Raw genomic sequence first — 121,896 nt, 5'->3', positions numbered from 1 at the left:
AAATACATTTAGCAGGTAGTAGAAAGAATTTGGATTGAGTCAGAATTATAAATCAGGCCTTTGTCTTTAAATGCATACATCAATCCAAGTGATAGCCTGTAGGCCTTCTAGTCTTTAAGTACCACACTACCAGAAAATGGAGTTCATCACTGCTGGTTGTACCATAGATTCCATGCCAAATGATTTTCAAACTTGTTTACATCAAAGGTTGTATATTTTGGGTTAACTGTTGTTTATGTCTCGTTAACAGAAAAGGTCGACAAAAATACACTCCATTAGTTCATGTGTAAAATGTAAATGAAAGCAGAGGAAATGACACACCTGTGACACTGTATTTTGCTCATCTTTTTATTTCATGATTAATATTCACATCACTGGTTAACAATTAATCACAATGAACATCTCTTTCATACCAAATATTCAGAGTTGGAGGGGGAGATGAGCTCTATCTAATAGGACTGATGCTTCTAACAACCAGGAGTTTGTTTATTGTCTTCTGCATGCTCTTGCTATGGTGTTGTGCCCTAAAGAATAATACAGCGCACACTACAGTGGATCCACTCCACAGCACTGGAAAGTAGATTATTTTGCTTGTTTCCTTTCAATTTGTAATGACAGAATTGCACATTACAGAAGGTATGACCATAGAATTGAATAATATAAACACAAACTGTCTAATAAATGAAATTAATACAATATTCCATGTGTACAAAACAGCACAGTCATAATTTTGTGCTCTCTTTGAATAATTAACACGGTTAAAGGTTATTGGTTTTACTGGACAAGCATCTGATAGTTGCTGTTCATATGTGGTTAAGTAGAACTTGCTACTTTTAAGTGCTGTGGTGCTGAAGAGCCTCTGTAGGTGGGAGACACAGCTAGGGGCTCCAGGTGCATATCTACCAACACTCACTTTTATTCTGGATTTACCCTTTTTCCCACTTACATTTCAGGCAATTAGCCACCTCTCTTTGAGGGAAAGTTTAAATTCAAACTTAATTTTGAACTTTAGTTTGAACTCAACTTTCATTGATGTATCCTATGCTTTTTTATAGTGCAAATTAGGCCAAATGTTTCCATTATTCTCAGCCTTTGTTATTGACACTGAGAAGATAATTTGGTCCAAGACTTTCCTGAATTCAGCCCAGTGTTGGTAGGTATGTCAAGGTGTCTATATAGGAGCTGTCTAATACAGAACATTACTTTCTACCACATGCCAAAAGACTGAGTCTGGTTAATCGAAGAGGGGGGTGGTGGAAGGCGGGAGAAAGGGCCGACCAGTGTGCGTCAGTCGTCACATGTACTGTAGTGCATTTCAAACCAAGGTGGAAACCAATCAGATTGTTTCTTTCTGTTTAAATGAACTCAAGTTCGCCAAAAAATTCAGAGGGATGTCACTATGTTTTCTCATTTCAGGTTTTCCTTCTGTCATGCCTCTGTTTAGTCATATACTGTATTGGACCATACCAAACCTGACACACACTGCCTCCCTTCCTGCCCGTCAGTTTGAATCCGGTAAATAGTGTTTCCATATGTGACCTATCTTCCCAAATGGAACAGAAACAAACCTCATACATGTATTCATAACTTTGCATCTTTAATACATTTTAAAAACATTCTTGAAACTTCAGCAGCCATTTTCTTGGAGGAAAAAAGGCAGACACTGAGAAGGAAAAGTACACCTTTCCTTTCTTCTGCTTTCAATCTTATAATAATAATACCATTATTAACCTTTACGGTAAGAGGTTTGTGAACGTGAAAGCTCATCTGTCAACATCCACAACACCCTGTTATGAAGTAAGATTTTTTTTGTCTTTTTTTGTTTAAATTCTTATTTATTTGAGTTACTTCTGGAGTGATAAAAACATGGTGGAAACTATATACAAGGGACAGTGTGAGATACTAGTGGAAGGGTGTTATTCAAGCACAATAACTGGGGAATCAAACGGTTGTGAATGGGCATCAGAGGAAATCTGGTTATTACCATTTGTCCGAGCTGCAAAGCTACAAGGTTAACTATGAATACTAAAAGCATGAATATAGTCTGAAACCTAGACATACCCTCTGTGATTAATTGAATCTCAACTTTAAGAGGTCAATGGCCCTTAATGAATATTCTAAGTATACTGGAAACATAATTACCTTTACTAGATAGCTCCCTGTGCTATTGCTTTAGCATACACTGTATGCTAATCCACACTACTTGGCATACTGTATGCTATAAAGTATGCTAAGTAGGCTATAGATGACAGATATTAGATTTTTAAAGCCATGTCAATTTGGCTGATATTAATTTTGGTAGATAAAAACATTGTTTGAACATTTTTCAAAAGGAACCTTTAATTTTGGTTATTCAAGACTTTATAAAAGATATTATATAGTTGAAATTCTTTTTTAAAATGTTGTTTCATTGTGATGCCTTAAATCACACATGTTGTATATAGTTAAAATTAACTGTAACTTTGTTGTCTGTAAATTCATAAATCATAAGCATCATAAGTGTCCCTTTCAAAAACATGTTAGCTGTCTGGCTAACGTCATTCGCGTGCTGTCTAAATAAAAGCCATGCTTCTAATCTTTCACAATTGTTGCCATGCAAAGTGCATCATCTTATGTGTGACCTCATGTCTGTCTTATGTCTATTTTACAGGTTGCATAATAAACTTCACATGTTTGGATAGGAATGAATTAACCATGCAGATCTGCAAGTTCTCACTGTTTTAGAATAATGGAAACCATTTATAATTATTTAAAATACTGTATGTGAAAGGTGTGAAATTCATCATGACAAAACAATCTGCCGGAAGCAGTTTTGATGCTGGTCCTCTTAAAAAATGTCAAATAAGGCTCCTCAAAGCTCAGTATAGTTCTTGTTAAACAGAAACTTTCCCACTTGGAAAATGTGACTTTGTAGCTTGATCAGATAGTAATAACCAGTGAATGTTGACAAGTACAACATGAGGGCAAACTGGAGAGTTGAGTGTTAAACCATCATAGCCAACAGTACAACACTGATGACCACTAAAATCCACTAAAATCTTCTTATCTGACCAAGATTAACGGGCACCGCTGTGTCACCTAAGATACACGATATCAGGTCATCCTGTCATATGGTAACATACTCTTACACTGAGCTTCCAACACAAATTAAGACTACAACTTGTTCTTATTTTATATACACAAACCACTGTCTACACCTATCAAAGTGCTTTCATCCCTTCATTCTTCTATTCTTGAAGAAAGATTCATATTATCGTCTTCACATAAGACCCGCACATATGTCATGTATCATGTTTCACTTTGGGGCAACTCATGGGGATGATTTGGAGGGAACAGTACAATATTAAATATGTTTACATGTTACTTTGAGTTGTCTAGACTTTATTGTTGATCACTTGCTCTTTGATTATCATAACTATCTAACTACCAAGACTGTTTTGCTCCCAAAAGCACACATGTACAGTACACAGTTGACAATGTTTTACCAATATACAGTAAAGCAACTTTAATATCACTTCAGTGCATCAATGACTGAACAAGACTGTGTTCAAAGTGCACAAGACTTTTGATTTTTATGGGGAACTACACATCATTAATATGATTTTGAATGTATTTAGTATTCCAGACACAATAATATAGTGTGGCCAACGAAGCTGGTTTAAATGAGAACAGTATGTAAATCTACTGAAGCTTCTGGCGATGTAAGGTTTCTCAGTCAGCCTTTGTTAAATCTCAGAGCCAGACTCTCAGTGTTCCAGAGGCTAAGCAGCACTCTCTACAGGATGGATGCAGTAGCAACACTTCACACATCTGACAACTACGGCAAAACCCCACAAACACGTCAGTAATCCTTCATAGTTTCAGCAGAGACCAACCAAGCATTCCTAAATGCACAATGCATAGAATTACAGTGAGTAGACAGGGCTTTCTATAATAAGATGGCTGCTTCTACTCATTTTAGTGGTGTGACACATAACAATGCTTTTGTTCTGTAAATCAAAGTCACATCACAGTGTTGTTTTAATAAAATAAGTGCCAAAACTGAATTTAGGTGATTTCCTAAAATAATACAAAGTGGCTTATTACTCATCAACCATTGATTTAGATTTTCTGAGTGAACTACAGTATTTAAAAAAAAAGAGAAAAAGAACATGTTTTTATCGCTTAAAATGTGTATCTATTTTACAAAAACAGATTTGTTCACTAGAAATACAACCTCTAGCCCCAGTAGATGATCCTGGCCCTTCTTGGTTCTGCTTTGCTGAAATACTGCTGCATTCATGGTATTTTGAAACTGGGCAGTTCCTGCTGTCCAGTGTAGTAAAATAAAAGCTACAATTTTTTTACTTTAATTTTTTTTGTTTTTTGATATAGCCAGTGATTACCTTGATAAAACAAAAAAATGCTCAACAAAAAGGTGAAAAAAACATTTAAAAGCAATTTACTTCCATCTATTTACACTACAGATGTTGAGTAAATATATGCCAGAGATATAGATAGCTCGGACGGAACATCTGCTACTGTGCAGTCATCACCTGAAGCAGCTTGCTAGTAGCTCAAAATCACTAATAAGTTACAAAGAATTTGCCAACTTCAGACTTGCCATGAATGTAACATTATTCCCTTTGATTGACAGTTGTCCCAGCAAGCGAACTTGTTCCTCTCTTAACTACCTGTTAACCTCTGGTTGCTCTCTGTCTCTGTCCATCCCTCTCTGTCTGTACGTCATGTGTATGCATGGGTAACAGGAAGTATACCCAGCTAAGATCAAGAAAGAGGCAGGATGAGGTGAGCCTATGATGAAAATGTCCGACAATGACTATGATAGGAACAACACACCAACACAGCTCATCATTGTTTTTAAGAATATCAGCATAGACCACCAAAACACAGTAAATAGTTGATTTCATTCGAGAACAGAGAAATGCTGCTATGGACAGCATTGCATTTTTATTTTAGGGTGCTTCTTTGTTTGTGTGTGTTTGTGTGTGTGTGTGTGTATGTATTCATGGACACCAACAAGCATGTGTGTGCTTTCCTGTAAATATCTGTGCTTCTGTGCAAGTGTGTTTGTGTGTGAAGAAAGTTGACAGGTCTCACAGAGAGGATTCCAAGAGAAGGAAGGTGCTTTCTGTCTATCTGTCTCTAATAGCCACATATGAACTGTAAATGCTAGACACAGCTCAGGATGACTGCTAGGGTCAAGAGTCTATTAGGTGTATGAGTGGCATTGTGGGATTCATGGGAGGTTTGGGATTAAGCCATTAGACAGTGTAGGAACCAAAGAATTATGGTGCAAGAGAACCAGGTTGCATGTTTTGCGACAGAAATAGTCTTATTGAAAAAGACTAAAGGGTCTACTGCCCCCAAACTTCATGCCATACTGACATATGAGTATGTGAGTTTATTCAGAGATAAAGGTCAAGGGTTTGTAAGTCTCACATTGAAATAGCTTGGTTGTTTAGTAGCTTTTTTTGTCATTTTTTTTAAAATACTTTCATCAACCCAACCTGAAGGGGCTGCATCCATAGTGGTTTGTGAACTTGCGCTAAGACCATGTGACTAGGTCTAAACCAATGTGTTACAGGTTCAGCAAGTAACATTAAACAGTGCTGTTACACTCAATATCTCCAGTGGTGAATAATATATTCTACAGACTTGAAAAGACTGAGAAAGATTCAAGCTATCGTGTTGCAGGAAGTACCAACTACTTTGTGGAAGCTAATGGGGATCCAAATAAAGGACGAAGAATATTGTGTCGCAGTGAATTAAGGCCCAGTCACACCAGAAAGGTGCATGATGAATTTCATTTGTGCGTCTTCCAGAACTATGTAAATCTCTATGTAGCTTGGTGACATAAGGACTAATAGCAGAGCTAACTGGTAAACTACTGTAGCTAACCGCTAAGACCCTAAAAAGCTCTGAGGATTTTTCCATATTCTCTTCACCATGCTGTTCACTTCCCCTGGCATTTTGCTCTTAGGATTGTACATTATTTTATTCACTTAATGAAGACGTGACACACCGCTTTAAGCTAGCCTGCTATATGACAGTTAGCAACATTGCTAGTACAGTTGCTAATTGGATGTTCACACGATTCCTGTTACTTAACTATCTGCAAACCATTCCTCTTTTGCTCCAACAAAGGTGGGCAAATAACAATAAATTATGTATTGCAGCTAATTAGCTACCAGAGCTTCCTACATTCTAGATTCTCGTGCCTTCCGATTCCTCAAAGGACAGCACAGTTGAGACGGCGGGCTAATGGTCAAAAGTTCACTGACTAGAACTTGATGAAAAAAAAATTGGCATATTTTGACTTTTGCCTGCATGAATGAAACCGCTGATAATAATATGATTTTACCATCAAGTTCTGCTAATTCAAGTGCAAAGACTGGGTCTTCAGTCACGCAGCAACATGTGACATTGACACTGTCCTGGAAAAGTTCTACACACAGTGTACTGTGCGCTAATGCTTTCATGTTGCTTGACTAAAAGGTGCAGCAGCTAAGGGTTAACAGTTAAGGGTTTAAAAATCCTGTTCAAGATCACTCCTCTCCCAAATTTGTATCACTCCTTCAAGGTCAAATTCTGTGATCTTAACTTAAAAAATACTTGGCTTCAACATGAAACACGTGTTCAGTGCCAAATCCTGTTTGAGCCAAGGCTTCCCAGAGAAGCAGAGCTCCACCATCGGTTTAGACCCACCTCTCTTGAGAATCATCATGCAATTATCATATCATTAAATGTCTCAAAAGTTGTCTGCTTTGTTGCAGCCACTACATTTCCTAGTGAGTAGTTTTAGTACATCTTCCTTAAAATGTAACACCAGAATTGTCTGACATCCTAAAAGCATCTGAACTGACTTTTTCCAATGATTTTGAACTCTACCTTTAGATCTCTTTACTGATCTCTCCAACTGTTTCCTCTTAACTGTACATAAGCCTTCATCCTCTGCACCAATCACTGCTAATTGTGAGCATCATGACATTAATAGTCGACGATAAAGAAGCTTCATTGTAATATTAGGGGGAGACGACTGGAGCATTGAAACCAAGAGATGTAGTCGGAGATATTGTTTAATGAGTGAGCTGTAGAATGACCTATATAATGAGAGAACATGCAGTGTTGTAGATACTGCAGATTTGGAAGGAATTGCTGGCAACTGGGAGGCTGGGCCTCAGCTGGCTAGTGTGGTCTGGGGCTAAGTGGGCACGGACCTGGGATGGATCAGGAGCAAATAGTAGTCTTAGTGAAGGTCTGTTAACAAGGTTGGAAGATCAAAGTGGTTTTGAATTGTAGGTATGTAAGAGGGGATTCTGAGACAGGATCTTTGCACTATAAGGACATGTGTTAAAACAGTAATTAGACTCAACTGTGGAAATATTCTATGAAAAAACTGGCTATGCTCAGTATACTTGTCTTCTCTGTGGTAGGCAGGGCCAAAGGTCAACCCGAGGGCATTGACAGGTCAAAGGTCAGGGTTGGTAGCAGGAAGCTGGCTGGCGGACCCCAGAGAAACACTGAGAGGCAATTGGTCAGTCCGGTGCTGCGGTGGGCAGGATGAAGGGCGGGGCCAGAGGGAGGTGACTGCGCCGTGGTAGGTTGGTTGGTTGGTTGATTGGCGGGTCGGCGAGTGCCACGTGTCTCCCACCACAATCTACAGGTCATTGGGACTCAATCTGTGGAGGGGAATAAACTGGATTAAAGAAAGTAACATTTACCAACAGAAAAAAGAGAAAGGAAGGTGAAAAGGAGATAAAAGTGATGCTGAGACTGGGATGGAAAATTTCACAGTTCAAATTTTGCCAGGTGGTGTCAGCCTGATACTGTCTGGGTTTGGTTCATTTGAATTATGGGACAAATTATAAAACATCCTTGTCTTTTATTGTATTAGCACTACAACCATCCATCAATTAGGCCGAGTTTGGCAGCAGCATCAGGTGGCAGAAGTCTGTTGTCCCTCTGAACTCGGAGTGTGGAGGCCAGCTGCAGCACCAGAGATGAAATTATCTAGTAAGACTGGCTAATCTTTACTTTGTAGATCTCTGTATGATTTCCCTTTGAAGCAAAGTCTTTTTACCACTCAACTCCATCAGACATCCCAGAAATCTCCACTTATTTATTGTCATTTGTCTCAGTAATTGACCTCTCTTCTCAAAAGCCCTGAAAAACATTTGATCAATCATTGCTTAGCAACCATAACAGGCAAGTCAGGCCTGTCAAGCTTTGGATTTCTATACATGTCAAATCAAAAACACAAGACAAAAAGCGTAAGGAGTGGATTAAAGAGTGCGTTTATCTTCTCTAATATAAGCTTCAGCATTCATTCCAAATTGGCCAACTATATCTTGGTGTATTTTGAAAATATTGCCATAATTTAAAGGTAGCTCCAAAAATATAGGAGGCAGCATATCAACAGAGTAACCAACAACTCTTTGCTAGCTATCCTTGGCTGTAGCTAGCTAATTAACTCTGTTACAGGGAGAATCACGGCAGGCAACCGGGCTCAGCTCAACTAGGCTCAGAAGCCTCCCAGTGAACATGGCTGGACACTGGAATAGTCGGCCAGAGAGAGCAGGTGGTTCACATCATAATGACCAGAATAAGTTAGCCTAATGTTAGACAATGAATAAGTATGTACCAGGGTTGGGCCGATGGCTGACAGCCATGGACTACTAATCCCTGACCAACGTAACATTGTGATTTAAAAGGCTCCCCACCAGAGTCCAAGTCACAGACTTGAGTCCCCATCTCTGGTTATTCCTTATCACAAACAATAAAGCATACAACTATGTGTTGTTTGTCCAAGTATGTGTATCACTGTAAGCTTTCATCCAAAGATTATTTAGAGCAAATAACATTTCAAGTACATTTATTATCACTATACGATAAATAAAGAAAAATGCTTCTCTTCAATTTCCATTTATTTTACATTGGACTAGATCAGCAGCTGGTGAGGATGCTGACTCATGTAGACCTTGCTTTAGCATCAGTCTTTGAGCATAATATGATTTGTGTAGCCACTATGCACATCTTTGAGAACCTTTTACAGCCTTGTTGTTTATTGACAAGTTAGCTGGAAACATTAAAAAGTCAGCTGGAGACAGTTTTCAATCAGCTCACGGAGTTTTAGTGTTAGCATTATCTTACACTAGCTAGGTACAGCTGATACTGCTGCCAGAACCAGTTGTCATCTCAGCCAACAAAATCCACCTGTCCGGGCTGACACCATCAGGCTGACACCATCCTGTCAGCCTGCTTGAGTTCTAACTAAATATCATTACTATAAGTGATAATGGTGGTAAATCTGCCACCATTGTCAATCTGAACTGTAAATGTACCAAATGCAAGCTTAGGAAGTATAGTAACAGTGAATAAGGAAATAATGGGAGGGCGGGCTTAGCTAATGGTCAGTTGGCGACAATAACAGACGCGCACTTCAGTGCTTTAAAACTGATAGATCTATTTGTGTTGTGTTTACCCACTTGTCTCAGTGATGCGTTTGTCTATGCTCAGGGGCTCCCTGAGTCCGTCTCCTCCAAAAGGAGTAGCTGTGGGCTCCTTTACCCCATTCTCCTTAGCAACACCTCCTGGTGCTGTTGTGCCGCCTGGGGGTAAAGACACCTTCTCCTCTGTTTTCTCCTCCTGTAGCCAGATATAGACACCAAGGGCAGGCAGACACACACATGCACACGCACATGCACACACACACACACACACACACACACACACACACACACACACACACACACACACACACACGTTTTTTTGGAAGTGTACTTCATGCTACAGCACCATCTAGTGGTGTCAGCCAGTAAAGCACAATGACTAAGCAAAACCAGTTAACTGTCTGTTTACTGATAATATTAATGTCTGTTTTAAATTTTAACCTTGTGTCCATTGGCTTGTCCGTTGCCTGGCCCCACATTGTCCATGGAACCAACCTTAGACTTAGCTTTATTGTTCTTCAAGTCAATCTTCACATCACCCCCACCTGAGGCAAAAAGAAAAAAAGGAAATATGAGACCAACTTGGAATAAAGATGGGAAAATATAGATGGATAGACGTTTTAAAACTGACCTGGCTTATATTTGATATTGTCCTTGGAGCCACATTTGGACGTGACCTTGCTAACATCAACCTTCTTATTCAGGATCTGCACCTGGGGATGAGGAGATATATATAATGTAGCCTCCTAATACTAGCTTAGAAAGATGCCACATCCAGTACAATGCATCTTTTTTTCAGTATCCATTCTATCCTATTCTATTTCCATCAAACCACTGTCATCCATTTTTATGCACCTGCTTCGTTTACATGATATTCCGTAAGTAAAACAGGTACAGCAAATGCTGGGCTCCATACCCATACTTCACTACGTACTTTGACCTGTTTTATTGTAACTGAAAGTGAAAGACTGGTAAATGATGCTCCATTTATGCAGATAAATCAGGACAGGCTATAATTGGAGGACGGTGGAAGGCAGTTATTGGATCGTTGTCGCATCATGAGAGCGTGTGTTCAATGAGTAATCCTGATTAGTCTGACAGCAGCTGGCACTGATGGCTTTTAGGACCTGGAGACCTGCCTGACAGTGTGTGATAAGATCAATCATACTTACATATTTGATGACAGACAGTGAACCTCAGTGGTGTTAAACTTTTATTATTGCCTTATTGATATTAGAGTTCGCCTCATTAGAGGCTGTTCGACAGGGTACCATATTAGTGACCTAATTCTATAATATAAACACAATATTATAAATTCTTAACATGCTAAGTGAAATACTCATTTGCCATTTTAAACCGAGGAAAACACCAATGACTTCAGTTCAATTCTTTTTATATTTAATGTAGCTTTACAAGGTTACAATGAATGCAGCTTTAAAATGTGTTAATACTATAGTACATTCTCATGAGATTTATAAACTTGTACTACAGTCTTCATACCTTATAGGACTGTATTGGTTGCTATTTGCTTACTTTATGTGAACCATGCTTTGAAACACACTTTTACATATGTTGCAGCCTGTTCTCACTCCCAACTCTAGAGTCACTTCTTGAAGCACCCCTCTAGTGCAGTAGTATAAGGAGTGACAAAAGTCCAGGTCTGGGGGGTGGGCATGATTGCAATGGTAAGTAAGTTAAGGTATGTAAATGACATAACTTATATTACATGTATGTGACTTGCGTTATGTGACGTGATATTAAATTGAAAAAGTTTTTGCAATGATTAAGATTTCTGTAAGCTTAACATGTCATGTCATGACTATGGTTTAAATTGATGGGAGTGACCCAGAGAGCATATTTCAGGGTCCACAAAACTGATTGGATATTGTGATCAGTCCAGGTTCGGCTTTATTTGATGCCAATACTTGGACATCAGCCATTTCCACGATACCTTTTGCATTTCGGTTATTTGATCTGACACAGCAGAGTGGTGATTGTGAGAGCAGCCCAGAGATGGAATATGATCGTGCAACTGGTGTTTGGAGCAGATGGCAGCAACATCTGGAAGGGTGGGCAGGAGGACCTGTGCTCATTTCACTTTAAGTGATATCAATCGGAAAAGCAAATAGAGGGAGCCATGAATGTGCTGGTCACTTTCATTCACATTTACTCGATAATCCTTTCATGTAAATGTTTGATATTTAGAAAATATTGCTGTAGTTGAACTACCAATTGCTTCTAGCAAAACAAAAAAGAAGAACACTCTCAAATCTGAATCTAAATTTGTGTGCAGCAGTTTAACTAAGGATAATACAAGATTTATGGACACAGTATACTGATTCAGAAGTCAGACTGACTTAATTTCTTTCCAATTAGTATCAGATCTCACATGATTGCTTAAACAAGAGTTAAGAATAGAGAATGGTGGTTTGATTAAGCCTGTTATAACAGTCCAGTAAGGTCAAGTGATAAAGGCTTAAGAACTGTCTGTTTCTGTGTAGAGCCCAGTCAGATGTAAGATATAATATGCATCCAAATTCCTCTCTAATCCCTTTGTGACAAATCAGATTGTTTTGTGGCCGGGTTAAAAAGGAGATCCCCAATTGATCATGATTTTGAGCAAGACAGCCACAAAGAGGCTAAATTAGCTTAACAATGATATGCATCCACTCTGACCAGAGTCTGCCTCCAGCTCCAGCAGTACTTACATTGCCACCTCCAGGGACATGTTTGATATTGTCCTTGGAGCCACAGCGAGACGTGACATGGCTGAAGTCCAGCTTTTTGTGCACTATCTGAACCTAAAGACAGGCAGGCAGACACACAGACAAGCGAGGGAGTGAGGAGATAGAGAGGGAAAAGAAAGAAAGAAAAAAAGAAAGGCATGACAGACAAGAGCAACAGAGAAGAGCAGATCAGCTGGCGGTTTTAGTTAACAGGAAACAGAGTACCCTCGCTCTGTAAGTATGGAAGACATTCTGTCATTCAAATCAAATGGTTCCTCCTATACATTACATTAGTCAGAGCATGGCACTGTAAAACTAGTTTTGGGAAATTATTCAACAAACTCACTGTGATTTAAACTGAGGATGTCACTAATCGGACAAATTTCTTATAGGAAAAGTTCCAACAAAAATAAATGCCAAAGTACCAAAAGATGAGGATACTGACTGAATAACAACATAGCGCTTCCATAAACAGCATTAACCAAAACTGATCTAGCACAGGACAAACACTGGAATAGGTTACAGAGCACATGCAACACAATATCAAACAAGACAGGGATTTTGTGTTAACATGCTGTTCTAAGCAAAGAAGCAACTGAAAGCGACTAGTAAAGGAGTATGGAAGACAAAAAACGCTCCTTTTAGGTTTTATCAGCTGTTGTTTTACCCTGCAGACAGTCCAACAGTTTCATGTAAATATTGCATGGTTTGGTTGGCCAGGACACCTGAATTTTCTTAAAGCAATACTCAGAGATTTGGAGAGTTTTGCCAAGTGGTCAACCTTAATATTCAATGATGATGACCAAAATCATTTGTGGCATTTCTTGAATTGATCTCTTTGATATTTCAACTTTCAGTTTTGTCTATGAGCAGGGAAAATAATTGTGTAGCAAAGGCTTCCAACACAAAGACACCAAAAGCATTAACACTTTCACAACATAAGAAAAATGACTGGGTTAATAAATGACATCATATCGGGTTTGAAAGGGGCACCATAAATACAATAAATACAAAAAGTAGAAATGAATTGAGGTTGAGTAGGATTTAAATGACTTGCAGTTCAGCAGTGCCATTAGACTGGACATATATGTGATTTGTGTCTTTTTGTTTTAACAGCAGGAGAGCTTAAAGGTCCCGTATTGTATTGTAAAGTGAGATTACCATATTTTTTTTTTGTTTTTTTTACTGTAAAGCAGGTCTGCGTACGACATAAATACTGTGAAAGTATCAAAACACTCAATCCATGGAGAAATGCACAAAGCCTGTATTGACAAAATGTGTCTTCAGTAAGGTTTTGATGTCACAACTACACAGTGACCATCCAGACAGAAGGTGAACAGTCGTGCTGCAGCAATAGATAGTATGCGATTACTAATGTGAACATTTTACATGAAAGCATGTTAACATTCTTTAGTACACACCCAAAATTAAAGTATGAAGCTGAGCACAATATGGGACCATTAAGCTTGAACCTGGAAGTAACCTGTATTCAGTTAAGTCCACATCTCAGACACCTCACAAAGCATGTGTCTCTGAATGTGTCATGATGTTAGTGGGTGAAAACTTGCAGTTCATCAGTTTTATTGCCGAAACTGGACATTAGGCAGACTAACAGAGGACACAGGCCGACACATTCTTTCCCCTATACTTGTCCTTTTTATTTTGCCAATAACAAGATATTCAGCCTATATACACTGACAGCATTACTGTGTCCTATCAGTCTGAAGTTTTACTTCACACACACACACACACACCTCCTCCACCTCATTGTGTTGTGATGTCAGTTTCATGGCCTCTCTGGTTGTATTGTGAAAAGCCATGCAGCAGACATAAGACGCCTTCCCATTCCCTCTGTCTCTGTCTTAGTCTCTTTGTCCAGGATGAAAATGGCATGATGACGCAGGTGGCACCAGCAAAGGATGACTCACTGAGCAGTGAGCACACGCTTAATGTGCGAGCACACACACGCGCGCGCGCGCGCACACACAGACACACACACAAAGAGAGAGCAGTAGCCTAAACCGAGTTTTCCTGTCTAGTTTCCCATTGTGAACCTAATTGATTTCAGTGCACCTGTAGTAGCTGCTAGCTTGTGATTAATAATGTCTCTTTAAATTCTGTGAGGAATGGTCCTCATGCTATCAGACTGAAGGGACACTGCAGGATAATAAAAAAAATGTCCCCATATTACTACAAGGGAAGAAGTAAGTGACACAGAAGTGAACCTAAACCAGGTAGAAAGTGACCATATTTCATTATTCATAGTTCATTTCACTGGTTAGCTCTTCCGAGGATTCTTTTTTCATCTATGTTCCTCGTACATTCCTCTTCTGTGCATGCACCCTGCAGCTGTGTGCACACTGTTACCAACCACTGCTGTGTACATACAGCAGCACAGCACCCTACTGTCCTGGGCGCTGTGGACAAACCTGCAACTAGCAAACAACAAGTGAACAAAACCAAGAAAAGCTGCTCTTTTGTTTCAAACAATGGCATTTATATATTCTTTTTTTGCACTTGCTTCCCACTTCTACAATATGACAGCTTCCTTTTCTTGGGAAGAAGGAGTAGAAAAAAATATGTGTGACACCAGTCACGACAGGATGGTGGGGGTTTACAGTAGTGGTGCAAGAGAACATACTGTAGACGTATAAGGCATGTAGAGGCCATTTATGTGTTATACAATGACATAACTGGGTGTAGTTTTTAGTTGCACTAAAATCAATGTTAATTGATCAAACCAAGGAGAACATAGGTTCAAATAGCTGCCCCTTAAATTACTTGTATTTTGTACAAGGAGAAAACGGTTGTAGTTTGGTTGATGTGCTTGGTCGATGTGTTGACCGGTATATATAGCTCAGTGCATATAAATATTGAGGTGTTATTAAAATGAAAATGTAAATGGGAAGAAAATGTGCAGTTTAGATTGACTATACTGCTGTAAAAACACATCAGAATTTTTTTATTTTTTTAAAATGTATTTCAACTGTATGTACCATTTTTTTCCCCTGGTGTAGCGGACTGAACACAGGAATATACGCGGAAACTAAATTCCTTTTGATGGTTTAATCAAAAGCTCTCTGTACCTGTGTTGCAGTGCACAGAAACACACACAGATCCAATGAACCCTGACTTTAAGGAGGAAGGATGTCAAGAAAGACAAGTAACAGACCGAAGAGGTCCAGCCTCATCCAGCCACCTTTGGAAGAGTAATGACTTTGTTTGCTCTTCAGACAGAGACTACATCCACATGGATGGATCATTAGACTTCTCTAGGGCTATAATTTGCAGGGATGACCAACATTCCTCTTTGGGTGTGTTTCACCCTGCTCCTCTCCTTTCCTCACATTAGAGATGCAGCCCCCTCACATTTCCTGTTCCCATTCCGGTTCCTGCTGTCACCTAGCTGAGTTCTTGGCTGGAATGAGATCTTCCAGGATGAAATAGTGAACGCGGGGCTGACTGGTAGCGCCCCTAAGCGCCATGTGTAGAAACTAGTTGTAATGGTTTATCTATCCAACAGGAGAAGCAGTGTTTTTGGAAGCTGAAGCAGTTGATGTGTCTAAAATCAGCTGTTCTTACTGTATTATAGACCTACGGTATTTGATGCGTATGAGGGTGTGTGCTTCCCACACAGAGCGTATTGATTATTATTGATGATTATAAGGCTACCATAGGCTACGAGTTCATAAATAGTATGCTTCAGCTTTTTGTTTCTCAACATAAAAATAAAAGTAATATGGCTGGAAAAAATTAATGATGATGTCAACTAACTTGAAAAGCGACCGACTTGATTAACCTTGTTTACAGTGTGAGACATCCTGTTGACAGTTTAATAGACATCAAATTTATGATAGATGTCTATGAGTAAATGTCTATTTGTTGCAGTACTGCAGTCGCCCCCTGAGACAGCTACCTTACAGCTTCCTCTAAAGCTGCCTTCCGAGACAACTCGTAACTTCTTCCTACTACAGTTGAACACCACTCAAAGCCGGAATTTTTGCTTGTAAACTCGTGGCAAATTCATCTACCCTGACTTCACGAGGGAGCAGTTGCCTGACGTCCCACAACAATGGCAGCACCCATGGGGAGGGAGCAGGATGTATTTGCAGTCCATAGTATTTGTATTAAGCTAGTGAAAGGAATATTTAGAAATATTTTCAAGTATAAAAGTGCCATAAAATAAATGTATGATGGAGTCTGTTCCCTCCCGTGTCGTCTTCCCTCCTCCATTTCATTTATACATGCAATGAGGATACACTGGTTCACTTTTGTTGTTGTGTCAAAGGAATCAGAATTTCGTTACAGTCACCCAAGTTTTTGTTAACTTTTGGAGTTATGCACCTAAAATTCTTAGTGGTCAGAAGCTGGAAATATCAACGAGGAAAGTTCGACCTTTGATGCTGAGTGGAACGCAAAACAAGTCAACAAGTGGCCATGGAATCCACAAAAATTCTGTTTAGAGAAAAGTCTGTATCTTATTTTAATTTATTTGGTCATATGAAAACAGTGAAGCTGGAAATTCCTTCCTTTCAGTTCAGTTTGTGTTTATAGACACAATGAAATAAAGTGGTGACTGCAGTGTGTACCAATATTTCATTTTATATTACTTATTTCTTAATGTAGTGTCCACAGGTATGAACAACAATGGTGAGGCGTGTGCTGGGTGGATGTAGAATAGGCGGTGTACGTGGTGAATGCAGAGAGAAGGTGGAAGGATGTACTTGTGTGTGAGGGTGTGGATGTAGGGACTCACTCTGGCCTTGGCGGCATGGGTGGAGGCGTCTGATGCCTTGTTGTTCGGGGTGGAGGAGACCTGGGAGAGACAAGCATCCCCTGGTCAATACAACCTCCAACCAACTACACACCACAACACAATGGGGTGGGAGAGCAGGTGGAAGGGTGGGGACATGAGAACTGTTTGAGTGGAGGGCGGGCTGAATGTGTGGGTTAGCAGCTTGAACAATTAGACGAGTGTAAGTGTCAGTGCAGCCAATTGAAAGTATGTGTGAAAAATAAGAACATGGGTCAAACAGAAGAATATTTATTGAACTAACTATATAAAAGAAATGTGTGGGTGTATAAATAATCTTAAATAATTGATAGCAGTAGTATAAATTAGATGCAAGATTTAATTATGGGCCAGTCAAATGGGAGGGGAATAATTATGTGTACATATGTTCGTGAGGCAGTCAATCAGATGTACTATATCAGATGGATAATGGCAACCATTCATTCCAGTAAGCTGGAGCAGATGGAGCATTTTTCAAAACATGACAAAGAATTACAGTAGATTAGAACCAATAAAGTACAGTTTGTCCTGTGTTAGTGAGAGCCAATCACATATCATCACAAAAAAAGACAGCAATTAGAACAACAACCAGAAAACAACAGATTTAATGTCATATTACTGGAGCTTATACAGTTGTTCAGAAAAATATCACCAGTCCAATTCCTAAATCAGAAGACGGAAAAGTTATTGGACCAATAAGCTCCTGTTGAATGAAATACATAAAAAGTACATAATAGACAAACCAAATATTCATATCACTGTGGACTGAATGAGTCAGTGCTACTTATTGTGATGCAGGGCAGGGACATGTTTTTGTGTGTAAAGTGGCTTAACGCTGACAGACTGACAAAAAGAGCAAGAGCATGTCTTTGAAACGGAACGGAACAGACCTGCTACTGCAAAACACAGTGGATCTGCCTGAAAGAGTGAATAGTGCCCACAAATTACAGGTCGCTGTTGACAACCAGAGACTCAACTGCAACATTTAGCCTCTTTTGTTGTGTACAGGAAATATGAGGCTATGCCAATTTCACAAAACCATTTGGAGAGGTAACCACAGCTCCTTCTCTACACTGATCTAACCTAATTGGCCATGTGATCATGTCTAAATGATACAGGTTGAGGAAGTGAGGAAGCACTGTGAATATGAAACAGGGTGTTGCCAAAAAAAGAGCATGCATGCTGTTTCCCTGGATAAATAGAGGGGGAGATGTGCTGGGTATGACATATCTAAAATGGTTTGCATACCCTGTTTACCCACCCAGCTACTGATTTATGTTATTCTGCTCTACAGTATGACCTGGCAGCAGAAGGTTAATGGAATATGGACAGATATGACAGAAAGATAGAAGTAAAGGAGATGAAATGCATCTGAGAGCACTGAAATGTATATCTTACATCTGCACCTCTAGCAAATGTTTACATCAGCATTGAAAAGTAGTACTGAAATGAAGCAGTTCCAGACTTACAGCCTGAAATGACCAATGCAAAAAAAAAAGTTACTTCAAGTATGAAACGCGAAAACATACAAACGCATCTTTACGTATGGCAAGACAGGATTGTGCACCCCAAAAAACAGGAAAAGGAATGCAAAAAAGTATTTTGGAAAATGCACTTTCTTGCCAAGATGTCTTAATGCTTAATATGAAGTTAGACGAGATGGTTAGCTTAGCTTAACATAAAGACATAAAGAGGGTAACACCTCCAGCATTCAAATGTAAATATACATAGGAAGTAACCTGAAGCTAACAAATACATTATATCTTGTTAATTTTATTTATGTGAATCATTCCTGTCATTCTTGACATGATAAATAGTGCTCTCATTTGTACACTAAAAATTACGCTAGAGCTGGGCAATGATTACCTAGCATTAAGACTGGAAATCCTGGGAAACACCTCCAACATTCTCACGTTGGCTAAATACACATCCTGGCACTCTAACGTGTACTAATACATTGCATCTTGTGAATTATTTTTTTTTTTTTAATATATTGCATTTGTTAAAAAAGGTTTTGTGTGTTTATTCATGTTGTCCTAAAGACTAGAACCATTGGGTAAAAACTCCTAAACTAGCACTCTGAAACACACTATTGTATTTTAGTAAAAAAGTTTTGTGTTGTTTATTTGTGTCTTTCTTGATATGAATTTTAGATATTAAGATGGACAGCAATCTTAGTTGTTTAGGTATTATTGCATAAAGACTAGAAGCATCTACAACTACCTTGTCACCAGGGTTCAAGTTACGTGTTAGTGTTAGCCAATGGGAGCTTAGCTCCCATAAGGTAGGGTCTGAGCTCCCATGAAAGCAGATAAATCATAGATCTGTGGGGGTTCACTAATACATTACCAACATCTTGTTGTTTTAATCACAAATAATCAATGTTTCAATGTAATTGAGCGTTCTTTACATTATTGATATAATTAGGTTAAAAGAAACATGTTTTCCAGAGGAACTACACACTATAGTTTCGCTGACAGTGAAAATGACCACGCAAGTCTCTCTCTCTTGGGTGCGCGGCGCTGGCATACCGTTTCATATTTAATTAAATAACTGTTATTGTGATTTACTTTACACAATTGTTACAAGAAGTGTGTATGAAATTCTATAAATCCAGTAAAGGGTAACTAACATAGGTTACTCCTTTGGGGAACAAAAGTGGAAAAAGTCACCTGACTCCCTTAAAAAATGCTCAATTTTGAGACTGTATGAGAAACTGTTTAAACTTTGTAAAACACTGTATACAACATATTCTTAACTATTTAGGCTTTCTTGTTCTTTCTAAATATTTGCATGAACAGCCAGGAAGTGAGATACAGTCACTTGAGACGCATTTAATGCCAGGCGTTAACTGGCGGATTGATCGCTCTCTCTCTCTCTCTCATTATTTATCTATCTCTGCCCTAATGTGAGCAAAGGTTAGTTATTTTAGAGACCCCCACAAAGCTCATTATAACTCAAACCCTGCTTGTCTCACTCCAACATTCAAAAATACATTCAACACTTTGAAGTGAAAATGAACACGATATGAGTAAGTTAATTAACGTTATAGGTGCTGGTAGGCATAGTTTAAGGTTAAACAACTGTGGCCTGATGAAATAGATTACAGCAGAGATGAAAACAGGATGAAGCAGACAGACACATTATATTAAAATAGCAGAGCAGATAGAGGGTAGATGATGTTTGTGTTCTATTTCACTCTGTGTGTGTTACTGCAGGTGTCAGGAGTGAGATATCATAAGCCAGTTGTACCTGGGAGTTTGCATGGCAGCATTAGGCAATGATAAACAATGACAATGCTGCATGTTGAACTAAACTGACAGACAGTGGGAGATGGAAGCACAGAAGTAAGTATAAGAGAGCCACAAATGTAACTGAATCCAGTGCATTCAGTACAAACTACGTGACAGAGCGTGCAGTCATCTTCTGTTGGTTTCAGTCATCAGCCCCAGACACACAGACATTGTTGTTACAGATTTTTGGAGTCTAAGGACCACATTCACAATGCTTCATGAGAACTACTCTACTAAAGGAATAATTTCCTTTGAAATAAAAACAACTTTATTTCAAGAGGATCTACCAGGACACAATATATTGTTAGATTTAAAGGCAAAACAGCACCACACATAACAAAATCTGAAAATGCCCGTTTTTCTCCTCTTTTTGGTTTCCTGTCTACTCTAAGCTGGTGTTTTTCATAACTAAACAATGATCTTTTTAAAAAATCTGGATAAATCTGGAATGCTGGCCTCAATTTTTTGTGTAAGTGGTGAAAACATAAGAGCATGAAATACAAGATAAAATGAAATGAAATGCAATGCTTATCCTTATTTATTTCCTTGTTATGGTATGCATTTAAAGTCATAATAAAATGAATAATTTACTTTAAAGGACATTAATAAACATTTAAACAATTGTCCTTTTGACATGTGTTTGTCATACACAGTAAGGAAACACATAACAATGCCTGTTGTATTTCATTGTTTACCTTTGATTTGTTTTAATATAGGTATTTTAAAACCTCCATAGAAAGGCTGGGGCAAGTGTGGCAGTTGAGACATCTTTCTGACATCTGTACCATTATTTGTTATCATTAATTTATATGTCATTTTAGCCAACCTCACAGTAGAGCTGCGGTCATAAACCTGTATTTATGAGTATTCTGTTAAATAATCAAACATAATAATTGTTGTTGTTGTTAATTTTTATCTTAATTTTATAAATTTCAGTAATTGAAAATAATGATAAGAAAAGATCGGTTAAATTTACAGTGCAGTGGCACAAGGAGTAAGACTAGCAGGCTAAGTTGAGGTTCAACACAGGGTCAACTTTCAAAGACAGATTGATTGGCATTCATTCTGACAGCCAGTCTGGTCCCAGTGTAGAGTTCCCCCTTAAAGCAAAACATGTTATTATGTACAGCACTGCAGCGATTTGGATTACAAACCAGCCAGTGCCAAATCATTTGCTGATACAAGAAAATCATTCTGTAGCATTTCCTGAATCTTGACAGGTACATCAACGTTCTGAATTATTCATAGGCCTTTCTTTTACTGTCTGGTATTTCCTACCTTTCCTCCACCAGGCTGGTACTTGATGTTGTCAATGGATCCAATCTTGGAGCGGACGTTCTTAAGGTCAGGTGTTGGAGCGTTGATGGGCCGGGGGGTTCGAGGAGCACGGGGCACCGGCGGCTTCTTCTCCATTGGGGTTTGCTTGGGCACTGGGGGTTTGGTGATGACCCGGCGGCGGTGAGTGGCTTCACCATTGGTGGATGCAGCCGGAGTAGCAGGAATGATAGTAGAGGCTGGGCGAGGACGGGCTGCAGAAAAAGAAAAACTAATTAATTCATCATTTTCGTGACATCTGAAAGCTGAAATCATAACGGCTTGTGTTTTGCTTGTAAAGTGAGAATTGAGAGGGGGGATTGATGAGGTCATGACCTAAGGTGGAGTCCTTTAGACTCCTTCAGACCCCACATTAGGTTCTTTTCAACATAGTCCCTTCCTACATTTACACATTCAGTCCTATGGTCATGACACATATGGTTCCTGAAGTCAGTGTGTTGGACATGGTCCATAGCAGCAATAACATCATAAACTATGTAAAATGACGACCGCTGAGCTCCTTGTTCATCTTGGGGAAGAGGTAGACGTCTGAGGTCAATAGAGCAAGATGAGTTGAATGAGTTCAAATCCACTTTCCTGGATGGATGCCACCACCATTGTGAACTTGTGGGCTGGAGCATTGGCCTGGCAGGCCCGTGGCAGGCCCGTGTAATAGTGTGAGCCAGCAGCACTACCTTTGCATCCCAGAAAATGGAGGCCATCAACTTGCCTGCTGACGATTAGGCTTTCTTGGGAGCCGGATGGTCTGGTATTTCCACTGTTTAATTTTCGTCTCTAGTTGGAAGTCGTGTCTCATCCATGGTTAAGAATTGCTGGGGAAATCTCTCAGCCTCAATGACAAGATTGTCTCTTCACTTGTTGTGCTGGATTTGCTTCTTATCAGGCCCAAGGAGATTCAGTGCAGGTACTTTCCCTGATTAATTGGTCAAACGCTGTTAATATTGCTGTGCTTTTATACTCTGTGTACTTTGTCAGTTAATTACAGTCCATTACAAAGTGTATGTAATCAATACCAAAGTAATACACCCAGAATCATTAGACACCTCTTTTTTATGCTCACGCTACTTGTTAGTAATGACTTGTGCGATTGATTTCCAGTTAATAATACCAATACTAATAATGCTCATATTCTCTTTGAGAGCTCTTTGGGACATCCAAGAAGATAAATGTACACATCAGAAGCATTAAAATGCTGCATAAACTTCTGTCAGTAACCAAAGTCTGATTGCCCCATGTGTTATCTTTCAGTCTCTTACTTCAAGTGTATCCCTCTTGGTTTGTTTGTGGACAAGTCCATGAACAGGATGTGAACAGGAACCGGACCAAAACTACAGTGCAACAATATATACTTTCTTCTTTGTTCCTGACCAAATGAGGTGAATTACAGATGTAAATACACTCCTAGAATTCCAGCAGAACAATACCGATGTATTGTCGCTGGACTTTACTTTCTCGACTCTTAATCTTTTCCCTCAGTGAGTTACCTGTAGTCTTGGGTTTCTTGGGCTCTCCTGTCTTGTTCTCAGTCTTGTCATTCTTGGTCGCTGAAAGCAAGAAACATTGCACAAAAGCTTAAACACACTAGATTGACACATGGTAGCCTCAACAGTGCTATGTGTTGACCATATGGGTGCAAAAGTTTGTTTAGCAGTCTGAAATTCAGTGCAGCAATATGTTTAAACAAAGTGGTTGATGGGTACGGCATTGCTTGATTAAACTTTGCTAGCATTTAGACCGAACATGCTAAAGCTACTCTGATCAGTAATGCTATACTTACATTATGATACAGGTTTTAGTATCTTTTTGGCTATTTTAGCCTAGCGTACATTTTACAGCACAATACTGTTTGGTTATTTCTCAGCACTCATTCATCTTGTTTCTTGGGGCAGCACACTAAAACTAAACCCACTGTCCACTACCTGCACAGGACAAACTGGCAGACAGACACAGACAGACACATTCAACAGTCAAAGTTAACAACTAGCTGGCGAATAAACAAATATTTAGAAGCGAAAGAGCTGGGCATTTTTTCTCAAGAACTGGTAGAGACCAAAGCAGTAGCAGAACTATCACATGAGCCATAACAACTTTATATGTGACAATACATTATGACTGTCAGGTTGTTGTGGAGTTCTTGTGCCCCATGTGACCATGCACGAATGCAAATACTTAGAAAACTTTCAGATGTTTCATGGACACTGTTGAAAACTGAAAATCTTTGAACAGCTGGTTATCTAATCCTCTACAGCAATCCAAAGGAAAGAAGAAGGTGAATGGCTGTCAATAATCGCAAAGTCACAGTTAAGATTTCCTGTCCAACAAAACCTGCAGCTGGCAGCAAGTGTCCTTGATTGATCAACTATACAGTAGAGGCTTCCAGTGCCATGAATCATTTCAATGTTTGTGGAGGTGTGACAGCATGTCCATCATGTTGATGACGCTGAGCTCTATGCACTGGTGCCATCAAGTGGCATCGAATCCGACTAAACTGCTGCCAATAGTACAACAGTCACGAAAGTGATGGAGTTCAGTCATGCAACTAAAATGAAATATGCACCTTGCACTACATAACACCTATCACTGTGAACTGGATGAATGAATCATATTCTCTGAGGGTGCTGAGCTGAAGTGCACAAAAAGCCTGTTTGACTATCATGGCTCAGGCTGAGTCATAGCTCCCTCGCTTAGAGAGGTGAGATACTGTTTGTGATGAGCAGATAAAAATACCAGTCTGCTGTCTTCAAAAGTCAGCACTTGAATCCGATTAAGTGTAACATATGGTAGCAATTCAGTTAGCCTGTTGCCTGGAGAGGTGCCAGTGAGTCATTTTTCCTGCTACTGTAGCGAGTTCAGGCCCTGTTGTAGAGGTTATGTTGCACTGGTAACACAATGAACTAGCCAAAGCAGCTTGGAGACACTGTCTCAGACAAAAGTGTTGATATCACACAGTCAGGCAGAGAGAGCAGAAAGACACTGTAGATATAACAGAATGATGAAAGTGTACAAGCTGTGTGTGTGTGTGTGCACTAGTACCTGCAGTTTTATTTGCAGCAGTCACAGAGGAGCCATTCTTATTGGCAGGTGCACGGGGTGTGGACATGGCCTTTGGCACAGGGCGCTTCTCAGCTGTCCCATTTTCTGGAGTCTGGAAATCACAACCGAGGAGAGATAAGGTGTGGGTGTGTGTTTTTTGACAGTTTTTTGAGCATGGATGTGTATGCGCATGTCTGTGTGATTAGCATAGGCTTGTGTGTACTGTTGATGCTGTGTGTATAAAGGCTATGTTATCCTGTTTTCTTGTCTTATGAGAGGCCAAGTGATGCAACCATGACATAAGCAGAAAATGAAAGCAAAGTGGAAAGAAGGTGAAGGCAGACTTCTGAAAAACAGGAGTGGAGGAGGGAAGGAGGATTAAGGTCTATGGGCGGATTTAAAAAATACAAAGTAAAGATACAATCATCGCAGTAAGGACATTTGGGTCACTGATATCAGAAACCATACAGAACCATGCAGGTATAAAAGCTTCTAAAACCACAGTAGGCAAGTGTGTGGTTAAAATATAAGCCTTTTATGGGTCAAAAGTCTAAATCAGTGGGAACAAAAGGCCTTTCTCAGTGCTCCATGTTCCGTGGGAAGTTCAACAGGAGGACACTGACATCACTAGCTCAGCCCAGCTATGCTGATTACACTTCAACATAACTGTAAATAATAGGCTCCTTTGAGATGAGACAGGCCTGCACAGCAATTGACGCACAAATTAGAGTTCTGTCTGACTTGATCGCCACTTGCTTTTGCATGTTTACTCATTACTCTTTACAGATCTTAAGGCCCGGCAGGAAAAACTTCTGATGATCAATTATGAGAAATACTGTCCTCCTTATCTAGCTTACTCACTTTTTTCACTATTGATTCTTGTTATTATTCACGTTTAACTTAAATTAGAGAGGGACAATCCAAGCAATAAAATGTGGGCAGCCAGTTTATATATAGCAGCAAACTGATTTGATGGCTGCCTTCCAAGTGATTTCCAGCCCACCTAAATTTTGATGTAAAATAATTAAGTAATATGGAGGTTAAACCATAAACACTTTCCTGATGATCACAGGTAGCTAATATAGCATTTTAAGAGGCTACACTGTCATACAGAAGAACATAATTAAAGCAATAATTACCAGCCAACAACAGCGTCGGCTGTTAATGTTTTCAGCTTGTGAGTCTGTGTTTGTGTGTGCGTGTATCATCATGGCATCATGGCTATTGAAGCAGGAACCACACAGGCATACCTGCCAACATTAGGCTGTGAAAAACAGGGAGATTTATGGAGTACTGGCAAAACCCCCCTGACCAACATTTTTTTTTTTAGCAGCCAAAACAGCTCTGACCTGTCAGGAAGACCTCGGGGGATTCCTGTGGTGTCTGACATTAAGGCATTGGCAGTGGATCCTTTGGGCCCTGTATGCTGGGGGGTGGGGCCTTCATGGATCGTACTTGTTCTGGCACATCCCGCAGATGCTCAATTGGATTGGGATCTGGGGAAATTGGTGCCATTTCTGAGCAGGTTTTGTTGTGTGTCAGGGTGCATTGTCCTGCTGGGTAGGCTACTGCCATTGGGAAGTGCCGTTGTCATGAGGAGGTGTACTTGGTTCAGAACAGTGTTGGGATGGGTTATGTGTGTCAAGTGCCAGGACCAGAGGTTTCCCAGCAGAAGGTTGCATTGTAATGAGATGACCAATGTTATTCACATCACTTGTCAGTGTTTTTAATGTTGTGGCTGATTGGTGTATTATATAATATTATATTTAAAGGGATGTCAATGGTAAATTACCAAAAGGGCTGTTAAGACAAGCTTTTTCTTGGGATGAGAAGGTAGCCCAGCTAGTTAGGCCCCATATCTCCATAAACATCTCAGCAATTATTTAAGTAAGCATTACTTGACAACATATTTAAAATGTGACAATATGATTTGGTTATAGACAAACAACACGCAGTTGATGGGATAAAAACAAGCTTGGCTCACAACATTCAGAATTGCCTCTGGTCGATTTGAAACCAGAAATGCATGCAGGGACACAGATCTACACACACTAGTTAGCTCACAAAGTATTCTTGATTAAACAGATGTAGCATGAGGAACTTCAGGACACTTAATTGGACCCAGCTACATGTAGACATTGAATTTGGATGTGACTGATGACGTCTCAAGTCCATGAGAGCACATGTACAGACATGCATGAGTAATGTATCTACCCATGTGGATTATACTCACCTTGGCAGCCTTGGCGGAGCCAGTTGCCGTTGGTGGCCGCTTGGCGGCAGTGGGTGTGGTTGCCTTGGGTACAGGGCTTTTTTTATTGGCTGTAGTGGGGGAGGGGCGTTTGGCTGAGGTGGCCTCACCATTGGTGGAGAGGGTGGATGGGCGGGATTTGGCTGAGTTTGGTTTAGTTGAACCCATATCAGGCTGGTGATAATGGAATTAAAAGAAGCCACAATAACAGTAAAAAGAGAGAGGGGGGACGAAAGAGGGGAGAAAGGGAGACAGATAGAGATAGACAAAGAAAGAGCAATCACTGATTGCAATGACAGCGTGATATGGCAGCACAGCCAGCAACCATATGGCAATCGTAAAATAAATTCTAAAATTAAATTTATAGCCACTTTAGAAAGCTCATGAGCAGTAAATCATAAAATTTGCCTAAAATCTGATGAAATGAGCAGCAGTCCAAAAGTAGCACATGATATGGAAATCAGGTCTCAGATATTGTGCACATTCACACACAAATACTGAGAATCAGCACACCCACAATACACATCCACAGTGATGCAATGATGGCCATACTATTCACACTTGTTAACACATACTGCAGGCCCTTAAAGCACAGCAAAATTCATCTGTGCTCCTTCCTCAAACAGATGGTGCTGAAAGTTTGGTGACAGATTAGGTTACATTTGAATTAGATTTAACTAACAATACCTTTTATTACATATCTGTATGACCATTGTTGGAGGGAGTCTATGAGTTCCACTGCAAACGACTGCTGTGCTGTAATTGTTTTGAATGACAATATAAAGAACTTTTAGCGTCAACTCAAGTCTAGTTGGTGAGCTCCTGTTGCTGACAAGCTACAGTGGATTGCATTCTTTCTATTTTGTTGCCTAACAACCTGGAATTTAAAGGAGTTTTGGGGGGGTTGTATCATTTGATTTACACAATATAACTACCACTTTGAAGATGCAAAATATTTTTTTATTGTGAAACCTGAGTTTTTTCTGGCCCCTCTTCCATAAAGCCCAGCTCTGTGGAGTGTACGGCTTGAAGTGGTCCTATGGACAGATACAGTACTCCAATCTCTGCAGTAGAGCTGCCCAGCTCCTTCAGGGTTATCTTCGGCCTCTTGCTTGCTTCTCTGATTAATGCCCTCCTTGCCCGGTCCGTGAGTTTTGGTGGGCGGCCCTCTCTTGGCAGGTTTGTTGTAGTGGCATAATGTTTCCAATTTCTAATAATGGATTTAGTGGTGCTACATGGGATGTTCAAAGTTTGGGATTGTTTTTATAACACAACCCTGATCTGTACTTCACAACTTTGTCTCTGACCTGTTTGGAGAGCTCCATGGTCTTCATGGTGTCACTTGCTTTGTGGTAGCTCTTGCTTCGTTCATAAAGTTTATTCAGAGATGTTTACCCTCTAACCCCTGAGCGTAACCCTGTCCTAGCCCTAATCAATCAACATAAAATAACCTGAAATCATTTTCATAAGCGATAAATCGTTCAAATCTACATTGTAGCCTGTCAAAAGCAGCACACTGACTGAGGTGGAGGATCTCTATGTAATTTCTGCAATAAGCATAGGCATCGGATGCTGTGTGTGTGTGTGTGTGTGTGTGTGTGTGTGTGTGTGTATGTGTGTGTCTGTGTCTGTGTCAACAGGCATGTCTTGCTCAAGGACACTTTCGCAGGCTGTTTTTTGGAAACACCTGCTGTGGCAGAGTTCAAAGCTGTGACTTTTTGGTGACAGGGCTGTTTCTGGACACTCTGCCACTTTGGGTATGTTAATCTGTATGCAGGAAATGTGTGCAGACAGCAGTGTCTGTGTCTGTGTCTGTGTCTGTGTCTGTGTGTGTGTGTGGGTGTGAGACCCACCTTGCTCTTGCTGTCAGGGCTTGGCAGAGTCTTGCTACCATTGCCTGTTGGAGACTTGGCTGTCCCTTTGCCTCCCTTCTCATCCTTCTTCTCAGCTGGCTTCTTCTCCTCTTCCTTCTTCTCGTCTTTGTTGGTCTTCTCCGGCTTGTCTACCTTTTCCGCCTTCTCGTTGGCCTTGTTGTTTTTCTCTGCGTTCATCTTCTCCATCTTTTCATCATCTTTGACGATCTTCTCAGACTTCTGGTTCTTGTCCTGGCCGTTGTCCTTCTTCTGCTGCTCTTCTTTCTCTTTCTTGTCGAAGGTGTCGCTCTTGTCCGTCTTCATGGACATGATGTCTGTCTTCTCCTGCTTGTCCTTGTTGTCAGATTTCACTGTGAGAGAGAAAGAATGTCTTTGTCAGCATCAAAGCTTATCCTAACAAACAGACAAATAAAGATTTGTCAAAAAGATTTTTGTAAGAGACTGGATGCTGTCGTGCAATGAACATATATTTTTTTGGTCATAGGTAAATATAGGGGGCAGTATATAACCAGGGTAACCCCCAACTGCTGCTCACTATACTCTGTACTGATATACTGATAGATTCGGTCAATTCTTTTTAATATCATTTAAATAGCAAATTTAGTGAAAATTACGTGTTTACATTTTTAATAAGTGAAAAATACGTTATTTCAAGCAAATAAGCCATGATTAAATAGATCAGTTTCTTTATAAGAACCAGGAGTTTGACTTTATGACTAAGTATTACTACCATTACTCTAGGAGAGTCTTTGATTCAATAATTTGACTTTTTTCTAATCCGAACCAGTCATGGCTTTGTTTTAGGTTTAGTTTGCGGAACAAACGCTACATGGCTGAGGCTCAGGAAAGATGTGGTCATGGTTCAGAGAAACAAGCTTTGAATGTTGGAAGGAGACGGGATGCCAACAGCTTCATTGAGCCATCCATCCAATCTGAACCTTCTCCATTGGAGTTTATTTAACTTCAAGCTAACTAATTGTCACCTTTTCCTCTGAGAAACAACATCATTATTTGCACGATCACAAGATGTCCTTTTCAGGTAAACATAACATTTTTGGTATTTGAACAAATGCTGTTTGTTAAACATTTGAATTTCTTACATGTTGTTAAATGTTAGATGTTCAGCACTGCGCAAGGTCACGTATGGTGACATATGACACAGCTTTAGAATACCTGACAAATGTATGCACAGTCAGGCTTTTGAGTTATGAGACACTGTCTGGCACCTGTGTGGACACTGTGGAGCTCTAATGTGTAACAATGTTTTCAAAGACAGGATCAATCACGTCAAATAATTTGCCAATTGTAACTGCCCTTTAGTTATTTTTAGATATGAATGTCCATGTAGGTTATTTAATGTAGGTCACACCAGCTGATGATGGGTCTGACTGGTAAACAGGACAAGTCAAGTGACTCCATTGCTCTGCATTGTGCAAGTGTCGTGGTGTCTTTGTCAGTGAGGTCATATCTCAGCCTGATAGAGGTGATGAACAGACTATTAGGTTGCCTGAGTATATCCTAGTGTTAATGATAATGCTGATGTGTCACCACTGTCAATTCTATTTCTCCTTTCTCTTTCCTATACTTCAGACTTCCAACTACACATTGATGTATGCCCATCAGCCACAACATTAGTATCACCTGCTATACATTCCTAAGTTCCTCTTGTGCTACCAGAGCATCTCTGATCCATCATGGCAAGGACACAAAACCTACGGGGGTGTCCTGTGGTGACTGACATTGGGATGTTGGCAGTGGATCTGAGGGGGGGGGCTACTGCCATCGGGGAGCGCTGTTGTCGTCAGGGGTCGTACTTGGTCCACAACAGTGTTTGGATGGGTGGTGTGTGTGTGAAATGGCATCAACATGAATGCTGGAACCCAAAGTTTCCAAGCAGAACATTGCATTGTAACGATATGATCAATGTAATTCACTTCGTCTGTTGTGGCTGATTGGTGTGTAGTTGTTTTTTTCTTACATAATACCTTTTAATGTCTTATATAAAGCACTTGAAATGGCCTTACTGTTGAAAGGCACCATACAAATACCTTTGCCTTGCATACTCTTCCTCATTACATCTTGATAGAGTTTTGTCCATTAGATTGTATCAGGTGTAACAACTCAACTTATCTTTCCATCCAACCATCCATCCAACCATCCATCCATCTATTTTCTGTAACCGCTTATCCTTTTTCCTGGAGCCGATCCCAGCTGACATTGAGCAAGCGGCAGGGTACACCCTGGTTAAGTTGCCAGTTCATCACAGGGCTGACATATAGGGACAAACAACCGTTCATGCTCACATTCACACCTACAGACAATTTAGAGTAATGGATTAACTTAACTTTTGCATGTCTTTGGACAACTCAAGTTAGTTCAACAGAAAAAATTAATTAGCCTGAAAAAAGGCCTCAGTTTGTTCAACACACGACACTCTCTATCCTTAGACCCTTGAGAACAGTGGTGGTTGGAATGTCTTTGTACACATTCTGATTGTGCCTTTGTGTATATGATATAATATAACTTTATTTTATTCATGTTAGCTGTTTTCTGTTTAGAAGACATTGTTAGTTTGTCCTAACCAATCATTCCCTGGAGTTTTAGAAGACACCATCCCAACAATATTTTAAGTCTACTTTTTCATTATTTGAAAAACTATATAAATGTAGTCCTTTCCAATCTTCCAAAGAATGTTCTTGCTGTGGAACAGAAAGATAGCATAACTGCTCTTAATCGTGGCTTTAAAAAATTGAGATGTGGGGCCGTTGATCCATAGGTCTGGACACACAGGTCTGTCTTTGAGTGACATTTTCAGGGAATGCTGGTTTGATCAATGTCATTCCAACATTTGAGTTACTTTATTCTCATATTTCTTAAAGAGGTACTCAGGTGATTTAATACTGCACTTTAAAAATGTTGGTGAACTTGTGAGAAAATGATTAAATAAAAAATAATAAAAAAAAAATAGTGGTCAATATGGTTGATGTTGCAGAGGCTGGGATATCCGGACTTTTAGTCCCTAAAATGGGTCAAACAATTTAAGTACAACTTTAGTTTTTTTAATGTTATTTCAGATCAGAATCTGAAAGGTATGTGTCATTTCAGTGTTCAGTGTACTTCATCTATGTGCCAGGATTACGAAAGCAACATTCAGTGACATCCATCCTCCTCAGAGGAAACGCTAGGTCAAACTGGGTTGCAGCACCAACGTTGCCAGCAGCTGATTCATAGGATGAGCACAAAATGAGGACAAAGTGAAGGCAAGAAAAAGTATGACAAGGAAATGTGAGCAGAGGGAGACAGGAGGGGTTCGGTGGGTGTATAGGTTTAAGGGCAGATGGCCTATTAGTTCTGAGGTGTGTGTGTGTGTGTGTGTGTGTGTGTGTGTGTGTGTGTGTGTGTGTGTGTGTGTGTATGTGTGTGTCAGAGGACAGAGGGCACTTTGTTACCACCAGAACATCTCTTACATAATAGTGACAGTGGACAGGCCTGGCTCTGCTCTGCCCCTCGTTCCTCTTTGTGCTCACATTCGCCGTGTGATCACTCTATCTCCTTTGAAACAATGCAAATTTGTTTTCTCCAGCAATCAAACCGATGACATGGAGTGGGTTCCTCTGGAACTATAGCTGCCATCAAACAAGAAAGTGTGGTTGCAAACTAGCTCAGTCTGGAGCCAGACACAGTCTGTGAGCTTGAGCATGGAGGATTCTCATACGTACGACTCATGTGTTGTCATGGAGGCAACAGGTAAAGCTACAGTTCATTCATTTGGAGTTAGGTTAGGTTATCCTCCTGCGTTTGTCTAACACTATTGTTTGGTCATGCCTTATCAAGCTATAAGAAGTCAATTCCTGCCTTGTAATGTTAAGATGATGTAAATGCAAAGTCATCACTTGCTGCAGCTGCTTCACAAAGCCTCTCACTGTCACCCATATGTTTCATGAATGTTAATGTCCTTGATTTCAAGATTCCTTGCAGAGTTTTAGTCCTGGTGTCTAACAAAGACAATAGGCATCAATAGAAGCCATTTAAAGCTATAGGGTTGGTAAGTTTTCCCAGAAGCATGTTTTGTTATATTTGTAGAAAATCTCTGAACATTCCATCAAATGATCTGCGCTGAGTGTACAGTCCCTGAGCCTGTTGATCAGCAGCTAACAGTAGAAATAAGCTAACAGCCCCTGAGCCATATTAAAAGAGCTACTACAGTAGACTTGTTCAGCGGCTAATGTTAGCACAAAGCACACACCTACAGCAGTAACTGTTGTGCAGAATGCCTTTTCGGCCTGAAGCAACGTAATGTTTGTCAGCAAATTTTGCTTGTATTCAGATGAGCTGTTTATTTATGTATTTATTATTCTCTGGGTGGCTGCCTGCTGCCACAGATGCATGCTCCTGATTGGGTACAATTGAAAAAAGACAAGCTCAGAAAAAGCTCAGAAAAAAACACTGGTAGGACACGGGCCCTTACATGAGACAACGACTGAACACACAGTTAGTTAGAAATAATAACGTGTCAGTTAGGCTGACAGAGATTTTCGTGGCCCTAGTTGTCTGCTGGACAACAAGCGGGAAGGAGATCGGTGGGATCCGCATCCGAATACCTGTTCTCAGCTGTCCCCTGGGTGCCCTGAGAATCCTGCTGTACAAACAGAGGGCTATGCTAATGGCTATGGCTGGTTTATTGTTTTGCAATTGTACATAGTCATCGTTCATTGCCAAAGTTGCTTAGGTCATGGCCAGCTTCTTCTATTCATGACTATTTATCAGGATGATTTCGTACCGTGAGTTTTTGGTATCGTTACATCACTAGTATGTATCTATCTTTATACATGGTATTTGTACTGTGCATTAAAAATGGGAAGACGATCTGGGCCTATTTCTGTTGTTTCAGAAAATCAAACTTAATGAAACCTTTGGAAACTGAACAATAATGTTAACAACAGCATGGATTTTACCAGGGAAAACCAAGAATGAAGGGCTGAATGCAACACAAGTGCACCAGCATTGTGTCATATTTCACCAAAAAAAACCCCCAAAAAACAGGCTGAATAATTTTAAAGACCCCACACACTGGATGTGGATGTGGGACTTATGTCAGACTTTAGTCAAACTCTATTACTGCAGCTTTAACATACGCTGGTGGCTTTATTATCTCATGCAGCAGTGGTTTTCAGCACTGTATCACTTCACCCTGCAACACCAGCAATATGACTCATTCAACATGAAACTGCTGGCTGAGAACACAGAGGATCCATCTAATGCCACGCTACAATACACAGCTGCTGGCGACCAGCTGTGTGTGTGCTGATGTGTATGTGTGTTTGTGACAGAGAGAGAAACAGACAGAGAGAGAGAGAGAGAGAAATAAGAGTACTGTGCCATGTAAATCAGGGCATGACTAACATACACAGACATGGAGCTGGTGCAATGATATTTTACTGGAGGTGGTCTTCTCAACACACAGGCGCACACACATTCAATCTCTCCCTGGCTGTCGCACATGCACACGTAAACCCAGTTTGAGTTTTGACCGCTATAGCTCCCACATGCTAGCTATCCAGCTACCAAACTGACAGACATGACGATCAATAGACTCACTGACACACACGCACGCACGCACGCACGCACGCACGCACGCACGCACGCACACACACACACACACACACACACACACACACACACACACACACACACACACACACACACACACATTGTGCATATCAGATTTTTGATCATTATTTATTCACTATTTATTAGGGGTGTGCATCTCTCTCTTATAAGATGATCACATCTAGGGGCAGGGGCTCCGATAAGATTCGGATACATTTTTAATACAGCATGACTCAGTACAATTTGGTGCGATTCAGTGCTATTTGATGCGATGCGATGCAGTCTAATACAGTTATTAACATTTGTATTATGTAGTTATTAATTTTCCATTATAAATTACAATAAGCTATTTCTATTAAAGTTGCAGTGTCTTCTACTGACTGGCTGCTGTCAATCGAGATTGTGATTATGACTTTTGCAATAGACACAGACTTGCTGCATGAAGATACATTTTGACATTATGAATATAAACTGTCAGGCCAAGGTGCCTCACTACAGCAGTTAGGGGGGAGAAATATTAAATGATTATCTTATGATTACTTTAGACTTTGCAGATTTGTAGCAGGAGAAACTGTTTGATGTGACTTTGTCTTGCGTATTCTTGCATCCACATAATTACTCCACGTTGCCTGCATACATTTCATCATACCGTCTCTCCAGTTGTTTATTACCGTTGTGAACTTATTTGCTGTTCTACAGACCTCATAAACAGCCGGACTTTTGTCAATTTTTTTTCTTTCTTTTAAAATCCAAATACCTTCCAAACTTTAGACTTGATGGTGCACTGTAAACCATGTCAGCGTTGTCAGACATGTCTTTGTTTATCCCTTGGAGTGGTGTAGGGATGACAAATTTTTGTAGGCCAACATGGAAACTAGCATCGCCCTGGTTCCCTTGACAAAAAGCCTATGGGATTCCTGAATTGGATTATGGATTATTATTCACAGATGAATGCCACTGATGTGATTTTTAAAGCGGAAATTAAATCGCTAGAAGTAAAAAGCTAATGTTAGGCTATAAACAGACTACAATGCGGTCGCATGACTTAAACGTCACCACCACTAAGTATCTAACTACATAATTACTATACGTTTTCTAGAAATTGAAGTTGGAAAGTTGGAATAGAATAGTCTGCAAGTTAGGTTCGCCTGTTAAAACAGACGAGTGCGTAGATGAGTCCCCATGTTTTGGCACGATGACGTTTAATGTCCCTGACCTACAGTCGCAGTGCTTTAACTAACTAACTGAGTTCTGGTTTTAGGACTCATTAGTACACCGCTCTATACAGCAAGCCCATAGAGAAAGCACCATATTAACGACAGGGGTCTAACACTGGTAGAGAAGCGTATTAAATGAGGACTGCAGATAGCTGAACCTATCTGTTAAATGAGCTGGCTGTTTATTATCACTGTTTGAATTTCCCTTAGCTCAAGCTTCAAGACTCGCTTGCCTTCCCCTCCCCTTGCAGTTGTGTCTTATTTGTGCGTGTGTGTGTGTGTTGATGTGCAGCGGTGATCTATTTTTGTGCTAAATGGAAAAAAACACCTGAAGTTGGAGACTCGCTGTTAGTGTGTCTGTGGGGGCGTGTGCCTTTAAAATCTGTAAGATTCTTGTCAGTGGACGCTCGTCACACACGCACACGCACGCACGCACGCACGCACGCACACACACACACACACACACACACACACGATGCTAGAAATAGCTGCTCTATATTTGAATGAGTACAGTCAGAGTCAATGTCTAATCAATGTCCCAGCTTTCCTCTGTCGACTGCAGTCTGAAAAACAGAACACATGGCCGGGTGAATAAATAACATAGACAGAGAAACACTACACACTGAATATTAAAGGATGGCAGTCGGAAATACATCCATGGCTACTCTTTCATTAACTTTGTTATAGGGAGCTATATAAAAGACGTCAATATTCCAAATCAGTATATATTTGAAATTCTAAGCCCAGGGCTGGTCCTCCCATAATCCCCTGCCAGCTCCCTTCACACACTTTTCTCTCTTTCTTCTCTGTTACATCACCATCAAACTCAACTTGTCAGAATGTCCTCTGAATTTGTCCTCGTATTCATCAAACGGTCACTTCAAAGAATGTAATAAAATACAAAGATGTGATAATGTCTGTGTGACATTAATAAAATAAAATGAGATACTGTGATGATGTGGAACCTGGCAAAACCCATTTTCTCATATCGATTTTTCTTATTAAAACCCCTATTAGAGGAGGAGATGATGATTAAAAGAGCATTAACCTTTGAACCTTTGGGAATACTTGCTCAGAACACAGCACTCATCATATCTCAACTAAAGCATGATATTACCATCTGAACTTTCTGGAACTCATCTGTCTGATACAGCAAAGCTCACTCAGTCTAATAATAAACAGAAGCCAAAAAAGCCGTTGTTGTTTGTGGGCAGCAGTATAGGCTCATTAAGAGAAACCATACTTACTGATGTTTTAAAGAAGAATTTCTTGGATGGAAAGATGGCCATCGCATAAAACTGGGCTGTCTACTGACCAGTTAAAATAGGGGAAAGGGGCTGATGTATTCCCTGATGCTCAAAAGGCACCGCACCAAACCAATTAACATGCCCACTGATGGGTGAAGTACTGCGAGCTTGGCGGAAACAGAAAGACGACCAGCTAGTAACAAACACTAAACACACTAAAGTACACTAAAATATGTCTCTAAAAGCATTTTAGGAGATCAGTACTGCCTTGTTTTACAGTTTGATCAGAGTATGTTTAAGCCTCTGTTTTCACAACACAGGAACAATATGGCATCCACTTCTGGTTCAAATATATCTCTATTGCAGCTAAATAGTATGCTAAAATATGTTTTTTAAGGCATTTTAGGTGGGAAATAGGCAGTGTAACAGAATTTTGGTTCATAGTTTTCAACACTGCCTAGTTTAGACAGTCTGATCGACTTTCTCTTGACTAAACTCTTTGTGTCTGCTGATGCGTGGATACAAAAGTGGAACAACAATCTGTCTGGATACAACAGTCCTAAAGCCACCAGATGATACATTTTGCATCATTTGGAGGATTTTTGTTGGTTAAAGAGTGGGGCGCTCTGGGTGTTGTTCAGTTGCATATACTACCAACACTGAAATTTTCAACCGGCTTTGTATCACTCCAAAGTTTCAGTTTTAATAATAATTAACTAATTATTGGTTGGATTGGATTGGGTAAATAGTTAAAAAGCAAAACATTGATTTCTTGAAAAGTGACAGCAAATGAATACCAGGGCGATATATAGCCAAAGCTTTACAAAAAGTATAACTATATTCAGTAGTCAACAACTGTAATGTCAAAGCTCACGCCCATTCACACTCAGTACAGCATCTAATAGCTCTGCTGATTTGCATCCCCAATCAAATAAACTTCGATTTACAGGGCTGCAGATGGTAGCACTGATTTAAAGGTGAGATGCACCTCATATACCTTTATTACACTGAGCAATACTCCATGTATTGACATGTGCAACCCACCCATATACTCCTTTCAACTTAGGCTAATTAACTTGATTAACCACTATCTTGAATTAGCATGACATGTCAACCAGTTGATTTGTTACTACACTGTCGTTAGAAGAAAATGACATGTATAACTTTAAATGGACCATAACGATCTCCCTGTAAATTAAATTTCTCAATAACTGAGAGCTGGGAGAATAAATCTGACTCTGCCAAATAGAAACACAAAGAAATAGACCGATATCCACAGGTGGATCATGATGGTGAGCAGCAGAAGAAGTAGCTTCAGGTTGTACACAAAGCCTATTCAGTGCCTAACAGTACCCAGCCACAGCATGTTGCAAGCATAGTGCATGTGCTTCCTAGCAAAGTGGCAACCAGCAGTGTGGTCGTTGATGTTCAAAAATACACCTTTTTTCAGAAAGCGCTAATGTTGGAAAAGAAGCCTACAACCTATACTTAGCCAAATGCAATTGAGCTGTAATGCCACTGATTGCAATATGTGCTCAGATTTAGTGAAGTGATAGGAAGAACAATGAAAGAACTTTAAAAGGACTCATGATCTTTGCTGTACATTGATGCCATTCACATGCTAAACAACTTCTTATGAATATAAAGGCAGAGAAGCATAACGCTGCAACAGTCATTATGGTCCATTCTGTTGGAGATGTGATATTTCTGGATTATCACAGCTCTGTATGAATTACAAAAATGCAAGTCAGTGCAGGCACTTCAACTTCTTTGGTTGGGTTGTAAGCAATTGGCTGGAATTCACAGCTTGATTTAAAGTTACAAGTTAACTGATAGTACCTTAGGTTACAATGGCAATGCAAAGGCAAACACCTTCTCAAAAATACACAGGGGTTTACATTAGCTATATAAATACCACTTATAGAGAAAACAAGAACTGTGATTGGTTAGCTTCGGCTGCTCTGACGCTGGTGGAGACTGGTGATAGTGAAGACAACAACAAGCATGCTGATATAAAATGTTGACTTACAATAACTTGCTTAACTTGCTTAAATGGTGGAAAGAGCCATGTATGGGCACAAAATCAGACCTTAGTACGGTGATGATGGACAAACATCTATTGTTTCACATTTTGCTCTATCCATTAATTTGCTGTGTCACAAATCACACCCTTGATGCCAATATTTCCGCGTCATTTTGCGTTCTTCTGCATGGCATGGATGCAAACGGGAAATTTGCATGACAGCAACACAAATAAGCATGGAGGTGAGTGAACAGTGTAATTCCAAACAGGAGAAGGACTCTGACCAGCCGAGACAAAACAAGCTGCTTGGGCCTAAACAAGGGTCTACATCTGTCACATGGATGTGGTTTGAGTATGAAAACTCTGAGATGGACCACAAAACCGTACCTCACCAATTATGCCGCAGATCAATCCCCTCAACAGACTAAAACAACAACCAATCCACCTGGAACCAAACTAAGGAACTTACCATGTAACAGGCGCATAGGCACACAAGAAGGGGCTCTTACCTGTTGTGCTCACTTTATTATCTTGGGTACTCTTATTGGACGTTCCTGCATGGGGTGGAACCGCAAGTAAAAAATTGGTCTCGCAAGTCCCATGCTGCCTCTTGGGAGGTGGGGAAGATGGCATTACAGGTGACATCATTAACGGGGAGGACATCATTGTCGCCATTGCAGCTGCAGCTCCTGTGCCGTCCGATACAGTGAGTGAGCGTCGGACAGCTGCATGTGGGTAGGGCCCCCTAGGTGGGCATGCTGTTCCCATCATGGTAAAATTTGGTACGTTAGGTACCATCACTGACAAGCTTCCTATGCCAGTGGGGTATGTTGCGGCCATCACCATGGGAACAGACAGATGTGAACAGTCAGACATTGCCCGTCTCACTGCAGTCCGCTGTGGTAATTCACTGCTTTGGCTGTTTTTTGTCTCTCTGTTTAAGGCAGCACTTGATCCCACTCTCTCATCCTCAACTTGACCTAAATCCTGTGACTGGCCATGAATTGCAACCTCACCTCTGCCAGGTGGAGTATGTGGTCCCTTCTTCCCCTTTTCGGTATGGCTCAAGTTATCTCTTTCCACCCCAGTCTGCCCTACTTCACTTACAGCAACACTAGTGTTAGCTCTGTTTGCTGGGGCTGAAGGCAGGCTTGTTGTAGGCCCTACAGTGGAACCAGCTTTACTGCCTGTAAGGTCAGCAGGAGGAGGGGCAGTACCAGTAGGTTGTATAACACTCTGCCTTGCTAAAGATGGCTTGAGAGTTTGATTTCCAGTTGGAACTGCAGCTGAATTTTCTTTCAGACTTCCAAGTAGGCCTCCAGGTGTAGGTGATGAGACAGATTTCTTCTTGTCCTCTTCATTTACTAGACTTGATCTGCTACTTCCAGTGAAGCAAGGGCTCAATGTGTTTCTCTCCCCACCCTGCAACACTGGGGCAGACACTTGAGATCCCTGGATGTAAAATCCATCTTTGCTGCCTGTATAATTTTGTTGCACATTGTTTTGTCTGAAGTTAGGGTTTGGTGTGGGCTTACAGTCTGCCACAAAGGTCGGAAAGGATCTCCCAGGTGAGATAGAAGGAGAAGGTACTGAAGAGGAAGGAGAAGAGCTGGGAGACATAGGGCTGCTGGGGCTTTGTCCTTCACTCCCCAATAACCTACCTGCCCTTCCCACCCTTGACCCCTCATCTTCTATCTTTAGCATTGGCATCCTGAAGCTCGGGGATCCTAGTGCCTCAGCCGATGAGCCAGACAACGTCCCCTCGGTCCTGCCTCGCCCTAATTTCCCCTCCTCTTCCGTCAAAGTTATTTTTGACCCCCCCTGTGTGGCACCAGCAACCTGCCCCCCTGGTGCCATCTGGCCTTGGCAGTGCCAGTCCCTGTGCTGGTCAGAGGCTGGGCTGTAGGGTAACAGTGGAGAGGAGGCCAGGACAGTAGGGATGCTGGAACCAGAGAGAGTAGTTGAAGGTTTGTGTTGCTGTTGATGCTGCTGCTGTTGTTGATGGCTACTGGAAGGTTGTCCGTACCCGTTGCCACCACTAATAATGCCAGGCTGCTGCCAGGGCGAGCCAGACAGGAAAGACATTGCCCCGGTCTGTTGTCAGGTCCTCTTGTCTTGCTCTTTTTTCTCTTTCTTTTTCTCTGTTCTTTGTGCCTTCTTTGTCTCTTGTTCTAGTTTTTGATCTTCTTTCTCTCTGTCTGCTGTTGTCCTCCTGTCTCCTGCTCTTTTCTGTCTCCAGTTAGTGTCGTTTTACTCTTGTCCAGGAGGCAGGAACGTCCTCAGTGTCCAAAGTGTTATGAGCTTGGAAAGTAGAGGAAGCAATGCATCCTTTCTTTTTTTCAAGTGACGCCTCAGAGTTGTGTGTGTGTGTAACTGAGCTGATGTGTGTGAAGCGCATGTGTGTTTACAGGCAAGGCAAAAGGAGTGTGTGTGAGAGTGAGAGTGAGTGTGTGTGTGTCTGGTCGTCTCGGCTTCTCTCTGAGCACTGCACAGATCAGCTGTGGGGCTAAATTGCACCTTGCTCTCTCTCTCTCTCTCTCTCTCTCTCTCTCTCTCTCTCCCTCTCTCTCTCCCTCTATCTGTATATCTGTTTTCTCTCTCTCTCTCTCTCTCTCTCTGTGACATCACAAAGTCACATGACAGCCCGGAATATTCCCTCATTCGTTGGAGCAAAATTTCAGCATCCAGCCCCTAGCGACAAGCGTGCGCAAGAGTACACACATGAAGACACAAGACCGCACAAACACATGTGTTGTGGCAAACATGCATGCACAGACACACACAAACAGAGCGATGGCTGTCACAGGTACTCAGCTGCCATATGACAGCCACTGTTCACATGTTGATACAGAGTGAGAGAGACACAAGGAGGGATTAGTGAGACATTACTGAGGACTGTAATCATCCTGACTAGATCCTTATTGGACTCCTTCTAATATCAGCCACAGAAGTAAAGAAAAAAAAAGGACAACGTTCACGTCAAGGCTATAATTTGCCACATTGACGTCAAGAGGTGATTTTGTGTGCGTATGAAGGAACTGTGCACCCTTCACCTTGTGCTCTTGTCTTGATTAATTTGTGCCTTTACTGAAATTATTTTGTGTGGTTCATATTCTCACATCACATCTTTAGGTGAAAATCTGGAATGAGGTGAAGCTTAGCCTGCTAAAAAGCTGCAGAGACTTGCAGTTCAAAGCATTAATTGATAAAGACATAGAGAACCACTGGGCCCAGTGATTCGAAACGCAATTTTTTGTGATGCCAAGTGCTGTTCTTTATAAGAAATGATATTGACAAGAGCTACTCAGGACCAACTATTGACCAAATAACCCAATATTTTAAAAATACAACATGTCTTAGGGTTTAGTTACCCAGTGCCGGATGCGATGTACCACATGGAACATGGTTTTACCTTGCAGTAGGAAAATACCGATAAAACAGTTGATGACTCACAAAGGTGAATCGTGTTAGCTTGATTTGTAGGGGTAGCAGGATGTCTTATAATGCTCTTATAATTAGCAGTTTGATACGTGGGCTTTCAAATCAACACCATACAGACAGACATCAGTCACATGAAATGTAAATAGGCTCATTTTGCAAAATCTGTTATATTAACATATATTAAGAACAGTTTCAAACTAGGGTGTCAATTTCAATGGCTATCAGTGACAGCTTGCAAAAAACATATACATTTTTATTTTAAGCTAATTGGTTTTGTACTGTGGACTTAAGGAAATCTCTTCCGATTAAACAGCAGAAACAGCTGCAGATTGTGAGACTATTAGCTAACTGTACAGATGCAGCATGAATTTAGCAAATGCAAACCTAGTGCAAGATGGCAAAGAGCCAAAGTTCAGGAGGAATAAAGTCAAACATTTAGAAAGTCAAAGACTTGTTTCTCAGGGACCAAACCATGTATGAAACCACAGTGAATACTTGATTCACAATAAACTAGTTCCAGGGGCCAAAAAGACTATAAGAGATGATCTGGTTGATATATAGCAGCTAGATACCGATAACAACTTGCTAACTGTCAGTAATAAACTCACCAGTCTTAGTTTGTTTTGGAAACTTCCTACCACTTAGTAGTCAGAGATCAGTAATAACACAATAAATGATTTATTTTTTGGCCACTTGGGTGCAGCGGAAACACGTTATGATAAAAGTATTGAGATATCATCAACTTTTAAGTTGATATGGTGAACTTGTTAGCAAACAGTTGCTTATTTACAAATCAAGCAATATCATTATTCATTTGCTGTCATGTTTCTGGCCACCTGATGGATTTAAGTCCAATAGGCATTCTCTTAAAGATCTGTTAGCTAAGTCATTTAGACATGTAGTGGCAGAAAATGCACAGGTACAGTTAAAAATATGTATTATGGCTGTATTCCAGTTGCCTGTACAGCTGGTGTTGTCGGTGTTGAGGCGTGGCTTTTGGGACACTTACATGGAACTGGGCCAGAGGTGTGCTATCAATTACACTGTGCTTTTACTGGTGTGAAAAAGGCCTGCCGCTGTTGTTTATTCCATTAATAACAACTTTAAAAATCAGGGGTCTCATTCATAAAACTCTTTGGAGAATCCACACGCAATGATTGCGTACGTTCAAATGAGGAAATGTACGTATGCCAAATAATATTGTGATTTATGTGGTTCCGCCTCATATACCAACTTCTCCACACCAACGTCCAACCATAAATGGTCAATGCAAAGTGCCCCATGAATGTCAATGCATGCAAATGAGCCGCTGATCAATGGTTCTTTGCAGTGAATCATGCCACAACAAGAGAAAGATGAAGAAAATACATGATTTCAGATTTGAGGTGGCTGATATCATTTACATTTAAAAGGTGTTTATGGAATAGTCATGCTTCACTTCAAGCGCAAGTACAAATGACACTGCTGGTTTGAATGTTTATGATAACATATCTATAATTAACGTTTGATATGAATTGAAATCAGTTGTGAGATGTATAGTATTATTATGCACAGAATAATGCCTCTCACATTTAATTTCTACAATCTGCTTCAATTCGCAACCTCACCGTTTGCGTTGCCAATTTCCCTTGCCTCCAAAATGTTTGGTGTGAAGTGAAAGTTTGCTTACAGGTGCGCACATTCTCCCATCCAGTTTGCTTTTATAGATCACAACTTTTGTGTAGGGAGTGGCGTACACCTCTAACAGGCCCCATTTTGTGCGTACATAATGTTTATAAATGAGACCACAGTTCTGTTAGTTTTGAGCTTTTGGACTTTTTACCAATTAAATAAATTAACATAGTCTAAGTCAAGCCTACCTGCTCTCTATCCAAGAAGTGTCATTAGGTTTGATGCCCTGCGTGGCTGTATATTGGTCAAGGCATAAAGCCATTCCTATTGTGCCCCTATGGTAATCATGTGACTATAACACACTACTAATTATATTAGGAGGAAGTCCCAGGCCATCTCATTCATTATATAGAGCATGACTATAGGGTAGGGAGCTGCATTATGGAGATGCCAAGATAGCGGTGGTGAAGGAGGGTGTGTATATCTAGCTCTGTCGGGTAACTGGGAAATTTTTGTGATTAAAAAACAATGTTACTCTGAATGTTAACAAAGTAGCACAGAAAAGAGCATTTTAATTGCTAAACAGCAACAGACTTGAATGGGAATAAGAAGAAGAGGTAAAAAACTTTTGAGTAAGACCACGACTATGGGGAAAGCTACCAGTGGCGTTACACCAGACATAATGCACATGGCAGAGACTAGCAACAAACACAACAACGGTGCAGCAATGCAGCCTTCAAATATACATGTTGATGGAAAATCTCAACCATAGGAAAAAGAAAGTCCACTTCAAAACAGACTGAGAAGCTATCTCAACAGTCCAGTAGCTTACTCCAGATGTTAATCAACAGAAACAAACTTGATAATAAATAATAATTATAAGAATAAATAAATCACAAGCAGAAAATAAGACTCTGAAGGCAGGTACTGTATCGCTGAATGTCAGCATTACAGCCGCAGGTGGTCCCTGAAGATTCATGGCGTGAGAGAGCAAGATGGAGAAAACATCTTGAGCAGGATGATTGATATCTGAATTGAAAGTGGCTCCCTAAAGCCATGACAGTCTGAAAGAGGGGGTTGACATCGTCCATTGCATCTGGCAACAACATCGTGACACTGTCTGGGAAGAGACTAAAGGCTCAAAGTCTCTTCTTGACAACCATCTAAGGATCACCAAAGCACTCTCTCCAGAGGAGAAAGCCAAAAAAGAGAAGCTTTGGCCCTTAGTGAAGAAAGCAAGAGAAGATGGGCTTTCTTCTGTGGCCCGTTTGTCTTCATAAATGAGAAAACAGTAATGCTTGGCGCTGAAGGCTCTGCTCTAAGATGCTCCCGGAATTGACCAAGCAGCATGCTAAACCAAAACAGGGAGTGCAATGTAGAGAACACCCCAGGACATATAAGAGTAAGCCCTAAGCAAGACAATGAATGCAGGTTTTTAACCTTGAATGCTGATAGGACTTCACTAAAAAGTGGAGGCTGGGGTGCCGGTGGCAAGCTTGCCAGCAGCAGCAGTATGTGGCGGCATTTGAGTAGGAGCAGTTATGAGCCGTATTATAGGGAGCCGTATTCAAATGGACTGGCTTGTGGTGAGAATGGCTGTGATTGGTGTGAGACTGATTGGTAACGATGAGTCAATCAGCAGACTGTCAGCTGATGACAGCTGGGGCGTATGACTTTCCTGTCCTGCATGATCTAACACTAAGCTTCATTTGAAACTCAGCTGAGTAATGTTATGCTAACTCATCACTGCTTATATAAGCTTTGTTTGTTCACTTTTCAAGTGGGATTCTCTGCCTGGGTCCAGTTGCATCCTTTCGACTTATATAATTAAGACACTTATCCAAAGTTTTATTTGTAAACTCTTTATTTACCTTTTTTCTATCTTATAGAATCTATAGGAATAGCCTCATATCCTCTGGAACAACTGTGACACATGTATCAGGATAAAATCGTTATTCTTTCATAAATGTTTCCAAAGAGATATAAATCGCAAAATTTCTAATTCCCTTCAGAGAATTACATTTTTTAACTTGTGCTATTCCAAATGGAATGATTCAACAAAAACACTTAAGTTATAGTAAGAGTAACATTTACAAACTGTACTAGCTGTACATGTTCAAAATCTTTTAACCTGAAAAATCTGTCTAATGATGTCTATAACAGTCTATATATATATTTACCCATCTGTCTTTCTCCTTACTTCATTTTTCTCTACAGAATTTTTCTCTTATTTTATGTTTTAGACGTATATGTATTGTCCATGTTTGATGTACTTTATGTAGCCTTATTTTTGCCTACATTTGATCTGCATGTGCTACTCCCTGCTTGCAGGAATCCTTTGTAAACTGTTCTCTTTTCTATAAAGTTAAATAAATAAATAAATAAATAAATAAATAAACAGGATGGTGAGCTGAGCTTGATGTATATATATATGCTGGAAACTTTTCCTTTTAAAAATGGTGCAATATCCCATTACACTCCACTAAGGATTTGTACTACAGCTTTGCAAAGAGGATTAAAACCATTCTGACAGTTTAGCCCTGCATGTTGCTCGTGTTAAGTATGGCAGTATTCTGTTTAAAGGAACAGTTCACCCAAAAATGAAAATTCAGTCATTATCTACTTTTTTTGAATTTTGTAATCCCCAAAACATTTTCAAAACTTCACAGCAAAAAAAATGCAGCGTTGCAGCATTCTCCAAAACAACTGACGTGGCTGAGGAAAAGCATTTAACAAAATATCTGCTCTATACAGCTTGTCCAGTGTAATCCATGTCTCTGGAAGCCCAGAGATCCCAAAATTATTGTAAAAGACGCTACCGCCAATGCTTGTGTTGAGCTAATCAGATGCGGTGCATGCTAATGTGTTTAGCTTAGCAGCTACTGTGTAGATTTCAGCTAAAAAAGGGTGTAAATAACATCTATTCAAATCAATGTTTTGTTTTGGTTTTACTGTTTTTTAACGTTCAGTTGTTTGGGAGAATGCTGCAACGCTGTTTTGCTGTGACACTCCAGAAATGTTTTGTGGACTACAAAACTTCACTTGACTTTCCATCAGCATGAGGGTGAGTAGATAATGAAGAAATTTTCATTTTTGGGTGAACTTTTCCTTTAAGTCCTGTGCCAACAAAAGCATTGTCAGCTAAAGAGCACTGCTGTTAAAAGTGACAAGACAAGAGAAATTGTTCAGTGCTCTCAGAAGACAAAAGGAGCCAAACAGATGTAGAAAGCAGCGACAGTTAGTACATGTGTAGACAGTGTTAAATATCTCTAGATATCTGGGAATGAACTGTCAGTGAGCCATGTCAGGGTCTCGACCCCTGCCTCTGAAAAAGCATTTTATGACTGATGAGTTTTTTACTGCACATGACAGCTGACCGACAACCCACCAACCCACCCCCCACACACCCCCACTCACCCCCACTCACCCATGGCCTGTGCCAAAATACAAAAACATCTTCTCAGGCATGACTGAAGATGAATGAGTATTATTACATAATCTTTCATAAACAATCTGTCTACTGTAACTGGAGAGGGAGAGGCAGAAAGAGAGAGGAACAGGAAGAGATTAGAGCGTTGTTCATACATTCAATAGACTTGGAAAGGGTGGGCATTATGCAAGAAATCCAGGCCATGCTTCTGTTTAACTTTGGGTGAGCCTCAGAGGTGTCATGTGCTAATATTCATGCGTGTTCTCTGGTTAAAGCAGAGACACTGGTGGGTTTGGCAGCTGAGGTTCTGGCATTTTCGAGAGGAGACAAGTCTGAAACTTGGATGACATAGAGGACTGACCCCACTGCATTCAACTCTCTCCTTCTAAAATGTCACTTTTATGTGAGAAACAGGTGTAAGTATGTTCATTAGGTCTTTGTTGGACTGTCATGTCAGAAAGCCTGTGACAGTGACCTTTGGCTTATACTCCCACTCATGTAGGTTTTACTGCAGCTGCAGCGAGAGATGCTGTTTCTGTGTCTAGTTCACACTGCTGTGGAGATGTTTGCTCAGCTAGCACAAGTTTAACTTCTTTTCCCTAGTGATATCCCAGAAAACCATGTACTGTACAACCATAAATGTGTTTGAAGTGGGATTCATATTGCTTGTGGAATATGTGACAGTTTAATCATCTTGAGGTCAAAGACTAAAAATGACTTAAATGATAGGTCTAGCAAGATCAGACTCAATTACAATTTTGTTTCATTTACATTGCGGTCATGTTAGCCATTTTCTGTTTGGGGGAGGGAGGTTATTTTGCCATGACCAGTTACCACTGATGTATCCGTCCTGCCTATGTCCTTTACTTTTGACACTGATATACATACCACTTACTAGCTAGTGTTTTTCATACTTTGGTCAAAGAAATATGAAGGTCTAAAAAATATTTTTTTCTGCAAGTCAACTGACAAAATGGGTTTACAAAGTCTGTTACAGTGGGCCCCCGAGACAGAGCCCCCCTGCCAAGTACATGGGACATCCACAGCCTGAGTAATGTCATTTAAAGTGCTACATGAAAAAAGTCAAAATTAATAGATTACATGCCTAAAATGTATCTTAAGTTGAATTGTGGGCTCCAACTTGAGCCCCATATCTTAGCCTATTGGTTACATTTGGGCAACAACATTTGGTACCCATTAAAGCATGCCTAATTAAGTATTAGCATATCCTGTTTGCAGCATATCCATCAATATACAGTACAGACAGTTATCACTCATTACTTTGATGCTGACGAAAAACTTGAAAACCTGATGATTCTCCGGCAAATTCTAGTGTTATAATGAGTACCTTTTGTCTGTTTTCATAGGTGATTAATGGACAATTATTCAGGAAAGACACTGGAGAAGATATACTCCAAACATAGGTGTCTAAACTTTGACTGAATTTTGATTCCAAGGGTTTTGAGGTACTATGAGCTGTTTGTAACAGCCACTAATGCAGCAGCTGACCAAGTTGATGATTTGCCAAATGAACAACCAAATTACAATAACTACCTTCCCACAGTGAAGTTAAGAACACTGGCATGCACCGCTCTCTCTTCTCCACCTTGAGAAACACATCATCCATCGACTGTGAACAGCCTATACAGCCGTCTCAATCTCACTCATGCTTGTGGACATTTTTCTGTCATTTTCTTTCTGTCTCTACTGGACTACAAGTAGATGATGTTATCATTGTTAATCCCAACTACATGGCTCTGTTAGACTCTGATTAGTAATTCAGAGTGTCAGGTTAGTATAGTCCCAAATCAACTTGGATACCACTTAGTGACAATGAATTCTAATTGTGAGCAGATTACAGAAAAGGGTTGGGGTTAGAACAGAAAAAAACTGTGAAAACAACCCACGTTTCAACTGGTCAGTATGTTCTAAATACTGTCCTGCTAAAAAAAACAATATGAAAACTTCTGGAATAACTGAGATATCATCTTTGTGAAGCTAAAACTGCCTTTTCTTCTTCCTCTTTGTCCAGATGATATGGAACAAATTTGAGGTAAATAGTTTCAAAGTACTTCCTAAAAGTTTTTCCGCTAGCACTTCCAAAAGTGCAGTAAAGAAGTGCCTGTATCTGAGAAGGGAGGTGAGACTTTGTAATATCATGTCAGTTGCATGCATGTTGTGAAGAGTTTTATAGGCTTAATCCTTTTATTCATTAACCCTGTTAACACAGTGACTGTAAAGACTAGAACAATATTCAATATATGCTGTATATCTTTAACTTTGGTTTATTTCACTGATAGCAATGCTCTTTTTCAGGAACACCCTGATCACATTCACACAGTTACCCATTCACACCTGGAAGCTGCCTAGTACAACCACAGTCTGAACCGCCAGCCCCTGGAACAGTCGGGGTTAAGGGCCTTGTTCAAGGGCACCTCAATGGTGGTAATGGGGGAGGGGCAAGTGCTGTCCGTGGATTAGGCCACCACTCCCCCCAAATATGACCTTAGCAACTTGCGTGTGGCAGGTGTGTTGTTGAGATAAAAATTAGGTTAGGTAAAACTGGAGACTATCTTGCAATGGGATCACACCTGCTGTGACGCGAATGTTGGAATTGAACAGATGACATAAGTGAGTTTGTCGAAATGAGTGAACTATACCGGATTTATTGTTGTACACCCTAACCCTAACCCTTGTTCTGGAGTGACCCTGTCACAAAATGGTCCCTAGCTGTTTGTGAAAGCGTTGCAGGATTGTGGCCCTCCTCCACCTAGACAAGTATAATATCAGGAATGTTGATTTCTTCAGCTTTCTTAACAAAATTACTAATTCCGAGTAGTTCACTGGGGGAAGGTTCACTGAAGTTGTTTAAAAGTTGTTTATAGTTGCTTTCAGCTAAGTTGCCATGTTCATATTGAATACTGAATTGAATATTAAATGTATAGTCACTGTATTGTCAGGGTTAATTCACTGTTATTAGAAAGTCTGCCCAAGTTCTCAACATGACAGCATGGCTGGTTATTGTTTTCACCTTGGGAGTCTGTGTGTGTGTGTGTGTGTGTGTGTGTGTGTGTGTCATCATGGCAAAATGTGGTCCTGGTGACACCAACTGCAGTGGGGACCAGCCTCAGAAGCTGTTTTGAGTACTTTGCCAGGTGATGTCTGTCTGTGAACACATTTTATCAATGTGATAGCACCATAACTGTACAAGATGTAGTCATGGAACTTTACAGGTGTGTAGTTGAGATCAAAATGAAGGACGAGTTTGAAGATGGATGTGGTCTGACCAATGATTACTCAGTAGTCATGTAATAATGTTGTAATGACTATTGAGTACTCAGCATGTCAACATGTTAATGGGCATCATGACTGGTGTTTTCCCATTGCAAGATAGTCTCTAGTTTCCTTCTCACAGTGTAACAAAATTCACCATTACCTCTTCACCTGAACAATTAATGATGTAGTCTATGGTATCATTGCAATCCTTGACCATCAAAACATAGGGATAGACATCACCTTTTATGTGCTGTCATGTTCGGTTCAGGAGATATGATGCAAAATACATAATTCAGTTATGGCAGAAAGTAAAATGGCTGCCAATTGCTCCATATCTGAAAATGTTCAGGGCCCCAAACTAAACAATCTTACAAAGTTTAATGCTTCTATGAAAAAGTGCAAGATTTTTTTAACACATCACCTGAACTATCTAGTTCTGTTATCATGTTTTTTTCTGTATATCATCTCGACTATTGTAAAAAGTTTGATCGGTGGTCTTGTTACGAGCCCTGCAGCATGAGAGCTGACAGCAACTGCAGCTAACAGCTGACTGAGCTGACAGCTTACAGCGGCGCTAAACACAGCAGCACTGTTCAGAAGAACATGAAGTGTTGACTGTGAACTGCAATTAATGTGACAACACAACAAATTTACACTAAATACATGTACTGAAATACTTTAGCTGGAACAGTTTGTAGGTGAAAGTACTTTGAGTTTGGGAACAGCCTGACATTCCGAAACACCTCCATTGCGAAACCCCTCCATCCCAACACACCCCACTCCAACACATCGCTGTTCCGAACCCGACTGTCAACTTCCAATTACTTCCCAATATGGTTAGGGTCAGGGGTACCACAATAGCCTTTTCGGAATAGCGGGGTCTTTAGATAAAATGAGAAACCACGCCATTACGATGAATGGAAGTCTATTTTCGGAACAGCGGGGTTTCGGAAAAGCGGGGTGTAACCTTTGAGTTTGGAGTTACAGACACTTTGCATCTGTGTACATGAGGCTTTTCTAAATTCTGTTTTTTACAGTTTAGAGATACGTAACTTTTCATTTTGTTTTGAACTTACTTCTTTGAATCTATCCCACATACACCGTCCTGCTGCCAGAAATAGTCACTAGAGCACCAAATGTGGATTAATCCACAGATGTAAAGAGTCGCCCCAAAACTGCACTATTCCTGTCCGAGCTTCTTTTGGAGATGAATGAACCTTTGTAAAAAATAAAGATTTAGAGCTGTGGTGTTGACCAATGGACTTGGAATTTGTTGACAGTAAGAAATATAAAAAGGAACACCAGCCTGATTATTTCAGTTTATATAATATGCTTCGTCAATTTGCATTAAACCACCAGTTTCTTGAATTGAATCATCGCTACACAAACAACCCAGTGCATAAACTGCAGGGAAACAGACCATTAAAAAAAATCTATTCCTTTATTAAACATATTCACACTTTATTACCGCACCTACAGTACATGTATAGCAGCTGCCCTTTTTGCTCTGACATGGGCTCCGTCACTTGCTTTTAATAGTGCATGTTTGTGTTCCAATATGATTTGACTGTTATTGTTTTGATCTCTGTACGTTTTATGTGAGTGGTTATATATGAGCTATTTTGTTGTATTTTGCGCAATAGTTGCAATATTGACTTTAGATAAGAAGACGTTTAAAAAATCTGATTTATACAAACCATATATTTGTCTCCTTGGTCCAGCTTTTATTCCTTCTTTTCATTAGTACGCAAATGGTACAAGTCTAACACGAGTCATGTTGGTAAAGTTTAATGATTATAAATTTGAGGTTGGAAAATATGGCTCTCCAAGTGAAACTGTAAAAATCTCTACCACTTAAAGTTTGGCAACTAACAAGCTACCACAGACACACTCTGGGGTACAAGGAAGACAAAAGAAGTTGAAAAGTGGGTGAACAAAATAACAAAGCATATATTTAGAATAAGCAGCTGAAGGTTCAAATTCAATCTGATACTCTTGCAGCTTTCTGTACAGGCAAAAATCACAGAGGTCACTGTCAGTCCTCCTTATGAAGGTCACAGATTGCTGAACATCAGCTGGAGATGGAGGAAACAGAGAGTGAGGAAGCTTCAGCTGGTTGCCCATGGCACTGGGCAGAGAGAGAGAGAGGGAGAGAGAGAGGGAGAGAGCAGTGAGGGGGATTGAGGGTCGGAAGTGTAGGGAGGGGAGGAGGAGAAGGAGGGGAGGAGGATCTTGTCAGAGCGATTCTATTTTTACTCTTCGACCTCACTGACTGTCACACCCAGTCCACCCCTTCTCTATCTTTCCATCCCTCAGTCACAGAGTCTCTTTGTTTCCACGGCAACCACCTCCTATGTCTCCCTGACAACGCCCCCCCCCTCCTCACAACCAACACCCTACAGCCCCCCGCACCCCCAATCGCCAATGCAGTGATTATGACGGTGCCGCAGCAACACAGGGAGTCTGGGCAGGAGAAAGGGAAGACGTGACGTGGATGAAGGAGAAAGAAAGGGCAAAGAGACAGAGGATGGAGGGAGAAAGATGGGAGGGATGGAGGGGGAGAAGGAAAGGGCAAAGGCAGAGAGAGGTATAAGGGGGTAGACAGAGGGACTGAGGAAGACAGAGGAAGGGAGACAGAGATACCCAGGAATAGATAAAGATTAGAGATGAGGAAGGGCAACAGATGAAGGTAATATTGACGGAGGAAGGAAGAAAGGATAAAGGAAAACACGGGGGTTAAGTAAATACAGAGAGGCGAAGAGTCAACTAGACAGATGAGCAGAAGTACAGATAAAGACAGAGACTGGGGTTAAAGGAGCAAGAAAAGGAGGACAAGAAGAAAAAATAATTTCCAGAAACTCTCTGCAAACCCACTTCTACAATTGAATCTGGTCTGTCTGTCTCCCTGTGGACTAAAAAATTAGAGGTGAAGTTGACCTAATGTTGCCAAAATCAAGAAAACATCAATTATACCAATTACTTCAAACTTAAAGAGACGATTGGCAGCTCCTCTGCCAGCCTATACCTTGCAATATATGTTGCGTGTCAATGAGTCAGATTTGGCAGGAAGACTGGAGGAAGGAAGAATAATTTTCAGCCGCTCTGGCATCAGCAGATGCGAAGGAGTTTAAGGCCAACATTCACTACAAATACGCATTAGAGAAAACAGACAAATTCAAAGATAAGAAAAGGAGAACAGATTCAGATGTCAGCCTTTAACCAGGTCATTAAGGTGTTCTCAATGAGATTCTGTATTTAACATGGGTTATTGTTGGGCTCACTCAAGAGAAACAGACTGTAAAATATGGATACTCCTATACAAATCTGCCATGTCAGATGTCATATATAAAAAATAAAATAAAAAAATGTATTCAACCTATATCAGTAAACACTCAGTTACCACCAACAAAAGGGGTTTGTACAGATCCATCTCTACAGCTGACTATAAAACAGTGCTGTTTTTAGTGCAAGACTACCTACTGACTGATCTTTCCATGTCGTTTCATGTCCTCTGGGTTTGTTTTTCTGACATTATAGCTAAAGAATCCAATGCTGCTTGGTAGTTGTCATCATATTTGACACCCGCAAACCTCAACAGAACATTACCACTACCGTACGGTAGAAAAGACTGTCCCTAACAGCATTACAACACAATGATAAGGTACAGTAGCTTTGACAAAAATACAACTGGATTTTTAAAACAGATTGCTCCAAATCAAGTTTCATGTTGGGCCGAACAATGCCCCATATTTGTTATATAACCACCTAACCATAATATTCACTGAGGGATTAACTGGTGAAAGCACATTTGAAGTGTTTTTAAGATTATTTTCAAAGTGAACTGAAGTGAATGGAAACAAATAAAGCCCAACTGACATATCGATTGGCCGATATTATCGGCTGATATTGCCCCAATACACATATATCCGTATAGGTAACAGTATCTGCTGTACGAAATGTAATGATATGAAAACATTTTTTCAGACATAATAACGTAGATAAAGATACTTGGTGTGATTTATAATAATTGTGCTGATGCCACTTTGGACAATAAAATTTACTGTTAAACTGTTGAATACCTTTGTATTACACATCATTAAAAAAAACTGTATATCGGCCAACATACTGACATATTAATTTTTTACTCCCTAACATCTACCCCACAAATTGAGTATCAATGGCCAATGGCTGCTTAAAAAACATTTATAAGGGCAATATAGGCAATATAGGGCAACTGAATGTTGAGGGCAATACAGATTTTGATACTTGGAATGTTTAAGAAAGTCAGAAAATAATGCATCTTATTAAAAAGACATCATTTTGCTCTACATAAACATCTAACATTAACCAACAACTTCTGCAACACTTCTTCTTCTGACACTTTTTTCTAAATTATCTCTAGTTTAGCATCTCTATAATGAAACATCCTTTTACTTATGGGCCAACATATCAATAACATACCTGCAATAAGCTATTATGAGCCGATATATCGGCCAGGTCAATTTATCAGTCTTGATCTATAGTCTACTATTTGATTAGTTGATCAAAGCAAACCTAAGCAACAACAGCTCTGATAATCAATGGTTTAGTCATTCATCAAACAACAATGCCAACATTTTTCTATTTCCAGCTGCTTAAATGTGAGATTTAGCTGCTTTTTCTTATTTTTTATCACTGTTTATTTGATATCTCTGGGTTTTGGATTGTTTTCAGACAAAACAAACAACATGAAGACATTATCTTGGGCTCTGGGAAATTGTGAAACTCACAATAGAACACAACACCTCACTGGAACAAACTCAAAAAAGATATACAATTATCTATTACATTGCATTATATCATAACATACTACTAATATTTATTTGCGCCTTGGCGAATACTTGACTCAGATGGTAAAATTCCTAATGCAGTAGCCAGTCTGTCTAAAGCTGCTGGGAGATGTGTCATTGCCACCAGAAGCCATTTGTCTGCGATGAGCTTCAGCTGCAGCAGTTTGTGGTCAGAGCTGCAGTCCTCCCAGCAGACACCTGGTGGAGTTGACGAGCAGGGCTGAGAGTCAACAACGCCCCAGTGCTTTACAACACACTGCAACATGATGATCTATCTGCACTGTTAGACTGCCAACCACAACACACACAGGTCTCCAGTGACTATGGCAATTTATAGTATTCACTTTGATTCAGTCTTGCTGGCTTTCTGTCAAGGACAAAAGCAGGTCACTGCATCTGTGTGCGGGGGTGTGTGTGTGTGTGTGTGTGTGTGTGTGTTTTTAGATTTCAAATTTCACCCACTAGCAAAAGGTGGTAACTGCTTATCTTTGCCTTTCTCTGTCTCCCTCACACACATGCACTTAGTATTTTTCGTGGCTGAATGATGACCACCTGACAGCCTGCATACATACACATCAACATAAATAGGCTTCTACATATATATAGATACAGAGAACACATCACACACACCTACAGGGTAAAAGGTGAGGGCTCTTGCCTTATGTAAGATTGAAAAAGGCCCAGCCATCAATATTGTATTTGAGAGAAGATAGGGAGATGTGGAGGTAGAACACAGGTTTATAAATAGAAACAGACAGGATAAAGACAGAAGAAACAAATAGACACAGATAGAATAATGGAGTGACACAGCATTGTGGGTGTCACCATGTCTAACAAACCCTAAATCCAAGTCAGCTGTCAGTAACTTTAATAGACTACATTTTCTGAGTCCCAATCTCAATGGATTACAAAAGCACTACACCAGATCTTACACGTGAACTCACATGCAATGCTACAAAGCTTAGACTTACTTTTTCAAAATAAAATATTAAGCTGGGTTTGTAAGACTGTAGAAACCAGCAAGAGCAAGCAAATGTCCAATTTCCTGATGCGGGCCAGATGAGACGATTGGATGGGCTTGTAAGAGGCCTGAGACAACATCAGATACTGGATTTTTCTTTTATTTGTCAGAGCCTTTGATTTATATATTGCTGTCAGGATTTTAAAGAGATTTTCTGCAAATATAACAAAACTGCTTCTAGAATAATTTACCAACTGTAGCTTTAAATCTCTATGTTAACATCTCATAAGTGATGAAATTGTTTTTTACAGGTTGTGCCACACATCTGCTACAGATTCAAAATATCATAGAAAAATGGAATGATGTGTTCAATGTCTGTGGCATATTTGCAATGAACAGAAGAACAGAGTAGATATCATTGACATTGACAGTTTTAATGATATCTCTAGTTCGAGTGCCTCTTTTCGAGAAATAAAACACTGTAATGATCGCAGTCTTGTCTTAATATCCTACATTTTTCGAATCCCATGAAGCTTGTTGACTGGACAAACACAGTAAACAACCTGGATGAAGCTTCACTCTGCAGCAGAGACAGCCTTTCAACAAACACAAAGGCCTAGACTTAAAGCTACGAGATGAATGAAGAGCGGCACATTCTATCTGATGATTCACAGTGATTCCTACATACTGAGACGGATGAGATAGACTGCCCTTTTTGACAGCTGTGCCATTCGGGACATTGTACTCATTTGTTGAGTATACAATCTCTCACATGACCACCAAAGTGACAATAGTCTAACAACAATTCATGGTAAAAACAACTCAGTAACACCATGGCAATGATTCCATTCATTTGTAATTTCATTCAGGTGCAGCTTTCACTGGCTGGAAGGTAACAAGGTGATAAAATGGCTACCTTGACTATTACTGACTGACTGAGAATATTAACCCATAGCAGACATTTTCACTTGTCAAAGCAGGTGGAAATGTAACACATTTAAATAACAACAACACAGTAATAATGATGGCTCCAATATATTAAATGTCCCGAGTAACATTGACACTGGGACTGGCTCACTTAAAAAGAAGGGAGCAACCATTAAGTTGAGTTATTAATTCCACCTGTACTTTTCCTGCTTTGACAAAACTGTGAAAGCATGAAAAGCGTTTCACAACCCTGGAGATTAAGATCTACGATGCCAAAATTTGTACAAATCCACAATAGATGCCACTATAAAAAAATGTATTTGTTCCAAAATGACAAATGCTTATTGCCCCCTGATCGCCACATGTCAGTACACCTGAAGTTATGTCAGGTGCCTCGAGCCCAGGATACATCTCCTGTAAGCAGATTTGCCCTACTGAGACAGGTTAGAGATAAACCTACAGTTGGGATGCAGTTTGTATTAAAATAAGCTAGTATGATGATTCATGCTGTGCTATATTAAGGAAAAATCTAATTAAGACACTGCATGTATTTAAAGCTTAGTCCATTTTACTCTATTCTTTATAAGCAAATCCTTCACTCACTTATTTGTTCAAACCGACCATGACTGTGCAGATAAATGAAAGAACTGTTCACCACACAGCCACAGTAAAACCACTGTGGGGTCAGCGGTGTCCAACATGTCTAACAAACTGAAAAATGCAAACTGGATAAAGAGAAACTTGTCTTACCTTTTGTTCAAGGTCACAAGATTGTGGCATTATGAAACAGAAAAAAAGGGAAGGGGAGAGAAAGAAAAGATGTTCAGTAGGTCACAATCAACTTCAACGCACTAAACAAAGTTCTCCAACATCAACCCTAACAATATGTCAGCGTTAGAACTTTTATCACAATAATCAATCATGAACGTGCTTCAAAACTCCAGTGAGAGCTTGTGGAAGTTACGTGACATTTCAGAGATTTGTCATTATTACAGCTAAAAGGTCAGTGTGATCGAAAATACTGTATAAATGAATGAGATTATGTCAGAAGTAAGGCCTACAGTATCAGAATTTCTGAGGCTAGAGCTACAGAGTCAGATTCAATTAATTGATCAAGAGCTGTTAACACACATTTCACACATAATGTCAAGTACTGGGTCAGACTTCAGTAGTGAGAAGGTGCTGAGGAGAAGCATAGAGAGAATCACACTGGAAAATAAAGCTTCATTCAGCAGACTGTGGGATGCAGCCAGAGACAAAGTGCTCAGGAAACCCAGCGTTATCAGGAGGAGGAAGCATTAGACTGAGGTCATATCAGGGTTTTCCCCAGTGTATAAGAGGTCAAGCAGGCCAAAAGGGCAGCTGGCTTTGGTCCTACATGGTTGTCACACTCATGGGGGTGGTCAAATCTATCTTTCAAAGTTATGTCAGATACATAACTTTTTTTAGACTTGCACAATGTCAAGGGTCTGCTGTTCTGTCATTCTGTTGTAGTGACTGGGAAAACCCTGATATTTGAAGGTGATCTTATTTATCATTTAGGATAACATACCAGACAAACAGATTTTAAAATGGACTGGGATTTTAACGGAAACAAGAACAGACTTTTTAAACCTATAAACTGCCGATGGTCTTTGAATTGCACAAAGTGACAAATGGCTAAAAATCAATCTGTAACTCTTTGAGTTTGAGGGTTTATTCTGGACCTTGAAAAAACATCCTGTGACCACATAAGGTGCTCCTGTACAATCTATTGCAATCAAATACAACTGTTTCGCAGATTTGCCAGGTCATAGTTAGTGATGGTGTTGTACTGGCGTGCATTAAAGTAAAATAAATAAAGTAGAACCTATAGCAAAGCTGTTGTATTGAATTGCAAAAGGTTGCACAAGTGTACCTAATGAAGTGGCCACTGAGTGCAGTAGTTTAACAAAAAAAACAACAACAAATTGGCAGAGGAAGATATTTAGTACAGGGATCTTGAGTTGTAACTGTTACTCTTGTCTAATGGGTTCAATTACTGTATATTTAATACAGCATTGATCATCTTGTTACAATGCAATGATATGCTGGGAAACCTTTGGTCCTGGCATTCATATTCATATACCAGTTGACACACACCACCCACCCCAACAACACTGCAGACCCCCTAATGGCAAAAGCAAACCCCTACAGCAGTGGTCCCCCCAGCGGGACAATGCTCCCTGCCACACTGCATAAACTGCTCAGGACTGGTCTGAGGAACGTGACAAACTGCCAATATTTGGGTAGGTGGTGCATGTCAAGTTGCATCTACTTGAGTACCGAGGCTTCCCAACCGAACATTGCCTTGTAACAAGATCATCAATGTTATTCGCTTCATCTGTTAGTCCTTTAAATTTGTGGCTGATCAGTGTAAAGTATAAAGCTAAATAGCATGCAAGGACCCAGGTTATGTTTGTGTTACTACAGACAGAAAGGAGATAGTGGAAGATTACACAGGAAGCTGACAATCAGATGAAGCATTAGACAGTGGAGCAAGCATAGATAGTAGCTATCAGCAGCAGGTCAAGTAATAAAGCTGTTATGATCATGGTAACAGATACACAGAGGCAGGGAGAGGGAAATCAAATCAGGCAACTTATCACGGTACCTTTGCAGTTTTGCTAATTGGGCCTGACCAGCACTGTACATTTGTCTCTCATACTCATCCAAACAGTTGGGTAGAGTGTTAAACACAAATGTTTCTCTGGTATTTATTTTTTTAAAGATTAAACTATATTTCTTGAGGATTTTTCAAATGGTAATGAAGAGCTGATTTGTGTGTAGATGTATTGTTGGTATAAACATCTTAAAAACTGATTAGACATAAGCTCTTCTACGTTTATCTGTTGGGCCCTGGTTAACACAAAAACAGAGAGAAAAGGATCAAGAAGACCTGGTGCTCAATTGACAGACAAGAGCCATGCATACAGGACTACAAATAGTAGCTACTTCCTGCTATCTTAACCTACAATCAATGTGTTGAAATTAGCCCCATGTTATTCATAATCTTCCCTGTAGTTCACCAACCTTCCAGTGGGGGGAGCTGTGACGACGAGGACTCCTGGTGCTCTGAGTGTGCAGGGAGACAGGGAGGGGCTGCGGGGGTGATGGAGGGAAGGGGGGTGACTGTAGCTTGGCTAACAGGCGGGGCTACACTTTTAGGGGGAGTGACTTGTGGTGATGTGGGACTGGCTTCATTCTTACAGGGAGGAGCTGAGCAACTAAGGGGCGTGGCTGAGGGGATAGTGGGCACAGTAGCAGTGGTTCCTGTGAAGGCTATAGAGGACATGAGTGTAGCTGAGGGGACGAAAGGCTTGGCATCAACGTTGAGGGCTGATCCAACTGCAAATGTTGGAGGGTGAGTGACTGTGGCAGCTAAGGGTGATGGGTTGGTGGACAAAGCAGAATTAGGAGGAAGGTCTGGAGTGCTCTTGAAGGGGTTGAAAACAGAACTGGCTTGTGAGGCAGGGATGATGGTTTCTGTAGGGGTGGACTTTGTCAGGGCAGAAGTAGCAAGGGAGGGGGTGTTGGTGATAGGGGTGGTGGTCTGTGAGTCAGGAGTGGAGCCTGGAGGGGTCTGGAGGACTGAATCCAGGAAAGAGAAGGTCTGGGAGACTGGGCTCAGATTGTCACCTGTCATCAATGCTAGACTACCGCTAACATCCCCTGCTACACTAGTCTTGCAGGCAGGACTGGTTGCTGAGCTAGAGTTAGGTTCAGGTTTGCATGTTGAAACTTTCTCTACGTTTGCTTTTGGGCCATCTTTAGCAGACATAGGGAAATCATCTACACACATCGGTTCGTAGGAGCGTGGAGATGAATCTGTTACAAGACTAGCATGGGAACGGTTGGTGAAACTTGTGGGTATCTGTTCAGGGGCAGAGGGCAAAACAGGGCTAGGGCTGGAATATGGAGCTTTGGAGTCAGAAGGGCCAGATTCAGTCATTGTAATGCCGGTAAGAGCGACTGTAGAGATGGGCAGTTGGGGTGCTCCCCACTCCTCCGGAAGTCTTGCCCTACTCTTAGTCTTCTTGCCTTTCACTCTACCCCCTCCTCCACTCTCTCTGATCTCCCACTCCCAGTTCTCCTCCTCATCCTCGTCCTCCTCCGCCTCCTGTCCGCCCTTATCCAGCACCCCATGCTTGTCTGATTGGCTGATGTTATTCTCCTGGCTATCCAAGAAGTCGTAGACCTCCTCGTTGCCCTTCCTCTTCTTCTTCTTCCGTCTCTGCTGCTGCTTTCCAGCCTCAACCCCCAGCCCCACTCTCTCAGGGCTGAGAGGTTCGGAGTTGGAGGAAGTGGGACTGCTGTCATCCATTGAGCCGCTGGGAGAGAGGATGGCAGCTGCCGAGGGGGGGGGAGGGTTTTATAAGAGGAGGAACCAATCACATACTGTGTCAGAGAATCACCTGCCAAAAAGCCATCAGATTGTGGTTACCATAGGTGGTTTTCACAGCTTCATGTCTAAATTGTTTACTGTTTAAGATAGAAAATGATTATAATAACTGATCTCATCAAAACTGTAAGGTCCATACCAGTTGAAGTGATGTTTTGAAGGGGAAGCTGTAGTAGCTATCACATAATTAGTGTCTCCTTAGACAGAGTCAGACAAACTCATGGATACCATTTTTTAAAATTATTTTGCATGTAGTTTGATGGTTTGTTGAATGGATTAATGTTAGGACAATTGTTGGGATTAGGGTAGCTGTGACTAATCCACTCCAGTGAACATGTCAGTATTTGTAAAGAGTCTGGGTGTACTTACATATAAGTTTGCACATATAATGGTTGTTGAATGGTTGAGATTACCCTATTTTCATAGGGGAACTTTAAAAAGACTTAACAAACCAATGTCTGTTCACAGGTTTTGTGTAGTTCTACTGCATGTTTATAAAAAAAGGTTTCATAACTTAGCTCGAAAGAGGTGAGCCTGCCCACTACTCATCCCTGCTTAAGGCCTGTGGCTCAAGGGCACATTACTGTAGCATGAAGCAAAAACATTGTTAGCACATCGGACTCAACGTACAGAAAGATGGTTTCAGTCTTTTTAGGTTGTTCATGTCATGCTGTTGTATGTTTGTCAAATGTTCATTTTTCTGAGTTTTAATTAGTTATTTGATCCTTTATATCATAAAAGAGTCTCAGATATGCTTGGCAGCTGAGCCATGCTCACCAGTGTTGGGGGTAACCAGTAACTTTTGTAACACGTTACAGTAATATATTTCCTTTAGCGGTAACGGAATAATATAACGCGTTACTAATATTATTTCAGTAGTAAATTACTACAGTTATGTCATGTAACGCATTACAATCAGCGTTACTGATCGAAGTGAAGCGTTTATTGTTTGTATTTTTTAAAGAACCCATCCACACTCTGCATGATCATATTAATATAGACTATGCATTTGTTTAATATATATGAGCCTATAAGTTCTTTATTAATTCTCTGTGTGACTGAAATGAGCCATATTTCGTAGCCTAATGATGAAGCCTAATCCTCCTAGAAGGTATTGGTCCATTGTGTTTCATATGACTAAGCCTACAATTAAAAACATTTATTCCTATCTCATAATATATCTGACTTTGATCCTTTGTCTGCCTGCTCATCCCTGTATCCAAGGCAATTCATTTATTTAAAAAGATCTAGGCTATTTAATTGTTCTAAAGAGGTTATTCGGGCATTTTGTTGAACGTAACTAAAAAGTGATATATTACTCTACGTAATACTGTAATGTAATACATTATTTTAAAATGAAGGTAACTAGTAATATGTAGTATATTGCATTTTGAATGTAACATTTGCCCAACATAGCTGCTCACCACTGAGCAGGCAGGTGTATGGGTGGGAACTTGATATTGCAGCTCCACAGCTAAATCACTACTGTGCAGACTCTGCTTTCGAATGACGTCACCAGCACAATATGACAGTGATCGTAACCTGGACATTATGGATTAATTTTTTAAGCGATGTCGCCCAGCTTTATATGTCAATGGTTTTGACAAAGACGATGTGGCCATTGTAAGTAAGACAATGTGTGCAATGCTAGATCGGTGGAGTACTCTTTAAAAGGAAGCTACTTCGATTCCATAGAAGATAATTAATTGAGCAAAGGCGAAACTACCAGAGCAGGTACTTTTGTTTTGCTTCCAGAGATAAAAAAAAAAAAGGTCTTCTACAAGTTTGTCTGACTTTGGTTTTAATTCAAGTAATGATTTCAATAATTCAAAGACAAGCCCATTACGTGACTACCTAGAGCCCTTACGTAAAATATACTACAGAATGTCGCTTATCCTCAAGAATGAAAGATAATCTTTGCTAGTGTCATTGTGGAACTTTGAGGAAGAGAGGCATTTCCATTACTTTCATTGTAGTGCACACTTAGACCTGATGAGATATGGTGGCATCACCAAGCGTAATCTGGTGCTATGGTAGTAGACATAACGATAAAAGTTCTGCATTTAGCAATGTTTTTATTTTAGATATATACAATGTTACAATGTGTTAGCACTGCACTTGGATGATGCATTTACAGGTGCATCTCCAAAAGTATTTGAATATCATAGAAATTCATCAAAATTAAAACAAAAAAAGACTTGAAATCTTGAATCTAGAATATATGAAAGTTTCACTTTTTGAATTAAAGTACAAGAAAATAATGAACTTTTCCATGATATTCAAATTTTTTGAGATGTACATGTAAATAAACAAATATGCAATGACTCTTGCCTTGGTCTTCTCACTGTTATGCTGCTGTTTCCAGCCATAGTAACCATAGTCCGACTGCTTTTAAGCTCCTTTGACACAACCTTTTCAACTTTTCACAAAATATGTTGTATGTGATGGTGCCTGCTTTTATAAATACATTCAACTGTACTTACCTGTTACAGATTTTCTATGGTTCTACAAAGACTTCATTTGATTGAGTGGGCATGATCAATTTATATTAAGACAGATATTTACAAGTGCTGTTTAATAGCAACATAATGGTTCAGCACTGGGCATTGGGTGAAAAGAATTTGCTCTGATTGATCTGCTTGGCTGTGTTTGGTCATTACAGGGTCAATCTACATTAATTCCAATGAATATGGTAAAGTTGAAATCTGGTCATATCATGTAAATTCTCAGCTGCATGGAGTCTCAAATGGACATAAAAATGGCACTTTTCTGTCAAAAAAATAACTTGTGTGATTCTCTCTTTCTTTTACACATCATCATCATCATCATCATCGTCATCATCAACAACATCATCATCATCCAGGGGGGCAGACCAGGTCTTGTATAGGAAGCAGGCACACACAACATAGAAAAACAAACACTGGTAACAAGGTAAATGAATCAGTCTAAGATGCATGATTAAAACTAAATGTATGCATGTCTGAACAATGATGATAATAAATGGGTCATTGTCACACATGCAGAAACACTGAAATGATCATAGGGCACATCAAACAATATGGAAGTGGAATGTGTTGCAATATCACAAAACAATAACAAACTGTGCACATGCAAGCTTTGACAAACAACAAAATTAATTCAGTTTGCAATGAAATGATCCCCTCATTTGTCTGTCCCCACTATATTTTCTTGTTTGGGGCTGAAGACATCAAAGTTGGGTATGACTTTTTCCTGTGAAGCCAAAAGTCTCAATTATTTCTGATAAGCTCAGAGCAAACGAGGCACAGAAAGATGAACAGATAAATACAAACAGACAGACAGAGGGGAAGAGCGTATAGATAAAACTGTCTAACCAACACCCCCCCTTCATTCTGCTCATCATGTCCTGTTCCTGTTTAAATTATCATTCCTCCCATCTCCTCTTTTCCTCTCAATCTGTCTTACATCCCTAGACAATAATGTGAATCCAGTAAAAGGTGCATTCCTCTCTAAATCTGGCACCTTTCCCTGTATTTCTAAATTAATCGCAGTTGCTTTTTCCCCCCTTCACCTCAGAAGCATCCTCAGCTATAAACAGCTTGAGTAGGAGATGAGGCCAGGGCTTTATCATCTATATTTAATGTGATAAGGTATTTAATGGGAGTACATCTTAATCTCGAGGCTGGCAAATGGCCAAGAGAAATGTTAATGTTAGAGTGGTGGCTGCCTCAAACACATTGCTTATGCAAAAGTGTTGTGTGAGAGTGAGAATCTGAAATTTTGTGCTAAGGGGTTCAAACTCACTGGCACCTGTACAGACAGATGAATGTGTGTGAAGAGGACTTCCAGAACAGGCAACACAGACAGAGCGGCAGGCTAGTTGGGTAATGTGCTGTCAGTATCCTGCAGAAGTCATGTAGCTCTAGAAAACCTTGTTTTCCCATGCTGTAAGCATTACAAATTAATTTAGGTTTAATATAGGATTTGCGGTAGAGGCGGAAAGACATAAATTGGAACAGGAATGAACTACTCATACTTAAGTGTCTTAACAAGGGCAATTGTGACATTAAGAGAAATAAGACAGCGATTAAAATAGCTAAGTTTTACTCAAGAATAATGTTGCCATTAGCATTAGCCATTCACATGAGATTGCTCATATGATGTGCAAAATAACAAAGGATTTCAATATCAGCAGCATTGCTTTACTTTTGGCATGAGCGTAACAGGTTTTTTTAAAGGGAAGTCTGGTATTGTGCATGCTGTCATGACTTGCTGGGGGACTTAAAAAAAATTCAGAAGTTATCACTTAAAGGGTAACTCCACAAGTTTTATACATTTAATTGTGTTTGCAGGTCTTGGGGAGTACTACTGCATATGTGGAAAAAGCAGTATAAAACCTTTTGTGGCTCCAGAGGAAGCTTCATGTAAAAAAAACCTTCCAGTACTTTGCACCATATAAAATCAGGGGCCCTGACAGATATGTGGACCTAATAGCTATGTTAGGCTAAATAGGAGGTAGCCTTCCATAGATGATCATTTCACATGCTTTACTTTAGTGAGTTGTGCAGTTTAAGGCACAAGAACAATATTTCATGCTGATCTACGCAAGATCTCAGTCATTTTGCTTTGTTTTCTACCCCTCTTGTGAGTAAGCTGAAACCCGTTTGTACATGAAAGAATTCACTAATATAGACAGCTTGTAGTAGTGTCAGGCCATAGGTTGCATATTTTACAAAAAAATATAACAAATAAGTAAGATTTGCAATATCAAAATCAAAATCAAAGATTGGTTTTAAAAGCTTACATTTTAGCTTACATTTAATTATTCATTGTTTTAATCTAAATTATATAACAGGATTGGCCCATTCACATAATGTCCACAGATTGGTTAGCCCAAGACAGACTTTCAAAATAGCAGCACATGGTTACATCACCACAGTCTCTTCCCTGGAAATCTAATGGGTAGTAGGTGGTTATTTTTATGGTCAAATAAATGCAACTACAATTTTCATTCTAAAGACTAAGTGAAATGTGTGACAGCCATCACAACACCCATTAATGGCTTCTGTTGTTTGTGTAGCAAATCATTTCTGGTAACAGACAATCTTTTCTCAATTCATCCCTGGTTTCTACAGGAAGTCTGTTGAAATGTCCTTAAGTGTACTGTCATCTGTGTCACTGATGCATCATATCTCTTTTTAATAGCGACTGAACTAGACTAGTAACTGTTGCATAACAACCAGCCTGTACTGCTAGCTGGCTTTAAGCTAGTGGGGCTATCTTTAGTACATCAACAAAACAGAAAAGAGATGAGAAAAAAATCAAACCCTGAATAAGAGCGGTGGCTGTTTAAGAGGAACTCAGATGCTGAGTCATTTTTAAAGTTCAGTTCAGGGCTTTGGGGTCCTGTTGTTAAATCTTTAGTTGTTGCCCTTTTCACTCACATGAAGCTTTTCTGTTGGGAGGACTAATGGTCTGACTGAATGTAAAATTATGTTCACATGATGAAATATTTTTTGCAGCACTGTCTCTATTACAGAATCTTGTTATTGTATCCTCGTGTGGGTTGGTGTTTTTGTTGCTCAGCAAGCACAAATTCAGCTAATGCATCAACTGTTATTCACTCAAACAGCTACAGTATTGATTATTATAAGCATTAACAACTGATGATGAAAAGTAAGTAGAAATTTCATGGGGAGCAGTGAGTGGCCTACATGCTGCTTTCTTCTCATCAGACTCCAGTGACTCCTTAAGACACAAAACTATGGGTTGTCCGTCTGTTGATCCAGTTTATCAGTAGATAAAGAGAGCAGCACGCATAGAGCATAGAGCAATGAGGCAGCCAGTGAGCTGCTGCTGCTCCATCTACAGTGAGAACAACTAGAAAAGGCTGCCCTCTGCTGCTGAAAGCATGTCCTGTGGGACCAGGTTGTACGCCTCAGTCACCACCCACCCCAGCTGGTCTACTACAGAAAACCGTACCAACTCTTTGGTAGGCTAGTGCAGTGGGCTATAAATAAGATTAGGATATCATTTTAGATTTGAATACATTTAAGAAATGACCAGGATTTAGATTTTTCAGTATTGTCAGAGTGCCGGGTGAACTAAATCATCAAGATATCCTCTAGAGAGGGTTATGAAACCTAAAACCACACTATATATATCCTTACTTCCTACTCTCTCCTCATTCTCCTGACTGACTCCACCCTCTCCTACTGCCCCCAGCATACAGTGAAACATGCAACCAACCCTATTTCTAATACCTGTAGAATGATCCAAAGAGTGGATTCCTGGGCCACCAGAAGAAAACATATCACTGGTTTTAAATGGACTGCTTCCACTGGTGTTACTGGCGGTTTTGTTTTCCATGCCAAACAAGCCTGAACTCTTCTGAGTGTCCATAGCTGACACAATCCCAGTCTGGCCCACAGTGGAGCTCATACTGGTCTGGAATGGCGGCATGCTGGACCCCACGGTCCCTCCCATCCCAGACTGAGAGAAGCCTGATGGAGACACAGAACATAGCGATACATCACCAACATTTATATATAATGTATTAAGTATATGCAACATGATTTTAAACATTAATAATTACGTATTGTTATTGATACATTTGAGCAAAAGTTCAGCACATGAAAATGCTACAAATAGTGGCTTAAAGGTGTATTTTTATAAGAAATGGCCAAAACTTGGGGGGGAGTCACCACTGGTCTTCACAGTCTGTTGATAATGTTAGTTAAAAAAAAACTGTCCCTCAACAATTTGTTGCATCTGGGGATATATATTCATATATATTTATTTTTCTTTATTCTTTTTCAGCTATTTGCTGGAAACAAGTCAAAACACTCTAAATTGTACCTTTTAATGTGTGTTTTTTTTTTTTTTTTTTGCATTTTAAAAACTCCTACTTGCCTAGCTTAGCCTGTAAACAGTGGCTAGCTAACATAACACATGGAATTCTTAGGAGAAGTGGCAGCTAGTAGTATGAATAATACCAACTGAGACTACACACAAAGTTAGCACTGAACTCGGCCCTGTTCCAGCAAACCTAACACAAGTAACGTTAGCATACACTGTAAGGAAATCCTGCTCTGTGCCTGCAAAACTACCCTCATTCTGGATAACTCCAAACTCGAAACTCTAAAGGCTCGCCAAACTCATCACTGTAGCATTGATCATAGAGCCCGACAAAGTTTCACACAATTCAATTAACAGCCATAAACATACAACTGTGAGATGTTTCACCTTAAAGCAAGTGTTTTTTTCTCACCAGGTCATGTGCAAAACCTTCCCTCTAGTCCACTGCACCACATAAAATGCATAAGTCTGACCAGACCACCCTGAGCTTATAGCTCATTCTGCACTCTTAGCGAACCAGAAGGTATTCTTCTTGAGATAATAAACATTTTCCACCCATTACTTTTGCGATTTGTGCAGTTTAAGGAACAAATTTTTTTTTTTCCATGTTTCTCTCTTCATGAGTACACAGTCATTATGGTTTGGTTTCTGCCCTCTCTCTACCTTCATCATTTACCATATCCTGTGTCCTACTCAATGACTCAAGGAAATGTTCAATTACAAAAGAAATGATTGATTTTCCATAGATTTTCCATATTGTTATATATATTTATGTCAGAAAATCGTTCTTTATCACATCCTTACAAAAAACCAGGCGAGGGTATATGGTATGCACTGTTGATATATTAATTTTTGCACAAAGCACCAGCTTGTCACTAGATAATGAACTGTTTTATAAGCACATGGACAAGAAAAACAAACATCTACAGCTAAATAATTACAAAAAACATTCCATATAGCCAGAGCCAAATTCAAATTATGACCACACCATTTCAAATTAACCTTTGAGCCAAATTTCACCAATTTCAGCCAAATGAATTCTTAATTTTTACACATTCAGTATCTCCAGATACACACAGAGAGGTGGGATAATATAACCCCCTTCAGAGTTTTTAGTCAGAGGTTAAAAGGACAAGGTAGGTGAAAAAGTAAAGTGGACCTAGAAATGAGTCAGGCATGCTGCTGTCCTTTGTCTTGTTCATGCTCCACTGATCTGCCCTTCCACCCATCATAGGACCTGAGAGAGAGAGAAAGAGAGTAAAAGACGGAGGGAAGAGTGACCAAGGGAGGAAAAATTGGAGAATCAGAGAGGATAGACAGCCAGACAGGGAGAGAGTAAAATGAGAGGAAGGAGAGACAAAAAGAGGTGAACGATGAGGAGAGATGAGGAGCAGAATGAAATGAAGCCATGGGACAAAACATGAAAAGAAATAGGCAAAGCGAATGTTATACTTTGGAAACATTCAACAGGACCTTAATTTTTACATATGTAAAGTTGTAAAGCAACACATGTTCTGATATTATGACATGTTACAGTAGGGATACCACAGGTGCTCATTACAAAAAGGATGATGCTGTTGAGTTTCAGGGTCATGTTGTACATGCTATTCATGCTATTATTTTGCACAGTGGCTCACTGTCTTCAATAGACATCATTAACGTTTTGCTTGGTAACGCCTGTGTTTCTCCACTACAGCATAACAAGTCAAAAGGCAACAAGGCTAGTGAGCAGATTTTTGCATAGCAACAAATAGAAAACGCAATGAAGGCTTATGGAAAAACAACTTTTGAATTAATGTTGATGGTGACAAGCCTATTTTTATTTTACCTATTTACCTATTTTATCGTCCCCAAATATAAACGTACAGTAGACTACTTTAGTAGTTTCACAAAGGTGTGAGGCTAGTAGAAAAAAATTATATTTTAAGCTTCTAATATTAATATTATTAATAGTGTCATGAAATGTGGGTATAGTAACAATTTATTATAACTATCATCAATAAATGGTAAATTTATAGATTATTATGAATTCAACTTTTGTTAAAAGTCATTTTATTGTTGACTAACAAAAAAATGCTTTATAAATAATTTATTAAGCAGTTGTAAAGGATTATTAACATCAGTTGTAACTATATAATAGCTAACAATTGCTAAATAAATGGTTTATAACGCATTTCATTGTTTATTACCAGTCAGCTGTATCCCTGTTATTGTTGTTATTATTGATAAATTATGAAATAATGTATTAATTAACACATTAATCAACATGAGCACCGTAGTTCATTATTTGACACATCAATTGACTGTTATTTATTGATTATTATTACATTAACTAATATTAATTAATGTACCCCTATTGCATAGTGTTACCAGTTTAATTATCTTTATACTTACCATTTATTAACAATGGTTATTATAAAGCGTTACTTTAAGTATTATTTTGGGATTGATCTACAGGGGGCCCCACAGCCCCCTCTAAATAGCAAAATAAGGAAAAAATGACTCAAACTTCTGTGCAAACTAAACCATCTGATGAGTAACTGGCTCTCCCTCCATCCTCACCAGACATGTAGTCAGAGCTGAAGGCAGGCTGTCCTGGTGGGTCTTGACGTCCCCCTGATGACATCATTGATGACATCATCCCTGGACCTAAAGGAGATTAAGGGCATTATGACCATTATCGTCAACAAACAGAAACATCACGGACTTGCTCATTATTCTGGCATAATAAGCATCTTTCCTGCATAAAACATTTATAGATTCCTGTTAATGTAATTTTACATTCAGATCAAATTTCCAGTATCCAAAGAGGAGATATATTTTTAATATTGTATGATGTGCTGTAAGCTTTTCATTGCCGAAATGACTCACAATAAAACGTTTTCAGTTGTGTCATATATTATATATTCAAAAATATATAATATTAACTATTCAAGATGGAAACAGGCCTGGATTGAAACCAGACTTGGGTTGAATGACCTACATGTTCTTGAAAAACACATGCATCCAGCAGGTTTCCTTTTAAAACTCTCCACGTAGTGAGACGGACTGAAAGCTGTGTGTCACTCCGCTCTGTCAGCTGTTTAACCATCAAACAGGTCTCGCTTCCCAAAACCTGCCTCTCCAGCCTGCGACTGTGTGTGTGTGTGTGTGTGTGTGTCATGTTGTGTACATCTTTTGACAGTGAAGGGGCATGTCAGCAACACATCGCTGAAGGGACTATCACCATGGTTACGCAAGAAGATGATGACAGCATGTGCGGTTCCCAAGGCAACGCTTGGTGTTGGCGGACGTGTCTTAAAGGATCGCTGCATGTGCACCACCAGCTGAGGCACACACACCAAGACAAGCATAACAACACTCACGCACTCACATACGCTATGGATACATACTATGAATAAAATGTTATTCAACATCACTATTAGTGGTAGGGCAAGTGCTGCTGTACAAAAGAAATCAAAAGGACACACAAAGAGAAGATTTACACTGCTGATTCCATTAAATCCCATGAAGCAGCAGAGATATGAAAATACATAGATATGTTTTACAAATCCATCTTTATGTTAAAAACATCATAGAATTCAACGAACACCTGTCAACAAAGGTAACACGATGAAACATTATGACCTCCACAAATGTGCTGTTAATTGAGATTGTGCAAGTGGTGTTATAGTGTGCACCTCCATACCATCAGTGTTGAAAAAAGCACTGACATCCTTAGTGTATACTGTACTTCCGGTCTTGAGAGACCCGAAGTATGCACTAGTTAAAGGGGCTCTCTCTTAGGGATCAGTTTCTTGCTCAAGGACACTTGGACATGCAGCTGGGGGAGCCAGGGATTTGAACCAGTGACCTTCCAATTACTAGATGAACCGCTCTACCTCCTGAGCTACAGCTGCCCAATGTGATCGCTGTTTCTTTCCCATGCATTAGCCTGCTACGGCATGGCACCTTTAATAAAGTGTGTATCTGTATCTGAAAGACAGACCGTGGGGCCAACAACACAGAGTAGCTACAGATAAAGACATGTCATGTGACTCCTAAAAACATGTCTCTGTTATGAAGAGATGCTGTTCGTTACACTCAAACTGAAAACCTGTTTTCTATCAAAGCATTCAGGGGATATGAGGACTCATATTTTTGGCACAGGGCCAATATCAGTATAATGGTGGATATCATGAATAATTAACAAGCGTGCATTAACTGTGAGTCTACACACACTGGATCCAGTGTGAGTGTGTTTGTGAGTGTGAGTGTTTCTTTATGGCCGTATCTATTTTTGGTCTATAAAGGTAAGACATCCGTGAATTGCTGAGTTTACATTCAGCTGACACACACACATGCGCGCGCGCACACACACACACACACACACACACACACACACACACACACACACACACACACACACACACACAAATAACTGCAGAGTCATTGTAGACAAACGCCACAGGATTCTTTTCTCTGTCTAGTTTTCCTCCTTGTGGAGCTCTCTCTGTCTCATGTCTGTTTTCCCAAAACATCGCCACTCTTCACATAAATCACTTTGGATTCCTTGTTTTGCTTTCTCTACTTGCATGCAAGATGGAAAACAGTATCTAAAAGAGCCATAAAAGAACATTACAGTCATATTTATTTATTTTCATGAAAATCTTCAAGATTATTATTTTAAAGGTGCCACAATCCGTTTGAACGTTACTGCTGTAATACGTCATTAAGTTTGGTTAGTTAGCATTACAATACACAAATATTGTACGTCTCTACTGCCTCCCCACCATGTTCCATTTTACATACACTATGGAGTTAAAATTCCCATCTACAATATTTCATATTTTAATTTAAGAAAAGAATACAAATGATGGCACAGAGGAAGAAGCTGAACACAAAGCACCCTCGTCTTTGTAACAGAGCACAGTAAGGTGAGCCGAACAATTAATTGTTTTTAGGTCTTTATTGCAATCTTAAATAGAGCTGTGATTTTTTTTTTTAAGTTCACATTATTAAATGGCTTCTATGTAACAATTTGTAGCAATTTACAACAATTTTTTTCATTGTCTCATTGGAGCAGATTGTAATGTGACATGAAAAACAAGACCTTCCCCGTCTCTCACATTTGCCTATACAAGCTGCCGGACTGTGGATTCCTTTTTGAGGACTCGGGTCAGATTCCTTGACAGTTCAAAGGATAGTGACTTTATGTACGTTCTCCAGTGCCTCTTCTCTGTGCCTGTCCCTGCTCTGATAACAGAGAACTACAGTAGCTGATGGTAGTTTAGAAACTAACATAAACTAGCAACCGGTTTCTAGCACAACACAGAAGTTCCACAGTGCCCCTTAAATGTCTTAACAGACTGTTTAAGGTTACTGTTACGGCTTTTTTCATATGATATTTGTGAATAAATCATTTTTGTGCTGAAACTCCTGCATCCTATGCTAAAACAGTGTAATAGCAGCCAGTACAACAAGTAACTAGATTAGAGTCATAAAGTCAACAATGTAACACAGTAGCCTAACGTCATTCACACAGCAGTGTCTGTCTAAAGTTGGCTTGCATTAGCTAACATTAGCAAGGGGGGGATTAATTATAATTGATTATATGTGTAACTTTTAGTTTGCAAGCCAAAGTTTTGCTGTGTCCTCTTTGAAAAGTGACACAGTCTGGTTCTTGGTGAGACTGGAGTCTTTTCACTGTTCAGTCATGGTTAGCTTTTAGGCTAAACTGTCTTGATGAGTAAAAGTCAGCGGAATGGTAGATACTGTAGCATCCTGTCCTGTCCTTAGCTAACGTTAGTGTGTAGAGCTGCAAACAGTATCATTAGGGGCTCTTAACAATACATGTAAGGGCAATCTGAATGTCACAAATATTTCTGAAAATGATGACTATCACTAATAGTGTGGATTTTTTAAAATTTTTTCTGTATTTTAACTTGCTTTGATTAGCTAATTTGCTCAATCTAAAAGTTGTCTTTTCTCTCAATGGCTGCGTGGTTGCTTGCTTCCTTTTCTTAGTTTTTACTTAGAAATCCTGTATGTTGACTATGATGGTTCAAACTTCCTTGTTGGATACTTTGCAATCAGGAAAAAAAAGGCCTTGAATTTCTTCAATCAAAACTAATCACAATTTCAGTCATGATCGCAATTTTAGACCATAACTTTCAATTAGATATTTTACTTAATCATTTAGCTGTAGTTTATGGGAAATGTAGTCTTAAACTTCAAAGACACTGGCACTAATGTTTCATAGAAACTACATACATATACATTAAAGATATATATATACATATATACATATTTATATATATATATATAAACACACACACACACACACATATATATATATATATATATATATATATGCATATGTGTGCATATATACTGTACATATGGGAAAGAGAGGCACATAGTCTCACTGTAAATGAATGAATGAGCTGGACTCTGGATGCATGAGCAGCTTTAAATTTAAAAAGTTTCCCCATTACTTTTATCTCTTGTAGTCTTTTTTTCTCTCAGACATCCCCATTAACAAACAAACACTCACATACACATACAGTATGTGCGTGCAGGAACAGTCTGAACCCAGACAGTGCTCTGAGGACAGCAGCCAGTATCAAGCCTCAAGGTCAAACACCTTTTTTTCAAACATGCTTTTTGTGGAGTTTCTGCATCACTGGACTGGAAGCTCTTAGAAGCACAGCCAGGAGAAACAAGTCAAAGACACAAGTGGGGAACCACCACAAAAATAGCTTTCATTGCGTAGTTTGAAGAAATACAGTTTGACGGGCTCATCACTGTGCTGGACACGGGTTAAGGTTGTAGGGTAGGGTTGTACCATCCTACTGACAAGTATTCACTTGATTGTTGTCCAGTAAATATTTAAAACGCATCACACTGTTGCACTAGGTGACAGGTTAATTCATTACCATGAACACACACACACACACACACACACACACACACACACACTCAGTCATTTAGTTTCCCTCAATCTCACATTCATTGTCCTGCCCCAAATATTCATTAGAGCACGAAATGTGGATTAATCTCTAAATGAAAATAGTCCCTAACAAATACATCACATCCTCCTGTTAGAGGAAATTACTGAGCTTTTTGTCAAAGATGACACCATATATTTGTGAGCCATTTTTTAAGTCAAAAGTATTGAAAGACAGACTAACATTGTAGGTGTTGGTTTTATGGGATTCGTTGATATTAAAAGGAATATAGAATATTCTTGCCCAACCTTATATAATGGCAACTAATGGGGCTGAGTATAGAAGAAATCATTTCAGTACAGGAAGTTGATAAGTAAATGTAAGCAAGTTTACAAGGGAACCTATAAAGGTTCATTTATGCCTGCTTTATGTATGAAAATAGGTACGCCCATATCAAACAATGTGACCATGACTGCCCAAACACTTCCATGTGTTCTTTACATTGCCATGGACGTTAAGCAATACATCCAGGGCATCTCAGAGTCCTTAGTAAATGACAACAACAAACATGGTGACGGTGGAGGAGGTTGTGATAATGTACCTGTTGAAAGGAGGCTAAAGGGGAGGCAGCATTAAACTAAGTCATGATATGTGGTCTTCTGCTTCGTCAATTTTTCATATCTGTCTCTCAATTGGCTCAGAATGAAATGGAAATACTTAATTGTTGCAATTTACCTTTAAGGATGCTAACATAGCCTACAGCTCACCTATTTCTTCACAGAGTTCAGAGTGCAGGACTGTCTGCTGTGCAGGGCCTCTAAAGGGATTGGAGGCTGAAGTGCACTTGCCGATGATGGACCATATACTGTAGGGGTACCCTGACTGAACCCAGCTGCACTTAAGCTCACAGCAAGAGTACAGATGCCAGATGAAGGCAGTCAGCCTCTAGGTAAACCTGCTGACTCTATATTTAGATAAACATCTTATGGGTCAGTTACAGTTGGGCAACAAGGTCAATATGAAATACTTTAATTTCAATGTTGTGCTCTGGTCAGTATTTGAGGTTCATGCTTTATGTTTTGCAATAAATCTTATTATTTATTATTATTATTATTTTTTTAAATCATTTTATTCATGACTACCATTATTAGATGTTTGTGGTCATCGGTGAATGCCTGTAAAACAGCAAAGCATTTTTATTTTTCATTTTTCACCTCTTCTGTCTTTGTTTCTAGGATGTTTAGATATTTCCCCTTAACATACGTTAAAAAAACTGGATGATCCCATCGTTCTCCTTGACCTGTCCCTGTCCCCTCCCCCCACGTTCATGAGGCTAATATTTGCGTGCGTATACTGCAAATGCTAAGGTTTCTCTCTGTCTTCTCTCTAAGTCAAGGACAGGGGAGGTTAGTGTCAAACTACAGCATCCTTTCCTCAGTCACAGCTGTCACTATCTCTGGAGAGAGACAAGCACTTAGAGTGAAGGAAACAGGGGAGGGGTGAGAAGTAAGGAACAGATAAGGAGGGGGAGAAAAGAGGGACAGACAATGAATAAGGGCAGTAAATGGAAGCAATATTTTTTCAATTAAAGAACCTTCTTTATGCAACGTATTTCAAACATAATTATTGTCATAGTTATCGTTTGATTTTGGTGGAACTGGTGTAAATAAATACAATCAGAGTGGAGATGACTGTTAGCCTCGTTGGTTTATACTGAAGATGTACATCTTAAAAAGACGGGTCACAAACACAGTTTCAGTTTTATTACAGTTTCATTTTTAAAAGACAGCTGGTGACTGTAGATTTAGTAAGTGTCACAGGAAGACATTTTGAGAATGATTTTCAGCGGCGGATTAATCCATACTTTCTGCCCCAGTAGTATTTGGGGCAGCAGGATGGTGTATGTGGAAATGAGTCAAAATAAACTCCATTGTGTTAGGTCATGCTGATGAAGGGACAAGCCACCCAGGGAAACAGTGTGGCTCACTGATGTGTATTTAATAGTTTTGGACAGCAAAGAGGAAATAATATACTACATATGAGCGTCACGCCCTCCACTTCTAGGGCTACCGTGACAATGAGGCTTTGATACGCAAAATCAAGTCTTTGTTTGGTCTTTTAATGTGCTTGGATGACACAGAGAAAAACAAAGAATATCGGCAGTATTCATGTTCGGTCACGCCAACATTTAAAATGGCTACATTTCACAGAAAATCAATTGTTGCAAGTTAGTAAGCTCTTGTGACCATAATGTTGACAGACGAACCCCACCATTCTCACCTAGCTCGTAATTACTGTAGCCAGGGATATTGATATGGATTTTTCATAGTCGATACAAATACCAATGACTAGTAATAAAGGAGGCCTTAAACTGATATATATTTGGAAACGATATGCATTTGCAGTAAAAATTAAAATCTTAGCTTCAAAATTTAGAATAACCAGTGATGGAATGTATGTTGGTATAACTTACTCAGGTACTGTACTTCAATTTTGAGATACTTTACTAGTATTAGTATTTCCATTTTCTGCTACTTTATACCTCCTTTCCTCTGCATTTATTTCATGAATTTAGTTACTTTGCAGATTCAGATTACTCAGTGTTGAAAGGCTATTACTTGTGATGTGTTACCAATCACATAGTTGTGCGTGGGCCTACAGAGTAGTGACTATAGACTGAGAGAGGATGCTGCATCAGAGCCAGAGTTGTGATTTTTTATTAAAACGGCAATCAGATAATAAAAACCCCACCGATCGATAATAGGAAAAATGCTCAGTCTATCTCGAGTTCAACTAGCCCTTGGACCCCTTCGAGTCAGCCCATCACCAAACTTTGGGCATCGGCCATTTTGCAGGGACAAAGAGATACTGTGTCATAAGATGTCAGTTTTTAATATTACCAGGCCTTTATCTTTTAAGGTGCTCAGTCAAAGCCAGAAATTCATACTTACATTTACACTCACATACTTGGTTATGAGAAGTGATGTGAGATGGATGAGTCAAACTGTCTAACAGAAATCAAGAAGTTCTGTTGTTTCCTCTGTCTCCGCCAGTGTAACAATACATCGTTCTTCCGCCTAAATCATACTTATACATAATGTGACAGTGAAAATAAATCAGTCATAATACATGCGGGCGTAAGGGATGATGGTGCGGTGGAAAGAGACAAAGAACTGGCTACAGAAGATACAAAGATGGAAGATACATTGTATTTTTGTTTAGATGATGGATGGTGGGATACCTGGAATGTGAGCACCTTTTACTGAAACTAAAGTGAATGACACAGAGCAAACTAACGATCAAATACAGCAAGAGAAAGACAGAAGACAGAGAGAAACAGATGCATCAGAGCATAAGTAAATGAAAGGGAAGTAAACACATGGCAACAGTAACAGAGTGACACAAAGAAACCAGGAGATGTTCAGGTAAATCAATCCCTCCCCTAGGTGCTGTGGATGGTGCTGTGCTCCTGACAACCATCAACAGCATTACAGCACATTCCAGATGCTCTGGAGTCCAAGCCCATGACTAATGAACACATGATGACAATTGAACACATAACCCTAAATCCTGTTACTGTGACTGACAGAGTGAGGAACTGGTGGTACCTCTGGGGGAACTGCTTCTCCACTAGACTGTCAAACACAGGCTCTGTTCGTGATTACATTTACTACTACATCTTGTGTTTTCACCACTCTCTTCCCCGGCATATTTAAGAACACCTCATAAAAAATATTATAAAAATATAAAAATATATACCCCTCACACACAGAACTTAAAGCAGGGGTGTCAAACTCAATTTCATCCAGTGCCACATCAGCATTATGGTCATATCATTCCTCGGTCATCAGTAATGATGACATTGTTCCTACCAAGTTACTTGCTGCCATCTAAGAATTTGGCAAGATCCCCAGGAAGGCCAACAGGGCAAGAAACACAAGCAATCTGTCAACTAGACAGGTTCAGAAAAAAACTTTGCAAACTCAGTTTGCTGTAGAGATTCATCACAGTTTACTGATGACCTGTGTTTGACAGTCAGACTTTGCTGTAGAGATATTCCCAGATCTCAGCAATTGGTTTGGCAACTACAATTTTACCCTGATGAAATGACAAGTTGTAATGAATGGCATTTCCCTTTCTTAATCTTTTCATTCTTATTTCTTACCCTCAAACTGTCACATTATAACTGATACTAGAAGTGAGAAGTTTAAAGCTTACACCATTGAGGCTTAAATGTTACACAGCTCAGATCCGCCTGTCTGTCTGTCTGTCTGCCTGTCTGCCTGTCTGTCTGTCTGTCTGCCTGTCTGCCTGTCTGTCTGCCTGTCTGTCTGTCTGTCTGAGTCGTTCAGGATGTCAGAGAGGCTCATCTGTCAGTTTGTTCGTCCTTCAGTCAGTCAGTGTTGGACTCCAGAAGTGCTGAAAAGGTTCACTTACATCACACTCACAACATATCCGCTGAACTCTGCACACTCTCTCACACGTCCTTATTATTGGCAGTGACAGCCAATAGGTGTGTGTGTGATGACCTCACCAGAACTGCTTCTGTGTGAAGCTGCTAGTATTGATGCTCCAGCGTACTGCAGTCACATGTGCAGTGTACTGTGTGTACTGTAACACACACACACACACACACACACACACACACACACACACACACACACACACACACACACACACACACACACACAAACACAAAGCAGTACTTGATAATGCAGACGTCCCTCCCCCTACTCACTTCTCTCTCTCTCTCTCTCTCTGTACCTTGCTCACACAGACACACAAAGTACACACACTGCGGGGATGTGTTATCATGCCTCAGCAAACACAGCTCCTTCCTAGCTTGGCAGGAACGCTAGCAGACTACAGTGTAACTTTATCTTTATCGTGCTGCTACATAAACCCACAGTCAACTGATGTCTCTCAGGCTCCACATAAACCAGGACAATCTAAAAACCATGATCGATGAAGTTTAAAAATGATTTCAATACGTTAAACTAGGGACCATTTTGTGATAGGCTCGGCCTTCATTTTGATGTCAACTTACACACCTGTGAAGTGTCATGACTGCATCAAAACAAATGTGGGCAGGTGTAAGGGGGCCACCCTGGATTTTGCCCCCCTTGCTTGGATCATGCCCACTTCAAACTTGGCCTTCATTTTCATCTCAGCTATACCATGTTTGTAAGAGTTTCACGACTGTGTCTTGCACAGTTGTGATGCTACATGCTGACAAGCATCTGGCATCTGGTAATAAATTAGGATTGTTGACCCTGAATTGATAGGCACCACATTGTGAAAACAATTTGTTTTTTGTAGTAAAACATTCACACACTTTTACAAGGCAGCAACAATTGCTGCAGTAAATATTGACCAAATTAATTCCTTCATTAAGTCCATTTGTAATGAAAATCATTTTTACTTAAGTAATTTTCAAGCGCAAATTCCATTTCAATTACATCTTGTTTAACAATTTTTGTAGAAATTAAATTTTTCAAATCTAAAATTAGTGAAAATGTTGATATGCATTTGAAACAAGTTTAAAGGTATAGTTGGTAATCCTGTTCAGAAACACTTTTTGTTATACTGGGTGAAATGGTCTTCCCACCCTGAGAGTAGTCCATACATAATGTGTTCAGAAAAAGGAACGAAATAAATCAGACCTCTGTGGCAGCTGCAGGCCTGTAAAAACTCTGACCAATCCCTCCCTCTCGGTCCGAGTTGAAAGAACCAATCAAATGCCTTCATGTCTCGTCCTGCCTGCATCCCAATCCGCCCCCCCCCCCCCGCGTGCACTCATCACGTGTCACCGTTGCCGGATATATTCAGCACACTGCATATGGAGTTAGCAGGAGATCCACACTCCAGGTCAGAAGGTGGCGGTAATGCACACCTAACAGTTGTTTGCCAACAGCCATAAAACAACAGAAGAAGAGGAAGAAGCAGAGTTAGCAAGAGAACGATGGCAGAGGAAATGCAGCTAAAGTAGCACTTCCAGAAGTGATGCAGAGGTTGCTGTCTTTCTGTTGGACAGGTAATTATTTGTTTTGCTTCGGGGGGATTTGTTATTTTCATGAAATATGTAACGTTAGCCAACTTAGCTACTTTTGTAGCTTGTATTAGCCCAATGCTAACGGCTCTCCTCTGCCCTGCTGACGGACTGTCTGATGCGCGTTCAAGTTTGTGGGGGCGGGGCTTTGGACGGAGCACTGACGGGAGGGGGAGGAGGGGGTGGAGCTTAGACGAGGTGCCACTTTCAAATCTTGCTAGCTCTCCAACATTACCAACTATACCTTTAAATATTCTGACTGCATTGGCAGATATTTTTATTTGTTTCAAGAAAAGAAAACTTCCACAAGCATCCACATAAAGCGAGTTTTGAAACTTCAGTGCTCAGCCAAGTAATGAGTCACAACAACCCTATCAACCTTTTTTAGTTACACTGTGTTCATTCTGTGCTGTACGTGCCAACAAAAAAAAATAAAATCTAATTTTAGGGCTTGTGCAAAAGCATTTTAACATCGAAGTACTCTGGTCGGTTTTGTCACTCTAAAGTACGCAAAAAGCTTCTGATGCCTTGACTTTGAGTAATTGTGCAGCAGTAGTCATGTCAGATAGCAAGAGGCAGCAGCAATACGCCAGTGAGTGTGTAGCCTACCGAAAACCAAAAGAAGAAGACAAGTTTGACCAATCATAGCACTGGATTTGTTCCCTGAGCCTTTACCCAGCTATAAAAATGCTTAATGTAATTTCAAGAGATGAGCTTGGATCCATAAATTGACAGCTCTTGACAATGATTTTACGTCTCTCATTCTCCCTGCTTACTCTGGCTTGCTGTTTCATCACGTGCAGGCAGTCATTTAAACTTCTTTTCAACAGTAGAGATGTTCAGATACCCTTTTTTCCTTCCCGATACCAATTCCAATACCTGGGATTTTGGAATATGCCGATTATTAAGGACTGTAACATTAGTGTTAGCTCCATTTAGCTCCAATGTTAGCAGCTCTTTTATCCGAAATTTTTAACGTTTTGTGGCTGGTCGTCTATGACACAGACTCTCTCCGGGCCTCTTACTATCGCCAACCAAAAATTACTGCTGCTATTTTTTAATATATAAAAATTCTGATCCTGTTTTTCAATCTATTCTTTTTTTAAATAATGCATTGTTTTTAAAAAGTAATTATTTATTAACATGCGCATATACGTGAGCTAAAAAAAAACAATTTCTTCAATGTTGGCAGGTCTGTGTCCAGATAAGTCAAAGATGCAATTTAATAATCTTTGATTTAATCACTCAGAGCCATAGCATAAATCTGACTGTGTTCCTTTTTTCTGGGATAGAAGTAAAGCCCTGCTCCATTCCAGGAGGAGGTGTTATTGCAATTGAAACTCTTTAGGAACTATCAAAAACATCAGAAGCAGAAGAACTTCTGCACTTTAGCAGTTCACCCACAACAATAACAGTCTTGTTCCTATAATCATCCTTTAGGGTATACCGCTTGGATTGTCACATTTTATGTCTTGTGTCAAAATTGTATTTTACTAGCTTAAACTCACACGGAAAGAAAACGTGCTTGATTTATTTTTCAAACAGAAACACTGTAGGTGCTTTAAAGAATCAGGTCAAGCAGAAAAAATGAAGCAGAACTAAAGGTTTGCTTTTACCAACATTAAGGACAGATGAGCATTTGGTTTTCCATACAGCTCACATAGCAGGAGTCAAGTTTATTACAGCTGAGTCCTCAAATGACTTCATAGCATCCACATTATTAACACTAAAATTAAAGGGAAGGCACAACACTTTCCACTACAGAAATGAAGAGACGAAGATAAACAAGGTGCATGACAAGAGAGGAATGAATATACGGAATAAGACAGAGGGAGAGAGAAGGAATGAGTGTAAGATAACAAACACAAGAGGAAGATGCAGAGAATGAAGAAGATGAAAGAGAATCAGGGACAGATATAAAATAAAAGACACTGAGAGATGGTGAGACACCCCCTTGTCTCTGGCTATAGATCTCCTTGATTGGTAGTGATTCAGACATGTACTCTGACCATCCAACTAGATATGCCAATATGCCAGTCTGCCAAGCTACTATCTCAGAAATATTCATATTAACATAGAGTGTTAAAGTGTGACAATAGGCTGTGGTTAACACATCCTTGAGTTTGCCAATTAGATGTCTGGTCTGGATTTTATCTGACAGACCAGAGTTAGATTCAACAGCTGTGCCTACTCGGTGAATTTGAGTAAATACCTCTCTCTCAATATTCTCTCTCACCATGCTGTTATTAGTTGAAATAGTTGACTCCACATGTTTGTGACCTGCCATCTTAACTGCTAAGAGACCAGCCACTTTAGGGCTTTGAATGAAATGCCAATCATAATTCACATGTCTATGATCAAAGTGTGGTAGAAAAAAATGTTCAAATATGTAAACAAAATAATCTTATTTCATAATTTACCTTCATTTGGCAGGAAAAAGTCTGGCATTCAGGACCAACAAGTACAAGGAATGGATGATAAGAGTCCTGCTGTGACCTACCAGAGTGCTCCACAGATTTAGCATCGCACTCCCTTAATACTGTCAGACTTATGATGGACAATTTTCAACAATGATCAAAATTGTTGTAGTCGAGCTAGAGATATTTCCATGCATTGTTCTTTCTTGTCAAAAACTGGCACCTACATCTCCCACAATGCAACAAATTTAGCCTGAGCTGCTAGCATCAATCAGAGATTAGTAGCGGGCTACGGAGGTCTGGTCAGCTCACTTCTTTGTAACTCTAAATGATTTTATTCTTTTTCAAACTTGTCATCTCCAGCCCCAACTGAGGCAGACTCAAGTGACTTCATTTTAGACTATACAAAACAAAATTGAGTTAACAGTTGTCCGTGGACACTAGAAGAAAAGTCCAAATTGCGTCAAACCGGAGGGGTTCGAAGTCATCGTCCAGGAGTCATAAGACTGCAAGAGAAAGATCAAGGACATCAGGAGACCATCTATAAAGCGAGACAAAGGTTAGCAACTCACCACAAAATATACCTTTTATCATGTCACCAAAGCTCATAAGTCACATGATGTCCCCCAGAGTCAAAGAGGACTGTGGGATGCCATTGAAGGCCCTGAAAAGCTGGTGCTGGTGAAAAGCTAAGTGAACCTTGGATTATTGTGTTACACAATAAAAATGTTTCTATTTCTCATTGTATTATTATTATGAATTTTTGTTAAAATTTAAACTTGCTTTGTTGTAAGTTTGCAATAAATAAAGCAGTCTGCACAGAAAAGAAAAGAAAGTGGGCAAGAATTCATCCTTGAGGAGTCCCACATTGATCCCTGGGTTAAAAATCTTATCAAATGGGAGTCGTGAGTATAGTGCAGTTTGATCTATCTATGAAAACATTTGAAAAAACTCTGTGGTAAAACATTTGCAGAATCCTCCTCTGTATTATACACAAACACCCATATGGAACATACAGAATGTAGCCTACAGGCCTACAAAGTCACCAGTGTTTAAAATAGTCTCACACACACACACACACACACACACACAAACACACACGCACACACACACACACACACACACACACACACACACACACACACACACACACACACACAGACACACCCACAGCCGGAGGACGTGTGCCTCTTTTTGGCATCATGATCACACCAGCTGTGCACGGGCATGTCAAAGACTCTGTGAGATGATACGACAGACTGATGGTTTATCATAAAGGATTAAACACACATACAGGCAGTTATGTTTAAATATGCCATCTGTGTTTAGCATCATAAATATCAAACCAGTCAACAAGATATCATCTACTTCAGGATCTATGTCGCTATCTGTTCTCAGTGCATAACCTTTATGACATCTCATTGGAATGAAGAATGTGGAGTTGGTTATGAGGCTGTATTAGGGAATGTATATAAACACAATTCATAAAATGTCAGGTGTGGCAGGATGTTTTGGTCACATCATCGTCATGTGAAAAAAAAGGTATTTAAATGTCATATTAATTTAGCGTAATGATTATATTCACAGAAACTTCAGCTCAACTTGATCATTACAGTGAAGCATGACACTGCACTCAAATCTATTCATTATTCTTAAATACAGCACTTACTGCATTACAAAAGATTTTGTAAACAGAGTATGCTGCTTTACTGCTACCTCACCTCTCGACTTGAATGACAAAATACTGTACTAGAAAGTACTAGAAATAAGAAGTACATCATTTTTAATGTAACATACTGTATGTCAACACAGAGACCAGGCTGAAACACAGTCACATGAACAGTTCATATTCCTTCTGGAAATTAAATTAGTGTTGCTGAGCTATCTTAAACATCATCAATAAGCCCTGAGATCCATTAACTGCTTTGCCTATTTTGTTGAAAAATGGCTTCAAAAAACTACATTCATGTACTGTAAGTAGTCAGATCAAGTCAGATGCAATCTAAGTTAGCATTAAGCTAAAATGCTGATCTAATGCTTTCAAAAGTGCCATAGTCTTGCTTTAACGTGAAAAATATAGAATACATAGTTGGTCATTTGGTATTACTGAGTGAATTGAATTGTGAGAGAGGTAAATTGTTTTTCGACGTTCCTGATGTTAGTGGGCCATAAAAATGGATGCTTGTCTGATGCATTGCCAGCTATACCTTGTTTACAAATGTAAAAGTGCCTATACTGTTCTACATTAGAAGATGAGATATAGTACTTGGCAAGCTATAACAAAGCCTTTAGTTTGCTAGGTCTACTGAAGAAAACTACTCACTACTATCACCACTTTTACTCATTCAGTTTACTCATGGTGAGCAGAATAAACCTTGTCCATGGCAGACATTTTGACTTGTCAAAGCAAGAAAAGCACAGTTGGAGTTATAACATTAATGATGGCTGCATTCCATTTAGGTGAGCTAGATGCAGCTTTCTGGTATTGTGCTTGGTCACTCACTGACATGGCTTAAACTCTCATTAGAATGGAGTCATTGTTAACCAAATAGGTCACACCAGTGCTTGTACTGCTTTGACAGGTCAAAATAACTGCCCTGAAAAGGGTCTATTACTCCACGTGTAAGTTTTAAAAACATTTTCTGAAAAACCGACCCCGTTGATGTCATGATTTCTAAATTTTAATGCTATCGAGTTGCATTATGGGAAATGTAGGATCCAGCTTGGATTTTGACCTTACTTGGCACTAAAAGTCAGGATATCTCAGCCTCGGTTGATTTGATTTATTTTTTTATTTTGTCTCTTGTGAGTCCCATGAGCCAACCATGGTTGGCTGACAAACTCTGGTTCCCCACAGCGACTGTTACGTGTCACACACTGACAGCTAGGCAGGTTAACATTCAACTCATTGGACCAGACTGTGCCACTGGCTGGCTGCTAATTCTGTGTGCGTGTGTATGCTGATGGTAATGATGCTAATACAGCACTGTCTCCAGGCTGACACAGCAGAACAATGACAGGAAGAGAGAAGGACCGAGAGGATGGGTGTACCAGAGACTAAAAGAAAGAGAAAGCAAAAAAAGAAAAATGGGAAAGAAATACGGTTAGAATGAAAGAAGATGATTAGAATAATGAAGACAGCAAGCCTGAGAGATAAAGACTATGAAAGGCGGTTTTACAGCTAATTTAAGTCTAGACAGGGCTGGCCAAAGTGTCGAAGCAATTACACTTAATGTTCAAAGCATACACACACTCCTAGGGGATCCCTGTAGCCCTGAAACACACAGTGGAATCTGAAGAGCTAGTGTCCGTATTTTGTGCAATGATATTAACAAAAGAAGACATCCAGGATCATTATTGGACTGCTGTAGACTATAAGTAAAATTTAAATCACATGACCTCTTTAATTTCAACCATTTTCATTCTTAGCCAAAGGCCCTACAACAATGCAAAACATCTTTCAGTATGCTGTTCCCATATTGTTGAAACCAACATTAAATATTAACACATCATGTCACTGTTCTCAGAGAAAGAGCCTCATTAAAGCAGTGCATGTTAAACTTACCAGGAATAAATTATCACTGCATTATAACTGTTTATAATGTAGTGATAATATGAATATCTATATATATATATATCTTCAGTGAGAAACTGGCATTCTCGGATAGTTGAGCTGAATATTTTACCTTCTATCAAAATCATGATTTGAAAGAGCAACATTTAAGTTTAAGCTAAACATATAATCAAGCAGTACATTTGCTCTGCAGCTCTGAAGACAACTGCCCCAGCTGGTTTAGTCAGCAGCAACTTATTACTGTTTATTCAATGAGTTGATACAATGAGCTCTAAAATATAACACCACTCAGTATTATAATGTAGGAAAAGAACAAGTGGTCTCTCTCTAGATAAATTGATTTAGGCTTTAGGATATATCATTTTCAGAAGTAGCTGGCAGTTAGCTCATTAGAGTTTACATGTAAATGACTTAAACTGGTAGAAAGTGAAAATTTGTTGGAATCCTAAAGTTTAACTTCAAAGCATGTTATATCATCTTTTAATCTTATAAACTTTAAAGTCTGAAATTAGGACCTGCTTTTGACTGTGTGAAGTAGGCTAGCTTGTCCTGTCAGTCTGTGAAGCTAAAGTTAGCTAAAGCAGCTACAGTTGACAGTCAGATATCAGAAACTACTTACATTTTTAGACGTGACTAACCAGAGAAAAATGTAAGTAAAAGCAAATAAATAAAAATGTCAATGTATGTAATATCCATTCAGCAGCAAATAAGTTCAAAAAAGACATCTGTAATTACATTTGGTACAAATGTATCTAATTGAAAACTGTACATCACCAAAACAGGCCTAGAGCTGAATTTAAATTCTCAATTTCAGCATTGATCAGAAAAGTAGACATTTTCCTCAAGTTATTCAGCCCTAAAATAAAGTAGTAAAAGCCAATGCCATCTTAGCAATCCAAAATGACTGGATTTATGGGAATGTGCTCTTAATTATAATGAGCACCAGTTCTAACAATACCACAGGTATACACTACAGATAGAAGCCATCATATCCACAATGTTTGCACTTGATCCAGTGATTTTACAAAGTTCCAAACTACTTAAAAAATGTGCTGCGTGACATTTTCAAATGTTATTTATACAGCAGCTTAAAACTATGATAAATTCAGTTATGGTCCCTGACATTGGCTGTATCATGAACATCAACATTGTGGTGGTCTTTCCTCAATGGTACTGGTCAACAGAGGAATAAAGCACCAACATGCAGACGTTCTCTCATCAGAATAGAAACTACTACAGTCCCTTGTTCACCAAAACAATCCCTCTCCCCTTGAGGATTGAACAAACCCCCTTCCATATAAGAATCCATGTCTCAGTGTGTCTACAGGGCTTTTGTGTGTGCTCTATTTAACTCTCCAGTCTGGACTTCTACTTCCTTCGCTCTGTCCTTCAGACCCTCCAGTTTGCTCTATATCTATGTTACATCTCTCTTAATCTCCCAGCTCTCCCTGTACTTCTGTCTGTCATCCCCTTCATTCTGGTGAGGTAAGCATGTATACCTAGAGTGAAACCTATCTTTCTGAAATGGCATTGTAGAAGAGGTTTACACTCTCTACTCTAAACTCATATCAAAATCAAAAACTTAATTTTTGTTCTTACTATCGGAATTATCTGCCTCGTCCCAAGAAACACATTTTACACAATGGTTAGTCTCGCAACAACGGGTCTGATGGTGATGATGAACAGCCAGATAAAGTCTTTTATGGCTATGTATGATGTTCAAGATTAAGAAATTAACCCTGGTGCTGTCATAGAGATGTCATCGGGGTTATCTCAGCTTCTCCATGGAGACTACAAATGTTTTATGGTAGGTATAGGATCCTGTGTTTTTGAAGCTTGATCCATTCCTGAGACTGAAAGTCAGGATAGTTCTGCCTCTGCTGCTACAATTCAGGCCATAAAAAATCGTCTCTTGCCGGTCTGACGACTTTACATGTTGATAAATCACTAATCTATGGTGTACCCCTTTAAGTGTATTACTGAGCCAATGCCATATATGTGTGCATACAAACATCTACCCTAAATGTGACATTTGTTATTGATTTATTCTATCATATTTCTCATGAAAGCTGCAGGAGGTGTGTTATATAATGCAGTGAGTGTTATACAACATAGGCAGGTGGCAAATGCTATCAACATTACTAAATCATTAAAGTTCTGTATGATATTCCAACAGAGTGCCGCAGGAATGAGTCCTAAAACATGGAAGTAAGTTAGCAGTTTTTCACTTCTAGTTCACTTTTCTCAAAGTCAAAGGGGTTTTTAAATAGGTTTTCAGTAAGATGTCTGAAGGTCTGTGGTTAAGTATTGTTGACGTTTTGTTGAACAACAAAAAATATGTCAGTTAATACCCCACACGTGAATTATAATGTGTGCAAGAGTCTTAAAAAAGGTGGTTGCTAAAAAGTGAGACTACAGAGGTTGTTGTGGACATTAAGCATCCTCACACTGAACAAGCAGACTCACCTACTCACTCTCTCTTTACAGGCCGGCTTTAGTCTCAAACTATTCTAACTCTAACTTTGCAACTTATAGATTGACCAAGTTATGATGAAGTGTGTATGGGGTTAGCTCTCAACTTCTGGTGATTTTCTTTAAGTGGTGTTCATTTGTGAAGATTACCTTGCTGAACGAAAGGTCTGTTAGTCACAGAGCTTATTTTCTACAATGATCCAAAATCCAATAGAAAAGTCCCATAGGCTTTGTGTTGAGGGAATCAGAGCGAGAATACAAGAACATGTCATCCCTGCAGCACTCTATTGGGACTTGTAGTAGGTTTTGTGACTTTACAGTGTCCTTAATATCCTTCACAACCAATACAGTATGTCATCAGCTTTGTATTCATACCTGCTACATCAAAGTTTAACTTATGATATTTTCATATGAAGGTTGAATACTCATGACAAATCAGTATTGTGATTATGCGGACCAGTGTAAATGGGGTATTCCATTTAAGGACCTGTGGTTTTGCACAGTTAACACTAGCCCCAGGCAGATGTAGCCTAGTGACTGTTTAGGCTAGAAAAATGTTCTAAATGACGTCGTTTCGAGTAAACTCTAGATGTCGCCACTTCAGGACACTTCGATTGCAGCGGACGAGCAGTATGGAGGAATATTACAAAGTTTTTGTGTAGTTTTATGGACCTTTTCTCCCGGGCGCCACTTAGGCTCGTTATATGGATTATCGTTGCCGGAGAGTACCCCCCCGGGTCTCCAGCTGCACTTTGAGGAATAAGAAACTACACCGGACTTCTCATCAGCATGTAGATGAGTCGATAATGACTGAATTTTGTTTTAGAGTGAACTATCCCTTTAACAGGAGGACACCGGGGGAAACACGTTGAAAAAAACCACGCAGACATCATCATCATGACGTGTACCGTCACACCTCTTTTGGATCCGCAGTGCCGGAGTGCTGTATGAATTGACACACACTGGTTCGGCTTTACGCTGGAGCTACTTGGTTCTGTGTGAACAAACAAATGCGGAGAATTGGCGAACCTCCACTGCAGAGATAATGCAGTCTCTGTGTGAAAAGGGCTAGTGTGTGCCTACAAGTTGCTTAACTGACATTTCCCTATTAATTAAAGTGGTGCCTTGTATTTTTACCTTCTTTCCATGAGCCCCATTTGTTTCACTTCATTTTAGTACACTAACTTGCTAAAAACAATAAATAAACACATGTCCGTATTGTTTTTTTGTTAACGTTACTTAATTTTAGGAGTTGAATAGGGTTACAATGGTGGAGTGATCTGTGAATCTTTCCTGATGGTGCACTCGTGATGAAGTGAAGATCTAACAACAGAGCTTCCCCATTCTGTTGCACATAGAATGTGTTATTGCTTTGAATTTTAAGGTGGGGGATCAGCTAACATTTCAGAACTTTTAGCTACAAGCTACAATATGGCTGAATGCTTTGGGAAATGACCAGCACTGATGGAAGGTGTAAGCGAAGAGTACTTATTTGGCTTAAACATAGAAAAACACTGGTATGGTCCAGTGCAGTGAACACACATGCTGCAGTCAAATAGTCAGTTTCAGTCAGTTTACACCCCTAAAACTAGAGGTCAACTTCACCTAAACTACTCCAATTTAAGCCAAGTGATTATTCAAATTATCCAAACAGCTGATTTCTCTAAATGCCTACCAGCCAGCTCAACTCTGACCTCCTCCAGTAAAGAGAACTTCCCTATAGGGATCAACATTACATTGGAAAAACAGCATCACAATCATGGCGACTCACCACTCTTGGTGTCCTTTCCATCCAGTAAGGGTCGGTAGTCGCTCTTGGAGACGGACTCTCCCACTTTGTCATCATAGCTCTCTTTCTCCAGCGTGGCTACAAAGTCTCTTTTGAGCAGGGCTTCAGCGGGAGCCCCAGCTGGGACCCCACCTCCACCCCCACCCAGTGCATCGCGTAGGCTCAGGTCCATAGTCCTGTTACTGGAGAGAAAAGAAAAAGGTTTCTTTTATTATCCTTTGCTTGTTGCTATGTTTTTTTCATTTACCCACTCTGACAGTTATTTTACCTGTGTGTCATAGATAAAACTTCACATCACTTCTTCCTTCCAGTGACCATCACACTTATTATTTGTATGCGACTGACCATCTCACACCTTTTACAAGCCTGTCGATTCAGGTGAGCAGTGGTGTGATCACAGATGATGATAGAAATCACAAAGATGGATAAAGACACTGGCACATGTTGCACTGTATGATGTTTTCTTCTCTCTGTATCTCCGGTTTCACTGTACTTTCTGTCCTCTCTCTTAATTCAGTTTAGTTTTTACATGCTTTTCTAAGAATAATTAATGTCAAAACAAAAGTCAAAACCGTAATAACAACTGCATTAAAAAAATATATAGTATTGTTTTTCTTTGCCCTTCCTTTCTTTCAGTGTGTTGTATAGGTTCTTATGCATGTAAACAAAGGTCTTTAGAGTTAAAAAGCCCACAGTCCACTCCAATGGGAGCTGCTCTCTCCCACAGACAACACTGCCCCTGAAGTGCCTGAAACGCCTTGTTTGTGACTTCTTGACGTCACACTATATCACCATGTCACACATTTTCATAATGTATGCCAATATTCACAATACAAGTGAAGCTAACCGGCAGCTGAACACACAAAAGACTTCTTCTCTGTTAACCTATTCAAGAAGAAACCCAAAATAAAATGATGAACCTGAAAATTAGCATACACTCTACCTGATGTTACAGCAGCTCTTTATCATGAATCAGGTACTTCTCCTGATGCAGCGGTACATACAGAGGTGAATAAACAGTGACCTCTAAATAAGTAATACAATGAAGCAAACATAAATCCACTCAGGATCTAAAAACATTTTCCTACAATAATACTCATAACCTGTCATGGAAATTCTGATTTCAAAATAATCCACCAAACCATGACAGTCTGACTCTGCCAGTATGTGTCGAATGTATTGTTGATGCTGATGCAGAATGGATGAGTTGCAAATGTTTATATGGACCACCTGCTGTGAGAGTGTCAATCATTTCCATCTCTGTTACCCACTGCAACACAACAGTGAAATATAAAAAACTTCACTCAGTTACACAGTGTATGACATTTGTTGTTCTAAAGACCCAGTATCTGTAAGGAGTGTTGTGCTTTTTGTTTCCAAGGTGGAAATAAATATAAGAAGAGCTGGATAGCCGTATAGATATCAACTTAACGCTATCTACAAAAATAAAAAAAAAACAAAGACATCACAGTATCAGTCACACATTTGGGAACATTACAACACAACAAACCTCTATACTGAACTCAAATCATTTGTGTTCAAGTATTTCAAAATAAAACCTTGAAGACCTAGTTTGGGTTGGATGAACTCTTCAATCCACCTGCTAAATGCCACAAACATAAATCATAAATGGTGACAGCATGACCACTGAACAAACTCTTCTTTCTTTTTGCCCTCTGTTTCTGTTTATCCCTCCGTCCAGCCCCCCAGTAAACAAGCTGTCATTGTCTTGCAACTGTACCCAAACACACACACACACACACACACACACACACACACACACACACACACACACACACACACACACACACACACAGACTATATGGCTAGTAGCCAGTATGAGGACATACAGTAGAGTGTTAGCAGGCCTTGAGTGGAACTGTAGGCCATTGTTTCAGGAGGACACAGCACAGCAGATACCTCACACACAACACACACAGATATACACACACTTTCACTTTTCTACCTCTTTAACAGTCTTGTTCTCTGTTTTCACTCTTCATTTCTCTCTCCGACTCCATTGCACAAATGAATGAATCTACTTTTCTATTATTGCCTCTGAGTTTGTCTCATGTTTCTCTTAAAAACACACATTTCCCAATGAACTCTTGTTACTAAAGTGCTTCAACACACACATTTTGGCTTATAATCACACATCACACATCACACACACTCACGATGCACTTGATAATTCCATCACTCCAATACAAAAATTAACCAATCCAAAATAGAGGTTTTATAACCTCTACTCCCCTCTCAGCTTATTGTTCTGCCATATTTATCGCTCCATTGGAGAGGTTTCATAAGCCAGGATATTCAGTGGACTGGAGCTGCTCTTCTGTTTTCTCTCACTCATTCTGCCCCTCATTCCTCACAAAAGCAGATTATTCTGTTTAAATTATTAATGTATATTTTTTACTTATCAAGGCAAGTTAAGTGTAGAAACTTGTGTAAAACATGAATTAATCAGATTTTTTTGCTTATTCTTTCAGTCCTTGCAGACAGCCTGATAACCTTCAGTCCTACAAGAAAGGAATAAAGAGCACCGCAAGAATACGCACCTCAGCAAGGCCCTCACTAATAACAGAAAGGATCAGGAGGAGATTTGTATGCAGAAGACCTTTGCAAGGATCATTTCCCTCCTCTGGGAAAGCTGCACCAATCAATATTTTTACAAATTATGTATGAAATTATTACATGTAATGTGTATGGGGTCACTAATAGTCATGAAGCCACAGAGAATTATCACATAATGCTGCAGTTAGAGCTTTTTGGTCTATTTTGGACTACATATCATTTCAATTTAGGCCCACATCAGCAGCATGTTTTTTTAAATGACAAAGCTCAGATAAACCAAATGGTAACTACTGTTCTATCATATGACAGGCTCACAGTCAATTTGTAATCCAGAATTGATGCCTTGACTTCATCTTCCATAAGGCTATCCATTCGCAACGTCTGACTTGTGGGTTGGACGACAGTGAATCACATTCTCACTCCCAACTCCTTAAATACGGCAGCTTGGTCAATGGCCATATTTTACATGAGTGCTGTAATTTACTTAACGCAATGTTACAAAGGAATCCGGGACGTTTGACGATGTATGTTGGGGGGTGGGGCCTCCATGGATAGGACTTGTTCCAGCACGTCCTAAAGATGCTCGATCAGATTGGGATCTGGGGAATCTTGAGACTCCTCAAGTCTTCCCCTTCCTGAGCAGTTTTTGTGGTGTGTCAGGGCGCACTGTCTGGCTGGGGGGGCCACTGACATTGAGGAGCACTGTTGCACTGAGGGTTTGTATTTGGTCTGCTATGATGTTTGGCTGGGTGGTGTGTGTCAAGGCATCCACGTGAATGCAAGGACCCAGGAGAACATTGCATTGTAAGGAGATGGTCAATGTTACTCACATCACCTGTCCACCAGTGGGTTAAATGTTGTGGCTGATGGTAGATATACGTGAAAAGTTAAATGTGTCTTATTTTCTTTAAAGATATGAGACAAAACCACAACTGTACGCTATCTATTCAGCACCAAATGATCATAGTGGAACATTAAGAAGAGCCAGGTGTTTCCCTCAGGGTTTGGTGGAGACCAAAAACAGAGCTAACAGAGACTCAATTTGGACTTTCTGTCTGCTGGTGTTTTTTTGCAAACACATTAGCTATAACCACTTTGTAGGGTGATAATATGCCAGTGTTGTGTTTTTTCAGTTTGATCGCCGTCCTCAAGTTGCCAAAAAAAAAAAAAAAACATCAATGAAAGCAAAGCAGATATGACTAAGCTTTACATATGAGACTGCATTACAACATAAATGACTGATATCCACACCGTGAAACCATAAGAATCTGTCAGTACAACTAACTGACTTCATATGTGCAGCAGAATGAAACTTATAAAAGATATATTGAAAAATATTTGTAAAAACAAACTGGTTGCTGTTGCTGTAGTTGGTGTTTCAGTTGGGGGTGTCACCGATAACTGGTACTGACAATAATCATGACATTGAAAAAATTAAAAATTGACATATGAGAATAACATATGAATAATGCGCGTTCACAAATAATTGTGTTTCTTTCTGTACTCGCTTTCTCATAGAAGGTGGCAGTAATGCGCCTTAACAATGGTTGCCAACTGCCATACAATGGAAAAAGAAGAAAAAGCTGCAGTAACAGTTAACTGTCACATAGGTTTGGTCAACTTTGACAGGGTAAGTGTATAATATCAGTATAACACAGGTCCTATGATGTAACTAGTGGTCAGTACACAGCTCTGTGTGTGTGTGTATGTGTGTGTGTGAGAGAGAGAGAGAGAGAGAGAGAGAGAAAGAGAGTGAGAGAGTGAGAGAGATAATGATGATGACGACGATGATGATGAGGGGTTGGGCGAGACAGCTGTTGCACTCTGAGGGATTAAAAACTATCCCTGTACCCACAATCCCCTGCTCCAGCATCCTGCACCTCTCCCTCTCTGAACCCAACCGTCTGCTACATAATCATCTGATCCTCCAGAACACTCACATCTCTCATGCAAGCATACACACACACACACACACACACACACACACACACACACATAAAAACATGCAAAAGCTACAGATTGGCAGGAAATCAAACACATTACTGTACCATCAAAACTAGGGATGTAAAGATACCAGAAACTCACGGTACAATATCATCACGATAAATAGTCCATAATACTATAGATAGATAGATAGATAGATAGATAGATGCCAGCTTATTTACCATGCATACCTTGCCAGCGTATACAAATCATATGCTCCATGAAGGTAAAGTGCATTGTGTGATAATAAATTATTGCATATTAGTGTTGACGTGTGTTTGGAGGGGGGTGTTTTTAGTTCTGAGTTCAGCATGGTGAGGCTTTGGGGTAGAGACTGTTGATGAACCTTGTGGTGCGTGTTTTGCTGGACCTGTAGTGTTCACCGGAGGGCAACAGTTTACGATATCTGTTGCGATATTACGCAGAAAAAAATTTGACTTAAACAGTGCCCTTACATTATAATGATAAAAAGAGAAGGCCAGTTTGCTTCACCTAACGAGCCTCGGGTGTCTTATGAGAACTCAGGTGGGACCCATACTAACGAGTCTTCTTGAGCAGTATGATTGTGCCCTCTGCTGTTTTAAACAGAACAAAACCATGAATATATGAGTACGTGAAATGTTGGTAGACGTTGTCACTGTCCCATGACGGTAGGACTCGGTATAACATTACATCCCTAGTGGTGACTGATACAAACATCACATTAGCAACTAAGTCTGATTATGCTGAAAACTTGTTGAGTTGGTACTTCGAGTTTGTACTTGTAGTTTAGTTTTGTAAATTTTGATATCAATCGTGAACTCAGATTAACATTATGACTATTTGATCCACAAGTGTTTCCTCACTGTAGAGAGAGGAAGACTATTTGTTCCTGACTAGAACGACAGGTCTGGACCGTTCATGAATTTAGCTTGTACCGTTCTCTTAAATCACTCCTACAGTATGTGCCACATAAGAGTTAATCTGTTGGTATGGGTGCTTCTTGCAGGGGGCCCAATGTGACGATGTGATTATTGTCTGCTCACCACTGCCTTGTGAATAATAGAAGAAGTGGATGCTCACAGATGGAGGATTGGGCTTGAGACCAGTCTTCCATACCACTATCAATTACTGTCAGATCTAAACTTGTCAATAAGCCCCGGCTGATCTGTTTGAAGACAGACATTAGTGATTTACTGAAGCCAGAAACACATATGCACAAAAAGGAAAATACAGCACAAGTCATTATCATCGAACCCCACAGCTGTTTATACACAACAGTATGATACGAGTTAGCTTTATGGCCTAGTGGCAGGTCAGTTCAGCTCAGTGATAAGTCACAGTACAATATCCGCTAATGATGTAACAACAGTGAATGAAGAAGTGAGTTGCCCCGGGGAGCTGCTTCTTCCTGCATTCATGATCTTGCTGCCCATTGAAAACGCAATAAAGAATCATCTCCATCGCTCTAAAACATAAATCTCTTCTCTTTTTTTTAAGAAAACACAACATATAATATGATTTCTAAGGTTTTGTCAATTCATGTTACTATAAACAATATCTTTTCCTCTTCACATGCTGGTGTCAGATGTTTATCGATACATTTCATGAGGATTGCATTATGTAAAGTGTCTCTGACCTTTTGCAGCTCAGCGTACATGATAAGTTAATGTGCAAACAGTGAAGCACAGGAGCACTTTCAGTCTCTCAGCAGTTTCAATTTAGTTGTCCAGCCTGCTGCAGGGTTCACACACAGGTGAAGAGACAGAGAGACACCGAGACAGGAGAACAGAGTGTGAAAGAGAGAGAGAGAGTGGGTGGGAGAGAACAACAGGGGCTGTTTGTGCTTTTGTCATCCAAAAATAAATCGGGACTTTAAGCAGCAACGGTTGAAGGGATGGCTACAGCAATTGAGGAAAAATGCTGCACAATGCTCATGCACGATTCTGTCTCAACACTTCCCGACGTTGTATCCCAGCTGTCTACTACTGGAGAATGACAAGTTTGCCGTAACAACAAATACATCAAAAAAAGTGTTGCTTCGTGATATTCAATTTACACCACTACAGCAACCCGTGGGAACGTTTGCAGACACTGTAACGGTCCGTTTTTATTCCCATTTCATTGCATTTCATCATGAATAAACTGTTACTTCTGCAATAGAGGAGAGCAAAAAACTAGCTGCAGACCTGATTCAAATATTACTATTTGTAATTTAATTTCCTATGTTATGATTTAAATACAGTGACTTACAGTAGCATCATCTTTCTTCTTTGTAGCATAAAACATTTAAAAAGTTTCATATGCAGTCTGTAGATTCATAATGGAAATAACTGAAATCTACACATGCTGGACCTCAGTGTATGTAGCTTGGAATGATAACCTAGAGGGTATTCAGCTGTAAGACAAACTATGAGATAGAAAACTACCCATTCACCACTAAAACTAGCTGAACTTCAACTTTAAAGAGCATGTGCTGAGTTATTTTGTGTAAAACTGCAGATTCTGGACTTGTAGCAGCAGATGAAGCATAAAATGAGTGTGCACTGTAATAAGGTCAAAAGTGTTGCCAAAATGGATTAAAAACACAAGGAAATCTACCAAGAGGTGTGATTACTTAATTTGGATCATCCTTATCACAAGTTTACCATGATGAAAGCTACCTCTCCTGGGCCCTATCAGTTCCTTGTGCACTTGGAGATGTAAAAAGGCATTTCGGCTTAAGAAATTCCATACAGTGATGAACTCACAGAGAAATATCACCTGACACTGCAGTCCCCCTCAGCTTTCTACAGAGCCTTTTACCATCTTTCAGCACATTGTTTTGGTTTCGTATCCCACAACTTTGCTGTTTTGGTTTACTCTCACTGCTCTCATCAAACTTGTGAGAATAGCTATGATAAACTCAATGTACACTTCCTGTACAGTATCAGAAATCACGTGACACCTTTTAATGCCCTTGACATGACCGCATAAAAGTGGAAAATGAAATGTACAATAGAACGAACAAAATGTATTCTTTATGAAATAAACTGCAACATTTAGCTGTTCCTGCTCATCCAGCAAGTGCTATAAGTATAAACATAATAGAAAACAGATATAAACTGCGTGCGCTGCTCTCTCCGGGCACGCAATGTTTCCACCAGCGGTGACTTAAACCCATTGGGAATTTTGAGTTTGCGTTTTGCCCCATTGAGCGTGCTACAGAGGCTCAGTATAGATTGGTGTTGGGATCACTTTGTGATTTTCGAAGTGTAAATTAAATTGCTAGAAGTAAAAAGCTAATGCTAGGCGATAAACAACCACCACTAAGCCCTCTACTTCACAATAACTATACATGTTTTCTTTAAATTGATCAATCTTACAGAGTTAGAATAGTTTGCAACTGAAGCCACCAGACAACTGAGTAGTTGAGTCTCCATGTTGACGTCATCAAGCCAAGTCTCATTTAGCCACGTGTGAGCAACTACCGTTTTTAAGACACGTAAGCAGTTTCTAATTAAATTGTGGGACATTTTATAATGTATTTTATTTCACAGAACAAAGCATGTAGTAAATATCTTACGCCTGTGGTAACCACACACCTTATTTCAGGCATTAAACAGAAAACCCGTAGACTTTGAGTCAAAGGAACCGGATGTGCAAAAATGCTAACCAATTTCTGGGTTTTAGGACTCATTACTACAGCACTCTATTACAGTGCCACAGCAGCAGATTGAGTTAACAATGTTAAGTCAGCAGTTATAGGTTTGTTTGCAGTGAATAATAAATAGTGTATGTGCTTGTTAATATAAGCACACATGTCGTTTTTAATGTTAAGAATGTCAATTAAAACAGAGAATTTGTTAATGTAATTTTTATCGCAGACACGATAATTGGAATTCCCATTATGTGTTAGCATCGAGCTAATGATTCTTATCTAAGGTCGAGTGTGGAAACAAACCACATTCAGAACCCAACCCTAAGCATCAAACTTAGAACTGTAGGGCCACTGACCAGGCTGCTGTATTTGTTGCTCTTTGTCTGCTGAATGTATAAAAAAGAAATTACAAACATGTTGGGGTACTGACACACCCTCATTAAATGAGACAATGTACATAAAGTTTTAAAGGGGCAATATGTAAAAATGTTCAATAATCAACAAAATGTAAAGAAATAACTATTTAAATATTATGATGTCTGTGTAGCTAATTGTGGTGCAAAGTTAGCATGCTAAACAGAAAAAACACCAGCGGTGTAAACACTAAGGGCCCTATTTAAACGATCTATAGCATTTGATCTAGGGTGGTTCCAAGTCAATTTTGCTAGTTGTATGGCAAATAATCTGTGCAAAGTAAGGCACACGGTGTAACAGAAATTAAACCAATCAGGGTGCCGTCTCTCATTCCCTTTAAAAGCCTGGTGGGTCAGGACCTGCAGCATTTAAACTGTGGCACTCTTCTTTGCTGAGGGACAGGTATGTGGTCCTCCACTGCTGGACCCTTTGCGTCTGCTGTCTCACAATCAACAACAACTCATTTTGACTGAAAAATATTTGTTACAGTGACATTACTGCGCATGGAAACATTTGTACGAGTGTTGTGAACCTGCCCGTGTAGGAATAATGTATCCTATGAATAGCAGGAAGTGCGCCTGACCACACCTAACTTTAAGACCAACACGCCCAGGGGCGCACAGATGGGCACTGGGCCTGAAAATGAAAGCTGCGTCAGTCTAAAACTAGCAATGACACTTGCACTTCGCTGTGTGCCGCTTTGCGCAGAGCGTAAGATAAAACCCTCCCCTGGTCACCGAGCTCCCAGTCCAAACTGCTGCACAGCTGACAAGTGGCAAATTCTTGCACGTTGCACCTTCAGTTACCTCACCTTATAAGATTTCTGAATAATTAAGACCTTCATGCCATCACGCAGAATTATCTAATGCAGCTTTAAGGGAATCCGAGAGTGTGGGAACTATTCTTCCTTGCTGTTTTAGCTACATTCATATGTGAGGATGGATATTAATTGAATCTGCATGGTTAGATGTCAACCAAGAGAACTTACTAAGATGAGGGACTGCTCCTGTGTTAGCTGATGTCTAAGATGACAGGCCCAGCAAATGCAGGGGATAGATGAGCATCCTAATTTAGATGGGAGCTTACAATCTAGACGGCTGAAATGTGTCTGGGAGTCCATTAGCTAGCTCAGAAGTGTCGACTGTGAAACTTATGGTCATGTCAGGCATGCTGGAGGAGTTCCCTCTGGGCTTTTTTCATGCCGTTAATAAAACCTGCTACAACAAATGGATGGTGATGGTGAGAATGAATCCTTTTCTGTGATTAAACATTAAGGACGAAGACAAAATAAAAGGAAATGCATCACCAAGGCTGTAATTTAGACATGTTCCCATTTTTCAGACTCACAGCATGTAACGAGTTAATAAAATCCTGTCATGGCTGCCCAGCCAGTCGCCATGGTGACTCAGCAGCTCCTCGCTGTCTCCTTCTTGACGGGCACAAGCTCTGACACACAAACACAATCTCACACACACACACATGTACAGTGCGTCTCTGATGAGTAGCAGTTTAGATTACTGCTGACGACACACTGTGCCAACCTATCCAGACACACACATACATACACAGCATCAGTATATGAGAGAGAGGTGCAGATAGTCAGCTTATCCCACCGGCCCAATGACTCACAGCATAAATGTTTGCTGTGTTTTGTTTTCAAAGTGAGCAATAATAAAGAAAATGACGACAGCACAGAGGAGAAGAGTCAGTGAAGGAGACCAGACAATGAAAGAGAAATGAGGACAGTACAGTACCATGAATGATACTGCATCTTTTCAAAGTTCATCTCTCTACTTCCACTGACTGGTTATACTACAGCTCCAAGAGTCCAACTGTGATCTCTTCATTGGAGCGTGGGAGGAAGGCAACACAGTTTTTATTTCTGAGTTCGCTAACACATTCATATGTGGTTCTGCCTCTGCTGTACATTCAAATGTAGTCATGTGACCATCGTCCACACTTTACATGACTTAATGTAGCCCAAGAAACCTTGCATAATGTGACTGAACGGGAGCAAACACATTAACATTTGCAGACGTGTTTTTTCATTAGTTACCACTTCTATTAGCTCTTTTAGCTCTGTTAGCTGTTATCTCTGTTATCACTATAAGCTATAAGGTTTGTAGCTTTCAGCTTCAGGAGCCAAACACAACGCAGGACTCATCTGCTGCCCACCTGCTGCTAACAGCTAACCAGCCTTCCTGCTGATTTGGACACAGATTTGTTGTTCACAATGTAGCACCATTGAAAGAGAGTTTACTGCTTCCTTGCCAATTTGAGCGTGCCATATTTTTCATAGCTCTTGGGCTGATTAGCCAGTCAGTGATAGCAACTAACATTGACAAAGCACTGTGAGGATATGTCTGGCTATGCGATACTATAACTATAGTAACTTTTTGAGAAGAGAGTTGTAGACAGAGCTGAGTTCAGTTGTCATTTGCTTAGAATTAGTTGTACATATTCATACATACAAATCCATTTTTCAAGAGGGGTCCTGATCTCCGTTCACCCCAAACACATATTAATATTGCCCCTGAGGCAACGGGACATCATTGCACTTGAGCCCTGATTAAACTATTTTATCTATTTCTTTTACATTAAACAATTTCCTAAAAAATCCTAGAACTGAAAATCGATCAAAATAAATATTAGATATGGAAGTATCAACCAAAACTAAATGTGATTTTTAAGCAACATTAGTGGACTAATAACACAGAAAAAGACACAGGACTTCAGTGATATAGACATGAAAATGTCAGAAGTAGCAGTTACCATTTACATCCTTTATTTATTCTTTGACGACCATGTGACTTTTTTAAACAAGATATACTGTGATTCGTAACTTCTTATTCTGAGCTTAAATTATGAACTCCTGCTGTTGTCCTGTGCATAGGGTCTCTCTTTTAGTGCGTCTTAGACAACTGACAGTAGAGGTCATCTTGTAAATTTTGTCCTTTACTCTATTGTACCATCCAATGTCAGGTCTGATCTGAATGTCAGCCACTGTGATCAGCAGGACAGAAAAGACCTTTGCTTGATTCAAATCACAAACACACACTGATGGGAGGTCGCTGGGAGAGGATGATGAGAATGAAAAAGGCACACACTCATCCCATCCTCTATGGCTCTACTGTACCGTATGATGTCAGGTCTGATCTGAATCTCTGCCTCTTCTCTCAGCAGGAGAGAACGACCTTTGTTGTTTCCTCTGAACTCTCTGATCTGTTTGCTGCATCTCTAACATATATTCAGGTGAGTCAGGGGACGGTCTTTATAGTAGTGCACTTTAATTTGTTTGGTATTTACTGGTTAAACTGCTTCTGAAAAGAGCAAGCAATCAGTAATAGATGCTATTATCTACTTACAGTTACATGTTTCTCCTTCCAATAGGGCAAGAAGTATAAAAAGCTGAATAATCAAGAATTTGTATAATATGTATAGTACGCCCACTGATGTGTTTGTAACGCGTCACAAGAGCTGTAGTCTTTTGAGAGCAAACAAAATATTTGTTTTGACAAAACAGTGGTACCTTAAAGGTCCACTTACCAGCTGAACTTTCAACTGCTCCTTACAGTCTTGATCAGTGAATGATTTTCTAAATGCGTGACATGGTTAGAAGAACCAAAACAGTGCATAGTACGTGGCTCTTCAAGTCAGGACTGTTTCTTTCAGACTGCTCCCAAGGTTTAGAAGACACTTACATGCTCAAAAAAATCGTTGTTTAACTTTGGCAAAACCACAAAAGGTTCACATTTTTATAACAAGTCTGCTAATAGATCCTGATTCAAGGTGGTTCCCAACCGGGTCACTGCATCGCAAGATGGAGACAGGAACTTATTTTTTGTTATGCACATGGAGAAACTGCAATTTAATAATTCAAAATGCCCCTGATCAGGTCTATTCTTCCCTTATTTTGCTCCTGTTTACACCTGATGGTTGCATTTCACAATCACATACGACGTTTACTGCTATGAGCTTTGGTGTCCTTGGCACGTGGTTGATATTAACTCCTAATTACCTCATCCTTTCACCTGGATGTTTGTTTGTGTGTGTGTGTGTGTGTGTGTGTGTGTGTGTGTGTGTGTGTTTTTGTGTTGAAACATAATATTATATAAAGAAAATTTGCAAGACAATTAAGAGCACAGGAATAAAACACATATTTTATCTACACAACTGTGCTGATATTTTGCAGACATTTCTCTAGTTTTTGCTTTTTTCTTATGAATTACTCATTTACTGCCTCTCCAAGCCTAAATGGTTGAACTGGTGACAACTGGCAAGACATATGCAACCTGTTACAAAGTGTCTCAGGTACACATTACTTTGTTTTAAGGGCAGGGGTCTCAAACTTCACTTATCTTGGGGCCACTGCTGGTATTGTCATCTCGTAGGAGAGCCACTTCAGCGTTCAAGTACTACAATAAAGTGCAAAACTTCTGTTTCTATTACTAACATAATAATCTAGAAATGTAAACACCACCAGACACCTGGCAGCACTTCTGCTCGGAATTTAAAAAGTGTACATCTACTTCTGTATGCACATTAGTTTGGACCAGCGTAAATCTTTTTTTCCTTATAAATAACTTATTAAAACCTTACACTGGGCTTGCTGCATTAGTAGGTGTTCCTGGTGTTTACACAATGGTTGGGCATACACCAATTACATTACTTGCCAACTGTCCCCACTGCTGTTTTGTTTTTTAAAAAAATCAATAGTCCAAAGACGGATGCTACGATCACAAACTGCCAGAGACGTGTACTCCATGCAGCAGTGGGGCCAGCAGCAGAGTCACAGCACAGAGTAACAGGACTCACATTTAACTTTTAGCATGGAGAGAGTTAGGACAGCTCACTGACAAGAAGATGATGGAGGATTTGTTGCCAAAGCGAAAAGCAAAAGCACCTACTTCGCAATATGTCGGATTTAGACTCAGTCATTTTAGGGAACCTGATAACGTTAAGGAGGGATAAGGAATTGTTACTTCACTAAGAAGGTGTGCATCCTGTTGCCTGGAGCTCTTCATTTAACAGCTCCTTCTTGTTCATTACCCCCACAGACTGAATAAACATACTCCCTGGCATATTCAAAATTGATCAACTGCCTACAAATGCCAAAAATGACTGCTGTTCTAGCTCTGTAAACGCAGCAGTGATGCTAGCTGAACACACTGCATTTCCTGTGACTAGTCTACTTCAAAATAAAAGTCAACTTGCATTTTTATAAATAGAATTGTGTCTTTATTTCATATGAAGGTTTAAAAGAGGAGTGCCGGAAAGTTTGAGACAGTTTGAGACCCCCGTTTTAAGGGGTCATCAGCCAGAAAGGCTGTGAGCCACAGTTCTAATAAGGCCTGCACCCTAGGGCAGAAAAATAAATATGTTCACTTAGATATTGCAATCAGTTACAGTAGCTCGTGGCCCATCTTCTGTTGGACAGGATCTTTGGCACTGTATGCAAGTCTTTTAGTTAATTCATGACACAAATGTGTGTAAAATCTAAATAACAATAAAAAACTAAAGACTAAACACTAATTTCTAAGCTAGTTTTAGCCAGTTATGGTGGCACTAAATGATTTCTGTTGTATCTGGCCCATCCAACACCAACCTCTGAAATCCCAAGTGTGTGTCTGGGTAATGTGCCTATTTAAAGCCCACAACCCTCACTGAAGCACTGCTTTGTCGTTTGTCCTCAGTCACCGAGGTTCCTGTTAATGCCAGGGTCTGTGTCACAAAGCAACATTAGTGTGTAGTGAGCGAACTTTGAGGCCTTTCATTTTCACAAAGGTGATTCACTGTTAACCAGGCAAGATCACCATGGGAACCACAACTGAAGCAGGTTCAAGCTGCATGGGAAACATAGCTACCTCCTCACCAACTCTCAAGTTGATAACATGAAGGATCTGTTTGCACACTGATGCTCTTATAAATAAATGCAGGGGGTTTACACAGTGGCAATAGAAATGGCTTCTAACAGATAGCTCATAGTTAACGTAATTCTCCGAGGTCATCAATAATAAATCAAAATTACTATTGCAAATTAAGTGTACTGAAAGTCTTTCGACACATTCTCAAGAGTAACTGATGCACCAGATTGCACCCATATTGTCATCAGCACAGCGTTAGGCCAGCTTTACAGTGTTCACAGACTAAAAGGGAAAAGACAATATTTTATCAATGAAAAGTTTTCCCACTGTGTCTTCACTACCAAATAGGGCTGATTATCTGCAATTTGCCTCAGCAACATTTTTACTATCCAACACACACTAACATATTGAATATATGTCACCACATTAGTTCAAAATCTCATACTATCCTTTCCAATGCATCAAGGTCATGATATGATTATTTATATTGGTAATAAAAATGTTTTAAGGGTAATGGACCCAGTAATTGAACAATAAAGGGCTGTCAAGTGAAGATACTTGTGTTTAATGTTTGAGTAAAGCCTGATTTATGGTAAGTGTTCCACAATTTTGAGTGTCCCTTGAGACAACAACAACATTACACATAATAATTTGACCCACTTATTGGACAATATATTTTAGTGCAGTCATAAGGCAATCAATAATCCAAAGCAAAGCAGTCTGATTGAATGTTCAAATACTACACATAAGGGTTTAATGCTCTCTGTTACCATTGGGCTGACATCTTAATTCACTGCCTCAGTTCAAACTGTGCCAGTCATACTATTGCACTTTGCTAGTGGCTTAGTAGGATGTATACAAAGTGCTTTGTTTTACATCATTGAACACTATTTGAATCTACACATTTATCGTCTTTTCATTCCATTCCTGCTTCCTGTGTGCTATAATAAAGCAGTTTTTCACTATCACAGAAGACTTCCCTATGGTTGGAGGATTCTATCAGAGTCATGTAGCTCATTCATACAGCCTGGGTGGATATAAGGCAGAAACATGAAGAGATAACTTCATGTTTTGACCCCAGTGTTACATAATCTTACAAACTACTATCAGGGCGTAGATTGCCTGAAGGGGCTACACCACTATTAGATCATATACAGTATCTACTGTACTGCCTCTGCCTGGCTGTTGACTTACTGAATGACCGAAGAGCCGACACATTTCCTCTTAAAGTAGCCGATTGTAACGTAAATTGTTATGCAAAATTACTGACCAGCTGCATGACTGGTTTACTTTCTGTTTCATTGGTAACCTATGTGGCTCTGAATGCCTAACCACATGGAGAATTGAGTGAAAATGTGGAGTATACCTGGATAGATGTGCTTGCCTGATTCTTGCCTGCCTGACTGGTAATCTGGGAGGGATTGCTTATAATCCCACCAATCCCCAAAACAGAAATTATGGCATCAGCATCACAACAGCCATGCATTAGAACATCTCTGATAATCCATCTGGCTTCCTGCTTGTAGTCTTAGGCAGAGTAGGAGCAGTGGTTTTAAAAGTGTGAGTTCAAGGCCTGGGACACTGGAAGAGAGGCCCGATCCCAATACACCTCTAGTGCGAAGTGTTAGGGCTACACAGCCCTCCAAATGGAGATTTTGCAGAGGCACACTTCAAACTGATGGTTATGTGAACTTGTTTCAGTGTGTTATGGTCCTTTTTTTCATAACAAGCAAAAAACATTCAACTTGTCTGTATTATTCCGATTCCAATATCAGTATCGGAAATGGCGCTGATACTGCTGAAAATGCAGGTATCGGTATCGGTGAGTATGTGAGTCTATGCACTGATCCGATACCATGTGATTTAGAAACGGGACCCTGCTACTTCCCAGTTAGCTTTGTTAGCTCTGCTTAATGTTGGAAATCAGTTCTTCTTCACTGCTCTAAAAGCCAACACAGAAAGCTGGCTGTGCTGCCCCTGGCAACTACTGTTTTTAGAGTGGCGAAGAAGAAATTAAATTATGTCAATTTGGTGGTGACTGCTAAGTTAGCTAGCACTACTGAGGAAGGGCAGAAGAGCTAATACGGCCAATGTACCAAATGTACATACGTGAGCTTTACCTGCTAGCTAGCGATTCACATACACAATGACTGTGTGTGAAGCTGTTTACAGCTCTGCAAAGGGCAAGTTTTCACTCATGTTGAAACACTTTTAGCTGGCACTGATGCACTTTCTCCAACCATGAAAAGTTCATCCACACAATAACTTTATATGAACCAGGCTACGCCTAAAACTCAAATTAGCATGGAGCCACTGCCAGTATTGCCATCTCATAGGAGGGCCACTACAGTGTAGGTGCAATATTTTGCATACATATTTTAACAGTACCAATCTTTTTTCCTTACTCTTAAATTACTTATTGAAACCTTGCACTGAACTAACAAATAAAATACATTTGTACTTCTGTACTTCTTGCCAGACACATAGCAGCATATTTTCTTCATATTTAACAAGAAAAATGCAAACAGAATTAAACATCTTTATGTACATTAGTTTTTAACAGCGCAAATCTTTTTTTTTTATAAATAACTTGTTTAAACCTTGCACTAGGCTTGGTGCGGTAGTTGCTTAACCTGGTGTTACACTGTTGTCTGACTTACACTGATTACATTTCTTGGCCACCGCTCCCACCGTCATTTTGCTTTTTAACAAATGAATAGTCCAGTGACGGACAATAAGACCAGAAATGTCTACTCCAGCAGCACAGCAGGTATCACATTTAAGTTTTAGCTTGGAGAGAGCTGACTGACAAGATGATGACAATGAGGATTTGTCAAAGCGAAAAGCAAACGCGCTAATATGTCGGATTTCAACTCATAACAGATAACCTGATAACACTAATGAGGGAAAAAGAGTTGTTACCTCTCTGATAAGTTGGAGGTGTGCATCATGTTGCCTGTAGCTCTTTATCAAACAGCTCCTTCTTGTCCAATACTCCCACAGACTGAATAACTTCTCCCTGACATTTAAAATTGATCTGCTGTCTACAAATTCTGAAAAATGACTGCTGTTTTGCTCTGTAGATGCATTTTTGATGAGCGACAGTGGTGCAAACTGAAGACATTGCATTTCCTGTGACTAGTCTACTTCAAAATAAAAGTCAACGTGCGTTTTTTTTATAATCGTGTTTTTATTTCACTTGCATATGAAGGTGTAGTTTAAATTAGTGTGAAACAAACAAATGGATTATGTTATATTTTTTACATTAGGTCACCGGTCAGATGGAGGCCCGGGGGCTGGCAGTTTGAGACCCCTGTTCTAATGAATGTCATTGCAAATACTGAAATACTGCAATAACATGCCAAACATCTCTACAGTAGCATGGTTACCATTATCAAACTAGCATTTATTTTTATTGTTTATTTTCTTACTTATTCTTATAATGCAGTAAACATATTTGTTGCCTTTACAATGCTTTTAAATTTGTTATATATTAGTTATGAAGGAGTAAAAAGCCTTTTCCTACTTTTGAACACAATTTAAGTCGTAATGTAAGAGAACCTGCTAGATGTAGTTACGTACATTTTTTCTTTCTTCTCTCTCTGCCTGTCCATCACTTGATTACCAAGAAATTTCCCATTAAGTGTTAAGACGGATGCCACAAAATCTGAGCAAGGAAGGGGGATACACCCGGAGCAGTATATCTTCTAGTCAACAGTTAACACAGCAAGTTAGTAATTACAACTGGGCAATGTTCGCTATTCATTCACTCATAATTAATAAAGAAACATTAGTGTTTTCTCCACTTATCTTTATAAATAATATGCCATACTTTAAACGTATTTGAATTGTGTTCATTCACCATTAGTTCCCCATTGTTCTGGGAGCCACACTGTTGTTTCATTGAAGTAAAATGGCCAGGAACAAGAATGGGTCTGCTGTCCACCAGTAACAGGCACTTATTATCCCTACCAAAAGTCCTGAGTCATGACAAGCTTATAAACTTGTGTTTTTAAGGTTTTTTGTCACATTATGGTCCCTTAAATACCTTGAAAATGTTTTCTCCTAGGCTAAAAGTGCAGTATAAAGTTTCAGTCCATGACATCCTAAACAGCTCTGGAGGGGTTGTCTTACATCTCCATTGTGCTTTTCTAAGGCTTGTGTCTGTAGTAGTCCTGCAGCCTTTACAAGAGGAAAAGACACCTTTTTACAATCAGCAAAATCCCAAACGTTATCTGGTGGTCTCCTGGTGGTGGGGAGCAGCCACGGCTACAAAAAAATACAGGAATCAGCTGCAGCACCAAATAAGCAATTTGTAGATTTTTAATGATTTTTGATAAAAAACAAAACATATTGGGGGTCTAGTGGCCAAAGACAGGACTGTGGTACCCAGGTGGGAAAATGTACTGTATCAACGACTACTGCCAAATGTGAGTATTTGCTGCGTTTCATGCACTTACATTGTAGTAAGTTGGTAATTCATTGGTTTTAAAATGTTGAAAAAAATAGCAATTCTTTCTATTTTCTGATGTTTAATTAATTGATAATGAAAATAATAGTCATGGCAAGTAGGCAAGTTGTTGTTTGTTCATTCATGTCATTCCCCCACAACTAGCAAACTGAATCTTTTGGTTTTTTTGGTTTCAGAACCATGATCGGGACAATAGATTCTCACCTCAATTAGATAAGGGATCAATGAATCAGGCACACTGGACAAACATATTCAATGAACAACCCCTCTGTCCCTGCACTCTCTCTTCTACTAATGGAGAGGGGGGACAGCAGGTTAACAAGGGAGATGCATTTTGGCCATTTTGCAACAGGGATGGTATCCCCCTACATCCCCCTCAAATCGCCTACTGGTCACAGCTTCCACTTTCAATTTGTCCAAAGTGACCTACATTCTTTTTTGCATGAAAAACTTACTGCAAGGATTCAATTCTAAACATAGTTGGCAAATAATTTACTTTCAATCAACTAATCAATCAATCAATCAATCAATCAATCAAATGATCATTGCAGCTCTACTGGAAATGTGGACATATAAACATAATAATAAAACATAATATAAAAAAATGAATTGCTCTCTATCATAATGTTTATCTACTTATACACATATGAAAATAATGTTTTGATCTATCATCACATATTGAGACATTCTAATCATGCCTAGTAGTTATGTCACAAAAATAAATAATCCAAACTCAAGAGGATTTTTTGATTAAATACAGAGCGACAGATGAGTGACAGAGACAGGGTCAGGCTGTAACAAGGCAACAGGTAGGCAGAGCTGGACAGACAGAAAGCCTACACAAACAAACAGTGTCAGAAAAATGACCCCTTCAACCAGCAGGTCCATCAGCACAAAGCATTGTCCCCTGACCCACACAAATGATTTAAAATTCTTGTCTAGACCCTGAATCTTCCAAAGATAATACGTCAGGTTGAATTATTGCATAAGATGACAACTCCAGCATAGGGTTGCAACTAGCAATCGCTTTCAATGTCAATAAATCTGTTGATTATTTTCTTGAATAATCGTCTAGTCTATTAAATATTGATCAGTGTTTCCCAAAGCCCACGATGGCACCCTCAAATGTTTTGTTTTGTCCACAAACCAAAGATATTCAGATATTCACAGGAGAAACCAGGTCATTTTCATGTGCAAAAAGCTGGAATGAGAGAATTTAGCGATTTTGTCCTAAAAAAAAAAAAAGATTCAGTGATTATCAAAAAAGTTGATTAATTCAATAGTTGACAACTTATCGATTAAAGGGTAACACACACATTAAAGTGTGTTTACAGGTCTTATGGAGTAAACTGCTTATGTAAACAAACAAAAATAAGTAGTATAAAGCCTCCCCCAAAACTGATGGAGTCACCCTTCAATTGATCGTTGCAGCTCTACCCCAGAATATAGTCATCTTATGTAATGGTGCAGCCATGTGTGTTGGGTTTAACAAGCACATACAGAAAAGACACTATGATGTTCGCTCCAACTTTAGAGCCACTTCTTCTTTAAGGGAGGATGAAGGTGTTAGCACTCTGAGAGCATTCCTACAGTTTGTCTGTGCACATTAATTAACGAGTTTACAACGCAATTATCATGCTCGAATGACACATGTTCAATTTCTAACGTGAAATAGACCAAAGATCAAAACCAAGAAGCAGCCGGAGAGAGAAATACACTAGCAGAGATGGAACAATGTGTACTAATCCACCGACACAGGATGCAGCATGTGTGGATATGTGTGTAGAGTGGGGGGGTGGGTAGGGGTATTATTGTATAACGACAGGCTTAGTCCCTATAGAACATCACAGACTCTTACCAAAACTGGTGGCTCAGTAACATCAGAAAAAAGCCTTTATATAACAAGGCCTGTGGAGCTGCACCTGACTGCTGGGGAGAAAAATATGCTCCTGTTGTAAATATCATAGAGACAAACAGCAGCACAATTTATAGGTTACTGTAGTCCCATATGGGATTATTAAGGTTAAAGAGGTACAGTCTGAAATACATGATATGGAATGAACTACACGCTCATTAATGGATAGTGAGGAGCACTGAGCTCCTGCAGGATGGTAATGGGAGTATTTTTGGAGTAGTACTACAGCCTGGTGGGTTTTTCAGCAGGAGGGGTGTACCATCCCGACTGCGGCACCACCATAACAAAGAGACACGAATCCACAGGGCTCCGCATGAGACAGTGATCCCCCCTCACACGCCCACTCCCTTCTTCATTGTGATGGGGAGCACCGTGCACCACGATGTCAGTCTGCCAGTCCGCCATATGAAAAGCTAAATATAGGCCCATATCCATGCCACTGCAGCGCGAGACTTAAATAATGCTATAAATATGACATGAATTTCATCATTCATTCAGTGAGGCACTAGAGGATGGCGTAGCGCGAGGACCCAGTAAACAACGATAATCACGCGATGACACGTCGCATCTCGGATGTAAATGTTCAGATAGGTTTGTCTACTCACCGTCTCGATGTGTCCCGGGTCTTGAGCTGTGTGTGTGTGTGAGCGTGTGACAGTCACAGTGTGTGATGGTGAAAATCTCTCCACCTTTCACTGCTTACAGAGCAGACTGGTGCCAGGACTCATACACAAGCCCCGCCCCCTTCCCCAGCCCGCTCAGCCAATCAGGAGCCAGGAGCAAAAAGAAGAGCCTTTCTCCCTGAATCTGCAGGCAGCAGGGCTGCAGCTGCCTTCACGTGCTGCCGGAAATATGAGATTTTGTCTTGATTTATTTATGGATTTGTAAAGCACATTACAGTAAATCCACGTTAAAATGAGTATCCATCAAACAGTATCCATCCATCCATCCATCCATCCATCCAACAGTATCCATCCATCCATCTATCTATCCATCCACCCATCCTCTTTGGAGGATCATGACCAAATCACATAACATGGTAATAAAAAAATACATTTTGAAAACCCATGTCACGTCAGCACAAACTAACACATAAATGAAAAAATGTAAACATGTCATTGATATATAAATCAAACAATCATCCTTAACTTGACACCCTGCACCATGAATAAGCCATGACCTGTCTCCCTTTTGTCAGTCAGCAGTAAAGAGCCACCTCAACAGCTGCATTATTCACCAGCATTTTACAGAAATTCACTCTGGCCCTGGTGTTTTTGGCCAAGCTGAGCATGGACAGCAGTTACCTGTGAACATATTTATTCTAGAGTATGGCTAAAATGTCCCCCATTTCCATACAACTATATAACCACCAACATCTATTGATCTCAGCTGACTAATATTGACAGTTTCGGTTCAACTTTATTGTCATTGAGCACAGTATGAATCAGTACATTGGAATGCAGTATACAGTATAGTGCGATTAGTAGCAAGGTGCATATACAGTCGACAGCCTATAAAGATGAATGGATGTACAGAATGGACAATAAACAACCATGATATGTCCAGTATGGACAGAACCAGTAGTATCTAGACTGACAGTAGATCAGTCTAGCTATGTTATGTATGTAAGTCATGTTTGCAAACAGTTTAAAAGAAGCCATTATCTAGTTCAATGTTGTCTGAGTTAATGGTGCAATATGTAAGAATTGGCTACCTGGCATATTCATACTTCAAACAGATACAGGCAGAGCATGTCATCAGAAAAAACGCAGTCTGGACTGGGAGCTACACCGCTAGCAGAGTTGCTCTGGCAGGGGCTAGCTGGCTAGCATGCTAACTGTTATTGTTATTCTTAATTTTAGATACTTCTTCAATTTTTTTTAATCAATATTCTTACATATTGCACATTTATATACATTCAGAGTTAAATAGAATACCCGAAGTGCAAATACAGTAGGCATATTGAGCCTTGAGTAGTAGCAGTGGTGGCTTTAAAGTAGAGCAAAAAGTCTGACGTGAAGAGTCCTACTAAGATTCCTCCGAGTAGGTGCTGTTGCCAGGATAGTGTGTTATGTTGGCAGTTTGTGTTTAAGAAATGACTTTTTGGTGTACTGTAGTTTAGAACATGGTTTACACAGTCGGGTTGTGGGGGTGATTGATAAAAGTCCAGTGTTCTTGGGTTATAGACATGCCCACACCAAAAACATGTGACAAAAAAATTTATCAAAAATTGGGATTTAAAGGAAATATTACACCTAAAGATATCCTTATGTGGATACCCCATCATCACTCTGTGATGTTCACTGTATTTATTTTTTATTTAATGTTTATCTGTATTGGGACGAGTATAAAGCATTCACAAATAATACATTCCACAGAATTTATGGCCTGAGCTAAATGTCTAAATGGCAAAAGGAGCTTAATATTGGACATTCTGTGGATACTTTGTCTTTAATTACAAACCTGAAAGTTGTACCTCTTTCAATAGTCGGTTTGTTGCTCCATAGTGTATGAAAGAAACAAAGTGAAGGACAGCCCGGGTGGTTGGTTGACCGACTGTATGGCTGTCAGAGCTGCAGGCTGACGAAGCTAGCTAGCCAGATGACTGACTGCTTTTTGGAGAGGCAGAGGTTTCTATAGGATTATCTGGGATTATGGCTCCCATTTGATTTGGTGAGTTTGTTTGTAATCCCCCAAATATCACATACTACGGTCTATAGTACACAAGCACCAAAAGAGTGTCAAGAAAACACACATCAAAACGACAAATGTCTATTTGTTCACATATCCGGAACATGCTTCTTCTCCACGCATGCAGCAGCTGATTATATTTTCAGTTGATGATTATATCATAAAATCAGTCCTTACGGTATTAACTGACTCCAATCTTATTTGATCAGTCGTGATTTCAACATTCACATTAACAACAGTTCTGATCCTCTTAGCCAGGATTTGTCAGCACCTATTGGTGTCTCTGGTCTCTATGAATTGATCCATCACAGTGGTACACTGTCAATCTGACAGTACTCCTCTCTACCTTATTTGTAGTCTCCCCCATCTTCCAGCCTCATCTAATTTTAATTCTACGTATCAATTAAATTGATGAGTTCTCAGTGCTGATCAATTTAAGCTCAGTTCCACAGACAAGAGCACGACTCCAAGGCAGTTAGGTAAAGTTAAAACAAGATGTCAACATTGTCCAAAGAGCAAAATAAAGTTTGTACTGGTGGCCAGGTTAAACAGACAAACAAAAGAGGGGAGACAAGCAACATAGACCCAAAAGCCAGGCAGATGACCACAACAAGCAGCAAGAGGGCCGAATGGTAAGGCAAAAAGCACAATAGATAATCTACTGAGGGAGCTGGTTAGAGGAATTTGGGGCAGGCGTGCTCCAGGTGGAGGTAAGGTCAGAGGGCAAGCAGACAACAGGCAGATTAAAGCTATGGTCTACGATTTGAAAGATTTGTTATTATTAATAACATCATTTAGATGGTGGTTATGACCCAATAGTACCACCCACACAATGTGGAGAGTAAAAGGAACCAAAAAAATCCATTCTCTCTAGTGTCTGTAAAACTGAAAAGAAATTGACCAATAGGAACCATCCGGCCCGGATGGCTCCTATTGGATCAATTTTCCGATCCAATCCTCGCTCACTCTCCTGCTCCTGCTCACGTCTGGTCCCGACCCACTTCCGCATTTGAAACTACAAGTGACAAGAGGTTTGTTTTGCCCTGAGCAGTTCAGCTGCCTCTGCTCGCCCACCGACAAAGAGTCAAAGAAAGAAAGTCTGTCACTGAAAAGACACAAACCAGACATGTGAAACAAAGAGGGCTCAAACCGAATAAACATCGGGTCATCATTTGAATGGTGGCGAAAGGTCCGTGAAGATATGGACCCGGTGCTGATACAGCAGAGTTTCTGTTGAGCAGGTAACCTTCGTCTTTATTGTGGATGTTGTGACACAGATAACTTTCATGCCGATGCTGCTTATGACTGTGAAAGCTGCCGTTAGTTTGTTTCTGTGTTATTAGACGGTGTCTGTCTCTGCAGTGTTGTCAACACTTGTTTACTTGTTCGACGGAGACGTTAGCCTCTATGCTAGTATTGTAAGCTAACAACAAGCTAACATTGCTAACATGTTTACACCAAATCAGCCTATTTATTTGCTCGTGGCAGCTAAATGAAGCAGCAAGTAAGATGAATGAAGGGATGGATGAAACGGATTTATTCGGATTTATTTCCGGATTTTTATCTTATTTGTCCGGATGTATTTCTCCATAACAACCTCTCGCCCGGTCACTGCTCAGCTGTTTTGCTAACCCTCCTCCCGGTCTTGTCTGTTTGTTTTCAACGAAGCCTTTGCTAAATCAATATGATGGATTATCATATAGGCGTTACGATGTGTGTATTTGTGTGTCTTATCTGTCATAAACAAGAGATTACGGTTTACGGACACATTTGTGTCGCGGTCTGTGTGAGTTTCGGAGCAGCTGTGTGTGTCCTAGCTGCTGTCTGGTGCTACTCAGACAGCAGCGACACACACAGCTGCTCCGAAACTCACACAGGTTTGTTTTTCAGCCACAATGTGGAAGCGATCGTTGTGATGAAAGCTGGCGGCAGCATCTGTTCGTCTCTTGGCCCTCAGTAACTTTTAGAAGTGGCTAACTTAGCTGTTGTAGCTGATTACGTAGCTGTAAGGTAACGTAGCTGTAGCATGCTAATGACGTTACGCTAGCTTGGCTGTGGAGCTTAGCTGTGGACATTGTAATGACTTACAAGATTTACGTGAGTTTCAACGTGCATTGTAATAACTTTATCTGTGAATCCGACATCGTTACTCCGCATTCAAAGCTGGGCTGTATTTGGTTTCTGCCGGCTTGTTGCTCTTGGTGCTTGTTGCGGGAGGTATAAAGTTCGTTGAAGAGAAAAAAAAAAAAGCTTGTAGCCGGAGGGGGTGTGTCGCGGGACTCCGAGGGGAGAGCGATACGAGCTCGGAGGGGAGGGGTTAAGGAGCACAGAGGGGAGGGGGGTGTGTGGGGGGGATGCTTTTTTCAAACCTTTCTCAGATCGTAGACCAGAGCTTTAATGCAACAGATAATAATGAAATGGAAGAACCAACAACACTTTTTTCAACATATATCCATGTCGATAGGCCTACCCATTGAATGTGACAAAGTGCATGGTTGAGCTGGTCAGAATGGCTTTCAGTGAGCAGCTTTCACATGAAACAAAATATGCTTGCACTTATTGTCCAGTTAGCTAGTCTGTTAGAAACCTTGTTACTTTTTTCATTAACTTAGTATTGTAACAGCGACCACCAAGTTGAATTCGATTTTGTCTGCTTTTTGCCGTGATGTTGGTTTATGAGCTGTAGCTTCCCTGGTAAACACACCAACCTCTTCCTCCTGTCCAGTCTGCTGCCATTCCTATAGGGGTCACTCATCCTGCGGAACAGTTCTTCACTGCCAGACTATGAGTGGCAGGGCAAACCCTGCACCAGTAGCCCTGCGGACAGCCAGCCTATCCACTCTGCAGCTGTGCCAGCCAAATAAGTCATGGTATTTATTTTGATAGGAATTAGGAGCTTTTAAATTGAACTTCAGCACTTTTCTAGTCGGCTACAGTAGGGTGGGTCTTGCAAGAAAACAGTGCCCTTAACTACACGCTGTTGACCGGTGCATTCAGTAAGTTAGCCTTCGAGCCAGTCTGAGGTAGCGGGCCTGTTCCTAGTGCGTGAAGGTAATATCCTGCAGTCTTTATTTGAAAGGTCCTGGTCCCCTGCAGAAAACATTGTGCGATGTTAGACTGTAGATAGACTTGAAATCGGCTCTAATGCAAACCACTGAATGACGTCACATTTATGTAGTTCCTTGTTTATACAGCATGTCTCCGCTATGTGACCAGCTAGTTGCTAACTCGTCTGTTATTTGGTGCTGAGCAGGTAGTGCACAGTGTTTTTTTCAACTTTTACTGAATAAAGCTTTCATCTGCTGCAGCTTGGAACAAGGTTGATAAGAGTAGAGAAAGTGAACCAAAACAGAAAAGTTGTGAGCCTTAGAACAAGGAGCTGAAAGAGGCTAATATACTCTGTAGAGCTGAGGAGAGCTGCAGAGTTGACATAATAATTCTGTGCATGTCAGCAACTGGGGACATCCCATTTCTATTAGTCACTTTACCTACTGTTGACATGATTCATGTTAAATGCAAATGATCGATTTAGATAGACTTTTAATCTTCTAAGTTTCATTCCTAGAGTTGAAAATAATGAAGAATATTTCTTGTAATTAAGTATTGAGCAATATGTCAATTTAGAATAGACCTCATCAGTTCTCCTTTCAAGTTCAAATTTAATTTAAGAAAATTTTAGGTACTTAAAAGCTCAATACAAATTCATATCTAGCCTCTGGACTGTTTAACAGTATTGTGGTTGTTTTTTAAACTGAGTTGTGTCTGGTTTCTTTTTTATCATCGTCATCTGCAGCAGCAGCAGCAGCAGCAGCTCTCAATGACTCAAACTGGAGGGCACGGCTGTCAGTCAGTCATCGTCGTCAGGTTCATGCAGAGGAGGAGTCAGGGGTGGTTTCTCTTCATTCACAGACTGCGTCACCGCCTGTCCTCTCCTCCATTTGTCCGTTCATCGAACCTTCTTCTCTTCCCTCTGTCTCGCCCTTCTTCTCTTCAGGTTATGCAATATCGTGTCTGCCTGCCTGATCTCTCTCTCTCTTTCTCTACCATCAGCATCCTTGCTCTGTCGTAGCTCAGTCTGTTACACCAACCACCATCTCTCCTCTGTCTCACTCCTTTTCTGCTGTATCACTCCTACTTCTCATTCTTCTCTGTTCCTCTTATCATTGCGATACATACAAAGTTAGTGTTCCTACTTTATGACATGATTTATCCTTTTCATTTCCACTAGCTGTTATTACAAATTCAAACATATTTTAGGTCATACATACTATTGACTCTGTATGGTGGCTGAATTCATCAGCATCCAATTCCAATTTAGTTTAGTAAAATCAAGTTATCTCTGTAACTAACCTCTAATATCTGCACATGAATGCAGAATCTGTAGGCAAGGGACAAGATTTCTTGTTTCTATTTGTAGTCCGAGATGTATTGATCGAGCACGTTGGTCACATTCTCTGGTTGCATCCAGGTAAACAGTCCATGGGGAGTGCAAAAAAGGGCCAAATGCATTGGCCAAAATGTAATCTTAGAACCCATCAGCGACCATATGACCATGATTTATCTTTTTTATTACTGATAACTGTTCATAGAGATTAGCCACATTGTCATCAGGACCTAAAAACTATGTTTCAAGTTGCTATTTGAACTGCAAACAATGACTGCCACATGGAAGACAAAGGCTTTGTCTGGATGTATTTATGGATATATGCTCTTTTTTTAAGGAGATCTCGGAACACTTCCAACCGTATTTGTGGCGACAAATCAGGTATTGTAAGCCAAACCATGACGTTTTCCTAACCCTAACCAAGTGTTTTTGTGCTTAAACACCAGACCATAGGCACAGCGTCATGACAGACTGAAAAACAGATATTGAACCTAAAGAAACATAATGTGAAAGACAGTTTGAGATTTAAATAGACAGAATGCTATACAACTTAACAACAAACAAACAGCAAATTAATAATAAGAAATAAAATCGATGACGACCATCAAATATTCCAATAAAACTCCATTTAAAGGGACAGATGTAGGTAGCTGTATTTTGTTTGGCTCATATCAGAATGAAAATTCTCTCATAAATCAGCAGTGATGTTGTTTCGTTAAGTCTGCTGAGTCACAGAGGAGTTGATTAAGTCCTATAGTTTATGATGTCTAGCAGTTGTCTTAGTAATTGTAAATCTACTAGTCCCCATGTGTTGCCACTGCTGCTTTCCAACAGTGTGTTTTCACATAACCTATGTTGTCATGATCTTGTTGTCCACTTTAAACCTGCAATAAGTGACAGCCTTTTAAATAGATACAGCAAACCTGTCAGCAAAACAGTTGTTCAGCAGTTATGGATAGTGCTGGAAGAAGTATTCATGCCCTTTACTTAGGTAGAATTACCAATAAACAGCAAAAATAATCCATCAGAAGTATATCCTGCACTAATTCAGTAAAAATATGGCGTATTGTCAGCTAAATGTACTTGAACTATCAAAGTAATTGTACTCATTATGCATAAAATGACCCCTGTGACTGATGCATTATTATTATTATTATTATTATTTTATTATTATTTATTTATTTATTATTATTACAGTAATAGCTGATTAGAGAGCAGAGAGCAGGGTTTCTTATACAGACATGGCACACACTTCTTGTGGGTCAAAAGTAATGATTGAGAGGAGTTGTTTACTTGTTTGCTGTGATTTTAGGATAATTCTGCATAGTACAGCATACTTTTGAGCAACATTATTTACTGTTGTAGCTGCTCATGGTGGAGCTAGTTTGAACGTTTTTATATACAGTTGGATAGTTTAGCCCGCTGATTACCAGCTTGCAAGTTGGGCCCCTCCAAATCGTCAGAAGATACATCTGAGGGGTCATCAAATGATTGACAGGCGATGAAAGGAGGAGAAGTCCTGTCACACAAACTTTTGTTCATTTTTGTACTTTTCTCTAATATTACTTTATGGCAAAGCCAACTGAGAAGTTTAGAGGGGAAATCACTCTTTGGGGGAAGAGCTAACAACTGGTATAGACCTGAAACATGACAAGGGCAAAACCGGACACTGTGTCAGAAGCCAAACAGTTTGTGAACCACTAGTTCAATGTATTTTAACAGAAAATTTAATCTGAGAGGTAACAAGTTACTACAGCTGTTACATAATGTGGAGTAGAAAGTTCAATATTTTCCTCTGAAATGTAGTAGAGTAGTCGATAAGATAAGTCAAAATTGTATTGTATTTGAGTAGCTGTATTTAGTTACTTTTCACAGCTGGTTCGGGTTCATATCCATCACAGAGGACATCAGTCATGCTGCTGATCAGATGTCTACAAAAGCAATAATGTGTCTCTCTGTGCTATTCCCTTATTTTTAGCCACACGAGCATCGTTGCTCTGAATGAAATAATTATGTTGTCCTGTCCTAACCCCCCGAAAGTAATGTCTGTGATGATCACCACCATGCAAGTGTCGTGCAGGATATAGGCCACACAGAGCAGTTGTTGGAGTTGAAACCATTCTTTTTTAGTACGCACCAATCCAGAGGAGTTTAACTCTTTAA

General features: G+C 39.9%; 1 protein-coding gene across 5 annotated transcripts; it reads right to left on the bottom strand.

Moving 5' to 3' along the window:
• Positions 1 to 332: 332 nt before the first annotated feature.
• Positions 333 to 113,373, bottom strand: map4l (microtubule associated protein 4 like). Of its 5 annotated transcripts, XM_084368621.1 has the most exons (17): positions 113,264 to 113,373; positions 91,798 to 91,997; positions 71,148 to 71,234; positions 69,745 to 69,822; positions 67,991 to 68,230; positions 60,380 to 61,696; positions 28,736 to 29,106; positions 26,865 to 27,056; positions 24,632 to 24,743; positions 23,083 to 23,142; positions 21,542 to 21,792; positions 16,935 to 16,994; positions 12,161 to 12,253; positions 10,084 to 10,165; positions 9,894 to 9,997; positions 9,489 to 9,648; positions 333 to 7,682 (listed from the first exon to the last, which is right to left on the bottom strand). In XM_084368621.1, the coding sequence occupies exons 2-17, from the start codon at positions 91,985 to 91,987 to the stop codon at positions 7,678 to 7,680; spliced, it is 3,402 nt and encodes a 1,133-aa protein (XP_084224747.1). In that variant the 5' UTR covers positions 91,988 to 91,997; positions 113,264 to 113,373; the 3' UTR covers positions 333 to 7,677. The 5 variants fall into 5 exon arrangements, with proteins under 5 accessions (XP_084224747.1, XP_084224748.1, XP_084224749.1 ...); XM_084368622.1 differs by lacking the exon at positions 12,161 to 12,253; XM_084368623.1 differs by lacking the exon at positions 26,865 to 27,056.
• Between the last annotated feature and the right edge of the window lie 8,523 nt (positions 113,374 to 121,896).

Source organism: Pagrus pagrus (genome assembly GCF_965226575.1).
Source record: "Pagrus pagrus genome assembly, chromosome: 12".
NCBI lineage: Eukaryota > Metazoa > Chordata > Actinopteri > Spariformes > Sparidae > Pagrus > Pagrus pagrus.
This window is presented reverse-complemented; position numbering and strand designations above follow the sequence as displayed.

Bases quoted from the DNA above. Each gene is read 5' to 3' on its own strand.
- map4l (XM_084368621.1), bottom strand. From the start codon at position 91,987: ATGGACCTGAGCCTACGCGATGCACTGGGTGGGGGTGGAGGTGGGGTC. The intron at 12,254-16,934 runs GTGAGTCCCTAC...GCCTGTCTTTAG, and splicing joins CCCATGCCGCCAAGGCCAGA to GTTCAGATAGTGCACAAAAA. The intron at 9,649-9,893 runs GTTAAAATTTAA...ATCTGGCTACAG, and splicing joins GACAAGCCAATGGACACAAG to GAGGAGAAAACAGAGGAGAA.